The sequence below is a fragment of the Caretta caretta genome, chromosome 11 (genome assembly GCF_965140235.1).
Source record: "Caretta caretta isolate rCarCar2 chromosome 11, rCarCar1.hap1, whole genome shotgun sequence".
Lineage (NCBI taxonomy): Eukaryota > Metazoa > Chordata > Testudines > Cheloniidae > Caretta > Caretta caretta.
Window position 1 is genome coordinate 77,669,633 of NC_134216.1, and position 139,740 is coordinate 77,809,372.

General features: G+C 53.8%; 2 protein-coding genes, 2 long non-coding RNA genes and 2 other non-coding genes across 6 annotated transcripts; 4 read left to right on the forward strand and 2 right to left on the reverse strand.

The window, feature by feature from the left end:
* Positions 1-13,869: 13,869 nt before the first annotated feature.
* On the reverse strand, positions 13,870-20,805 carry LOC142068428 (maestro heat-like repeat family member 5). Its single transcript, XM_075117605.1, has 9 exons — positions 20,788-20,805; positions 20,111-20,254; positions 19,552-19,728; positions 18,668-18,823; positions 18,303-18,425; positions 17,812-17,914; positions 17,263-17,337; positions 16,278-16,431; positions 13,870-14,996 (listed from the first exon to the last, which is right to left on the reverse strand). Exons 1-8 carry the CDS (start codon positions 20,803-20,805, stop codon positions 16,319-16,321), a joined length of 909 nt encoding a protein of 302 aa, XP_074973706.1. The 3' UTR covers positions 13,870-14,996; positions 16,278-16,318.
* A 21,446-nt stretch (positions 20,806-42,251) lies between these two features.
* LOC142068370 (uncharacterized) lies at positions 42,252-47,942 on the forward strand. Its single transcript, XR_012664476.1, has 3 exons — positions 42,252-42,306; positions 44,956-44,986; positions 47,671-47,942. It is a non-coding gene; the product is annotated as an uncharacterized LOC142068370 (long non-coding RNA).
* A 6,574-nt stretch (positions 47,943-54,516) lies between these two features.
* TRNAS-CGA (transfer RNA serine (anticodon CGA)) lies at positions 54,517-54,598 on the forward strand. Its single transcript has one exon. It is a non-coding gene; the product is annotated as a tRNA-Ser (tRNA).
* Positions 54,599-65,541: 10,943 nt separating this feature from the next.
* LOC142068429 (maestro heat-like repeat family member 5) lies at positions 65,542-82,999 on the reverse strand. The gene is made up of 9 exons (XM_075117606.1): positions 82,702-82,999; positions 80,675-80,790; positions 70,807-70,983; positions 69,923-70,078; positions 69,565-69,687; positions 69,074-69,176; positions 68,504-68,578; positions 67,519-67,672; positions 65,542-66,237 (listed from the first exon to the last, which is right to left on the reverse strand). The coding sequence occupies exons 1-8, from the start codon at positions 82,997-82,999 to the stop codon at positions 67,560-67,562; spliced, it is 1,161 nt and encodes a 386-aa protein (XP_074973707.1). The 3' UTR covers positions 65,542-66,237; positions 67,519-67,559.
* An 11,396-nt stretch (positions 83,000-94,395) lies between these two features.
* Positions 94,396-95,664, forward strand: LOC142068484 (uncharacterized). Its single transcript, XR_012664307.1, has 2 exons — positions 94,396-94,574; positions 95,393-95,664. It is a non-coding gene; the product is annotated as an uncharacterized LOC142068484 (long non-coding RNA).
* A 6,722-nt stretch (positions 95,665-102,386) lies between these two features.
* On the forward strand, positions 102,387-102,468 carry TRNAS-CGA (transfer RNA serine (anticodon CGA)). The gene has a single exon. It is a non-coding gene; the product is annotated as a tRNA-Ser (tRNA).
* Positions 102,469-139,740: the final 37,272 nt, after the last annotated feature.

The window sequence follows — 139,740 nt, forward strand, 5'->3', positions numbered from 1 at the left end:
CCCTAGGTAATTTGTTCCAGTGCTTAACTATGCTGGCAGGAAGTTTTTCCTAACGTCCGACCTAAACCTCCCTCGCTGCAATTTCAGCCCATTGCTTCTTGTCCTGTCCTCAGAGATTCACAAGAACAATTTTTCTCCCTCCTCCTTCTAACAACCTTTTATGTACTTGAAAACTGTTCTCATGTCCCCTCTCAGTCTTCTCTTCTCCAGACTAAACAAACCCAGTTCTTTCAACCTTTTCTCGTAGATCATGTTTTCTAGACCAGCGGTTCTCAACAGGGGGTTCGTGGCCCACTAGGGGTCCATGAACCCTTTCAAGGGGGCCGCAGGGCCCTGTGGCTAAAATCCAAAGCCCGAACCCCAGCACCTCCCGCAGGGCTGACGCTGGGAGCAGCAGGGCTGAATTCTGGAGCCCCGAGCCCCGGTGCTCCCCAAGGGACAGAAGCCCTGAGCCCATGGGCAGAGTTGGGGGAACACAGGGGTGTTACACCCCTCCCAAACTACAGTGCAAGAGCAGGGCAGTCCTGGGGTAGCTCCACACCCCCCCTCCACCACCTCCTCTCTCCACCCCCTGGCTAGGTCGGAGGTGGGAAGCCAGAGTCCGGCAGCGTGGGACAGCTGCTGCTCTGACTGGTGCCATGGAGCAGGCAGCCGCAGCGTTGCCTCGTCTCCTGCTGCTGCAGGGGGTTGAAGCTGCTCCCCTTTGCTCATGCAGCTGGTGAGAGCTGCCTGGGCGGGGGGATCCGGCTGCTTTGTGGCTGGCAGAGCCCTCAGGGTACAGGGAGCGCAGGGGAGCCCTGAGAGCACATAGCCCCTAGCTACCTCCTCCCTGCACCCTGAGCTACCCTCTGCCCACACACAGCCCCTAGCTACCTCCTCCCTGCACCCTGAGCTACCCCCCTGCACACAGCCCCTAGCTATCCCTCTCCCTGCACCTCAAACTTTTTGAGCTCAGCCCCCCCACCTTTGAGTTATAATTTTTGGTTGTAGGCCCCCCCCAAGTCCAGACAGGCGGGTGGCCTACAAGTAGGCCCCCCCCAAGTCCAGACAGGCAGGTGAGTCAGGGGTGGATGTAGCATACCCTCCCCAGACCCCGACGTCGGAGCTGGCTTGAGCCTCACTGGCCCCTGCCAACCCAAAACAGAAGTCAAACTATACCTATGCAAACTTGTTTTCCCCCCTTTCCCCAGCCCAGAGCCTCCCCCTCCCACACTGGGCCCTGGAGATTTTAATGGCATGTTGTGGGTGGCCTCAGAAAGAAAAAGGTTGAGAACCCCTGTTCTAGACCTTTAATCATTTTTGTTACTCTCCTCTGGACCTTCTCCAATTTGTCCACATCCTTCCCGAAATGTGGCGCCCCGACTTAGACACAATACTTTAGCTGAGGCCACATCAGCATGGAGTAGAGCAGAAGAATTACGTCTTGTATCTTGCTTACAACACTCCTGCTAATCCTGCCCAGGATGAGGTTTGCTTTTTTTGCAAGGGTTACACTGTTGACTCATATTTAGCTTGTGGTCCACTATGACCCCCAGATCCCCTTCCGCAGTACTCCTTCCTAGGCTGTCACGTCCTGCTCTGTATGTGTGCAGCTGACTGTTCTGTCCTAAGGGGAGTACTTTGCATTTGTCCTTATTGAATTTCAGCCTGTTAACTTCAGACCATTTCTCCAGTTTGTGCAGATCATTTTGAATGTTAATCCTATCCTCCAGAGCACTTGCAACCCCTCCCATCTTGGTATCATCCGCAAACTTTATCAGTAAAAAGAAAAGGAGGACTTGTGGCACCTTAGAGACGAACCAATTTATTTGAGCATAAGCTTTCGTGAGCTACAGCTCACTTCATCGGATGCATACTGTGGAAAGTACACAAGATCTTTTCATACACACAAAGCATGAAAAAATGGGTGTTTTCCACTACAAAAGGTTTTCTCTCCCCCCACCCCACTCTCCTGCTGGTAATAGCTTATCTAAAGTGATCACTCTCCTTACAATGTGTATGATAATCAAGGTGGGCCATTTCCAGCACAAATCCAGGGTTTAACAAGAAAGTCTGAGGCGGGGGGGTAGGAAAAAACAAGGGGAAATAGGTTACCTTGCAGAATGACTCAGCCACTCCCAGTCTCTATTCAAGCCTAAGTTAATTGTATACAATTTGCAAATGAATTCCAGTTCAACAGTCTCTCGCTGGAGTCTGGATTTGAAGATTTTTTGTTTTAATATCGCAACTTTCATGTCTGTAATCGCGTGACCAGAGAGATTGAAGTGTTCTCCGACTGGTTTATGAATGTTATAATTCTTGACATCTGATTTGTGTCCATTTATTCTTTTACGTAGAGACTGTCCAGTTTGACCAATGTACATGGCAGAGGGGCATTGCTGGCACATGATGGCATATATCACATTGGTGGATGTGCAGGTGAACGAGCCTCTGATAGTGTGGCTGATGTGATTAGGCGTGTGATGGTGTCCCCTGAATAGATATGTGGGCACAGTTGGCAACGGGCTTTGTTGCAAGGATAGGTTCCTGGGTTAGTGGTTCTGTTGTGTGGTGTGTGGTTGCTGGTGAGTATTTGCTTCAGGTTGGGGGGCTGTCTGTAGGCAAGGACTGGCCTGTCTCCCAAGATTTGTGAGAGTGTTGGGTCATCCTTCAGGATAGGTTGTAGATCCTTAATAATGCATTGGAGGGGTTTTAGTTGGGGGCTGAAGGTGACGGCTAGTGGCGTTCTGTTATTTTCTTTGTTAGGCCTGTCCTGTAGTAGGTGACTTCTGGGTACTCTTCTGGCTCTGTCAATCTGTTTCTTCACTTCCGCAGGTGGGTATTGTAGTTGTAAGAATGCTTGATAGAGATCTTGTAGGTGTTTGTCTCTGTCTGAGGGGTTGGAGCAAATGCGGTTGTATCGCAGAGCTTGGCTGTAGACAATGGATCGTGTGGTGTGGTCAGGGTGAAAGCTGGAGGCATGTAGGTAGGAACAGCGGTCAGTAGGTTTCCGGTATAGGGTGGTGTTTATGTGACCATCGTTTATTAGCACAGTAGTGTCCAGGAAGTGGATCTTAATCGCGTCTCTGCTAAGGCTGCGTCTACACTCCCCCTTGTGTCGGTAGAACGTATGTGGCTCGGGGAGTGAATAAGCCACCCCCCGAGTGACACAAGTTACACGGACCTAAGCGCCGGTGTGGACAGTGCTATGGTGCTGGGAGAGCTTCTCCTGCCAACATGGCTACGGCTGCTCGTTGAGGGTGGAGAGCTCCCTCCCGTCGGCTTCCAGCCGCTCCAGTAGAGACTGCCGCTGGGGGCCACGTCACTCACAGCTGTGAGGGCCGAGCGGTTAAGGGGTTGGACTCGAAATCCAATCGGATTTCCCTGCACAGGTTCAAATCCTGCTCACAGCGAGGCCTGTGTTTTAGCCACACTTGCTCACCAGGGCAATACATCTCCACCGGCCCTGAGACGCTCTCCATACACTCCCCACCCCAAGTAAACCCTGTTCTGCTCCTTTCATGGGGATGCCTGGGATGGTGCTTCACGCTGTGTCCCTGCGGTCTCAGGCCTCTCCCCCTCACCCAGCGCCCCCCGGCTCAGCCCCACCCCTGGGTGCTGCTCCTCTCCAGAGCGTGGAAGGAGCTGAGCACAGGCAACCCGTAGAAGAGGCCACAGGAGCCTGAGCCTCCCCCAAAAGGCCATCCATGCGGGGCAGAAACGCTGGGGATGTGGGGCGGGTCTCCCCTCCGGAGGCCCGTGGGCCCATGGTCATCTTTCGAGCGCTGGAAGTGAAGCTGCAGAGAAGTGGGGGCCCCGCCTGCACCCCGCTCCCCTCTGCCTCTTAGCCCGATGCCCTGCTCTTGCTCTGCCTCTTCCCATCCCCCCTCCGCCTCTTCCCCCAAAACCTGCACCCCAACCCCCCTCGGCCTTTTCCCCCGAGGCCCCATCTTCTCGTGCCTCTTCCTGTCCTGCTCCACCTCCTTCCCCAAGGACCCCACTGCCCCCCGCTCACCGAAGACAGAGAAAAGGGACGGGTGCCTGGCCCCATGGCCCCCGGTAGCCCCCCTTCGGGGAAAGGGGTGGAGAGGAGCAAGCAGGGGGTGAGTGGAGTCCTGGGGGAAGAGGCGGAGAGGAGCGAGGGGCAGGTAGGGGGACCTCGGGGGCCAGAGGAGTGAACAGTGGGTGGGCGGGGCCTCGGGGGAAGAGGATGACCGGGGGCGGGGCCTCTGTGGCAGGGCCATGCTCTAGGCGCCGGTGGCCCCCCAACTTCTCGGGGTCATCTGAAACCCAGGATGAAGGTGACACAGGGCCTGGTTCCTCTTTGGGCTAAGATTCCATAGCACCTCTCCCTTCCTGGCAGTGTGAAGGGGCTGCACAGGGGCATAAAGCCCTCCAGACACGGCCGGAGACAGGGAAAGGGCCGTCAATGCGGAAGAGAATCAGGCCCAGAGTTAGACAAGGGGTGCAGAGAATATTCTGGATTCTGGTCATTGCACTTCGCCCTTGCTCGAAATGCTTCCTGGATTTTCTCCATTTCACTCCCTGACTCTCGATCTCTGCCCCTTCCCCCGTTTCTTCCTCAGAATTAGCACATTCAGCCAGTTAATCGCAGCAATCCCGCCATAAGACGGCAGCCTGAAATCTCAGCTCTCCCCCGCCCCTCGCACGAGACCTGCTGCCAGCTGAACTGGAGAAAGAATGGGGAACGTCTCTGGCAGAGGGTGTGAAACAGACACCAGGAAAAGATGAGTTTTCACAGGGATTTCCTCAAAGTAGGAGAAACTTGGGGTGCCAGTTAGTGCCCAGAAAACCCTTTAGGGATCAAACAAACCAAAGGCCCAGCCCACCCCGATCTGGGCTCCACGTGGGAATGAGCAGGGGGCTGCTGAGACACACACAGACTGCTGGGCAGGCACGGACTGTGGCTGGGGAGGGGGCTGCCAGACCTCCCTCGGGTGACCAGACAGCAAGTGTGAAAAATCGGGACGGGGGTGGGAGGTAATCGGAGCCTATATAAGAAAAAGACCCAAAAATCGGGACTGTCCCTCTAAAATCGGGACACCTGGCCACCCTAGACCTCCCCCACAGACTGCCACTGAGTGAGCGGGGGGCAGTTGCACAGACCTGCAGTGACCACACGGATTGTGAGGTTTGCTCCCCTCCTGTCTCCAGTGGGGCTGAGGTTTCTCCCTGAGCCTGCTGAGCCCTGTGGCCCTTCCCAGCCACGCCCGTGGGAGCAGAAAACACCGAGAGACCAGGCCGGGGAGGTCATATGGTTTATTGGACCCGCTTCTGTTGGGGAGAGAGACCAGGGCCTGAGGACGAGCCCTGTGGAGCTCGAAGGCTTGTCTCTCCCCAGCAGAAGTTGGAGAATGAAAGAGATCCCCTCCCCGCCTTGTCTCTCTAATCTCCTGGCACCGACCTTGCAAACAGAGAACTCTGAGGCTGTTCAGTGCTTCCGACCGAGCCCCAGGAGCCCGTATGTAACACGGACGTTGCACTCATTCAAACAGTGCCTAGCGCAGCTGGGGGACGGGCTTCAGGCTGCTGCCAGCCACAGCCCCTTCTGTGCCCCAAACCGGGGGCGACTGCGCCTACCGGCCAGACCCCTCTGTTCCAGAACGGAGGTGCCCTTTGGTCTCTCAGCCTGGCGCTCTCACACAACCACAGCAGCTCCAGTCACCAGGTCCCCTCTTGGCGCAGTGGGAGGGGGCAGCAGGACAGAGCAGGCAGGCCACCGAGGGGGAACTGTACTCCGGGAAGCCGTGACTCTGTCAAGGATTTAGGTGTCATACCGGGCAAGCCGCTCAACATCCGCTCCGGGTGCGATGCTGTGGGGAACAGGGCCAAAGCCATCAGTGATGACGGGGGGATTTTCTTGCTTTTTCAATGGTTTGCATGCCTCAGTTTCCCTGGGTGCTGTTTGTTTAACGAGGTGGCACTGGTGGGAGAGGTAGTTTGTTGTTACAGAGGACCAGCGGTGATCTCTCCTGTCAGTTGGGCCCTCAGGCAAAGGCCTGGAGAATGGATACCCCAGCGACTGGTGAGCGGGAGGCCCAGCTTGGAAGTCACAGCCAGGTCGGGCCAGTAGTAGGACAATGGGCTGAGGAGAGAAGACCCGGTGACTGCTTCCAGCCAGGGGGAAAGAAAAGAGGGAGGAGAGGAGAGGCTGAGATAGAGGAGACCCAGGCAGCCGGTTCACCTGGGACAGAAGACAAAGGACACAGGCTTGTGGGAAGGTGATATCGGACGCTTAGCTGGAAGGAGGGGGCTTCTGGACTGGGGAGAGAAAACAGCCAGAGCCCACGCGGGTGCAGGAGAGACCTAGATGGACTGTGCAGAGGGAGATTAGGCCTAAGGACCTGAGAGTTTCCTGTGCTGTGTTCAGACGCTCAATAAACCCCTCTCTTTTACGCTGTCTGAGAGTCATGGCAGTCTCGAGATCGGGGTTGCTTTCTTCCCTCTGGGAGTAGAGGCCCCAGAGGTCCAGAGTGAGGGGACTCCCTGAGGGGGCCCACGGCAGACAGGCATGCTCAAGGCTCAGAGAAGAGGGGTTGCAGGAGGCGGAAGGGCCTACGGCTTAACCCTCGAGAGAGTGGATCTCCGAGAAGGGCTGTCACACTGAAGGGGGTTCCTCCCAAGGACTGTACGAGGCTGAGAGAGAGCACAAGTCCTGTGAGTCCGTGACGCCATCCATGGATAGATAAAGAGAGGATGGAAAGGGAGGTGATTCAGCAGTGGGGAGACTGACACTGGAATAATGCATCCCGTTCTGGTGTCCACATTTCAAAAATAACGTTAAAAAAAACTGGAGAGGGTGCAGAAAAGAGCCATATTTGAGGGATGGAGAAGACTTATAAGGAGGGATTGAAAAACTCAGTCTGTTTAGTGTTTAAAAAGATGGAGAGGTGAGCTGATGGCAGCCTGCAAGTGCCTTCGCTGAGAGAAAACACCAAGTATTTAAAGGGCTCTTTAGTCTTGCAAAGAAAGGCAGAACAAAAACCAATGGCTGGAAGCAGAAATCAGAAAAATTCTCCTTAGAACAAGGCAGAGATCTGTAAGAGGGAGGGCGACTCATCACTGGAACAAAGTGGCAAGAGAAGTGATGGATTCTCCATCTCTTGATGTCTTCCAGTGAAGACTAGATGCCTTTCGGGAAGGTGCTTTAGTGCAAAAGCAGCTCTTGTGACACACGGGAGGGCTGGGAGATGCAGGGCATCATATTAGATGCTCCAATGGTCCCTTCTGGCCTTAAGTCGACTAATTTATGAAAAACTGGTGGTTTATTGTATAGCCGGCTCCATCCCCCGACTCACCAGTCATTGAGTGCGGAGATCCGGGGGCAACAACTCCAAGCTCCAAGAGGCTGGGAAGGGGCAGAACATGAGCTGGGAGGGGAGGGGTGGGGGGGCAGTGACATCACTAAGGCCTTTTGCAGGACCTCAGCCCATTGGGCAAAGGTGGTGGGGAGGGGGTGACCTCACAGAGAGACCCCGACATCAGCGGGGCAGGGCCGAGGTGCAGGGCCAGGGCAGTCGCTGAGACCCCCCCGGCTTTGCTGCCGCACGTCTCCTTCTCCCGGTCTCCCCTCGAGGACGGGGAGAGAATTAGGATTTACGTCGTAGCATGAGGAGGAGCCTCTGTGGAGTTTTCTCCTTTCCTACCCCTGGTTGTGCCAGAAAACGAACGTCCCTTGGACAAGGTCGGAGGCTGCGAGAGGTTTGGAACCTGTTGGGTCTGATGCACCTGCTGCAGGCAGAATTCTCGGCACAGAAAACACTGGCTTAAGGGGGCAGAATGTGATTTCCTACCGAGCGCTTTGACGCTTGGAATCACTGGGGACCTTGGGGTTTATCCTTTTTTGTTTCCCTTTTCCTCTTTCCTCCCTCCTTTCTCCTCTTCTCTTGCTTCTTTTTTCCCTGTTTCCCTCTCTCTCCCAAGGAGGAGGGTGGGCAAGGGGGGGTTGCTCTCATCGCGGGAGGTCCTCACAAAGAGGTGGGTCTGGATCTGAGAGCGATCCGCTCTGATGGTGACCTGGCCGTCCTGTGGGACCTCTGGTGAGACCTCTCAGCCGCCCGCCCCTCAGAGTCTCAGGGCTGGTTTGCCGAGCGGGGGGCTATCGACAGCGAGGAGACTCAGGTCCTTTTGGTCTCGTTTCAAATCAGGCAAATAAGTCACAATCAATGCAACGTATGGGATTAATCTTGCTGCTTCAGGGGCGGAAGGAGGCAGGGTCTTGGGGGAAGGGGTGGAGCGGGGGAGTCTAGGGCGGAGGGGGGGTTGCCCCGGGCCCGCACCCCCCTCGGGACGGCCTTGGCAGCAGTATTGGTCCCACCCCGCGGCAGGGCCGGGCTGGAACCAGGTACGGCCGGGGCAGGGCAGGGCAGGGCAGGGGGTGGGGGAAAGCTGGGCGGGCGGGAGCCGGGGGAGGTACCTCTCTCCAAGCCAGACCTCGTAACCTGAGATCCAGAGAGGCAGGGGGGGCTCAGGACACACCCCTCCCATCGGCCTTTCCCGTTGGTTAGCGTCGGTGTGGAGATGCCTCGCACGCTGGGTTTTGTGGGTCCTACTTTCAGGCACCTCCTTCTTCCTGTAAGCGGGGGAATAGTCCCGCTCTTGTAGGGAACTGTCCTGGCTTCTGCACGACCCCGGTGAAGTGGGCTAGCGAAAGGATCTGAGTCCTCGCTCCCACTCCCTTTACCCAGTGGCCTCCCTGCCCTGGAGGACTCCCCTTCCACTCTCCTGTCTGGCAGAGTCCTCGTAACCCCGACAAGGCTGGGCCCAGGATTCTTGGGGGGCTCGACCCCCAACCCTGCGGTGGTCAGCTAGGACAGGGGCTAGGGTGTCCCCACTCCGGGGTACTCTCTCTGCACTGGGCACTTCTCTGACCCACTGACCATGACATACAATTTAAAGCAAATGCAAGTTATTTAATCAACAATTAATTTAAAAAAGAATAAGGGAAAATGGGAAAGGTGAAAGGAAACACATCACCCCGCTCTGTGGCAGGGAACATCACAAACAGCGTCTCTGGAACGTCAGGGCAGTTCACAGTCTGCTCCTTGTGAGTCCCAGGCCCCTTCTCTGGCCCTGGCCGTGCTGCGGGGATGCTGCGGGTCGGACACTCGCTCTGGTGGTGGCCACACGCTCTCAGGCGCGAAGTGGCAGGACCCTTCTTCCCAGTGTGGCCCCCGCCGTGTCGGGGTTACGATCCAAGCCTGGCCTGCAGAGCCCCTTGGCTGAGGCGTCTCCCTGTGCGGGGCCCGCTGCCCAGGGTCCCCCTCGCTCTCCCCAGCTGCTCACCGCACCCAGCTCCGGACTGCTCCAGCCCCAGCCCCACCACTCGGTCTCTGCACGGCTGCTGCTCTGCCCCCAGCTCCCTGGGCTGCTTCTCTGGCCCCTCTGGCTCTGGTTGCTCCCACGACAGGTCTGCTCTCTCTGGGCTGCTTTACTGGTCCCTCTGGATCGGCACAGCTCCGCTCCCCAGCTCAGCTCGGGCCCCTGCTTTCTCCTTAGCTCGGCCCCACTCTGTCTGTCTGAGCCAGGCAAATCCAGCTCTCACAGAGGACGGGACCCCCCTGGCCTCCTGACTCCCTCATTAGCCTTCTCGCCCTGTCATTCAGGCTGACCTGGAGCGTTGGCCTCTCCCCATTGTTCCTGGGGACTATCAGTCTCAGGGTCCTGGTTTCCCATCGACCCTTCCCCTTTTAGTACTGGGAGCGAGCCAACCAAAACACCCCCACTGACTGTTAGTAAGGGGGCAACAGTCCCCTTATATTTAGGCTGTAGCTGGGGGGGGGTTGAGGATTGGCGGCATCTCAGTGTCAGATTTAGGGAGCTAAAGTGAAAGTAGCAGCCAAGCCCAGCTCAGTATTTTTGTGGAGCTAGCCCTTGGTGCCTAACCTGTTTGGAACAGCCCACTAGGCCCCCATCTGTGTTGTCAGGTGCCCGATCCCAGACCTACATTATTTTAAACAGATGCTTTTGAAAAACGTACCAAAAGTCTAACGGGCTCTAAAAATCAGCTGAATACATTCCGGGCCTACAAGCACTAAAATACTTTCATCAAAACAGTGTCTTGTGCTTTGAACGGTATCACGACATGGCAGGGGCTGACAGTCAGTGCTAAATGTGTGAAGACCCATTTTTCATGATTCTTGATAAAGCCAGTCAGCAAATGTCGTCTAGGAGTAAGTGCTGTAATTATGGGGAAGAAAAATCTGCATTTTTCACACGTAACAGAAGTGGAATAACTGCATTCAAAAATAAAATGATGAAAAACTTGAAAGGCCACAAGCCCTCTCAGTCCTACTACTTGTTCAGCCAATCGCTCAGACAAACAGGGGCTTGTTGACATTTGCAGGAGCTAATGTTGCCCACTTCTCGTTGACAGTGTCACCTAAAAGGGAGACCAGGCATTCACAGGGCACTGTTGTAGCTGGCATCGCAGGATATTGACAGGCCAGATGTGCTGAAGAATCATACGTCCCTTCGCGTTTCAGCCACCGTTCCAGAGGTCATGCGTCCATGCTGATGACAGATTGAGATGTCACCAGCGGAAGGTTCATTTTCTTGTTCGATGGTTTGGATCTTGTCGTTTCCACATTGGCGTGTTGCTCTTTTCAGACTTCAGAAAGCATGCGCCACACCTCATCCCGCTCAAATTTTGGAGTCCAATTTCAGACTCTTAACTCTTGGGTCAAGTCCTGTGGCTATCTTTAGAAATCTCACATTGGTCCTTCTTTGCCTTTTGTCAGATCTGCAGTGAAAGTGTTCTTAAAACGAACACCACGTGTTGGGTCATCATCTGAGATGGCTAGGAGATGAAATCTGTGGCAGAGTGCAGGTAAAACAGAGCAGGAGACAGACAATTCTCCCCCAAGGAGCTGAGTCACCGATTTAATTCACACATTACTTTTTTTTAACGAGTATCATCAGCATGGAAGCATGTCCTCTGGACTGGTGGCAAAAGCATGCAGGGGCATACGAATGTTTAGCATGCCTGGCACATAACTACCATGCAATGCTGGCTACAAAAGTGCCATGCGAACGCCTCTTCTCAACGTCCGGTGGCCTTGTAGGCGCGAAACGTTTACACTGTTTTCCTTTTGGGTGCAGTTCTGGAACAAAACAAAAAATCTACATTTGTAAGTTGCATTTCACGGCCAAGAGCTTGCACTGCTGCACTTTTATGAGGGGAACTGAAAAATGCTCTTTCTTTTATTACTTTGACAGTGTAAATATTTGTAAACCATCATCCTAGAACGTGAGCCCTGTATTCTGTGTTGTCATGGACATCAGTATATTTGAAAAAAGGAGAAAAACACCCCAAAATCTTTAATACATTTCAGTTGGTATTCAATGTTTAACAGGGTGATCAATCATATCTAAAAAAATCACAATTAAAAAATTAATCATGATTAATTGCAGTTTTAATTTTTTTAATTGCGATTAATTTTTTTGAGTTAATTGCAAGAGTTAATTGCGGTTCTCCCTGCCCCAGCCCAGAGCCTGCACCCCCACCCTCTTCCCACACACCCTCTCCTGCACCCAAACTCCCTCCTACACCCCCACCCCTTCCCCCAGCCCAGAGCCTACAACCAAACTCCGTTCCAGAGCCTGCAGCCCCTCCCTCCGCAGCCCCTCCCATCCCCAAACTCCCTCCCAGAGCCTGCACCCCTCCACCCATCCTGCACCCCCACCCTGTGCCCCAGCCCGGAGCCTGCACCCAGCACCCAAACTCCATCCCAGAGCCTGCAGCCCAGACTCCATCCTAGAGTGGTGAATAGGACAGATTACTAACTCATCACGGTGGGTTTCAGCCCCCTAGGATCACCTGTCAGGATTTTTCCTTCCTTTAAAGAGGGCAGAACCCAAACCCCATTCAGAAGATGCGGGGAATCTTACAGTAAAGTCTTCCCACATAGTCCCCTCTGTAATCCCATCTGTCAGAGCTTGCCTTACCACACGAAAATAAGGCCACAGAGTGGTAACCACACAAACAAGACTTTATTTACGATGGGGGAAAGGACTAGGATAGGCTAGAGAAGGGGTGGAGTAACAAAACTTTAACTCTGGAAATGCTCCACTCTCACAAACAATTACACCCGCGAGGAAATGTTGATGTGCTTTCTACCTTCTCTTGCAGGGAGAGCGATGGACAGCTTCTGCTCTCTTGACATTGGACGTCAGGGACAGACTTCGATGATGGACACAGGACCGGGTGAGTAGACCTAACTAAAAACCCTCCCTATCCCTCTTTGCGTCGTCTCTGCCTGGATGTTAGACCCTATCTACGCGGATTCAATCCGTGCGTGGGAGTGTGCTTCCCAACCCAAATGAATATAGCCAATGGCAAAAGGTCACCAGATTCTTTTGCCAAGTCCAAGATGGCCACCTTATAGATAACACAAAACGTACATGCCTTTCTTCCCTTCTTTTACGAAAATTTGGCAGGGGCAAACACCATTTTACACACCCAGAGAATGCATTTGACCAATCAGGGGACGTTGCGGGGCAGGGTGACCCATCCAGAAGGGGGTTGTATGTCCCCTCTGAGAACTCCTCCCTCTGTCCTCTACAACTGAAGTGGACGTCAGCTCTGTAGGACCACCCCGAGAGGGGATTTGACCAAATAGGGGAAGTGCCATAGTGGAGTGAGCTGCCCGCAACAGGATCCTGTGGTCCCTAAAAAGTCCTCACACCGCCCTTTACCAATTGGCGAGGGTTTCTCTCCCACCTTAGGCCATCTCAGAAGGTAAACGTGTACCAATCCAGAACAGGTTTAGCCCGAAGGCCTAGGCCATGATTTCTGCAAAAGACATCCTTGGAACGAGACGGGCTCTTCCACGCAGTGTTGTGTTGCGACTTCCAGGAGGATGCTGCCAGCCACGCAAACATGGAGCTCCAGAGATCGGCGGCTTCTGGCCTAGACCTTCGGGCATTGCCTATTCTGATCGGTACGTTACCCTTCTGGGATGGCCTATGGGGTGTGTGAAACCCTGACCTATTAGTAGAGGACAGTGGGGGGATTTCATGGAGCAGTGATGGGCCCCTCTTGCGGGCAGGTCACCCCACCATGGCACTTACCCAATTTGGCAAAATCCCCTCTCTGGCTGGTCCTCAGGGGCTGAGGCTCACCCCAACTGGGAGGAGTTCTCGGAGGGGTCACGTGACCCACTTCCGGATGGGTCACTCTCCCCCAGAACTTTCCCCCATTGGTCAAATCCATTCCTGAGGCAGATGGATGGAGATAAAACACCCCCAGATTGGTAGAGGAGTGGCAGGAGCTCTTAGAGAGGTCACATGCTACTCCTTGCTTCTACTCATATTTGCATCCTGACCCCGAAAGTCTTATATCATGGTGTGGGTCTTATGGTGACAGATGGGCGATGCCTTAGGGGTAAAGGGGCGAGGTCCCATGGGTGAAACTAAATAACTGTCCTTAGCCTCAGGGTGCTTTGGCCTTATGGCCAGAGCCAAAATGGCAGCCCTCCCACTCAGGGCTGTGTGGCCCAACGCCCAGAGTCCGTGCGGCCGCCCGCTCCGTCGGGGCTGTGTGGCCCAACGACCAGAGTCCGTGCGGCCGCCCTCTCCGTCGGGGCTGTGTGGTCCAATGGCCAGAGTCCGTGCGGCCGCCCTCTCCGTCGGGGCTGTGTGGCCCAACGACCAGAGTCCGTGCGGCCGCCCGCTCCGTCGGGGCTGTGTGGCCCAACGACCAGAGTCCGTGCGGCCGCCCGCTCCGTCGGGGCTGTGTGGCCCAACGACCAGAGTCCGTGCGGCCGCCCTCTCCGTCGGGGCTGTGTGGTCCAATGGCCAGAGTCTGTGCGGCCGCCCTCTCCGTCGGGACTGTGTGGCCCAACGACCAGAGTCCGTGCGGCCATCCTCTCCGACCGGGGCTGTGTGGCCCAACGACCAGAGTCCGTGCGGCCGCCCTCTCATCTGGGGCTGTGTGGTCCAATGGCCAGAGTCCGTGCGGCTGTCCTCTCCATCCAGGGCTGTGTGGCCCAACGACCAGAGTCCGTGCGGCCGCCCTCTCCGTCGGGGCTGTGTGGCCCAACGACCAGAGTCCGTGCGGCCGCCCGCTCCGTCGGGGCTGTGTGGCCCAACGACCAGAGTCCGTGCGGCCATCCTCTCCGACCGGGGCTGTGTGGCCCAACGACCAGAGTCCGTGCGGCCGCCCTCTCATCTGGGGCTGTGTGGTCCAATGGCCAGAGTCCGTGCGGCTGTCCTCTCCATCCAGGGCTGTGTGGCCCAACAACCAGAGTCCGTGCGGCCATCCTCTCCGACCGGGGCTGTGTGGCCCAACGACCAGAGTCCGTGCGGCTGTCCTCTCCGTCGGGGCTGTGTGGCCCAACGACCAGAGTCAACGGCTGTGCTGTCTAGTGGCACAATGGGGACGTGGGCAGCCACCCGAGGATGAATGGCAGCCAGGGCAGGGGGACCCAGACTCTCCTTACTCCCCCTTGCCCTAGCCCAGGGCCTTGTCCGTGGCCAATGTGTTTGCCGTTGAGTCAGTGGGGATCCAACCAGAACATGCTGACGTCACTCAGCATGACAATGGCTTGTTCACCCAGGTTACTTCAGAGGAGAAGTCTCTCGGCCACGGGCTGGGGGTCTCTGGGCTCCCGGCGTGGGAAACTCCCAGACACTCCGATCTCCCTTGGACGTCTGCAGGCACCCGGGGGTGCGGCTGGGTCTCGGCGCCTCGGGGCTCTGCAGTCAGGGGCTTCAGCTGCTTCTGGACTGGTGCATCCTCCATTTTCGGCGCTCTGCCTAGCGTGAGCTGAGCTGCTCCCTTTCACACTGGTGCTCCAGTTGTCGCGTGTCCGGCAGGGCTGGGGAGGGGCTTGGCTTCCTCCGCCTAGACTGTGGGGTTACGTGGGGCTGGTACACCCCGGCACACGCTGCTCGGCCTCTTCTGTCTCCTCCTTCCCGTGCAACAGCTGCTTTGCCATCTCACAAGAGATGGGATCAGTGGTGGGCTCAGTTGGCTCCTGTTGGCCTCTAGATGTCTGGAAGAGGGAGAAAGGGCAGGAGCACAAATTAGAAAAACAAAACCTTCAAGCAGGGTGGTTTTCTACAGCACAAAACCACCCCACTTTGCTAATGTTCATTTGCAACTTCCCGGAGAGCTGGCATTTCTTAAAGAGAGCACCCAACCCCCGGCAACCTCCGCTACCCTGGGGGCTGGCAATGGTTAAAGGGAGTCTGGGAGAATTTCTCCTCTCTCCGCCTGGCTCTGATGAGTGAGGGAACCACATGCGAGAAGCTGTGTGAATGTCGGGCTCTGTGCGGTGGGGTGAGATGTCCTACATGGTGCCCAAAGGTGGGGTTGTGCTGACTCTGCAGTGACTTCATTCCAGGGAGAGAGATGTCAGAGATCAGCTCCAGGGTGCTGCCCTGTAACAGTGGGTGGGAATGGGGCAGAAGTGGGGCAATGGTGCACTCAGGAAAGGAGCCGTGCTAAGGGGGGCCCGAGCTGCAGCCTCTAAAACCCCTGTGTGCTGCGTTCCAGCCGGGCCGGCTCTGCCTGGCTGGGGTGGGGGCGAGGCAGCTCCACGCGCTGCTCTTCCTGCCCCCCCGCAGCCACGTCGCCGCGACCAGCACTGCACCGGGAACCTCTGTCCCGGGGGCTGCTCTTCCCTGTCGGCTCTGCCCTCCCCCCGCGCGTCCCCCCGCAGCTCCCATGGGCCGGGAATCGTTAATCCGGCCCTGGCCCTACTCCCCAGCCTGTTCCAATCCTGCTCTTGACTCCTGACTCCGGCTCCAACCCTTGGCTCCCCTCGGCTCGACCTCCACCACTCTGAGCACGCGGCCCCAGCGCCCCTGCTCCAACCACTGGGCCCAACCAGCCGTGCTTTGGCTTCTGACCCCAGCGATATGGAGGAGTCGTTCACCGCACTGCTTTCCATGTGTATGGCCCTGCCCTGGTCAGCGCTGGTTTTCATCTGCCATGGTGCTGCCCAGTCACATGGCTTGATTACATCCCTTTGAACTTCTTCAAAGTCTTCTCTAGGCTGATTAATCTGCACAATCTTGTGTCATCTGCCAATATCCACCTCGTTGTTCAGCCCCGGTTCCAAACATAAGAACATGAGAAAGGCCAGACTGGGTCAGAGAAAAGGTCCATCTAGCCCAGTATCCTGTCTTCCGACAGTGGCCACTGCCAGGTGCCCCAGAGGGAGTGAACAGACAGGAATCATCCAGTGCTCTATGCCCTGTCACCCATTCCTAGCTGCTGGCAAACAGAGGCTAGGGACACCAAAAAGTTGATCAGCGTCTGCTGTACGTACCATAGCAGGACAAAGAGCTCTTCTGTGTCGGTCCCGGTTCCCTAGTCAAATGCATAACCCGACACGAGATTTACAAGCTTCTGCAACCATTTATAATGTCTGTTGAGAATGTACCACGTGGTCCTGTCAGATTTCAAAGGCACTTCCTGAAAAGCTGAAACCAAGAGGAAACGGGTTGAAAAGCCTCTGGTGCTGATGTGCCTGGTGCCTAGGAAATCTCCACTCCCGATGGCCATCGCCCCCTGCTATTAGCTCCCCAAGAGTCTAAGGGCACAAGAACAACAACTCCGCTCCTCCCAAAATAGCCCTGCACAGAGAGGAGACCCCATTCTTGTCACTTCCCCCTCCGCCGGCCTACACCCGTACACACACCCCTACACACAGACGGTTGGGGGCACTTGTTCTTTTGATGGAACAGGAAAGTGACAGCCGCAGCGACATTAAACCATCCAACATTTAGGCCGAGATCCACAAAGGGATTTAGGCTCCTAATGTCTACTGAAATCTTTTGTGGCCCTGTGCCTTCATTCCTCAAGAGGTCACAGGGAGAAGTGTTTCCCATGTGCCCTCATGGGATTTCCTATGAGCTGATAACCAATCTCGGAGGGAATCTCCCTGGCCTGCAATCACTCCAGTACAGGGAGGGCAGGTGATGAGGATAATTGTCAGCATCATCATCATCCTTCATAACAACGGCTCTTTTCAATTCTGTCAGGCCTTCCATTACAGACTTTCAGACCTTTATGAAGACACTTTCCCCACACAGCTTTAAGGTTACGTCTATAGTAGGAGATAGAGATGCAATTCCCCTGCTCCCATACACATTTTGTGGTACCTCGATGACGCTCGCATGACCATCCTTCTTCCTTAAACGCTGTCCTTAGACAGAGAGGGACCTGTGTCCACATTCAAACCTGTGTTCGGGCCCTGTGCTGCACCCCTGTACTTCCCACAGAGGCACAAACACACAGAGGTATTTCCTTACCTTCATACAGGCGGGAGATGCCATCTTCATTCACTGTTTCAGACAACAAATCACAGTAATGGTGGATAGTATTTCCTAGACATACAATGAATACAATGGATCTCATTACTTTTCAAATCCTTCGCTGAAAACTGCTGAAGATGCAGCCATTTCCCCAAGACAGCCCTTCGGAAAATTAAATACATTCCTTACATCTGTTCACAAAGCAGATTAGATAAAGCATCAGATGCCCAGCAGTTACTGAGAAGCTGATTTCTAAAGGAGACTGAATTCACATCAAACCAGCATGATGTGAATTCAATCTCCCCTAGGCGCAGCCAAAGAGCTGTTGTGGACAGGGGAAGTTGGTGCAGTCAATACAGCTAAGTTGCTCCCTTCATCTTGGAATACATGTTAATTCTCTCTCTCTCTCTCTCTCTCTTTCTCTCTCTTACACACACACACCCCCCGTTTTAGGATTCTGGTGCTGTCGGAGGGAACAGAGCAGCTGTCTAGAAAAGGGCCTTGAAGGAAACATTTAAAAATCTGAAGTGAATTTGCTCTGCTTACCAATGAACAAGGCTGCAGAGTGTCGTATTGTTGTCTGTGAGCTTTCCAGGTAGTCTAGGGCCTGGAACAGGAATTTGGGGATGTGGCTCTTGTTGTTCTGCATCTGGAAAGAAAGAAGGAAGAAATGCACAATATACAAATGACATGTTCTCCCCACAGCGAATAGTCCAGGAAAGCCAAAGCATATAGCCAGGCCATGGCAACCGCCAATACGAACCCATACACCAGAGCAGCACCTCTCTGAAGTCACTGTTGTGTTCTCCAGAACCTCCGCTTTCATTTGAAAAGACAAAAGTTTGGAGGTCTGACAGTTGTGGAGGAAAATGTCAACAATGGGAACGGATTGTAACTCCTGCAGAAATGAACCAGCAGAGAGCCTGGAATAGCGTCTTGCAACCCGACCGAAGCGGATGGGTCCTCAGGCTGTGGGGTTAGAAAGGTCTCTCTCAAGTCCCCATTCACCCCTCTCAAGGCACAAGGAATTCACCTACCAGGCACTTCCCGACACTCTTCAAGAGCTGTGAGGAGCCATCCCAGGCCATGCTGCGGAACAGCCTCTTCAAATGAGCCCAGCCGAGAAACACTGCGCAGCGGAAGAGCGTCAGTTTACATCGCTGCAAGAGAAGGGGAGACCAAGAGGGTTCTCACTGAGAGAGGGATAGTCTGGGGGACACTGGACCTTCTCCACCCCTTGTGCTGTGTGCTGTGAGGATGGATGAGGCACGAGGCTCCAGCAGGGAGTGAAGCAGGGAGGAGAAGATTCTGCTTGGGCAAGGGGCTCTGGCGAAGACTGGAGTGGGGGCCCCAGGGGATTCTGGCTCTTTGCTCTGAAGGAAATAATGTCCGTGGCACTTACCAGTGTCACACTCTCCTCCTGGTCTGCAAGATGCAGCAGCAGCGGGAGCAAGCAGTGGATGATTTCCTGCTGCACGAGGGCTTTGTCCGGGTCCTGCACCCTGCTCACCACGTTGCCAAGCAGTGAAATGGCAGCTGAGCGCACACTGCCCCTCTCCTGGCAATGACACACAGGGTGTGGGGACACCCGGTTAAAGCTAGGCAGTATCAGAGCAGAACGCGACAGAGTCATAATCCGCCCCCTGCTCCGGTTCCCCCGTGTGAACTGACTTGGCTGGCGGGAGCAGGGCGGACACCAGGCCAGCGCCATAGACGTCTTGTGCAGGGCCTGAGACCCTGTGCAGGACAGCGCAGCCCCAGGGTGTCCCAGAGGCAGTTTCTGTCTGGAGAGCCCAGAATCCCAGAACCCGAGAAGATTTGGGGAGAGGGAGAGAAGTCTGCTGGAGACTGGTCTGGGGAAGGGGAGAAGCCGCTGCTGGAGCCTTGCAGGGATTCGCTGCTACAAAACACAGCATTTCTTTTGCTCTTCGGTGCCCCCGAGAGCCGGGCCATTCCCGACCCACCTCTTTCCTGCTGAGAATCTCCACCTCTTTGGGGGCCTGTGTTCTCCAGACAGCTGGGCATCTGCCCAGGGCCAGGCCCCCTCTCCCCCAGACCAGGCTGCAGCAGGGGCTGGGAGCATGGCGCTGAGACTGAGCTTTGGCGAGAAGAGCTCTGACAGGGAGGTGGCTCAGCAGGAGATTCCCCACCCATGGCAGGGGCGCTCCTTGGAGGCTCCATGGCAGGCTTGAGGGGCGGGAGCCAAGGAGATGGGGAGAGAGAGACAAGGGCATCAGAGACAGGTGGAGGGGGGGAACGGGCTTCTCCTGGGGTTCCAAGCCTTACGTCATCAATGAAGGGGCGAAGGCTGACTGCAATGTCCTGGGAGATGGAGCCAAGCCCCTCCCTCTTGAGGAGGTAGATGATGTCTCCAGCTTTCTGCATGGCCTCCTTGACACACCCTCCATCCCGGTCACAAAACCTGGCCACGGTTCCTGGCAGCTGGGCCTGTAACCATCTCACCTGCAGGAATGAAGAAGGCAACTCATTACTTTCCGGGCTGACAGCCTGGAGCACATGCTGGACCACTCCCGCCTAGGAGAAACCACGGATGGCAGAGCCCCCCAACGGGGCAGAAAGTCGTTCTCCTGTCACTCTGTGCCAGCTGCTCACTGTAACCTTTGTCGTTGCTCACCCCACCTCCCCCATTGCATCCCATCTGCAATCAGGGCTCCGCTCATGGGAGCAGGGAGCACGTCATGCCTTGATTTGCTCAGGAAAGCACCTCCACCATTTGATGGCTGTGTGTTAAACAACAAGGTTTATGTGGGGATCTGGCTCTCGTTTCCGAGCTATTTGAGAGACATCGGCTTCCTTGGTCCCCTGGGCAATCCACGCCTCTTACCTTTTCTGGCTGGAACACAATACTGCCAAGGCCTCGCAGACTGAGCTTACATATGACGGGATTTGTGTCCTTGGTCCATTCCATGAGATGCGCCCGGAGCTCTGATTTTGTCAGTACTGTGTCAATGGAAGGACTCTGGAGAAACTGCAAAGAGCCAAATCAACATCAGGTTGAGGAACAGAGGTCTTCCTGGGGGGTCTCTTCCCTGGACAGTCGTCTTTACCAAAGGGCCGCTTACTCCCACCCAAAGTCTCTGGTGCGTAGGGAGCCAGTTGCTGCTGTTTCAGTTGGTTCATTCCCAAAAGTTGGACTCATGCACAGCTCACAAATCAACCCCCAGGGAAAGGGGCGTCTCCAGGCCTCATTGAGCGACATGCAGAGACCCCTGGGACAGAAGAAAAGCACAACCTCAGGAAAAGGTGAGGAGAGAAGCATGGTCTTGGGGCACTGGAGAAACCTCTCCTCTTGTCCCATAATCCCATCGAGGCACATCCAGCCAGGAGCAATCTCACCCTGTCTCTCCCTCCCTCTCTTTGCCATGCCCCACAACCATCCTTGTGCAGAGAGGAGCTAGCTGGTGGTAAGGCTGCTGAGCTGCTGACAATGTGCCCCAGAGCTTACTGGCCTGAGCTGCTCTCCAGAAAGCCCCCTTGTGCCTATCAACTAATGTATCTCACCTCAATACAGAAAGCCATGGCAATTGTTCTCTGCTCCTCCTCCCTCTCACTCTGGACGATGGTGATTGCCTCTCTGAAAACTGCAGGGAGCTGAGGGTTCTCACACTCGATCATGGCTCTGGAACATGGAACAGAAAGTCCCTTGTGATTTTCAAGGGGGAGAGAGAGTTCCTCTCCAGTTGCTGGGCTGAGCTGGCAGCCTGGAACAGAGGAATATTTCACACGGAAATCCCATTCCCAAGAGAGACCCAGTGAGGAGGAAACTTTGGGCGCCTACCTTGCAATCAGGCCAACACCCTGTGAGTAGTAATATCGGGAGGCTATTGTGTCCCAACCCTGCTGAAACTGGATGATGGCAAATTCCTTCCAGTAGCCGGGCATGGAGAAAAGAGTCTTCACAGCCTCCACTGACGTGCTAAAGAGAAAAAAATAGCAGTCTCAGGCAACGAGATCAGCCCCAGGCATGGAAAATCTGCACAAGCCCTGGGAAATACAGCATGGTCAGCAGTAGCTAGCCTCCCCGAGGATAGATCCAGTGTGATATCATGGTGCTTCCCTGCCTAATGGGCCCTGTCTACACTGCAGTTTCGTTGAGTTTCTAACCAATTAGTGACACTGTAGCTTCTTAAGATGATTGGTGTCATCACTCCCTATAGCTGAATACTTGATTCTTTACTGTGACAGGTAACAGGACTCAAGCGGGCATGTGGGGTCGGGTCCTTAGTTGGTGTAAGCGAGCAAAGCGATGTCAGTTTACACCACCTGAGGTGTCTTCCGGCGCTCTGGTTTTCCCGTGTAGATGGAAGCCCCTCACTGTGCCCACAGAACCAGATGAACGGGTCCCTCTTCCTCCTGCCTGCCTGTGAGGCTGAGATCCTGCAGGGCCTGGCCCCATGTGCTGCCGGTGTGGTTCTGTCCGCGTTCGGGGACGGAGGCCCACAGATTTGCTCAGCAGGCACTGATGAAAGCACTGACCCTTTGGCGGGTGGCACAGGTGGATGGATGCACAAACATGACTGCTGCCTGAGTGTGTGGGGAAAGCAGCTGGCCTGTGGACGGCGTCAGATGAGCGAGTGTGATTCACAAGAACACACGGCTCTCAACCCTTTTCCCTCAAGAGAGACCTGCACCCAACTGAGCCTGGGCTAACGACAGCACCCGAACCACCGATGGCCATGAACGGACCCCAGGTGTTTAGCAGAACAAATCTGTTCTTCCTTTTCCTTTCAGTCATTACCTTAGGGGGCTGAGGCAGCTGGATCCCTCCTCGGGGCTGGATGTCTCGCTGGCCATGTAGGTCCCTGGCAAGTGCAGATCCATCACATACTGCACTTGCCTAACGCAGAGGATGAGCAGCTGGGGATACATTTCCAGGATGGCTTCTCGGTATCCCCATAGGAAAAGGACCTCATAAATGGTCTTCATTGCCTGAAGGGGAGAAAGAATTTCACTCAACTATCCCAATCTGCCCCCTGCCCCCATTGCCATTTGCGACTGTCCTTTTGTCATGTCTCATTTCCTCTCCAGCGTGTTACAAAAGAGGATTGGCTCCTGAGAGGGGAGGAGACATTTGGAAGCTCCTGAACCTTCCCCCATTGCTGGAACGGAAGCAGGATGGAACCCTATGGAAAGATCAGAAGAGTCTGGGTGACGTTATTCCCCGTTATTTCTCTTAATGGTGCAGACCCTGCGCTTTGGCTTTCCAGCTGTGACTGGACGGGCTGAACCATCCTGAGGAGATGCGTTCTCATAGGCCCAGTGTTTCTGGCCCAGTCAAACGTACTGGACATCTCAAGATCCCATGCTGGGAAGATTTCTAGTCACAGTTTACAAAGCCAGAAACCTGGATACTTCCAAGAGACACCCGAACTGCACCTGCTCACTAAAGGGCCATCTAAAGCAGAAGACGACGGAGCCAGGGTGCCAGCAGAGAAACCACTTAAGATCTGTAACTTTTACCTGGGGGAAACTTTATTTACACCTCTTTGGTTTGATTGGAGGTGGCCAGGACACACGAAGGTCTGGTCTACACGACAGAGTTAGGTCAACACAAGGCCACTCACCCAGCATCACCCTAACTATGGAATTTCCTTCCCATTGGCAGAACTGCCCCTGGGGGCCAAGTTCATAACTCCACGTCCACAAGGGGCAGAGAGTCCAAGTCAATGCAGTTCGGTCGATGCAGTGTCGGCATGGACACCGCGTCGTTTACGTCAACTGACCCTCAGGAGCCTTCCCGCAATGCCCCACCCTGACCGAGGAATCGCGACAAGCGCTTCTGGTGAGGACGTGCGCTGCTGGCACCAGGGCTGGCTCCAGCATTTTGGCGGCCCCAAGCGGAGAAGGGAAAGAAAAGAAAAACCCGATTGAGCTGCCCCCGAAGTGGCGCTGAAGAGGAAGAGAGGGAATGAAGGACCCGCTGCCGAATTACCGCCGAAGACCCGGACGTGCCGCCCCAACTTTCTATTGGCTGCCCCAGGCCCCTGCTTCCTTTGCTGGCCCCCGGAGCCGGCCCTGGCTGACACAAGCAGCAAAGTGCAGCCCCACCCAAGGGATGGGCTTACTGTGGCGGCTGTGAGCCGAGGGAGGTTAGGTCAGCTGAGCTGTGTAGTGGAGCTGTGGCCTGAAGCTCAGAAGGGGTGAAGCTCACACACAGACACACACACACACACAAAGATGCACCATCCTCCCTGCCGTGGTGGGTTCACAAAGTGACATCTCAAATCTCACTTACAGCCAGGGACACATAGCCGCTCTTCTCCTCCCGGCGTCTCTGCTGGAGCTTGTCCAGCAGCTGCCGCAGCACCTCCCTGGTGAGCTGGGGTTCTTCACCCAAGGCCTTCCACAGCTCAAGGGCACATCTGCAGAGTCAGAAATAGAAGTCAGACCTTCCCTGCCTGGCCACCTCTCGCCCTCCCCAGGGAGAGGCTTGCAATGTGGGCAGAAAAGGCGTCTCTCAGTGGAGACACCGATCGGTGTGGGGAGGCTGAGGCTGGGCAAGTCCCTTCAGAGAACGTTGTATTTATTCCTTTCCCCTAATGGGTTATTGTTCCTGAAGCCAGCACCACTGCTTCCAAACAGTGCCCATGAACTGACCACAGAGTGACCAACACACTGCAGACTGCAAAATTCTGCTCTGTTCCGCTAGGGTCAGTGCGGAGGAACTTGCCTGACCTCATTGGAGTTACTCTGGCTATTTGGGGGTGTAACGGAGACCCAGCGTTTGGCCAAGTGTCTCAAAGCACCTCAATCCTACTGCAGTGTGGTGGATGGGGTCAGACACTGAATCAGAACATGCCCTGATAGGAGAGGATTCAGGAGCTTGGAAGGGGAGATTGTACTGCCCAGCGTGACAGAGATGGAAGGAAACTAGCATTGAAATCCCTCTCCTCTCTTCTCTCCATTCTTGCTGATCTAAGTCCTGCTGGTGCCCGCAGGCATCTGCAGAGGAAGACTGCAGACGGATCCAAAAGACTTCCAGTCATTTGACTTCCAAGTTTGGTGAGGAAGCTCGGACATGGTGGTCAAGCCCTGGGGACACTGAGAGCTAGGTTGGACAAATCAAGAGCAAATGGCCTGGAAGCAAGGTCTTCAGGAAGCTTGACTGAAATTCTGTGCCGTGGCTGCCGAGTTTCTACAGCTTGTGAGCACAGCCCCTGGAAAGCACTGTGGCTGTTCCAAGGAATTCAAACCTGAAAGGTTTACAAATCAAACACTCAAAGAAATATGAAAACCAACACTGTATTCCTCTGGTAACTGAATTGGGCAAGAAATTCAATTTCTTTCATGCTGCTCTTCAATTTGCTCTCCCATGTGACACAGATTTGTCTCTGGGCAGTGCAGAACTGCATTGCAGAAGATGCCGAGGAAAGCCGGAGTTTTGACCTCTGGCTAGGGTCCAAGTTGGGTTTCACGGCCCCTAGGGACATGGGGATTGTGTTCTAAACACCTCAGATGGATGACTCTGCAAAGTGACCAGCAATAACCAGCAGGATTCAGAGTTTACAACATATTGAGATGAAAAGAGGCACTCACCCCTCTCAGAGCTATTATTGCCGGCTGTCTGCAGACTCAGGCAGGATGCACTGCATTTATGCTCTGGTCATGTGTGGATGATTTTTTGTCTTTTTTGCAACAATAAGGGCTGGAAATTTCTGTCTTCAGAGATTTACCTCTGCTGCACAGCTCCAGAAGAATGAGTGTATTTTTTCACCAATTCCTCAGCCACGGAATAACTAGGGATCTGACGACAGGTAACAATCCTGCCCTGGTCTGCAGGGGATAGACAGATGGGCCTCATGGGCCTTTGCCATCTCTGCCTTCTCTCATGCACTAAGGAGCAGCCAGACCTCATGAGCCAGGGATGTTGAGTGAGCCCCAAAGTCATTTATTGGCCCTGTACTGGATCTGAGAGGATGTGGGTGGCCCATAGAAATCAGGACAATGCTGGAATTCTCCAGAAAACTGGCACGTCTCCATCCCGGGGAGTGCAGGAGGAGGGGTTGGCTCCTCAGCGGCTGGGCCTGGCCATCTCCTCTTAGTAAGCATGGACAGCTCTCTGCACAGCAGGAAACTCCCTCCAACTGTGTGAGCCCCACGGACCCTTCCCGGCCTGTGGCCTGTCAGTGGGAGCAGGAAGAGAAATAACAGACTGAGGTGATAACAGAGCAGCTCCCTACCTGTGCGATGACAGCGTGTGAGCCACACAAGTTAGAACCACGTCCTGGGGGTGGGAGCGAGCCAGCAAGGCCGTGGCCCTCAGCGCTGCTTTTCTGGCTCTGGGATCACAGACGTTGTCGAGCCAGATTAAGATCCCTCCCACGACGTCTCCAACCTGGAAGAATGCCAGGAAGTTGAGGGATGGATGAATCAAAGAGTGGCCTCCTCCCAGGGAAGCCCTCCTGGCAGCCATGCAAGCCGCCTCTGACCTCAGTTTCCCATCTTGGCTCCTCCCTAATCTGAAGAAAGAGGCTTTGACAAGTCCAGGAACCCCAGTCTTCCGCAGGTCTGGTTTAGCACCTTAAAGCTCAGAAAAACACACAAAAGCCTTCCCCAAAACCTTACAGTGGGCACAGCCGAAACTCCCCTGATGTCCCAGGGCCTTCCCTGCCATGGCAAACTGCTCTCAGCCCTGCTCTCAAAGGCTTCCCTGCAGGAGCCTTTCCTCAGTCTCTGCAGCTTCCTGTTGCTCTGTCTAGCACAATCAGTTCCTCCAGACCAGGGGTCTCAACCTAGTTTCCATTGTGGGCCACATCCAATCCTACCTGTTTGGCCCTGAGGATGTCCCATGGGGCGCAGCTCTGTGCTGATTGGGCCGCAGGTTGAGAACCACTGCTCCAGACCCCAGAGCCCATCCTAGAGATGGCAGGCCGGGCTCGTTGGATGGGGCGAGCCAGCTCCAGACCCAGCCCTAAGGAGAACCTCTGTGCTGCGGGATTGTAAAACCTGCCGTAACAAATCTTAAAGCCGGCTCTCTACCCTCGGGCTCAGGCTCTGGCACCTAGAACAGCAGTGTAGACGTGGTGACTTGGGCTGGAGCCCAGGCTCTGAAGCTCCCCTCCTCCCTGGGCTTCAGAGATCAAGGTCCAGCCCAAGCCCAGAAGAGTCTGCATTCCTGTTTTGGTCCCACAGTGCCAGCCCTGGGAGCCCAAGTCCATAGGGCCAGGAGGCTTTCAGGCTCCTGCTGCAGAGTTTGCAGGACAGGGCAGACAGACCCTAAAGGGACAAGCCCCCCCCCCGAGGGCTCTTCCATGAGGAATTGGTCATGGCTCTTGCCTCTCTCGAACAAGGAGCAGGAGCGACAACCCTGGGTGGAGGATTCGGGTGACCTGTTTTGCTAGCGGGGTGGGAAACAGGATCAGAGCTTGGGAGAGACAGAGAGAGACGTGCAAAGCCAAATTTTCCTGATACTTCAGCTGGAAAACAAGGCCCTGCAGCATGTCTGAGGAAACCATGTCTGCTCCTGGAGCCTAATGTGGAGGCTCGTCAGCAGACTAGGTGAGTGCTGCCTTGCCAGGGCTGGGGCTGTCACACACCTTCAGTGTGGCTGGGCGTCCTCAGGGAAGTGTCAGAGCTCCTTCGGGCAGAGAACACTTCAAAACCTGACGCCGCGGATCCCCGCGGCCAAGCCCTGAATGGCAAGGGGCTGAGCCAACCTTCAAAGCACCATGCTAGTGTGTCCCAGGAACGGTTTCCTAGGAGAGGCGATTCTCCCGTCCCCCTCTCTGCCCAGCATCCCCCTGCCCCGCTGCGGGCGTCTCTTACTCTCTCCATCTTGTCTCCATGGAGAGATACGATGGCCCTCAGCTCTTCCTCTGCGGCTCTAAATCTCTGCAGGGTGGGTGTTGTCAGACCCTGCACGGCTGTCATCAGCAGGGCGTGGAGCGGGTCTGATGAAGGGTGCTCCCCGAGGGTCTGCAATGAACAGGGACAAAGCCTGTGGGGACTGAGTTTTTCCCTCGGGCAGCTGCCCTGGAACAGTCTGTCCCCGGGGGAGGCTGCCAGCGCCGAGGGAGTCTGGAGACTCCGGCTGAGCCCGTTTCTTAAAAAGACTCCCCAGGTGCCAAGGTTTCCTCAGCCTTTCGTCCACGCTCTGTCCCCCTCTCCTGAGAAGAGACGGGAGGTTCTCGGGCAGTGCGGGGACCCCAAGGGCCACCCCATTTCCTCCCTCTCTAGCCCCTCCTCCCAGGACGCCCAGCTTTTGCTGAGAAAGCCTCAATGTCCTGCAAAGCCCATTCGAGTTGCTCCTTGAGTGTCGCCGAGGGGTCACTGGAGAACCTGCCCCATGTCCCATCCCACCCCGAGCGCCTGAGGAGATTGGCTCAGCAACTCTGGCAGCCCACAGTGTCTGCGAGGAAAGGAGTGAGAATAGGGCCCAAAGGGAAACGCCCTCTTCCTTCCCCACCCCGCAGCGTGAGGCGCTGCCAGAAAACAGGCAGGAATCGCCAGAGGAGAGAAAGTAGCTGAGACTGAAGGAGCGAGTCTGCCTGGCTGAGGAGAACCCCAAACCGTGGGCCTCCAGGGCCAGGCTCCTGTGGGTCAGAACTCACTGGGCACAATGTTACTCCTGGGGGCCCGGTTCCACGGCCACCTCAACCCAGGGCCTGGGGTGCTGGAGGCCTTTGCCCGGGTGTCCCAGGGCAGCCCCTGGGGATTGCTGCGGCTGGCCTGCGTGGCGCTGGATTAGCACCGTCTGTCCTGGATGCCCGCAGCTGAGGACACAGCAGAGCGCACCGGCGTGGCCGACTCGCCTCCACACTCCAGCCCCCCGGCACCTCAGGAGCTCCCAGAATTGCAGACTTTTGTATGCGCTGCAGGGTGCTCTGTCCCTGACAGCAAGAGTCACAAGGGCGTCGAGGTGCCTTTGTACCTCGGACAGAGCCAGATGTCGGCAGGCGGGATCGAACCTGGGATCTCAATGCAGGAGCCCCTGCCACAGGAGCTAAAACCCATGCGGCTGTTAGCTCAGGCTGGAGAGCAGACTCATCGGTTCTGTCTCGAAGTGGTCCTGGTGCCACGAGATGGGCCAGAACCCCACAGCCAGGAGATATGCGGGTCACCCCGACAAGGGCAGGGATGGACCTGGTCTGACTTTCAGCCGTGCCTGTGGGCCATGGAAAGTGCCTCAGAATCAGGCACCTGAGCCAGGCACGTCTGCCAATCCCACGAAGTCCCCCTGGGCTTCTTGAGGTGCCTAAACCCCCTTGTCAAACTGGGCCTCCTTCGACAACCCAGAGAAACTCGTAAAGACTGGCTGGAGTTGATCCCACTTCAAGAGTGTTCCTTTTCAGCCCCCTGAGCAAGGGGCAGGTCGTTCTCCTGTCAGAGATCCCAGCTCCGGGAGATATGAACACACACAGCAAGGGGTGCTTTCCATGAGCACAGCCACACAGCGTCATTACCATCGTCCTAGGGGAGATGCTCGTTAATGAGGAGACGGGAGCACGCTCTTCTTCCTGCTCTTCTGGGCTCCCTTTTTCCCACTTCTCCTTCGTCTCCGACAGCTCCTTTTTCATCCCTGCAGCAGAAAGAAACATTCTTAACATTTTGCTTTTCCATGTCTTCTCCCTGGTTTCCAGAGGGTGGAAGCTGGGCACAGAGCCCTGAAGCGAATTGCCCCGGCTCAGACTGAAGGTTGTTGGCAGAGCTGAGCAGAGAACTCCGATCTCATGCCTCTTAGCCGGGGGCTTTTACCAAACAGACTTCTTCTTACCTCGGGGCCAGTTTCTTTTCTTTTCTACTCTTCCTCTCCCCTTGCCCACCTTTCCCGTCAGTGACGGGCAACAGGCCTCATTTTGCATTTCACCCCCCAAGAAGGAATGACTCAGCTCTGGTACGGTTCCCAGCTGTGACCTGCTGAGACCACGGGAGCATTTTCCTGATGAAAGGGACCCGATCCAGTGTTAGGATATATTTCAGAGGAACAGCCGTGTTAGTCTGTATTCGCAAAAAGAAAAGGAGTACTTGTGGCACCTTAGAGACTAACCAATTTATTTGAGCATGAGCTTTCGTGAGCTACAGGTCACTTCATCAGATGTTATACCGTGGAAACTGTAGCAGACTTTATATACACACAGAGAATATGAAACAATACCTCCTCCCACCCCACTGTCCTGCTGGTAATAGCTTATCTAAAGTGATCAAAGACTAACCAATTTATTTGTTGATCTGTTAACCTGTTGATCACTTTAGATAAGCTATTACCAGCAGGACAGTGGGGTGGGAGGAGGTATTGTTTCATATTCTCTGTGTGTATATAAAGTCTGCTGCAGTTTCCACGGTATAACATCTGATGAAGTGACCTGTAGCTCACGAAAGCTCATGCTCAAATAAATTGGTTAGTCTCTAAGGTGCCACAAGTACTCCTTTTCTGTTAGGATATAGATATTCAGGCCTGTCTGTAAAGGCCTAGACTCTAAGAATTTAGATGTATTCTTATCGCTTGGCTAGTTCTAGAGGTATAAAAGAAAGAAATCACTGTCTGCCGGTGTAAGGGCCTTCTCTTACTGTGACAGTTTGTGGCCCTGAGCTTAGGTTCAGGCCTTTGGCTAAGCAGCAGAGGCAGCCATAAGCTGGGAAGCGACCGGTCACATCCTCACATTCCAAACTAGTCACATTGAAGGTGCTATTGGGCTGTTAGGCACTATCAGGACAGGATTGTATTCCTATCACCTCCAGAGAAAGGGAAGTGCCGAGAAAATGTAAAGGGAAACTTAGTTTGATAGCATCCTGTCTGGCAAGAACTCACTTATCAATAGCTGGGATGTGAAATCCTCACTTCTGTATTGTTTTGTCATATAGTTCCCACTTTGCTATTGTTTGTATAATCTCTCTGGTTCTGTGATTGTTCCTGTCTGCTGTATAATTAATTTTGCTGGGTGTAAACTAATTAAGGTGGTGGGATATAATTGGTTACATAATCATGTTACAATATGTTAGGATTGGTTAGTTAAATTTCAGGAAAATGATTGGTTAAGGTATAGCTAAGCAGAACTCAAGTTTTACTATATAATCTGTAGTCAATGAGGAAGTGAGTGGGTGTGGGTGGGGGTGGGCATGTGGGTGTGTGAGATGGGAACAGGGAATGGGGGTAAGAAAATTGGAATCATGTTTTGCTAAAGGGGGAAATGGGAACAGGGAATGGGAGTAAGGAAGTTGGAATCATGTTTGGCTAAGGGTAGGAATGGGAACAGGGACACAGGTGTAAGGCTCTGTGGTGTCAGAGTTGGGAAGGAGGATACTAAGGAAGGAAACTGGAATCATGCTTGCTGGAAGTTCACCCCAATAAACATCGAATTGTTTGCACCTTTGGACTTTGGGTATTGTTGCTCTCTGTTCATGTGAGAAGGACCAGGGAAGTAAGTGGGTGAAGGAATAAGCCCCCTAACATCCAGGAGAAAAGAAATGATTTCCTACAACATCCAGCCTCTCTGTTCCCCTTACAGCCTGGAGCAATGTTAGTACTCCCCATCCCACAGAGCCAGACCCCCAGAGGGGCGTGACCTGACATTGTCAGCTCTCCCCACCTCAGCGATGGACCTTTGCCACCCTCTCCAAGAGGATCAGGCACTGAATGGATTCCAGAGTCTGAGGTACCCATCACTGTCCCATGAGACGGCCCTGATGTGGAAGTATAAGGGGACTGTTGGCCCCTTACTCAAACTCAGTGGGGTTTTTGGTTGGCTAGGTCCCAGTCCCAAAAGGAAGGGGAAGGGTGGATGGGAAACCAGGACTCTGATACTGACAGTCCTCAGGGGCCATGGGGAGAGGCCAACGCTCCAGGTCAGCCTGATTGACAGGGCGGGCAGGCTAATGACGGAGTCAGGGGGTCAGAAAAGTCCCCGTCCTCCGCGTGAGCTGGAATTGCCTGGCTCAGGCAGCGTGGGGCCGAGCTAAGGAGAGAGCGGGGGCCCGAGCTGAGCTGGGGAGCAGAGGCGGGCCAGCCAGCGGGGCAGAGAGACAGCCCAGGGAGAGCAGACCCTGGGCTGGGAGCAGGGCTGCAGCCACAGAGCCAGCGGGGCCGGAGAAGCAGCCCCGGGGGCTGGAGGCAGAGCAGCAGCATCCGTGCTGAGGCAGGGTGGAGCCGGAGCTCGAACAGTGGGGCTGGGGCTGGAGCTGGAGCAGTCTGGAGCTGGGTGCAGAGAGCAACGGGGGCCAGCCAAGGGGGGACCCTGGCAAAGGGCCCAGCGCAGAGAGACACCCCCAGCCGAGGGTCCTTGCAGGCCAGACTGGGAGGGGGATCTGAACCCGGCGGGAAGGAGGGTCCCACTCCCCAAAGGCTGGAGGGGTGTGGTCACCACCAGAGCAAGTGTCCGACCCGCAGCATCCCTGCAGCACAGCCAGGGCCGGAGAAGGGGTCTGGGACCTACAAGGAACCAACTGTGAACGGCCCTGACGTTCCAGAGACATGGTTTGTGACGTTCCCTGCCACAGAGCGGGGTGATGTGTTTTCCTTTCATCTTTCCCATTTTTCCTTATTCTTTTTTACATTAATTGCTGATTAAATAAACTGTATTTGCTTTAAATCGTATGTAAATATCAGTGGGTCTGGGAAGCGCTCAGTGCAGAGAGAGCACCCCGGAGTGGGGACACCCTAGCCCCTGTCCTGGGTGGCCACAGCAAGGTTGGGGGTCGAGCCCCCCCAGGAATCCTGGGCCCAGCCTTGTCGGGGTTACGAGGACTCTGCCAGACAGGAGAGTGGAAGGGGAGTCCTCCAGGGCAGGGAGGCCTCTGGGGAAAGGAAGTGGGAGCGAGGACTCAGATCCTTCCTCTAGCCCATTTCACCGGAGTAGTGCAGAAGCCAGGAAAGTTCCCCACAATAGCGGGACCGTTCCCCCGCTTCCATAAGGCTTGTAGAGTGACTGGTGTGAGTATTCCTCACATGCTCCTTGCTAACCATGTGGTTTGTATCCTCACCTGTAAGATCCAGTTCAACTTGGTCTTGCTTCTCCTGCAGCTTCTCCTCCTCTGACGCCACCTGGTTCTTGGCTGCTTTCTTCTTCTTCTTCTTCTTCTCCTTCTTCAGGGAAACGCACGTCCACCTTCTTGGAGAGGAAACTGTTCTCTCCTCATCGCTATCTGCCATCGAGTTGTCAGACTGGCTACAGACACAGAGTCTTTTCATGCCTGATAGGATCTTCCACGAGCATTTGCTTCTCGTGGGCTTCTCTGGCAAGGCCTGTTCTTGCTGGCTGATGGCAGAGCATGCCTCCATGGCTGCAGGTTGGACGACCACTGTGTGCACATGGCTCTCTCTGTGCTCCCGAGAGGTGAGTGTTTGAAAAAAGGAACGAAGCCTGGAATAGAAAGACGGAGGAAATGGGTTTTTCTGTCCTACTCTAAAGGAAGGGAATTAGTCTGCCCAGGATTCCCAGATCCAAGAGAATGGTCTTTTGAAGCCATCTGCTTCTCTAATAGTTAGGACTGGTTCATACAACAAAAGAATATAAACAACAAAAGACTGGCCACACTGGGTCAAACAAAAGGTTCATCTAGCCCTGTATCCTGTCTTCCGACAGTGGCCAGTGCCAGGTGCCCCAGAGGGATTGAACAGAGAATCATCAAGTGATCCATTCCTGTTGCTCACTCCTGGCTTCTGGCAAACAGAGGCCAGGGACACCATCCCTTCCCATCTTGGCTAACAGTGATTAATGGACCTATCCTCCATGAATTTATCTAGTTCATTTTTGAATCCTTTGTTTCTTTGAAATTTGCTGCTTATTAACAAAGGCTTCAATGGGGGCACTTCGATTTGAACCAAGGACCACTTAATGTGCAGTCAAACACTCTATCACTGAGCTCTACCCCCATGACTAGACCCAGCCCCAGGTGAAGACATTTGGGACCATGGTGAAAGAGGAATTCTTCTGGGAAAGTTCCAGGGCCCGTGTTATGCAGGAGGTCAGACTAGATGATCAGGGCTGGCCTTAGAGCCTTTGAAACTGTGAATTTATGAACCTCAAGTTGCCTTTAACGGCTAGGATGAAAATTGCTGCTCCTGTCCAAGAGGAGATGCTTTGAGGTTTCCTTGGGGAGAGGCACCAGGATCCCCGTTCCACCTTTGTCACAGCCTTTCTTGGACACAGCACATCACAGCTTCTCCCCTTTTGCTCTATAACAAGAAACCTCCACGCACCAGATCTGTAATCCCGTCCTAGCCCAGTCACTGGCTCCAGTTCCTAGTCTGACTCTCACCCCATGGAGCTCACGCCTCCTTTGCCAATGGACAGGCATGGAAACAGCCAAGGTCAATTTCTGTTTTCTTTGCTCATTGCCGGGGCCTAGTTGCAAAAATGCTTCATTATTAACCCCACTCCTTTGCGCACAGAATGTTGGGACTCTGGGAACAGACAGGGCCAAGCCAAAAACCAAGACACCTCTGTTCCCAGAGAAGCCAGGAAAAGGAACAAAGATTCTCATCTAGAAGGCTTGAGGGTCTGGAAGGATGGATTAGCAGCTGCAAATATGTTGACTTATTCTCAACTATTCCAAAATCTGGACTGTATTAGCAGGGGGAAAATAACCAGTAAACTTTAACTGAAGAATTTCCCATACGATTTATAACGTCCAATGAGAACAATAGGCCACCCAAACAATGACAAAGAAATCACAGCGAGACCCATGACAAATTGAGGCTGCGGTTTATTTAAACCCCTTTTCTGGAAAGGAATTGCAGGGGGGATTTAACACGTCTATTTTATGTAGCCCAATGGGGGAATACAATACACATACATTAGACAATCATGACATGAGACAGACGGTTTCTATTCACTACTGGAAGGCAAGGAGTGCATTAGGGGAACTCCAAGGGAAATACTATTGATGGAGCTATCAGTCTAAATTCTACACCAGTTTTTTATCTTCCCTTTAGGTTATAGCCATGGAAATTCACCCATGCTAGTCTGCTGAAAGATAAAAGCATCGAAATCTGCCTCCAAAGACCGGGACAGGCTGAAGCAGACGGAGAAGGGAGAGATGCCCACATTCAAATCAAAATGGAACGCTGAGACCTGACTGTTGCAACGCTGGCCCCCACCCGTCCCTGCACCGGGGGGGCCAAGCTGAACCTGAGAAGAGCCAGAATTGACCAATGACATTGCCAAAGAGCCCCAGTAACACGCCACCAGCCCCCATCCACCACCCCCTCCAGCACCTCCCGCCCAGTGGCAGCCTCGCCCGTCAGCGCCTCCCCCTCCCTCCCCACTCCTCCCGCCTGCCGCAATCGGCTGTTCTGCAGTGCGCAGGAGGCTCTGGTGGGGAAGGGGCAGGAGCGAGGGCATGGCAGGCTTGGGGGAAGGGGCAGGGGACTAGGGGGAAGGGGTGGAGAGGTGGCAGGACCTGGGGCAGAGCAGGGGGTTGAGCAGTGAGCACCCCACAGTGTATTGGAAAGTTGGCATCTGTAGCTCCAGCCTCGGAGTCCGGGCCTGTGCAAGGAGCCGCGTATTAACCTCTGACGAGCCGCATGCGGCCCCGGAGCCCCAGGTCGGCCACCCCTGCCCGTGGGGAAGGAGGCACCAACCTGTCATGTGCAATCGAAGGAGCAGGAAAAGAATGTGGGAATTACCTTCTGTAAAAACTCATCTTTTGTCGAAAACCTGTGGAAAAAGCTGATGCAAGAAGTTGTTGACAGAGGGATAGTCCGCGTCTCTCAGCAGCTCCTTGGGTCACCAGCCGTTGTCAACCAAGGCAGTTGGCAGACTGAAGGCAGGGCAAGAATGCTGAGGCCGAACAGTCTTTGCTGTTGGCATCCGTGACCTCACAATCAACTTAAGCATCAACACACACAGACCCCCCCACCCAGAGAGACACGCACACACAGGAGCTGGTAACATTTACAACATGGAGAGATGCACCCAAAATCTCAAGGACTTTTGATTTGGGGGAGGGCATCATCGGCGCTGACTGCATGGGTGCCCCGGGGCTGGAGCAGCCATGGCGAAAAATTAGTGGGTGCTTAGCAGCCACCGGCAGCCAAGCTCTGCCCTCCCCACAGAGCATCTCCTGATGACCAACTCCTCCCCCACCCTTCCAGGGCCTTCTGCCCACCACAAAACAGCTGTTTGGCTGCATTCAGGACGCTCCCATTTGCTGGGGGAGGAGGAAAACCATAACTCACCCAGAGATGTGATTTTATTAAATGGTTCAGAGGCTCAGAAACACATAGAAAATGTTCTAAGGCTCTGATCTAGTGAAAGTGCCAATCACCCAGAGAGCAGTGGGAGCGGGTCCAAGATGTAGCAAAGAGGGTTTCCTGCAGGGAGAAGGGAAGCAGGGAGATTGCAGCTCTTTGGGACAGAGACTGTCTGTTTGTTCTGTATGTATGCAGCACCTGGCACAATGGGGCCTGATACCTGAGTAGGGCCTGGACACAGTGCTAATAAAGCCAGGGCATTTGTTGAATGACTGAAGTGCCCTGAGTCCCCTGAGTGGAAAGGTGGCAGGTGAAGCGGGGCAAACCCTAGACAGATGGGATCTGCCCTGCCTGGGGCAGCATGTGCGGGAAGGGGGAGGGGAAAGGCCATTGGGAGTGTTTCCACAGAAGCCAAGAAATCAGGGCACCAGCCCTAGCATGGCTGAGTGAGGCTGTTTCCTGGGATAGATCTCCACAGACAGCATTCGTGGGCAGGCTGGGAGGGATGGCCTGGATTCACTTTGGAGTGGATCCAGTGTAAATGAGACTAGACTTGTCCCAGAAGGGCCCAGATACAACAGTGACAGACACTGTAGGTGGAGCCTGTGAATAAATAAATGAGGTGCATTATAAAACAGTTGTAAAATAATCCCCCTGCTCTGTGACCCCAAGTCTGACCTTGTACCTGTCAATGGGGCATCATCACTGAATGGGGGAGCTGTTAATGAGGCCCCACAGGGATTGGCTGTAGCCCCCTCACGTCTCAACTTTTTAATTAACGATCTGGAAGTAAGTATAAAATCACTGTGGCTAACACAGCTTGGAGGAGTGGTAAATAATGCTAATGATGGGGCCGTTGTATGGAGCAGCCTGGATAGTTTGGTAAACTGGGATTAGTAAAACAAATGCAGCCAAAAGCAAGGCCCTAAAGCTGGGAATGGAGACGGGTGGCCGCACCTAGAGCCTCGGGAACGGTAGCCTGGAAAGCAGTGACTAGGAGAAGGATTTATGTGTCACAGAGGACAAAGAGCTGAACACCGACTCCCATTGCTAATGTGATCCTGGGACGTAGAAACAGGGGAGCAGCCTTGGCTTCTTTGTGTATGTAATTAAATCAACTCTTCATTTCTTTAAGTAGCTCGTTGCTTGTTTGGGGGCTTTTCTGGGGGCACAGCTTCTGCTTTGGTTTTGGTTTTGTTTAAATTTCCCGCCGGTGAGGGTGATTGGCTCCTGGTTGTGCAATCGACTCAAAAAAAAAGATTTCAAGGGCTGCTGGCTACTTCCTCTGCTCAGGAAAGTGTGGCTGGACCATGGCTGCCGGGGACCTGGCCGAGAGCTTCCAGGACAAAGTGACTTGCTCCATCTGCCTGGAGTATTTCACAGACCCGGTGACCATTGAGTGTGGGCAGAACTTCTGCCGGGCCTGCCTCAGCCAGTGCTGGGGGGAGCCAGAGCCAAACTTCTCCTGCCTCCAGTGCAGAGAAACCGCCCTGCAGAGAGACCTGCATCCCCACGGGCAGCTGGGGAACCTGGCGGAGCGAGTGAAACGCCTGAGGCTGCAGGCGGGGCCAGAGCCCGAGGGGCAGAGAGTGGGTGACAGGCACCAGGAGGCTCTGAAACTCTCCTGCGAGGAGGATCAAACCCCCCTTTGCTTGGTGTGTGACCGATCCTGGGCGCACCGCACTCAGACGGTGGTTCCCATGGAGGAGGCTGCCCAGGAGCACAGGGTAGGGAACAGTTATCTGCATGGTTGGAGTTACAGGGGCAGCTTCTCTGCAGCTACAGAGCCCCCCCGTGTGTCTGACCAGCCCTGGGTTAGAGCCAGGGAGCTGCCTAATAACGGGATTGTTGTGCAGTGGGAATTTTTCATAATAGTTTGGATGAATATTGTGTGTGCCTCAGTGTCCCCTATGTGGTGCATGTTTAACACCCACAGACCCCCGTTGTCGTCAGCTGGGATCAAAGAGGGGGATCTGTGGAGCTTAATGGACGAGCCTCTACTGCGTGAGCTAAAAGACCTGTTCTCCTCTCCAAGACTGTAGGAGGTTCACACATCTTTAGTTGGTCTAGGTGCTGCTGAAGGGGGACAGAGCGGCACACCAAGCAGGCATGGGTTACACATGGTTAAGGCTATGAGTTTTTCACAGAGGTTGCAGAAGTCACGGAATCCGTGACTTCCAGAGACCTCTGTGACTTCAGCTCGTCGCTCCAAGCGAGCCCCCACAGCTGCCCAGCCACTGTGAGCGGTGTGGGGACCCCGCAGCTGAACTCCCCGTGGACAGGTCACGGGCTTCTGTGAATTTTTCTTTATTGCCCGTGACCTGCCCTGACTTTTACTAAAAATATCCCTGACAAAATCTTAGCCTTACCCATGGTTAAGTAGGTGAGAGGAGGGCGGAAAGGTGTTACTTGTAGAGACCCAGAGATACAGGCATGAGGGACAGCTGGCTGCCTGGGGCCCCAGGCCCATGGAGTGTCCCAGAAGACAATGGCCATTCCAATTGCCTGGACATTTGGCACCAAACAATAAATGACCATGGACGGCCCACCCTCCATGGGAAGCCAGCCAAGTGTGCCCAGCTGGAGGACAAAGGACTAGGCTGGGGTTCTAAGTGTGGGCAGCTGGAGGCAGGAGAGGAGCTTGTGGGCTCGGACGACAGAGGGGACAGAGGGCTCTGGGACTGACCCAGATGGACCTTTCCGTTCTCTGTGTTCACTAAGCACTGTCTGCGTTGTGTTCCAGACATGTCAAAAAACAGGGAGAGTCAATTATTTTTTATAAAGGTCCAAATTTCTTGGTCAAGGCATAGTCAAGGTCCAGACTTCAGAGAAAATAATACAAAATAATAACAATCTTGATCATAATAAAATAATAAAAAGATTTCAGGATCTGCTGGAAAGCAGCTGGTGGTCCAGACTTGGCCCACAGTCTGCCTGTTGACTGCCCCTGTAATATCCCCCCCTGCTTTTACAGTGCAGGTTGAGAGTCACTCCAGGGTAAGGAAGTGGGGTACATGGCTCCCTGGGAGCCTGCAAGTCTCCCTTGGGTGTCCAACTCAGGCGGACTTGCTGATGTGAAGCAGGGGTGTTGAAGGCTCTGAGATTCAGAGTCAGGAGGCGGTGAAGCCAAGTGACTTTCCTCATTGGAAAAAGTGTGACCTTAAGGGGGTTGCCACACTAAAGAGCTCCTCCCAGGGACTGTTCAAGAGCACCAGACCTATGGCAGGGAAACAGCCTGGAGATGATGGTGCTGGGCCGGAGCGGGCCAGGCCCAGCAGCTCTGCCGGGGAGCTACCTTGGAGCTGAGGTCACTTTTTCAGAGGGTTGGAGAAGGGGGACCTGCTCCCACAGCCTCACTCTGCTCAGTGATGATGTTATCGCTGGGCCCAAACCAGTGACCCCAAACCAGCCCCCAGAGCCATTGTCTGTTTGCAGGAGCAAATCCCGACCCGCCTGCAGCATCTGTGGGAGGAGACAGAAGAGCTCCTGGGCCTGAAATCCGACTGGGACAAGGAGAGGGAGAGGCTCCTGGTAGGTGCCCTGCCCTGCCCGGCCGCTTTGCACAGGGGTGTCAGCAACAGCAGCAGGGGGTCTCTGCGCTGCTTGGGGTCTGGGTCATTCAGAAGGTTAAAGGGTTTCCAGGGTCGCTACAGGGAGACAGGTCAGGGCCATTTTATCCAGTGCAGGGCAGACTCTGCTCTCAGGTACCTGGTGTACATCAGGAGTGAGCCCACCGAAGTCAGTGGGGTGAGGTCAGACTCCTCTGGGACCCTGGTGTTAGTTCCCACTGGGGTCAATGGGTTTACACCAGGGTAGCTGGGAGCAGCCTCTGGCTCTGTCTCTCTAGCGCTGGGAGGGGGGGCAGAGGGAGAGGCCAGTAAAACACTGAACAGGCGCAGATGTGGCAGGGGTCGGGGCAGAGCAGGGGGAGACTTTTGCTGATCCCAGGGTTCGAGTGTCAGACGTCCCAGTGATGCCATTGGGCAGTTTGGGAAGCACCATTTGCCACGACCTGGTCTGCACTTCACTCTGGTGCTGGGACAGTGGTGGGGACGGGCTGGGGGCTGGTGATTTTGGGTCACATTTTTATACTAGCAAAAGCTCTCGTGTAGCCACAGTTACTCTGGCAAAGAGATTGAATGAAACGCTCTGGGGAGCCCGGACAAGGCTTTGTACCATTTCCCAAGAGACCCGCTCTCCCCGTGTCCCTGCCCTGCCCCTGCGTCTCTCTGTGCACCCCAGAGGCAGACGGAAGTGGAGCGGCCGCTGGTGGTGTCCAAGTGCGAGGGGCTGCACCAGTTTCTGGCTGAACAGGAGCGCCTCCTCCTGGCCCGGCTGGGAGAGCTGGGCGAGGAGATTGGGAGGAGGAGGGAGGAAAATGCCACCCACCTGGGTGAGGAGATTTCCCGGCTCAGCGCCCTGATCACGGAGCTGGAGGGGAAGCGTCAGCAGCCGGTGCTGGAATTGCTGCAGGTGAGACAGTGTCGGATGCACCCAGAGCCCAGTGCAGGGAGGGGACGGCCCCTGAGTCACTCGGGCTGACAGGGTAACTCAGTGCAGGGAGCACGGCCCGGGGCGTCTTCAGGGCCAGGGGCCCAGGGCTGCAGAGAGACAGGAGTTTGGGCTGTCGGGGAGGTGCGGGGAGGCTGGTGAAAGGCTGTTCCAGCCCTGGGCTCAGCACAGAGGACCCGGCCGTCCCGTCCCTGCGGAACATCTGGTGTGAACGGGGCTCTGCTCCCTCTAGCACAGCCCTTCAGAGTCTCCACCCCACTGGGGGAGCAGCCTGTGGGGCCGGGCTGGGGGAGCAGAGTGACCCGTCTGGGGCAGGGGGCCGGCTGGGCCATGGCCACTGACTCTCTGCTCTGTCTCTCCTTCCCCTCTGGGGTGTCAGAAGTGCTGTGAGCAGATACACCCGGGCTCCGTCTGCCCCCACGCCTCGTTGTGCTGGGAAGAGACTCAGAGCCCAGGCAGCAGACCCAGCATCCCGACCGTGGGACGGTCTCACCCTCTGGATCCAGCCCCCCTCCATCCCCATAGCCCTGGGGCTGCTGCCGCTGTGTCTGTGTGACCCACCCTGGGAAGGGGAGTGCCCCACAGCTCTGGGCTGGACAACCCTCCCTGGGACCAGGCTGGCTTGGGGGATCATTAATGGGGCTGGGGGCCTGTCACCCCGAGGGCCCAGCTGGGACCTGGCCCCAGCTCTGTCATGGCCCAAAGCCTGTCCCGTGTGAGGGGGCCCAAGGGCCTGTGGGGAAAGAGCTGAGTGTCCCAGCCCAGGCCCTCGTGGGGCAGTGTCCCGGTCCCAGAACCCCCACCCCACGGGGAGTGACCAGGCCCCTTGGAGGCTGAGAGGAGAAGCTGAGGAGAAGCTGGGCCTGGAGAATGGGCCCCTCGCTAATCCCTGGGAGAAGCCCCTCCAGGCCCTTGTGGGGAATGTGGGGCTGGGCCAGGTGTGAGGGGAGCTGGCCCTGCCTGGGCTGGGTTTTCTCTCTGGATGGAGAGAGGCCCCCAGTCTCCAGGCCGGCTCCCCGGCAGATCGTGCAGGGGGTAAATTCCCTGGGCAGCAGAGGTCACGGCCCCGTTAGCCCTGCCTGTGGCCCAGCTCCCACCCACTCCCCATCTGGCTCTGGGGGGCAGGAACTTAGAGCAAAGGAGGGGGAGGAATAAACACGCTCGTGTCTCTGCAGGGATGAGAAGGCCATGTCTCCGCATCCGGTGCCCAAGTCCCCTGAGCTGGAAAAGAGAATCCGGGATTTCCCTCGAGAGAACAATCTCCAGGGGGCTGTGACGGGATTCCTGGGTAAGGGGCGCTGCTGGGGGTTTCTCTCATTGTATTTGAGCAGGCCAGGGGGAGGGATTTGGCCCAGCAGGTTGGGTTATTATCAGTTCCTGTGTGCCCGTATTACTCGTGGATCAGAGCTTCATTCAGAGCACTGTGACTGCCCAGCCCAGAGGGGCCCAGATCCTGGGAGAGCCCTTGGGGTCCCAGCTTCCCTGGCTGCTCAGAGCAGAGCCCAAAGGGGAAGATTTCAGGAGAGCAGATAATTCATAATCATGAATCTGTGCGCCCAGTGCTGTCTCCTGCTCTCTCCCTGGCTATCTGAGCGCAGGGGCTGATGCTCTTGGTTAACAGGAGACGTTATCACGGATTCTCAGCCTCCCTGACTGACACCAGCTGAGCCTCAGGGCCCTAGTTTTTAAGCACCTTGGGCCACACTTTCAATGGTATTTAGGTGTCTGGTGGGAACCTCCAAAGCACCTAACTCCTATGGACTTGCCTAACCTGCTTCAGCCCTTTTGAAAATCCCATTCTCCAGGCTGTTTCCCTGCCATAGGTCTGGTGCTCTTGAACAGTCCCTGGGAGGAGCTCTTTAGTGTGGAAACCCCTTAAGGTCACACTTTTTCCAGTGAGGAAAGTCACCTGGCTTCACCGCCTCCTGACTCTGAGTCTCAGAGCCTTCAGCACCCCTGCTTCACGTCAGCAAGTCCACCTGAGTTGGACACCCAAGGGCGACTTGTAGGCCCCCAGGGAGCCATGTACCCCCACTTCCTTACCCCGGAGTGACTCTCAACCAGCACTGTAAAAGCAGGGGGGTTATTACAGGGGCAGCCAACAGGCAGACCGCGGGCCAAAGCTGGGCCACCAGCTGCTTTCCAGCAGATCCTGAAATCTTTTGATTGTTTTATTACGATCAGGATTGTTACTAGTTTTTATTGTTTTCTCTGAAGTCTGGACCTTGACGATGCCTCGACCAAGGCATCTGGACCGGAATAAGAAGTAACGGGCTCCCCGCCCCCCAGCGGCCGTCCCGGGTCCGGGGGGTCAGGCAGGGAGCGCGGGAGCGGGGGGAGGAGCCCGGCCGGGCCCGGCAGCGCCGCCCCTCCGCCAGGTAGTCACGCGCCGGCCGCGAGAGGGGGCCGGGGTCGAGGCCGCCCTGAGCCGGCGGCGGGAGCGGGGCCAGCCACGGGGGGGGGGGGGCCGCAGCATAAAACCAGCGGCTTTGAATTCCCAACCCCCCCCCCACACACCCAGAGAGCCACAGAGAGGACCCCCCACACCCCTGACACACAGACCCAGAGACCGAGACCCCCCACACACAGAGACCCTGAGAGAGAGACCCCCCCACACACACCCCCCACACAGACCCAGAGACCCCCCCACACAGAGACCTTGAGAGAGAGACCCCCCCACACACCCCCCACACAGACCCAGAGACCCCCACACACACAGAGACCCAGAGACAGAGACACCCCCCCACACACACAGAGACCCTGAGAGAGAGACACCCCCCACACACACACCCCACACAGACCCAGAGACCCCCCCCACACAGAGACCCTGAGACAGAGACCCCCCCACACACACACCCCACACAGACCCAGAGACCCCCCCACACACAGAGACCCAGAGACAGAGACACCCCCCCACACACACACAGACCCAGAGACCCCCCCACACACACAGACCCAGAGACCCCCCACACACACACAGACCCAGAGACCCCCCCCACACAGAGACCCTGAGACAGAGACCCCCACACACACACACCCCACACAGACCCAGAGACCCCCCCCCACACACACAGAGACCCGCACACACGTCCTGTGAACCGGGAGTTCTCGGCTATTTTTTAAACCGCAGACAATTAGCAGCAAGATTTGAGGAGTCCCTGAACTAGTTAATGTCCAAGAATAACAATTACTGCAACCCAATCAAGTAATTTTCATAGTGTGTGTACATATAGACACACATACACACATATATTGGGGCTGTCAAGCGATTAAAAAAAATCACGATTAACTGTGCGGTTGTACAACAATAGAATACCATTTACTTTAAATATTTGGCATGCTTACATTTTCAAATATATTAATTTTAATTACAACACAATACGAAGTGTACAGTCCTCAATTTATATTTATTTTTGATTTCAAATATTTGTTCTGTAAAAAACAAAAAAATTGTAAAGATTCTTAAACCTTGGGCCGAGCGCTTTGCTGTTTTTAGAAATCTCACATTGGTACCTTCTTTGCGTTTTGTCAAATCTGCTGTGAAAGCGTTCTTAAAACGAATATGTGCTGGGTCATCTTCCAAGACTGCAGTAACATGAAACATGCAGAATGCAGGTAAAATAGAGCAGGAGACCTACAATTCTCCCCCCAAGGAGTACAGTCACAAATTTAATTGATGTATTATTTTTTTAACGAGCATCATCAGCATGGAAATATGTCCTCTGGAATGGTGGCCGAAGCATGAAGGGGCATACGAATGTTTAGCATATCTGGCATATCTTGCAACGCCGGCTACAAAAGTGCCATGGGAACGCCTGTTCTCACTTTCAGGTGACATTGTAAATAAGAAGCAGGCAACAGTATCTCCTGTCAGTTGTAAACAAACTTTTGTCTTAGCGATTGGCAGAATAAGAAGTAGGACTGAGTGGACTTGTAGGCGCTAAAGTTTTAAACTGTTTTGTTTTTGAGTGCAGTGATGCAATCAGAAAAAACCCAACTGCATTTGTTACACTTTCACAATAAAGAGTTTGCACTTCAGTACTTGTATGAGGTGAATTGAAAAATACTATTTTTTTTTGTTTTATCATTTTTACAGAGCATATATTTGTAATAAAAAAATAATAATATAAAGTGAGCACTCTGCACTTTGTGTTCTGTGTTGTAATTGAAATCAGTATTGAAAATGTATCAAAAAATATATAATAAATTGCAATTGGTATTCTATTGTTATAAGTGTGATTAATCGCGATTGATTTTTTTGAGTTAATCGTGTGAGATAACTGTGATTGACAGCCTTAACGTACATATATAAAATAATACCAAATCCTCAGAACACCAATATAATGGGGAAACTAATTCTTACCTTAAAATGACAAGTGATTTTATGTACTCATGTGGCACTTGTTGGCATTGCCCTAGCAACAAAGCTATTGAAACAGAAAAGCAGGCAGGGTGCAGCAGTGAGGCTGATGCCTAGCAGGGCTACCAGGGGAAAAAAAAATCTTTTCATTTTGCCTGTGCTCCTAAGAGGTTGAAAGTTACCTGAACCCCAAAGCATAAAAGTGGGAGTGGGGGCAGGTGCTTTGAAACTTCCATTCCCAGGATCGCCATGGCACATGGGTCATGAGAGACAGAGTCTACAGGCGCCAGGGCAGGGCTTGCAACTAAACTCCCATGTTTCCCTCAGGATTTTCAAACTACACTGGACCCTCACTAGAATGTGGGATTTGGGATCCATGCCAAATCCCGCATTCTAGCGGGTACTGCGTTAGAGTGGGGACCGCGTTACAATGAAAGTTAATGACCATTACTAAATTTGGGATCCGCAACCACGTTCTATCAGAATTTGTGTTATATAGACACGTGTTCTAGCGAGGGTCCGGTGTATAACTTTCAGGTTCTCGTCTCTGTCAACTCAGGCTATGTCTACCCTATAGCATTTACAGCGGCACAGCTGCAGTGGGCTAGCCCCTTGTTCTGTGTTTGGGAGTGGCAGGGATTCCTTCATGGTCTTTTTCCTCTTTCAGGTGCTTTCAAGGGTCATCATGGTGCACCTTGGTAAGTGCAGACAGGGCTTGTTAAGGGGTGCGTGCACACCATGTTGTACTGACAGACCCCAGTTTCTGCATCCCTCTAAATCAATCACAGTTAGTGGAGAATGTGCAGCCTTCACCGCTGAACTCTCTTAAGGGTTGGTAGAGCAAATCTGTCATCTTTATTGTAAATAAATTGCTGTAAGACCTCAATCTCCTGGCAAGGTACAGACTTCGATTGCATCATGAAGAATAATCTATTGTTGCTGCGTAAGGGAAGGTTACAGCAGTTTTCTTGATTTTTAAATGAAACCAAGCTTTTCTCTAAGGCCTTTGGAATTTTTTGGCTCGACGTCTATACGCATCTGTTTATAATCAAATCTATTGTGACACCTGTTGATCTTCCCTTCAGCTCATCTCCTTATGAAAAATGATCATGGAGGACACGTAGCTATCCGATTGGCTCTTGGTGGTTGTGCCAACAGACCCTTCTTCTGTATAGTGGCCGCATATAACAAGCGAGCACGGGGCAGCAAGTATTTGGAGCAAGTGGGCTGCTATGACCCACTCCCAAATAGCCACAATGAAAAGCTTGTTGGCTTGAACATCGAGAGAATCAAACACTGGATTGTTGTGGAGCACATGTCACAAAACCGGTTGAAAAACTTCTAGGTAACTCAGTGTGTTTTCCAATCTCAGCTATTTGCTTCAGAGTAACAGCCGTGTTAGTCTGTATTCGCAAAAAGAAAAGGAGTACTTGTGGCACCTTAGAGACTAACCAATTTATTTGAGCATGAGCTTTCGTGAGCTACAGCTCACTTCATCGGATGCATACCGTGGAAACTGCAGCAGACTTTATATACACACAGAGAATATGAAACAATACCTCCTCCCACCCCACTGTCCTGCTGGTAATAGCTTATCTAAAGTGATCATCAGGTTGGGCCATTTCCAGCACAAATCCAGGTTTTCTCACCCTCCACCCCCCCACACAAATTCACTCTCCTGCTGGTGATAGCCCATCCAAAGTGACAACTCTTTACACAATGTGCATGATAATCAAGTTGGGCCATTTCCTGCACAAATCCAGGTTCTCTCACCCCCTCACCCTCCTCCCAAAAACCACACACACAAACTCACTATCCTGCTGGTAATAGCTCATCCAAAGTGACCACTCTCCCTACAATGTGCATGATAATCAAGGTGGGCCATTTCCAGCACAAATCCAGGTTTTCTCACACCCTCCCCACCCCCATACACACACAAACTCACTCTCCTGCTGGTAATAGCTCATCCAAACTGACCACTCTCCAAGTTTAAATCCAAGTTAAACCAGAACATCTCGGGGGGGGGGGGGGGGGAGGAAAAAACAAGGGGAAATAGGCTACCTTGCATAATGACTTAGCCACTCCCAGTCTCTATTTAAGCCTAAATTAATAGTATCCAATTTGCAAATGAATTCCAATTCAGCAGTTTCTCGCTGGAGTCTGGATTTGAAGTTTGTTTGTTTTAAGATAGCGACCTTCATGTCTGTGATTGCGTGACCAGAGAGATTGAAGTGTTCTCCGACTGGTTTATGAATGTTATAATTCTTGACATCTGATTTGTGTCCATTTATTCTTTTACGTAGAGACTGTCCAGTTTGTCCAATGTAAATGGCAGAGGGGCATTGCTGGCACATGATGGCATATATCACATTGGTGGATGTGCAGGTGAACGAGCCTCTGATAGTGTGGCTGATGTTATTAGGCCCTGTGATGGTGTCCCCTGAATAGATATGTGGGCACAATTGGGAACGGGCTTTGTTGCAAGGATAAGTTCCTGGGTTAGTGGTTCTGTTGTGTGGTATGTGGTTGTTGGTGAGTATTTGCTTCAGGTTGCGGGGCTGTCTGTAGGCAAGGACTGGCCTGTCTCCCAAGATTTTTGCTTATTTCTCTTAAAAGACAATAGGTTTTCCTTGGTGATCCTCTGCATACTTGGAGTACCAAAGACTCTTTCTTCATTTCTTTGCATGAATCCTTGAGAATATGTATATATGCAATCACCCTTCTTTTGGCCACTGGAAATGGGATGTTTCAGAGTAGCAGCCTTGTTAGTCTGTATCCGGAAAAAGAACGGGAGGACTTGCGGCACCTTAGAGACTAACAAATTCAATTAAGCATAAGCTTTTGTGGGCTACAGCTCACTTCATCAGATGAATAGAATGGAACATACAGTAAGAAGATATATACACATACAGAGAATCATGAAAAGGTGGGAGTTGCCATACAAACTGTAAGAGGCTAATTTAGATGAGCTATAATTTGTTAGTCTCTAAGGTGTCACAAGTACTCCTGTTCTTTTTGAGGAAATGGGAACGGGTCTCATTTATGGAGACGCTGAGCTGGCCGAGACAGCAGTAAAAGGCACTTTAAGCCACTAGAGGGTTAGTGAGACAGACAATTACTCTCACTTCTTAAAAGTCTCATTAACTATTGGAACAGTTGACCGAGGGTTGTCGTGAATTCTCCATCACTGACAATTTAACTTGAGATTGCATGTTTTTCTGAAATATATATGCTAAGAATTATTTTGGGGAAGTTCTATAACATGTGTTATATAGGATGTCAGACGAGATAATCACAGCACTCCCTTTTAGCCTTTGAATCTGTGAGTTTAGAACAGTCATATTGCAACTCCAGCTATAAATATCAATAATCTTTCTTTCAGGTCTTTCTGGATTTTTCCCATTGCATCCTATGACAATCACAAATGCAGAAAGATTAAGGAAGAGAAGAGCCTTGAAAGCCATAACAGCTTCTGAGGAAGAAACTCCAGGTGACTGATAACATCTAACTGAACTGAATTACTCAAAAGATTACTGTACAGACAACGATCAGAACAGTGTGCCAACTAAAAAGGACAATATATTTACTACAGGCAAAGAAATGATAGTGGATGTGAATTATTTCATAAGAACATTAAAGTATTTTGAAGCTTTAGGAGTCCTCAGACAAGGATTCTGATGGTCCTCATTTGTTAATTACTTCTTATTTTGCACAAATTACTAATCTTTCATGTTTGTCAAACTGCAATTACTTAGGCCCAGATCCACCAAGGTAAAATTTAGGCTCCTAAATTCCACTGAAATCCAATGGAAGTCAAGAACCAAAATACCTTTGTGGATCTGGGCCTTCCAGATTACAGCATTCATACAAACTGAATACAAACTCCCGTTTTCTAAATAGCTCTATTGTGGAGGTAGAGAGAGCGTTACTGACTGTCGTAAGAGTCTAATGTATAGGAAGTTGTGCTGGATCAACGAACAGGTGAGGATGCACCTGGAGGCTTCCTTCTAAACGTCACCTTACCATTACTTAAGACAAGCCACAGTTGGTTTTTAATTTTACAGTGAACTATTTCAAGATTTTTGTTAGACCTGGCCACTGTTGCTTCTTTATTTTCACCCAATGAAGCCGCAAATAGTGTAAGCGGCAGAAAATCCTTTTTTCCGTGCAGGGGTGCAGCACAGAATGTGACACGAATTACTTAACCACACTACTGTTCTTCCAGAAGGTATCCCACAGAACATGACCACTCTACACATAGCAAATACTTGGATGGTTTTATACCTTTCTCCCTGAACAGTATTTGATCAAACATTATACATGCGTCCAGCTAAAACAATAATTTAAAAAACCAGGAATTACTACATGATGTTCATAGATTATCAGCCACCCATAGCAGCCATTCATATTCCAGCGTGTTAAGCACAATAAGAATTGAGCTATGTTCAGAGGCAGACGGCTATCCCTGTTACTGGGAGGAACTCGCACATCATTCATTCTATCGTCTTCCATCCACATTCTAACTCGCTTAAATGTCTTAGGTAAGGCTTGTACCATCCCCGAAGATCACCAACCGCAGACTCTGGTAGACCAAACAAAGCCACTGAGTTTGAGTCATAGAACCATCACCCCAAAAGCCTTAATGCCAATCAGTGCAAATCTCAGAATTGATGATGGGGAGCACATGAGATCTTTCTCAGCCCACACAGTGCAGCGCATCACCCCTTTTAAAGCACTCGACGTAACAAAGCTGAGACACGCTCACTGGACGATCACAGTATCCTGCTTATTTAAGAAGAGCACAATACAATAGACCACTCTAGTGCTGACAGAAAAGTCGCCTTCCTCAGCTGTTGCTCCAAGATGGCAATCTGCTGCTGTTCCTGCATGTGAGGAAGTTGGTGGGGCTCAAAAGGAGGGCAGCTCACAGCAAGAGAAATGGCTGAGAAGAGCTAGGCAAGTTAGAGGCACTTGAGATTCATTGCCGGCCTGTGTGTTGCTCCCTTGGCAGCACACCCATAAGGGTGCGGGGAGAACCATGGAAACTCAGCCAGCTCTCACTTGCCAGGCAGCTGGGAATTGGTTACATTTTTAATGGAGAAGTAAAATCTGAGCAAATGTATACATGGAACCAAAGAAAAATAAGATCTTTTGGGTGATACCAGACGTGGCTGGTTTGGATTTTGCCTATTAGTACATTTAAACCAGGGGTTCTCCAAACACATTTTTTGGTGGCCTCATACTGTGACCCACCAATTCTTGCTGGTGGCCGCACTGACACTTTTCCCTAAAATACGTAACTGTAGGAAAAACAAATAAATATGCACAGACACGTGTCCAAATCCTTGTAATTTATTTATGTAGGGTTTTTACAGACTCACAAATAATATGAAAAATTATATTTGTGTGTTGAATATTGCTTTTCGCAGCACACTCAGTAGCTAGCTGGGAGTTTGTGAAAAGTGATATTAACAAACATACAAGTATCACTTTTCACAGACTCCCAGGTAGCTAGTCAGTGTGCTGTGAAAAGTGATACTTGCATGTTTCTTTGTTTCGCTTTTCTCAGCAAGCCCCGGGTTTGGAGAGGGAGGCAGCAGGGGTCTGGGGCAAGGGGGGGGATAGAGGTGGAACCAGGGAAGGCAGTGGGGGCTGGGGGCGATAAATGGGGGTTCGGGGAGGCGTCGGGGAGAATGGTGAGCCCTGCTGCCATATGGCTGGATAAAATCATATTGTTGGTGTAATGCAGGAAGTCAGATTAAAAAACTCACATTAGTCCTGTCCATGGAATCACAGCACTGGAAGGACCGTCCTAGTCCCATCCCCTGCACTCAAGGCAGGACTAAGTACAGTAGAACCTCAAAAATACGAACACCAGAGTTACAGACGGACCCGTCAGCCAGACACCACGTGGCCCCAGAAGTACGCAGTCAGGCAGCAGCGGAGACGAAAAACAAAAAACCCAACAAATACTGAGCTGTGCCGGCATGGCATCGTCCAGTTAGGCTCATCGGGGCTGCCTGTCCCCACCCCCACCCACTACTTGCCACGCGGAAGGCCAGCCACGTACAGGTGAAGACGCTGAGGTTCACAGGCACAGCTGTGAGCTCCCGAGAAGGAGTGCTGGGGTCGGCACGAGCCACAGGGGCTGTTTCCCGCCTCTGGCTGGGAGGGGGACAAGCCTGCAACCTTAGTCTCAGTCCAGGAAAGAAGCTCCCTGAGCTGCTGCTGGAACCTGGCCGAGAGCGTCAGCTGCTGGAGCCCGAACTCCTGCCCGCCTGCCGCGCTCTGGAGGAGCGGCTGCGTTTGAAAGGGCCCCGGCCTGCACTGCGCACCCACTGGTGCCAAAGCGCCCCCGGGTGCCTCACGCATCACCCTTGCAGTCAGGGGGCGAGAATCAGAAACTTGCCGGGCAGCCGCTGCAGAGTGTGAGCCCCCGTTCCGAGCACTCCGCCCTGAGGAGCAGCCCATAACGGCTTGGGCAAAGTTACGAACAACCTCCATTCCCGAGGTCTCCGTAATTCTCCTGTATTATCTAGACCAGGGGCTGTCAACAGGCGAACCACGGGCCAAATCCGGGTTGCCAGACGCTTTTGAACGGACCCCACAAACTTTTTATTTACATATTATCGTTATTATTATTTTTTAAAATGATTTTCTCTGCAGTCTGGCCCCTGACTGTACATTGATGAAGAATTTGGACCTTGACAAAAAATAATTGACTACCCCTCATCTAGACCATCCCTGAGCAGTGACTGTCGATCCTGCTAAGAACCTACAATGACAGAGATTCCACAACCTCCCTAGGTAATTTGTTCCAGTGCTTAACTATGCTGGCAGGAAGTTTTTCCTAACGTCCGACCTAAACCTCCCTCGCTGCAATTTCAGCCCATTGCTTCTTGTCCTGTCCTCAGAGATTCACAAGAACAATTTTTCTCCCTCCTCCTTCTAACAACCTTTTATGTACTTGAAAACTGTTCTCATGTCCCCTCTCATCCTTCTCTTCTCCAGACTAAACAAACCCAGTTCTTTCAACCTTTTCTCGTAGATCATGTTTTCTAGACCAGCGGTTCTCAACAGGGGGTTCGTGGCCCACTGGGGGTCCATGAACCCTTTCAGGGGGGCCGCAGGGCCCCGTGGCTAAAATCCAAAGCCCGAACCCCAGCACCTCCCGCAGGGCTGAAGCCGGGAGCAGCAGGGCTGAATTCTGGAGCCCCGAGCCCCGGTGCTCCCCAAGGGACAGAAGCCCTGAGCCCATGAGCAGAGTTGGGGGAACACAGGGGTGTTACACCCCCCCCAACTACAGTGCAAGAGCAGGGCAGTCCTGGGGTAGCTCCACACCCCCCCTCCACCACCTCCTCTCTCCACCCCCTGGCTAGGTCAGAGGTGGGAAGCCAGAGTCCGGCAGCGTGGGACAGCTGCTGCTCTGACTGGTGCCATGGAGCAGGCAGCCGCAGCGTTGCCTCGTCTCCTGCTGCTGCAGGGGGTTGAAGCTGCTCCCCTTTGCTCATGCAGCTGGTAAGAGCTGCCTGGGCGGGGGGACCCGGCTGCTTTGTGGCTGGCAGAGCCCTCAGGGTACAGGGAGCGCAGGGGAGCCCTGAGAGCACACAGCCCCTAGCTTCCTCCTCCCTGCACTCTGAGCTACCCTCTGCCCACACACAGCCCCTAGCTACCCCCCTCACTGAACCCTGAGCTACCCCCCTGCACACAGCCCCTAGCTATCCTTTTCCCTTCACCTCAAACTTTTTGAGCTGAGCCCCCCCACCTTTGAGTTATAATTTTTGGTTGTAGGCCCCCCCCCAAGTCCAGACAGGCGGGTGGCCTGCTGAGATGAGTCAGGGGTGGATGTAGCATACCCTCCCCAGACCCCGACATCGGAGCTGGCTTGAGCCTCACTGGCCCCTGCCCACCCAAAACAGAAGTCAAACTATACCTATGCAAACTTGTTTTCCCCCCTTTTCCCGGCCCAGAGCCTCCCCCTCCCACACTAGGCCCTGGAGATTTTAATGGCATGTTGTGGGTGGCCTCAGAAAGAAAAAGGTTGAGAACCCCTGTTCTAGACCTTTAATCATTTTTGTTACTCTCCTCTGGACCTTCTCCAATTTGTCCACATCCTTCCCGAAATGTGGCGCCCCGACTTAGACACAATACTTTAGCTGAGGCCACATCAGCATGGAGTAGAGCAGAAGAATTACGTCTTGTATCTTGCTTACAACACTCCTGCTAATCCTGCCCAGAATGAGGTTTGCTTTTTTTGCAAGTGTTACACTGTTGACTCATGTTTAGCTTGTGGTCCACTATGACCCCCAGATCCCCTTCTGCAGTACTCCTTCCTAGGCTGTCACGTCCTGCTCTGTATGTGTGCAGCTGACTGTTCTGTCCTAAGGGGAGTACTTTGCATTTGTCCTTATTGAATTTCAGCCTGTTAACTTCAGACCATTTCTCCAGTTTGTGCAGATCATTTTGAATTTTAATCCTATCCTCCAGAGCACTTGCAACCCCTCCCATCTTGGTATCATCCGCAAACTTTATCAGTAAAAAGAAAAGGAGGACTTGTGGCACCTTAGAGACTAACCAATTTATTTGAGCATAAGCTTTCGTGAGCTACAGCTCATTTCATCGGATGCATACTGTGGAAAATACACAAGATCTTTTCATACACACAAAGCATGAAAAAATGGGTGTTTTCCACTACAAAAGGTTTTCTCTCCCCCCACCCCACTCTCCTGCTGGTAATAGCTTATCTAAAGTGATCACTCTCCTTACAATGTGTATGATAATCAAGGTGGGCCATTTCCAGCACAAATCCAGGGTTTAACAAGAAAGTCTGCGCCGGGGGGCGGCGGGGGGGGGAGGGTAGGAAAAAACAAGGGGAAATAGAAAAGGAGTACTTGTGGCACCTTAGAGACTAACCAATTTATTTGTGCCACAAGTACTCCTTTTCTTTTTGCGAATACAGACTAACACGGCTGTTACTCTGAAACCTGTCATTATGCAAGGGGAAATAGGTTACCTTGCAGAATGACTCAGCCACTCCCAGTCTCTATTCAAGCCTAAGTTAATTGTATCCAATTTGCAAATGAATTCCAGTTCAACAGTCTCTCGCTGGAGTCTGGATTTGAAGTTTTTTTGTTTTAATATCGCAACTTTCATGTCTGTAATCGCGTGACCAGAGAGATTGAAGTGTTCTCTGACTGGTTTATGAATGTTATAATTCTTGACATCTGATTTGTGTCCATTTATTCTTTTACGTAGAGGCTGTCCAGTTTGACCAATGTACATGGCAGAGGGGCATTGCTGGCACATGATGGCATATATCACTTTGGTGGATGTGCAGGTGAACGAGCCTCTGATAGTGTGGCTGATGTGATTAGGCCCTGTGATGGTGTCCCCTGAATAGATATGTGGGCACAGTTGGCAACGGGCTTTGTTGCAAGGATAGGTTTCTGGGTTAGTGGTTCTGTTGTGTGGTGTGTGGTTGTTGGTGAGTATTTGCTTCAGGTTGGGGGGCTGTCTGTAGGCAAGGACTGGCCTGTCTCCCAAGATTTGTGAGAGTGTTGGGTCATCCTTTAGGATAGGTTGTAGATCCTGAATAATGTTGGAGGGGTTTTAGTTGGGGGCTGAAGGTGACGGCTAGTGGCGTTCTGTTATTTTCTTTGTTAGGCCTGTCCTGGAGTAGGTGACTTTTTGGTACTCTTCTGGCTCTGTCAATCTGTTTCTTCACTTCCGCAGGTGGGTATTGTAGTTGTAAGAATGCTTGATAGAGATCTTGTAGGTGTTTGTCTCTGTCTGAGGGGTTGGAGCAAATGCGGTTGTATCGCAGAGCTTGGCTGTAGACGATGGATCGTGTGGTGTGGTCAGGGTGAAAGCTGGAGGCATGTAGGTAGGAATAGCGGTCAGTAGGTTTCCTGTATAGGGTGGTGTTTATGTGACCATCGTTTATTAGCACAGTAGTGTCCAGGAAGTGGATCTCAATCGCGTCTCTGCTAAGGCTGCGTCTACACTCCCCCTTGTGTCGGTAGAACGTATGTGGCTCGGGGTGTGAATAAGCCACCCCCCGAGTGACACAAGTTACATGGACCTAAGCGCCGGTGTGGACAGTGCTATGGTGCTGGGAGAGCTTCTCCTGCCAACATGGCTACGGCTGCTCGTTGAGGGTGGAGAGCTCCCTCCCTTCGGCTTCCAGCCGCTCCAGTAGAGACTGCCGCTGGGGGCCACGTCACTCACAGCTGTGAGGGCCGAGCGGTTAAGGGGTTGGACTCGAAATCCAATCGGGTTTCCCTGCGCAGGTTCAAATCCTGCTCACAGCGAGGCCTGTGTTTTAGCCACACTTGCTCACCAGGGCAATACATCTCCACCGACCCTGAGACGCTCTCCATACACTCCCCACCCCAGGTAAACCCTGTTCTGCTCCTTTCATGGGGATGCCTGGGATGGTGCCTCACGCTGTGTCCCTGCGGTCTCAGCTTCCGAGGCCTCTGCCCCTCACCCAGCGCCCCCCGGCTCAGCCCCACCCCTGGGTGCTGCTCCTCTCCAGCGTGTGGAAGGAGCTGAGCATGGGCAGCCCGTATAAAAGGCCACGGGAGGCTGAGCCTCCCCCAAAAGGCCGTCCATGCGGGGGAGAAACGCTGGGGATGTGGGGCGGGTCTCCCCGCCGGAGGCCCGTGGGCCCGTGGTCAACTTTCGAGCGCTGGAAGCGAAGCTCCAGAGAAGTGGGGGCCCCACCTGCACCCCGCTCCCCTCTGCCTCTTAGCCCGATGCCCTGCTCTTGCTCTGCCTCTTCCCATCCCCCCTCCGCCTCTTCCCCCAAAACCTGCACCCCACCCCCCCTTGGCCTTTTCCCCCGCGGCCCCGTCTTCTCGTGCCTCTTCCTGTCCTGCTCCACCTCCTTCCCCAAGAACCCCCCTGCCCCCCGCTCACCGAAGACAGAGAAAAGGGACGGGTGCCTGGCCCCATGGCCCCCGGTAGCCCCACTTCGGGGAAAGGGGCGGAGAGGAGCAAGCAGGGGGTGAGGGGAGTCCTGGGGGAAGAGGCGGAGAGGAGCGAGGGGCAGGTAGGGGGACCTCGGGGGCCAGAGGAGTGAACAGTGGGTGGGTGGGGCCTCGGGGGAAGAGGATGACCGGGGGCGGGGCCTCTGTGGCAGGGCCATGCTCTAGGCGCCGGTGGCCCCCCAACTTCTCAGGGTCATCTGAAACCCAGGATGAAGGTGACACAGGGCCTGGTTCCTCTTTGGGCTAAGATTCCATAACACCTCTCCCTTCCTGGCAGTGTGAAGGGGCTGCACAGGGGCATAAAGCCCTCCAGACACGGCCGGAGACAGGGAAAGGGCTGTCAATGCGGAAGAGAATCAGGCCCAGAGTTAGACAAGGGGTGCAGAGAATATTCTGGATTCAGGTCATTGCACTTCGCCCTTGCTCGAAATGCTTCCTGTATTTTCTCCATTTCACTCCCTGACTCTCGATCTCTGCCCCTTTCCCCGTTTCGTCCTCAGAATTAGCACATTCAGCCAGTTAATCGCAGCAATCCCGCCATAAGACGGCAGCCTGAAATCTCAGCTCTCCCCCGCACCTCGCACGAGACCTGCTGCCAGCTGAACTGGAGAAAGAGTGGGGAACGTCTCTGGCAGAGGGTGTGAAACAGACACCCGGAAAAGGTGAGTTTTCACAGGGATTTCCTCAAAGTAGGAGAAACTTGGGGTGCCAGTTAGTGCCCAGAAAACCCTTCAGGGATCAAATAAACCAAAGGCCCAGCCCACCCCGATCTGGGCTCCACGTGGGAATGAGCAGGGGGCTGCTGAGACACACACAGACTGCTGGGCAGGCACGGACTGTGGCTGGGGAGGGGGCTGCCAAACCTCCCTCGGGTGACCAGACAGCAAGTGTGAAAAATCGGGACGGGGGTGGGAGGTAATCGGAGTCTATATAAGAAAAAGACCCAAAAATCGGGACTGTCCCTCTAAAATCGGGACACCTGGCCACCCTAGACCTCCCCCACAGACTGCCACTGAGTGAGCGGGGGGCAGTTGCACAGACCTGCAGTGACCACCCGGATTGTGAGGTTTGCTCCCTTCCTGTCTTCAGTGGGGCTGAGGTTTCTCCCTGAGCCTGCTGAGCCCTGTGGCCCTTCCCAGCCACGCCCGTGGGAGCAGTAAACACCGAGAGACCAGGCCGGGGAGGTCATATGGTTTATTGGACCCGGTTCTGTTGGGGAGAGAGACCAGGGCCTGAGGACGAGCCCTGCGGAGCTCGAAGGCTTGTCTCTCCCCAGCAGAAGTTGGAGAATGAAAGAGATCCCCTCCCCGCCTTGTCTCTCTAATCTCCTGGCACCGACCTTGCAAACAGAGAACTCTGAGGCAGTTCAGTGCTTCCGACCGAGCCCCAGGAGCCCGTATGTAACACGGACGTTGCACTCATTCAAACAGTGCCTAGCGCAGCTGGGGGACGGGCTTCAAGCTGCTGCCAGCCACAGCCCCTTCTGTGCCCCAAACCGGGGGCGACTGCGCCTACCGGCCAGACCCCTCTGTTCCAGAACGGAGGTGCCCTTTGGTCTCTCAGCCCGGCGCTCACACAACCACAGCAGCTCCAGTCACCAGGTCCCCTCTTGGCGCAGTGGGAGGGGGCAGCAGGACAGAGCAGGCAGGCCACCGAGGGGGAACTGTACTCCGGGAAGCCGTGACTCTGTCAAGGATTTAGGTGTCATACCGGGCAAGCCGCTCAACATCCGCTCCTGGTGCGATGCTGTGGGGAACAGGGCCAAAGCCATCAGTGATGACGGGGGGATTTTCTTGGTTTTTCAATGGTTTGCATGCCTCAGTTTCCCTGGGTGCTGTTTGTTTAACGAGGTGGCACTGGTGGGAGAGGTAGTTTGTTGTTACAGAGGACCAGCGGTGATCTCTCCTGTCAGTTGGGCCCTCAGGCAAAGGCCTGGAGAATGGATACCCCAGCGACTGGTGAGCGGGAGGCCCAGCTTGGAAGTCACAGCCAGGTTGGGCCAGTAGTAGGACAATGGGCTGAGGAGAGAAGACCCGGTGACTGCTTCCAGCCAGGGGGAAAGAAAAGAGGGAGGAGAGGAGAGGCTGAGATAGAGGAGACCCACCTGGGACAGAAGACAAAGGACACAGGCTTGTGGGAAGGTGATATCGGACGCTTAGCTGGAAGGAGAGGGCTTCTGGACTGGGGAGAGAAAACAGCCAGAGCCCAGACGGGTGCAGGAGAGACCTAGATGGACTGTGCAGAGGGAGATTAGCCTTGAGGCCCTGAGAGTTTCCTGTGCTGTGTTCAGACGCTCAATAAACCCCTCTCTTTTACGCTGGCTGAGAGTCACGGCAGTCTCGAGATCGGGGTTGCTTTCTTCTCTCTGGAAGTAGAGGCCCCAGGGGTCCAGAGTGAGGGGACTCCTTGAGGGGGCCCACGGCAGACAGGCATTCTCAAGGCTCAGAGTAGAGGGGTTGCAGGAGGCGGAAGGGCCTACGGCTTAACCCTCGAGAGAGTGGATCTCCGAAAAGGGCTGTCACACTGAAGGGGGTTCCTCCCAAGGACTGTACGAGGCTGAGAGAGAGCACAAGTCCTGTGAGTCCGTGACGCCATCTATGGATAGATAAAGAGAGGATGGAAAGGGAGGTGATTCAGCAGTGGGGAGACTGACACTGGAATACTGCATCCCGTTCTGGTGTCCACATTTCAAAAATAACGTTAAAAAAAACTGGAGAGGGTGCAGAAAAGAGCCATATTTGAGGGATGGAGAAGACTTATAAGGAGGGATTGAAAAACTCAGTCTGTTTAGTGTTTAAAAAGATGGAGAGGTGAGCTGATGGCAGCCTGCAGTGCCTTCGCTGAGAGAAAACACCAAGTATTTAAAGGGCTCTTTAGTCTTGCAAAGAAAGGCAGAACAAGAACCAATGGCTGGAAGCAGAAATCAGAAAAATTCTCCTTAGAACAAGGCAGAGATTTGTAAGAGGGAGGGCGACTCATCACTGGAACAAAGTGGCAAGAGAAGTGATGGATTCTCCATCTCTTGATGTCTTCCAGTGAAGACTAGATGCCTTTCGGGAAGGTGCTTTAGTGCAAAAGCAGCTCTTGTGACACACGGGAGGGCTGGGAGATGCAGGGCATCATATTAGATGCTCCAATGGTCCCTTCTGGCCTTAAGTCGACTAATTTATGAAAAACTGGTGCTTTAGTGTATAGCCGGCTCCATCCCCCGACTCACCAGTCATTGAGTGCGGAGATCCGGGGGCAACAACTCCAAGCTCCAAGAGGCTGGGCAGGGGCAGGACATCAGCTGGGAGGGGAGGGGTGGGGGGGCAGTGAGATCACAAAGGCCTTTTGCAGGACCTCAGCCCATTGGGCAAAGGTGGTGGGGAGGGGGTGACCTCACAGAGAGACCCCGACATCAGCGGGGCAGGGCCGAGGTGCAGGGCCAGGGCAGTCGCTGAGACCCCCCCGGCTTTGCTGCCGCACGTCTCCTTCTCCCGGTCTCCCCTCGAGGACGGGGAGAGAATTAGGATTCACGTCGTAGCATGAGGAGGAGCCTCTGTGGAGTTTTCTCCTTTCCTACCCCTGGTTGTGCCAGAAAACGAACGTCCCTTGGACAAGGTCGGAGGCTGCGAGAGGTTTGGAACCTGTTGGGTCTGATGCACCTGCTGCAGGCAGAATTCTCGGCACAGAAAACACTGGCTTAAGGGGGCAGAATGTGATTTCCTACCGAGCGCTTTGACGCTTGGAATCACTGGGGACCTTGGGGTTTATCCTTTTTGGTTTCCCTTTTCCTCTTTCCTCCCTCCTTTCTCCTCTTCTCTTGCTTCTTTTTTCCCTCTTTCCCTCTCTCTCCCAAGGAGGAGGGTGGGCAAGGGGGGGTTGCTCTCATCGCGGGAGGTGCTCATAAAGAGGTGGGTCTGGATCTGAGAGCGATCCGCTCTGATGGTGACCTGGCCGTCCTGTGGGACCTCTGGTGAGACCTCTCAGCCGCCCGCCCCTCAGAGTCTCAGGGCTGGTTGGCCGAGCGGGGGGCTATCGACAGCGAGGAGACTCAGGTCCTTTTGGTCTTGTTTCAAATCAGGCAAATAAGTCACAATCAATGCAACGTATGGGATTAATCTTGCTGCTTCAGGGGCGGAAGGAGGCAGGGTCTTGGGGGAAGGGGTGGAGCGGGGCGGGGTCTGGGGCGGAGGGGGGGTTGCCCCGGGCCCGCACCCCCCTCGGGACGGCCTTGGCAGCAGTATTGGTCCCACCCCGCGGCAGGGCCGGGCTGGAACCAGGTACGGCCGGGGCAGGGCAGGGCAGGGGGTGGGGGAAAGCTGGGCTGGCGGGAGCCGGGGGAGGTACCTCTCTCCAAGCCAGACCTCGTAACCTGAGATCCAGAGAGGCAGGGGGGGCTCAGGACACACCCCTCCCATCGGCCTTTCCCTCTGGTTAGCGTCGGTGTGGAGATGCCTCGCACGCTGGGTTTTGTGGTTCCTACTTTCAGGCTCCTCCTTCTTCCTGTAAGCGGGGGAATAGTCCCGCTCTTGTAGGGAACTGTCCTGGCTTCTGCACGACCCCGGTGAAGTGGGCTAGCGAAAGGATCTGAGTCCTCGCTCCCACTCCCTTTCCCCAGTGGCCTCCCTGCCCTGGAGGACTCCCCTTCCACTCTCCTGTCTGGCAGAGTCCTCGTAACCCCGACAAGGCTGGGCCCAGGATTCTTGGGGGGCTCGACCCCCAACCCTGCGGTGGTCAGCTAGGACAGGGGCTCGGGTGTCCCCACTCCGGGGTACTCTCTCTGCACTGGGCACTTCTCTGACCCACTGACCATTACATACAATTTAAAGCAAATGCAAGTTATTTAATCAACAATTAATTTAAAAAGAATAAGGGAAAATGGGAAAGGTGAAAGGAAACACATCACCCCACTCTGTGGCAGGGAACATCACAAACAGCGTCTCTGGAACGTCAGGGCAGTTCACAGTCTGCTCCTTGTGAGTCCCAGGCCCCTTCTCCGGCCCTGGCCGTGCTGCGGGGATACTGCGGGTCGGACACTCGCTCTGGTGGTGGCCACACGCTCTCAGGCTCGAAGTGGCAGGACCCTTCTTCCCAGTGTGGCCCCCGCCCTGTCGGGGTTATGATCCAAGCCTGGCCTGCAGAGCCCCTTGGCTGAGGCGTCTCCCTGTGCGGGGCCCGCTGCCCAGGGTCCCCCTTGCTCTCCCCAGCTGCTCACCGCACCCAGCTCCGGACTGCTCCAGCCCCAGCCCCACCACTCGGTCTCTGCACGGCTGCTGCTCTGCCCCCAGCTCCCTGGGCTGCTTCTCTGGCCCCTCTGGCTCTGGTTGCTCCCACGACTGGTCTGCTCTCTCTGGGCTGCTTTACTGGTCCCTCTGGATCGGCACAGCTCCGCTCCCCAGCTCAGCTCGGGCCCCTGCTTTCTCCTTAGCTCAGCCCCACTCTGCCTGTCTGACCCAGGCAAATCCAGCTCTCACAGAGGACGGGACCCCCCTGGCCTCCTGACTCCCTCATTAGCCTTCTCGCCCTGTCATTCAGGCTGACCTGGAGCGTTGGCCTCTCCCCATTGTTCCTGGGGACTATCAGTCTCAGGGTCCTGGTTTCCCATCGACCCTTCCCCTTTTAGTACTGGGAGCGAGCCAACCAAAACACCCCCACTGACTGTTAGTAAGGGGGCAACAGTCCCCTTACATTTAGGCTGTAGCTGGGGGGGGGGGTTGAGGATTGGCGGCATCTCAGTGTCAGATTTAGGGAGCTAAAGTGAAAGTAGCAGCCAAGCCCAGCTCAGTATTTTTGTGGAGCTAGCCCTTGGTGCCTAACCTGTTTGGAACAGCCCACTAGGCCCCCATCTGTGTTGTCAGGTGCCCGATCCCAGACCTACATTATTTTAAACAGATGCTTTTGAAAAACGTACCAAAAGTCTAACGGGCTCTAAAAATCAGCTGAATACATTCCGGGCCTACAAGCACTAAAATACTTTCATCAAAACAGTGTATTGTGCTTTGAACGGTATCACGACATGGCAGGGGCTGAGAGTCAGTGCTAAATGTGTGAAGACCCATTTTTAGTGATTCTTGATAAAGCCAGTCAGCAAATGTCGTCTAGGAGTAAGTGCTGTAATTATGGGGAAGAAAAATCTGCATTTTTCACACGTAACAGAAGTGGAATAACTGCATTCAAAAATAAAATGATGAAAAACTTGAAAGGCCACAAGCCCTCTCAGTCCTACTACTTGTTCAGCCAATCGCTCAAACAGGGGTTTGTTGACATTTGCAGGAGCTAATGTTGCCCACTTCTCGTTGACAGTGTCACCTAAAAGGGAGACCAGGCATTCACAGGGCACTGTTGTAGCTGGCATCGCAGGATATTGACAGGCCAGATGTGCTGAAGAATCATACGTCCCTTCGCGTTTCAGCCACCGTTCCAGAGGTCATGCGTCCATGCTGATGACAGATTGAGATGTCACCAGCGGAAGGTTCATTTTCTTGTTCGATGGTTTGGATCTTGTCGTTTCCACATTGGCGTGTTGCTCTTTTCAGACTTCAGAAAGCATGCGCCACACCTCATCCCGCTCAAATTTTGGAGTCCAATTTCAGACTCTTAACTCTTGGGTCAAGTCCTGTGGCTATCTTTAGAAATCTCACATTGGTCCTTCTTTGCCTTTTGTCAGATCTGCAGTGAAAGTGTTCTTAAAACGAACACCACGTGTTGGGTCATCATCCGAGATGGCTAGGAGATGAAATCTGTGGCAGAGTGCAGGTAAAACAGAGCAGGAGACAGACAATTCTCCCCCAAGGAGCTGAGTCACCGATTTAATTCACACATTACTTTTTTTTAACGAGTATCATCAGCATGGAAGCATGTCCTCTGGACTGGTGGCAAAAGCATGCAGGGGCATACGAATGTTTAGCATGCCTGGCACATAACTACCATGCAATGCTGGCTACAAAAGTGCCATGCGAACGCCTCTTCTCAACGTCCGGTGGCCTTGTAGGCGCGAAACGTTTACACTGTTTTCCTTTTGGGTGCAGTTCTGGAACAAAACAAAAAATCTACATTTGTAAGTTGCACTTTCACGCCCAAGAGCTTGCACTGCTGCACGTTTATGAGGGGAACTGAAAAATGCTCTTTCTTTTATTACTTTGACAGTGTAAATATTTGTAAACCATCATCCTAGAACGTGAGCCCTGTATTCTGTGTTGTCATGGACATCAGTATATTTGAAAAAAGGAGAAAAACACCCCAAAATCTTCAATACATTTCAGTTGGTATTCAATGTTTAACAGGGTGATCAATCATATCTAAAAAAATCACAATTAAAAATTAATCATGATTAATTGCAGTTTTAATTTTTTTAATTGCGATTAATTTTTTTGAGTTAATTGCATGAGTTAATTGCGGTTCTCCCTGCCCCAGCCCAGAGCCTGCACCCCCACCCTCTTCCCACACACCCTCTCCTGCACCCAAACTCCCTCCTACACCCCCACCCCTTCCCCCAGCCCAGAGCCTACAACCAAACTCCGTTCCAGAGCCTGCAGCCCCTCCCTCCGCAGCCCCTCCCATCCCCAAACTCCCTCCCAGAGCCTGCACTCCTCCACCCATCCTGCACCCCCACCCTGTGCCCCAGCCCGGAGCCTGCACCCAGCACCCAAACTCCATCCCAGAGCCTGCATCCCAGACTCCATCCTAGAGTGGTGAATAGGACAGATTACTAACTCATCACGGTGGGTTTCAGCCCCCTAGGATCACCTGTCAGGATTTTTCCTTCCTTTAAAGAGGGCAGAACCCAAACCCCATTCAGAAGATGCGGGGAATCTTACAGTAAAGTCTTCCCACATAGTCCCCTCTGTAATCCCATCTGTCAGAGCTTGCCTTAGCACACGAAAATAAGGCCACAGAGTGGTAACCACACAAACAAGACTTTATTTACGATGGGGGAAAGGACTAGGATAGGCTAGAGAAGGGGTGGAGTAACAAAACTTTAACTCTGGAAATGCTCCACTCTCACAAACAATTACACCCGCGAGGAAATGTTGATGTGCTTTCTACCTTCTCTTGCAGGGAGAGCGATGGACAGCTTCTGCTCTCTTGACATTGGACGTCAGGGACAGACTTCGATGATGGACACAGGACCGGGTGAGTAGACCTAACTAAAAACCCTCCCTATCCCTCTTTGCGTCGTCTCTGCCTGGATGTTAGACCCTATCTACGCGGATTCAATCCGTGCGTGGGAGTGTGCTTCCCAACCCAAGTGAATATAGCCAATGGCAAAAGGTCACCAGATTCTTTTGCCAAGTCCAAGATGGCCACCTTATAGATAACACAAAACGTACATGCCTTTCTTCCCTTCTTTTACGAAAATTTGGCAGGGGCAAACACCATTTTACACACCCAGAGAATGCATTTGACCAATCAGGGGACGTTGCGGGGCAGGGTGACCCATCCAGAAGGGGCTTGTATCTCCCCTCTGAGAACTCCTCCCTCTGTCCTCTACAACTGAAGTGGACGTCAGCTCTGTGGGACCACCCCGAGAGGGGATTTGACCAAATAGGGGAAGTGCCATAGTGGAGTGAGCTGCCCGCAACAGGATCCTGTGGTCCCTAAAAAGTCCTCACACCGCCCTTTACCAATTGGCGAGGGTTTCTCTCCCACCTTAGGCCATCTCAGAAGGTAAACGTGTACCAATCCAGAACAGGTTTAGCCCGAAGGCCTAGGCCATGATTTCTGCAAAAGACATCCTTGGAACGAGACAGGCTCTTCCACGCAGTGTTGTGTTGCGACTTCCAGGAGGATGCTGCCAGCCACGCAAACATGGAGCTCCAGAGATCGGCGGCTTCTGGCCTAGACCTTCGGGCACTGCCTATTCTGATCGGTACGTTACCCTTCTGGGATGGCCTATGGGGTGTGTGAAACCCTGACCTATTAGTAGAGGACAGTGGGGGGATTTCATGGAGCAGTGATGGGCCCCTCTTGCGGGCAGGTCACCCCACCACGGCACTTACCCAATTTGGTGAAATCCCCTCTCTGGCTGGTCCTCAGGGGCTGAGGCTCACCCCAACTGGGAGGAGTTCTCGGAGGGGTCACGTGACCTACTTCCGGATGGGTCACTCTGCCCCAGAACTTTCCCCCATTGGTCAAATCCATTCCTGAGGCAGATGGATGGAGATAAACCACCCCCAGATTGGTAGAGGAGTGGCAGGAGCTCTTAGAGAGGTCACATGCTACTCCTTGCTTCTACTCATATTTGCATGCTGACCCCGAAAGTCTTATATCATGGTGTGGGTCTTATGGTGACAGATGGGCGATGCCTTAGGGGTAAAGGGGCGAGGTCCCATGGGTGAAACTAAATAACTGTACTTAGCCTCAGGGTGGTTTGGCCTTATGGCCAGAGCCAAAATGGCAGCCCTCCCACTCAGGGCTGTGTGGCCCAACGCCCAGAGTCCGTGCGGCCGCCCGCTCCGTCGGGGCTGTGTGGCCCAATGACCAGAGTCCGTGCGGCCGCCCTCTCCGTCGGGGCTGTGTGGTCCAATGGCCAGAGTCCGTGCGGCCGCCCTCTCCGTCGGGGCTGTGTGGCCCAACGACCAGAGTCCGTGCGGCCGCCCGCTCCGTCGGGGCTGTGTGGCCCAACGACCAGAGTCCGTGCGGCCGTCCTCTCCGTCGCGGCTGTGTGGCCCAACGACCAGAGTCCGTGCGGCCATCCTCTCCGACCGGGGCTGTGTGGCCCAACGACCAGAGTCCGTGCGGCCGCCCTCTCATCTGGGGCTGTGTGGTCCAATGGCCAGAGTCCGTGCGGCTGTCCTCTCCATCCAGGGCTGTGTGGCCCAACGACCAGAGTCCATGCGGCCGCCCCCTCCGTCGGGGCTGTGTGGCCCAACTACCAGAGTCTGTGCGGCCGCCCGCTCCGTCGGGGCTGTGTGGCCCAACGACCAGAGTCCGTGCGGCCGCCCTCTCCGTCGGGGCTGTGTGGTCCAATGGCCAGAGTCCGTGCGGCCGCCCTCTCCGTCGGGGCTGTGTGGCCCAACGACCAGAGTCCGTGCGGCCGCCCGCTCCGTCGGGGCTGTGTGGCCCAACGACCAGAGTCCGTGCGGCCATCCTCTCCGACCGGGGCTGTGTGGCCCAACGACCAGAGTCCGTGCGGCCGCCCTCTCATCTGGGGCTGTGTGGTCCAATGGCCAGAGTCCGTGCGGCTGTCCTCTCCATCCAGGGCTGTGTGGCCCAACAACCAGAGTCCGTGCGGCCATCCTCTCCAAACGGGGCTGTGTGGCCCAACGACCAGAGTCCGTGCGGCTGTCCTCTCCGTCGGGGCTGTGTGGCCCAACGACCAGAGTCAACGGCTGTGCAGTCTAGTGGCACAATGGGGACCTGGGCAGCCACCCAGGGATGAATGGCAGCCAGGGCAGGGGGACCCAGACTCTCCTTACTCCCCCTTGCCCTAGCCCAGGGCCTTGTCCGTGGCCAATGTGTTTGCCGTTGAGTCAGTGGGGATCCAACCAGAACATGCTGACGTCACTCAGCATGACAATGGCTTGTTCACCCAGGTTACTTCAGAGGAGAAGTCTCTAGGCCACGGGCTGGGGGTCTCTGGGCTCCCGGCGTGGGAAACTCCCAGACACTCCGATCTCCCTTGGACGTCTGCAGGCACCCGGGGGTGCGGCTGGGTCTCGGCGCCTCGGGGCTCTGCAGTCAGGGGCTTCAGCTGCTTCTGGACTGGTGCATCCTCCATTTTCGGCGCTCTGCCTAGCGTGAGCTGAGCTGCTCCCTTTCACACTGGTGCTCCAGTTGTAGAGTGTCCGGCAGGGCTGGGGAGGGGCTTGGCTTCCTCCGCCTAGACTGTGGGGTTACGTGGGGCTGGTACACCCCGGCACACGCTGCTCGGCCTCTTCTGTCTCCTCCTTCCCGTGCAACAGCTGCTTTGCCATCTCACAAGAGATGGGATCAGTGGTGGGCTCAGTTGGCTCCTGTTGGCCTCTAGATGTCTGGAAGATGGAGAAAGGGCAGGAGCACAAATTAGAAAAACAAAACCTTCAAGCAGGGTGGTTTTCCACAGCACAAAACCACCCCACTTTGCTAATGTTCATTTGCAACTTCCCGGAGAGCTGGCATTTCTTAAAGAGAGCACCCAACCCCCGGCAACCTCCGCTACCCTGGGGGCTGGCAATGGTGAAAGGGAGTCTGGGAGAATTTCTCCTCTCTCCGCCTGGCTCTGATGAGTGAGGGAACCACATGCGAGAAGCTGTGTGAATGTCGGGCTCTGTGCGGTGGGGTGAGATGTCCTACATGGTGCCCAAAGGTGGGGTTGTGCTGACTCTGCAGTGACTTCATTCCGGGGAGAGAGATGTCAGAGATCAGCTCCAGGGTGCTGCCCTGTAACAGTGGGTGGGAATGGGGCAGAAGTGGGGCAATGGTGCACTCAGGAAAGGAGCAGGGCTAAGCGGGGCCCGAGCTGCAGCCTCTAAAACCCCTGTGTGCTGCGTTCCAGCCGGGCCGGCTCTGCCTGGCTGGGGTGGGGGCGAGGCAGCTCCGCGCGCTGCTCTTCCTGCCCCCCCGCAGCCACGTCGCCGCGACCAGCACTGCACCGGGAACCTCTGTCCCGGGGGCTGCTCTTGCCTGTCGGCTCTGCCCTCCCCCCGCACGTCCCCCCGCAGCTCCCATGGGCCGGGAATCGTTAATCCGGCCCTGGCCCTACTCCCCAGCCTGTTCCAATCCTGCTCTTGACTCCTGACTCCAGCTCCAACCCTTGGCTCCCCTCGGCTCGACCTCCACCACTCTGAGCACGCGGCCCCAGCGCCCCTGCTCCAACCACTGGGCCCAACCAGCCGTGCTTTGGCTTCTGACCCCAGCGATATGGAGGAGTCGTTCACCGCACTGCTTTCCATGCGTATGGCCCTGCCCTGGTCAGCGCTGGTTTTCATCTGCCATGGTGCTGCCCAGTCACATGGCTTGATTACATCCCTTTGAACTTCTTCAAAGTCTTCTCTAGGCTGATTAATCTGCACAATCTTGTGTCATCTGCCAATATCCACCTCGTTGTTCAGCCCCGGTTCCAAACATAAGAACATGAGAAAGGCCAGACTGGGTCAGAGCAAAGGTCCATCTAGCCCAGTATCCTGTCTTCCGACAGTGGCCACTGCCAGGTGCCCCAGAGGGAGTGAACAGACAGGAATCATCCAGTGCTCTATGCCCTCTCACCCATTCCTAGCTGCTGGCAAACAGAGGCTAGGGACAGCAAAAAGTTGATCAGCGTCTGCTGTACGTACCATAGCAGGACAAAGAGCTCTTCTGTGTCGGTCCCGGTTCCCTAGTCAAATGCACAACCCGACACGAGATTTACAAGCTTCTGCAACCATTTATAATGTCTGTTGAGGATGTACCACGTGGTCCTGTCAGATTTCAAAGGCACTTCCTGAAAAGCTGAAACCAAGAGGAAACGGGTTGAAAAGCCTCTGGTGCTGATGTGCCTGGTGCCTAGGAAATCTCCACTCCCGATGGCCATCGCCCCCTGCTATTAGCTCCCCAAGAGTCTAAAGGCACAAGAACAACAACTCCGCTCCTCCCAAAATAGCCCTGCACAGAGAGGAGACCCCATTCTTGTCACTTCCCCCTCCGCCGGCCTACACCCGTACACACACCCCTACACACAGACGGTTGGGGGCACTTGTTCTTTCGATGGAACAGGAAAGTGACAGCCGCAGCGACATTAAACCATCCAACATTTAGGCCGAGATCCACAAAGGGATTTAGGCTCCTAATGTCTACTGAAATCTTTTGTGGCCCTGTGCCTTCATTCCTCAAGAGGTCACAGGGAGAAGTGTTTCCCATGTGCCCTCATGGGATTTCCTATGAGCTGATAACCAATCTCGGAGGGAATCTCCCTGGCCTGCAATCACTCCAGTACAGGGAGGGCAGGTGATGAGGATAATTGTCATCATCATCATCATCCTTCATAACAACGGCTCTTTTCAATTCTGTCAGGCCTTCCATTACAGACTTTCAGACCTTTATGAAGACACTTTCCCCACACAGCTTTAAGGTTACGTCTATAGTAGGAGATAGAGATGCAATTCCCCTGCTCCCATACACATTTTGTGGTACCTCGATGACGCTCGCATGACCATCCTTCTTCCTTAAACGCTGTCCTTAGACAGAGAGGGACCTGTGTCCACATTCAAACCTGTGTTCGGGCCCTGTGCTGCACCCCTGTACTTCCCACAGAGGCACAAACACACAGAGGTATTTCCTTACCTTCATACAGGCGGGAGATGCCATCTTCATTCACTGTTTCAGACAACAAATCACAGTAATGGTGGATAGTATTTCCTAGACATACAATGAATACAATGGATCTCATTACTTTTCAAATCCTTCGCTGAAAACTGCTGAAGATGCAGCCATTTCCCCAAGACAGCCCTTCGGAAAATTAAATACATTCCTTACATCTGTTCACAAAGCAGATTAGATAAAGCATCAGATGCCCAGCAGTTACTGAGAAGCTGATTTCTAAAGGAGACTGAATTCACATCAAACCAGCATGATGTGAATTCAATCTCCCCTAGGCGCAGCCAAAGAGCTGTTGTGGGCAGGGGAAGTTGGTGCAGTCAATACAGCTAAGTTGCTCCCTTCATCTTGGAATACATGTTAATTCTCTCTCTCTCTCTCTCTCTCTCTCTCTCTCTCTCTTACACACACACACACACACACACACACACACCCCGTTTTAGGATTCTGGTGCTGTCGGAGGGAACAGAGCAGCTGTCTAGAAAAGGGCCTTGAAGGAAACATTTAAAAAAGCTGAAGTGAATTTGCTCTGCTTACCAATGAACAAGGCTGCAGAGTGTCGTATTGTTGTCTGTGAGCTTTCCAGGTAGTCTAGGGCCTGGAACAGGAATTTGGGGATGTGGCTCTTGTTGTTCTGCATCTGGAAAGAAAGAAGGAAGAAATGCACAATATACAAATGATATGTTCTCCCCACAGCGAATAGTCCAGGAAAGCCAAAGCATATAGCCAGGCCATGGCAACCGCCAATACGAACCCATACACCAGAGCAGCACCTCTCTGAAGTCACTGTTGTGTTCTCCAGAACCTCCGCTTTCATTTGAAAAGACAAAAGTTTGGAGGTCTGACAGTTGTGGAGGAAAATGTCAACAATGTGAACGGATTGTAACTCCTGCAGAAATGAACCAGCAGAGAGCCTGGAATAGCGTCTTGCAACCCGACCGAAGCGGATGGGTCCTCAGGCTGTGGGGTTAGAAAGGTCTCTCTCAAGTCCCCATTCACCCCTCTCAAGGCACAAGGAATTCACCTACCAGGCACTTCCCGACACTCTTCAAGAGCTGTGAGGAGCCATCCCAGGCCATGCTGCGGAACAGCCTCTTCAAATGAGCCCAGCCGAGAAACACTGCGCAGCGGAAGAGCGTCAGTTTACATCGCTGCAAGAGAAGGGGAGACCAAGAGGGTTCTCACTGAGAGAGGGATAGTCTGGGGGACACTGGACCTTCTCCACCCCTTGTGCTGTGAGGATGGATGAGGCACGAGGCTCCAGCATGGAGTGAAGCAGGGAGGAGAAGATTCTGCTTGGGCAAGGGGCTCTGGCGATGACTGGAGTGGGGGCCCCAGGGGATTCTGGCTCTTTGCTCTGAAGGAAATTATGTCCGTGGCACTTACCAGTGTCACACTCTCCTCCTGGTCTGCAAGATGCAGCAGCAGCGGGAGCAAGCAGTGGATGATTTCCTGCTGCACGAGGGCTTTGTCCGGGTCCTGCACCCTGCTCACCACGTTGCCAAGCAGTGAAATGGCAGCTGAGCGCACACTGCCCCTCTCCTGGCAATGACACACAGGGGGTGGGGACACCCGGTTAAAGCTAGGCAGTATCAGAGCAGAACGCGACAGAGTCATAATCCGCCCGCTGCTCCGGTTCCCCCGTGTGAACTGACTTGGGTGGGGGGAGCAGGGCGGACACCAGGCCAGCGCCATAGACATCTTGTGCAGGGCCTGAGACCCTGTGCAGGACAGCGCAGCCCCAGGGTGTCCCAGAGGCAGTTTCTGTCTGGAGAGCCCAGAATCCCAGAACCTGAGAAGATTTGGGGAGAGGGAGAGAAGTCTGCTGGAGACTGGTCTGGGGAAGGGGAGAAGCCGCTGCTGGAGCCTTGCAGGGATTCGCTGCTACAAAACACAGCATTTCTTTTGCTCTTCGGTGCCCCCGAGAGCCGGGCCATTCCCGACCCACCTCTTTCCTGCTGAGAATCTCCACCTCTTTGGGGGCCTGTGTTCTCCAGACAGCTGGGCATCTGCCCAGGGCCAGGCCCCCTCTCCCCCAGGCCAGGCTGCAGCAGGGGCTGGGAGCATGGCGCTGAGACTGAGCTTTGGCGAGAAGAGCTCTGACAGGGAGGTGGCTCAGCAGGAGATTCCCCACCCATGGCAGGGGCGCTCCTTGGAGGCTCCATGGCAGGCTTGAGGGGCGGGAGCCAAGGAGATGGGGAGAGAGAGACAAGGGCATCAGAGACAGGTGGAGGGGGGGAACGGGCTTCTCCTGGGGTTCCAAGCCTTACGTCATCAATGAAGGGGCGAAGGCTGACTGCAATGTCCTGGGAGATGGAGCCAAGCCCCTCCCTCTTGAGGAGGTAGATGATGTCTCCAGCTTTCTGCATGGCCTCCTTGACACACGCTCCATCCCGGTCACAAAACCTGGCCACGGTTCCTGGCAGCTGGGCCTGTAACCATCTCACCTGCAGGAATGAAGAAGGCAACTCATTACTTTCCGGGCTGACAGCCTGGAGCACATGCTGGACCACTCCCGCCTAGGAGAAACCACGGATGGCAGAGCCCCCCAACGGGGCAGAAAGTCGTTCTCCTGTCACTCTGTGCCAGCTGCTCACTGTAACCTTTGTCGTTGCTCACCCCACCTCCCCCATTGCATCCCATCTGCAATCAGGGCTCCGCTCATGGGAGCAGGGAGCACGTCATGCCTTGATTTGCTCAGGAAAGCACCTCCACCATTTGATGGCTGTGTGTTAAACAACAAGGTTTATGTGGGGATCTGGCTCTCGTTTCCGAGCTATTTGAGAGACATCGGCTTCCTTGGTCCCCTGGGCAATCCACGCCTCTTACCTTTTCTGGCTGGAACACAATACTGCCAAGGCCTCGCAGACTGAGCTTACATATGACGGGATTTGTGTCCTTGGTCCATTCCATGAGCTGCGCCCGGAGCTCTGATTTTGTCAGTACTGTGTCAATGGAAGGACTCTGGAGAAACTGCAAAGAGCCAAATCAACATCAGGTTGAGGAACAGAGGTCTTCCTGGGGGGTCTCTTCCCTGGACAGTCGTCTTTACCAAAGGGCCGCTTACTCCCACCCAAAGTCTCTGGTGCGTAGGGAGCCAGTTGCTGCTGTTTCAGTTGGTTCATTCCCAAAAGTTGGACTCATGCACAGCTCACAAATCAACCCCCAGGGAAAGGGGTGTCACGGAGTCCCTGGGCGATGCTCTGGAACTGCTCCCCATGAAGCCAGTCAGGACTCTGGGGCAGTCGCCTTTCTGTGAGCAGCCTGTCTTCAGGACACGCAGCTCACACAGCTTCCACCTTCCTGGGTCTGACCTCGGAGCATTCAGCATCCTCTGCCCCTCCGTGCGCTTCCCACAGCGAGTCCGCTCAGGCGGGGCTCCTGGGGAAGCCAGAGGGTCCTGCACCCCAACTTCGCAGTCAGACGTGACTCTCAGCCAGCCAGTAAAACAGAAGGTTTATTAGACGACAGGAACATGGTCTAAAACAGAGCTTGCAGGTGCAGAGAACGGGACCCCTCAGCTGGGTCCACTTTGGGGGGCAGTGAGCCAGACAACCACGTCTGCACTTCACTCCATGTCCCAGCCAGCCCCAAACTGAAAACTCCCTCCAGCCCCTCCTCCTCTGGCTTTGTTCCTTTCCCGGGCCAGGTGGTCACCTGATTCCTTTGTTCTCCAACCCTTCAGCTCTCACCTTGCAGGGGGGAAGGGCCCAGGCCATCAGTTGCCAGGAAACAGGGTGTCGGCCATTCTCTGTGTCCAGACTCCTGCACACACCTGCCCTCTAGGGCTCTGCAATGATCATACACCCTTACTCCACCCCCTAGATACTTAAGAACTGCCTAGGGGAAACTGAGGCACCCCCACACTATTCAGAGGAAACATTAAGAACAGTCCCACTTTGTCACAAGGGGCGTCTCCAGGCCTCATTGAGCGCCATGTAGAGACCCCTGGGACAGAAGAAAAGCACAACCTCAGGAAAAGGTGAGGAGAGAAGCATGGTCTTGGGGCACTGGAGAAACCTCTCCTCTTGTCCCATAATCCCATCGAGGCACATCCAGCCAGGAGCAATCTCACCCTGTCTCTCCCTCCCTCTCTTTGCCATGCCCCACAACCATCCTTGTGCAGAGAGGAGATAGCTGGCGGTAAGGCTGCTGAGCTGCTGACAATGTGCCCCAGAGCTTACTGGCCTGAGCTGCTCTCCAGAAAGCCCCCTTGTGCCTATCAACTAATGTATCTCACCTCAATACAGAAAGCCATGGCAATTGTTCTCTGCTCCTCCTCCCTCTCACTCTGGACGATGGTGATTGCCTCTCTGAAAACTGCAGGGAGCTGAGGGTTCTCACACTCGATCATGGCTCTGGAACATGGAACAGAAAGTCCCTTGTGATTTTCAAGGGGGAGAGAAAGTTCCTCTCCAGTTGCTGGGCTGAGCTGGCAGCCTGGAACAGAGGAATATTTCACACGGAAATCCCATTCCCAAGAGAGACCCAGTGAGGAGGAAACTTTGGGCTCCTACCTTGCAATCAGGCCAACACCCTGTGAGTAGTAATATCGAGAGGCTATCGTGTCCCAACCCTGCTGAAACTGGATGATGGCAAATTCCTTCCAGTAGCCGGGCATGGAGAAAAGAGTCTTCACAGCCTCCACTGACGTGCTAAAGAGAAAAAAATACCAGTCTCAGGCAACGAGATCAGCCCCAGGCATGGCAAATCTGCACAAGCCCTGGGAAATACAGCATGGTCAGCAGTAGCTAGCCTCCCCGAGGATAGATCCAGTGTGATATCATGGTGCTTCCCTGCCCAATGGGCCCTGTCTACACTGCAGTTTCGTTGAGTTTCTAACCAATTAGTGACACTGTAGCTTCTTAAGATGATTGGTGTCATCACTCCCTATCGCTGAATACTTGACTCTTTCCTGTGACAGGTAACAGGACTCAAGCGGGCATGTGGGGTCGGGTCCTTAGTTGGTGTAAGCGAGCAAAGCGATGTCAGTTTACACCACCTGAGGTGTCTTCCGGCGCTCTGGTTTTCCCGTGTAGATGGAAGCCCCTCACTGTGCCCACAGAACCAGATGAACGGGTCCCTCTTCCTCCTGCCTGCCTGTGAGGCTGAGATCCTGCAGGGCCTGGCCCCATGTGCTGCCGGTGTGGTTCTGTCCGCGTTCGGGGACGGAGGCCCACAGATTTGCTCAGCAGGCACTGATGAAAGCACTGACCCTTTGGCGGGTGGCACAGGTGGATGGATGCACAAACATGACTGCTGCCTGAGTGTGTGGGGAAAGCAGCTGGCCTGTGGACGGCGTCAGATGAGCGAGTGTGACTCACAAGAACACACGGCTCTCAACCCTTTTCCCTCAAGAGAGACCTGCACCCAACTGAGCCTGGGCCAACGACAGCACCCGAACCACCGATGGCCATGAACGGACCCCAGGTGTTTAGCAGAACAAATCTGTTCTTCCTTTTCCTTTCAGTCATTACCTTAGGGGGCTGAGGCAGCTGGATCCCTCCTCGGGGCTGGATGTCTCGCTGGCCATGTAGGTCCCTGGCAAGTGCAGATCCATCACATACTGCACTTGCCTGACGCAGAGGATGAGCAGCTGGGGATACATTTCCAGGATGGCTTCTCGGTATCCCCATAGGAAAAGGACCTCATAAATGGTCTTCATTGCCTGAAGGGGGGAAAGAATTTCACTCAACTATCCCAATCTGCCCCCTGCCCCCATTGCCATTTGCGACTGTCCTTTTGTCATGTCTCATTTCCTCTCCAGCGTGTTACAAAAGAGGATTGGCTCCTGAGAGGGGAGGAGACATTTGGAAGCTCCTGAACCTTCCCCCATTGCTGGAACGGAAGCAGGATGGAACCCTATGGAAAGATCAGAAGAGTCTGGGTGACGTTATTCCCCGTTATTTCTCTTAATGGTGCAGACCCTGCGCTTTGGCTTTCCAGCTGTGACTGGACGGGCTGAACCATCCTGAGGAGATGCGTTCTCATAGGCCCAGTGTTTCTGGCCCAGTCAAACGTACTGGACATCTCAAGATCCCATGCTGGGAAGATTTCTAGTCACAGTTTACAAAGCCAGAAACCTGGATACTTCCAAGAGACACCCGAACTGCACCTGCTCACTAAAGGGCCATCTAAAGCAGAAGACGACGGAGCCAGGGTGCCAGCAGAGAAACCACTTAAGATCTGTAACTTTTACCTGGGGGAAACTTTATTTACACCTCTTTGGTTTGATTGGAGGTGGCCAGGACACACGAAGGTCTGGTCTACACGACAGAGTTAGGTCAACACAAGGCCACTCACCCAGCATCACCCTAACTATGGAATTTCCTTCCCATTGGCAGAACTGCCCCTGGGGGCCAAGTTCATAACTCCACGTCCACAAGGGGCAGAGAGTCCAAGTCAATGCAGTTCGGTCGATGCAGTGTCGGCATGGACACCGCGTCGTTTACGTCAACTGACCCTCAGGAGCCTTCCCGCAATGCCCCACCCTGACGGAGGAATCGCGACAAGCGCTTCTGGTGAGGACGTGCGCTGCTGGCACCAGAGCTGGCTCCAGCGTTTTGGCGGCCCCAAGCGGAGAAGGGAAAGAAAAGAAAAACCCGATTGAGCTGCCCCCGAAGTGGCGCTGAAGAGGAAGAGAGGGAATGAAGGACCCGCTGCCGAATTACCGCCGAAGACCCGGACGTGCCGCCCCAACTTTCTATTGGCTGCCCCAGGCCCCTGCTTCCTTTGCTGGCCCCCGGAGCCGGCCCTGGCTGACACAAGCAGCAAAGTGCAGCCCCACCCAAGGGATGGGCTTGCTGTGGCGGCTGTGAGCCGAGGGAGGTTAGGTCAGCTGAGCTGTGTAGTGGAGCTGTGGCCTGAAGCTCAGAAGGGGTGAAGCTCACACACAGACACACACACACACACAAAGATGCACCATCCTCCCTGCCGTGGTGGGTTCACAAAGTGACATCTCAAATCTCACTTACAGCCAGGGACACATAGCCGCTCTTTTCCTCCCGGCGTCTCTGCTGGAGCTTGTCCAGCAGCTGCCGCAGCACCTCCCTGGTGAGCTGGGGTTCTTCACCCAAGGCCTTCCACAGCTCAAGGGCACATCTGCAGAGTCAGAAATAGAAGTCAGACCTTCCCTGCCTGGCCACCTCTCGCCCTCCCCAGGGAGAGGCTTGCAATGTGGGCAGAAAAGGCGTCTCTCAGTGGAGACACCGATCGGTGTGGGGAGGCTGAGGCTGGGCAAGTCCCTTCAGAGAACGTTGTATTTATTCCTTTCCCCTAATGGGTTATTGTTCCTGAAGCCAGCACCACTGCTTCCAAACAGTGCCCATGAACTGACCACAGAGTGACCAACACACTGCAGACTGCAAAATTCTGCTCTGTTCCGCTAGGGTCAGTGCGGAGGAACTTGCCTGACCTCATTGGAGTTACTCTGGCTATTTGGGGGTGTAACGGAGACCCAGCGTTTGGCCAAGTGTCTCAAAGCACCTCAATCCTACTGCAGTGTGGTGGATGGGGTCAGACACTGAATCAGAACATGCCCTGATAGGAGAGGATTCAGGAGCTTGGAAGGGGAGATTGTACTGCCCAGCGTGACAGAGATGGAAGGAAACTAGTATTGAAATCCCTCTCCTCTCTTCTCTCCATTCTTGCTGATCTAAGTCCTGCTGGTGCCCGCAGGCATCTGCAGAGGAAGACTGCAGACGGATCCAAAAGACTTCCAGTCATTTGACTTCCAAGTTTGGTGAGGAAGCTCGGACATGGTGGTCAAGCCCTGGGGACACTGAGAGCTAGGTTGGACAAATCAAGAGCAAATGGCCTGGAAGCAAGGTCTTCAGGAAGCTTGACTGAAATTCTGTGCCGTGGCTGCCGAGTTTCTACAGCTTGTGAGCACAGCCCCTGGAAAGCACTGTGGCTGTTCCAAGGAATTCAGACCTGAAAGGTTTACAAATCAAACACTCAAAGAAATATGAAAACCAACACTGTATTCCTCTGGTAACTGAATTGGGCAAGAAATTCAATTTCTTTCATGCTGCTCTTCAATTTGCTCTCCCATGTGACACAGATTTGTCTCTGGGCAGTGCAGAACTGCATTGCAGAAGATGCCGAGGAAAGCCGGAGTTGTGACCTCTGGCTAGGGTCCAAGTTGGGTTTCACGGCCCCTAGGGACATGGGGATTGTGTTCTAAACACCTCAGATGGATGACTCTGCAAAGTGACCAGCAATAACCAGCAGGATTCAGAGTTTACAACATATTGAGATGAAAAGAGGCACTCACCCCTCTCAGAGCTATTATTGCCAGCTGTCTGCAGACTCAGGCAGGATGCACTGCATTTATGCTCTGGTCATGTGTGGATGATTTTTTGTCTTTTTTGCAACAATAAGGGCTGGAAATTTCTGTCTTCAGAGATTTACCTCTGCTGCACAGCTCCAGAAGAATGAGTGTATTTTTTGAGCTATTCCTCAGCCACGGAATAACTAGGGATCTGACGACAGGTAACAATCCTGCCCTGGTCTGCAGGGGATAGACAGATGGGCCTCATGGGCCTTTGCCATCTCTGCCTTCTCTCATGCACTAAGGAGCAGCCAGACCTCATGAGCCAGGGATGTTGAGTGAGCCCCAAAGTCATTTATTGGCCCTGTACTGGATCTGAGAGGAAGTGGGTGGCCCATAGAAATCAGGACAATGCTGGAATTCTCCAGAAAACTGGCACGTCTCCATCCCGGGGAGTGCAGGAGGAGGGGTTGGCTCCTCAGCGGCTGGGCCTGGCCATCTCCTCTTAGTAAGCATGGACAGCTCTCTGCACAGCAGGAAACTCCCTCCAACTGTGTGAGCCCCACGGACCCTTCCCGGCCTGTGGCCTGTCAGTGGGAGCAGGAAGAGAAATAACAGACTGAGGTGATAACAGAGCAGCTCCCTACCTGTGCGATGACAGCGTGTGAGCCACACAGGTCAGAACCACGTCCTGGGGGTGGGAGCGAGCCAGCAAGGCCGTGGCCCTCAGCGCTGCTTTTCTGGCTCTGGGATCACAGACGTTGTCGAGCCAGATTAAGATCCCTCCCACGACGTCTCCAACCTGGAAGAATGCCAGGAAGTTGAGGGATGGATGAATCAAAGAGTGGCCTCCTCCCAGGGAAGCCCTCCTGGCAGCCCTGCAAGCTGCCTCTGACCTCAGTTTCCCATCTTGGCTCCTCCATAATCTGAAGAAAGAGGCTTTGACAAGTCCAGGAACCCCAGTCTTCCTGAGGTCTGGTTTAGCACCTTAAAGCTCAGAAACACACACAAAAGCCTTCCCCAAAACCTTACAGTGGGCACAGCCCAAACTCCCCTGATGTCCCAGGGCCTTCCCTGCCATGGCAAACTGCTCTCAGCCCTGCTCTCAAAGGCTTCCCTGCAGGAGCCTTTCCTCAGTCTCTGCAGCTTCCTGTTGCTCTTTCTAGCACAATCAGTTCTTCCAGACCAGGGGTCTCAACCTAGTTTCCATTGTGGGCCACATCCAATCCTACCTGTTTGGCCCTGAGGATGTCCCATGGGGCGCAGCTCTGTGCTGATTGGGCCGCAGGTTGAGAACCACTGCTCCAGACCCCAGAGCCCATCCTAGAGATGGCAGGCCGGGCTAGTTGGATGGGGCGAGCCAGCACAGACCCAGCCCTAAGGAGAACCTCTGTGCTGCGGGATTGTAAAACCTGCCGTAACAAATCTTAAAGCCGGCTCTCTACCCTCGGGCTCAGGCTCTGGCACCTAGAACAGCAGTGTAGACGTGGTGACTTGGGCTGGAGCCCAGGCTCTGAAGCTCCCCTCCTCCCTGGGCTTCAGAGATCAGGGTCCAGCCCAAGCCCAGAAGAGTCTGCATTCCTGTTTTGGTCCCACAGTGCCAGCCCTGGGAGCCCAAGTCCATAGGGCCAGGAGGCTTTCAGGCTCCTGCTGCAGAGTTTGCAGGACAGGGCAGACAGACCCTAAAGGGACAAGCCCCCCCCGAGGGCTCTTCCATGAGGAATTGGTCATGGCTCTTGCCTCTCTCGAACAAGGAGCAGGAGCGACAACCCTGGGTGGAGGATTCGGGCGACCTGTTTTGCTAGCGGGGTGGGAAACAGGATCAGAGCTTGGGAGAGACAGAGAGAGACGTGCAAAGCCAAATTCTTCCTGATACTTCAGCTGGAAAACAAGGCCCTGCAGCATGTCTGAGGAAACCATGTCTGCTCCTGGAGCCTAATGTGGAGGCTCGTCAGCAGACTAGGTGAGTGCTGCCTTGCCAGGGCTGGGGCTGTCACACACCTTCAGTGTGGCTGGGCGTCCTCAGGGAAGTGTCAGAGCTCCTTCGGGCAGAGAACACTTCAAAACCTGACGCCGCGGATCCCCGCGGCCAAGCCCTGAATGGCAAGGGGCTGAGCCAACCTTCAAAGCACCATGCCAGTGTGTCCCAGGAACGGTTTCCTAGGAGAGGCGATTCTCCCTCCCCCTCTCTGCCCAGCATCCCCCTGCCCCGCTGCGGGCGTATCTTACTCTCTCCATCTTGTCTCCGTGGAGAGATACGATGGCCCTCAGCTCTTCCTCTGCGGCTCTAAATCTCTGCAGGGTGGGTGTTGTCAGACCCTGCACGGCTGTCATCAGCAGGGCGTGGAGCGGGTCTGAGGAATGGTGCTCCCCGAGAGTCTGCAATGAACAGGGACAAAGCCTGTGGGGACTGAGTTTTTCCCTCGGGCAGCTGCCCTGGAACAGTCTGTCCCCGGGGGAGGCTGCCAGCGCCGAGGGAGCCTGGAGACTCCGGCTGAGCCCGTTTCCTCAAAAGCCTCCCCAGGTGCCAAGGTTTCCTCAGCCTTTCGTCCACGCTCTGTCCCCCTCTCCTGAGAAGAGATGGGAGGCTCTCGGGCAGTGCGGGGACACCAAGGACCACCCCATTTCCTCCCTCTCTAGCCCCTCCTCCCAGGACGCCCAGCTTTTGCTGAGAAAGCCTCAATGTCCTGCAAAGCCCATTCGAGTTGCTCCTTGAGTGTCGCCGAGGGGTCACTGGAGAACCTGCCCCATGTCCCATCCCACCCCGAGCGCCTGAGGAGATTGGCTCAGCAACTCTGGCAGCCCACAGTGTCGGCGAGGAAAGGAGTGAGAATAGGGCCCAAAGGGAAACGCCCTCTTCCTTCCCCACCCCGCAGCGTGAGGCGCTGCCAGAAAACAGGCAGGAATCGCCGGCAGGAGAGAAAGTAGCTGAGACTGAAGGAGCGAGTCTGCCTGGCTGAGGAGAACCCCAAACCGTGGGCCTCCGGGGCCAGAGCCCTGTGGGTCAGAACTCACTGGGCACAATGTTACTCCTGGGGGCCCGGTTCCAGGGCCACCTCAACCCAGGGCCTGGGGTGCTGGAGGCTTTGCCCGGGTGTCCCAGGGCAGCCCCTGGGGATTGCTGCGGCTGGCCTGCGTGGCGCTGGATTAGCACCGTCTGTCCTGGATGCCCGCAGCTGAGGACGCAGCAGAGCACACCGGAGTGGCCGACTCGCCTCCACACTCCAGCCCCCCGGCACCTCAGGAGCTCCCAGAATTGCAGACTTTTGTATGCGCTGCAGGGTGCTCTGTCCCTGACAGCAAGAGTCACAAGGGCATCGAGGTGCCTTTGTACCTCGGACGGAGCCAGATGTCGGCAGGCGGGATCGAACCTGGGATCTCAATGCAGGAGCCCCTGCCACAGGAGCTAAAACCCATGCGGCTGTTAGCTCAGGCTGGAGAGCAGACTCATCGGTTCTGTCTCGAAGTGGTCCTGGTGCCACGAGATGGGCCAGAACCCCACAGCCAGGAGATATGCGGGTCACCCCGACAAGGGCAGGGATGGGCCTGGTCTGACTTTCAGCCATGCCTGTGGGCCATGGGAAGTGCCTCAGAATCAGGCACCTGAGCCAGGCACGTCTGCCAATCCCACGAAGCACCCCTGGGCTTCTTGAGGTGCCTAAACCCCCTTGTCAAACTGGGCCTCCTTCGACAACCCAGAGAAACTCGTAAAGACTGGCTGGAGTTGATCCCACTTCAAGAGTGTTCCTTTTCAGCCCCCTGAGCAAGGGGCAGGTCGTTCTCCTGTCAGAGATCCCAGCTCCGGGAGATATGAACACACACAGCAAGGGGTGCTTTCCATGAGCACAGCCACACAGCGTCATTACCATCGTCCTAGGGGAGATGCTCGTTAATGAGGAGACGGGAGCGCGCTCTTCTTCCTGCTCTTCTGGGCTCCCTTTTTCCCACTTCTCCTTCGTCTCCGACGGCTCCTTCTTCGTCCCTGCAGCAGAAAGAAACATTGTAAACATTTTGCTTTTCCATGTCTTCTCCCTGGTTTCAGAGGGTGGAAGCTGGGCACAGAGCCCTGAAGCGAATTGCCCCGGGTCCGACTGAAGGTTGTTGGCAGAACTGAGCAGAGAACTCCGATCTCATGCCTCTTAGCCAGGGGCTTTTACCACATGAGGCTTCCTCTTACCTAGGGGCCAGTTTCTTTTCTTTTCTACTCTTCCTCTCCCCTTGCCCACATTTCCCGTCAGTGACAGGCAACAGGCCTCATTTTGCATTTAACCCCCCAAGAAGCAATGACTCAGCTCTGGTACGGTTCCCAGCTGTGACCTGCTGAGACCTCGGGAGCATTTTCCTGATGAAAGGGACCCGATCCAGGAGAAAAGAAATGATTTCCTACAACGTCCAGCCTCTCTGTTCCCCTTACAGCCTGGAGCAATGTTAGTACTCCCCATCCCACAGAGCCAGACCCCCAGAGGGGCGTGACCTGACATTGTCAGCTCTCCCCACCTCAGCAATGGACCTTTGCCACCCTCTCCAAGAGGATCAGGCACTGAATGGATTCCAGAGTCTGAGGTACCCATCACTGTCCCCTGAGACGGCCCTGATGTGGAAGTATAAGGGGACTGTTGGCCCCTTACTCAAAGTCAGTGGGGTTTTTGGTTGGCTAGGTCCCAGTCCTCTGATACCAGTCCTCTGATACCAGTCCTCTGATACCAGTACTCTGATACTGACAGTCCTCAGGGGCCATGGGGAGAGGCCAATGCTCCAGGTCAGCCTGATTGACAGGGCGGGCAGGCTAATGACGGAGTCAGGGGGTCAGAAAGGTCCCCGTCCTCCGCGTGAGCTGGAATTGCCTGGCTCAGGCAGCGTGGGGCCGAGCTAAGGAGAGAGCGGGGGCCCGAGCTGAGCTGGGGAGCAGAGGCGGGCCAGCCAGCGGGGCAGAGAGACAGCCCAGGGAGAGCAGACCCTGGGCTGGGAGCAGGGCTGCAGCCACAGAGCCAGTGGGGCCGGAGAAGCAGCCCCGGGGGCTGGAGGCAGAGCAGCAGCATCCGTGCTGAGGCAGGGTGGAGCCGGAGCTCGAACAGTGGGGCTGGGGCTGGAGCTGGAGCAGTCTGGAGCTGGGTGCGGAGAGCAACGGGGGCCAGCCAAGGGGGGACCCTGGCAAAGGGCCCAGCGCAGAGAGACACCCCCAGCCGAGGGTCCTTGCAGGCCAGACTGGGAGGGGGATCTGAACCCAGCGGGAAGGAGGGACCCACTCCCCAAAGGCTGGAGGGGTGTGGTCACCACCAGAGCAAGTGTCCGACCCGCAGCATCCCTGCAGCACAGCCAGGGCCGGAGAAGGGGCCTGGGACCTACAAGGAACCAACTGTGAACGGCCCTGACGTTCCAGAGACATGGTTTGTGACGTTCCCTGCCACAGAGCGGGGTGATGTGTTTTCCTTTCATCTTTCCCATTTTTCCTTATTCTTTTTTACATTAATTGCTGATTAAATAAACTGTATTTGCTTTAAATCGTATGTAAATATCAGTGGGTCTGGGAAGCGCTCAGTGCAGAGAGAGCACCCCGGAGTGGGGACACCCTAGCCCCTGTCCTGGGTGGCCACAGCAAGGTTGGGGGTCGAGCCCCCCCAGGAATCCTGGGCCCAGCCTTGTTGGGGTTACGAGGACTCTGCCAGACAGGAGAGTGGAAGGGGAGTCCTCCAGGGCAGGGAGGCCTCTGGGGAAAGGAAGTGGGAGCGAGGACTCAGATCCTTCCTCTAGCCCATTTCACCGGAGTAGTGCAGAAGCCAGGAAAGTTCCCCACAATAGCGGGACCGTTCCCCCGCTTCCATAAGGCTTGTAGAGTGACTGGTGTGAGTATTCCTCACATGCTCCTTGCTAACCATGTGGTTTGTATCCTCACCTGTAAGATCCAGTTCAACTTGGTCTTGCTTCTCCTGCAGCTTCTCCTCCTCTGACGCCACCTGGTTCTTGGCTGCTTTCTTCTTCTTCTTCTTCTTCTCCTTCTTCAGGGAAAAGCACGTCCACCTTCTTGGAGAGGAAACTGTTCTCTCCTCATCGCTATCTGCCATCGAGTTGTCAGACTGGCTACAGACACAGAGTCTTTTCATGCCTGATAGGATCTTCCACGAGCATTTGCTTCTCGTGGGCTTCTCTGGCAAGGCCTGTTCTTGCTGGCTGATGGCAGAGCATGCCTCCATGGCTGCAGGTTGGACGACCACTGTGTGCACATGGCTCTCTCTGTGCTCCCGAGAGGTGAGTCTTTGAAAAAAGGAACGAAGCCTGGAATAGAAAGACGGAGGAAATGGGTTTTTCTGTCCTACTCTAAAGGAAGGGAATTAGTCTGCCCAGGATTCCCAGATCCAAGAGAGTGGTCTTTTGAAGCCATCTGCTTCTCTAATAGTCAGGACTGGTTCATACAACAAAAGAATATAAACAACAAAAGACTGGCCACACTGGCTCAAACGAAAGGTTCATCTAGCCCTGTATCCTGTCTTCCGACAGTGGCCAGTGCCAGGTGCCCCAGAGGGATTGAACAGAGAATCATCAAGTGATCCATTCCTGTTGCTCACTCCTGGCTTCTGGCAAACAGAGGCCAGGGACACCATCCCTTCCCATCTTGGCTAACAGTGATTAATGGACCTATCCTCCATGAATTTATCTAGTTCATTTTTGAATCCTTTGTTTCTTTGAAATTTGCTGCTTATTAACAAAGGCTTCAATGGGGGCACTTCGATTTGAACCAAGGACCACTTAATGTGCAGTCAAACACTCTATCACTGAGCTCTACCCCCATGACTAGACCCAGCCCCAGGTGAAGACATCTGGGACCATGGTGAAAGAGGAATTCTTCTGGGAAAGTTCCAGGGCCCGTGTTATGCAGGAGGTCAGACTAGATGATCAGGGCTGGCCTTAGAGCCTTTGAAACTGTGAATTTATGAACCTCAAGTTGCCTTTAACGGCTAGGATGAAAATTGCTGCTCCTGTCCAAGAGGAGATGCTTTGAGGTTTGCTTGGGGAGAGGCACCAGGATCCCCGTTCCACCTTTGTCACAGCCTTTCTTGGACACAGCACATCACAGCTTCTCCCCTTTTGCTCTATAACAAGAAACCTCCACGCACCAGATCTGTAATCCCGTCCTAGCCCAGTCACTGGCTCCAGTTCCTAGTCTGACTCTCACCCCATGGAGCTCACGCCTCCTTTGCCAATGGACAGGCATGGAAACAGCCAAGGTCAATTTCTGTTTTCTTTGCTCATTGCCGGGGCCTAGTTGCAAAAATGCTTCATTATTAACCCCACTCCTTTGCGCACAGAATGTTGGGACTCTGGGAACAGACAGGGCCAAGCCAAAAACCAAGACACCTCTGTTCCCAGAGAAGCCAGGAAAAGGAACAAAGATTCTCATCTAGAAGGCTTGAGGGTCTGGAAGGATGGATTAGCAGCTGCAGATATGTTGACTTATTCTCAACTATTTCAAAATCTGGACTGTAGTTGCATGGGGAAAATAACCAGTAAACTTTAACTGAAGAATTTCCCATACGATTTATAACGTCCAATCAGAACAATAGGCCACCCAAACAAGGACAAAGAAATCACAGCGAGACCCATGACAAATTTAGGCTGCAGTTTATTTAAACCCCTTTTCTGGAAAGGAATTGCAGGGGGGATTTAACACGTCTATTTTATGTAGCCCAATGGGGGAATACAATTCACATACATTAGACAATCATGACATGAGACAGACGGTTTCTATTCACTACTGGAAGGCAAGGAGTGCACTAGGGGAACTCCAAGGGAAATACTATCGATGGAGCTATCAGTCTAAATTCTACACCAGTTTTTTATCTTCCCTTTAGGTTATAGCCATGGAAATTCACCCATGCTAGTCTGCTGAAAGATAAAAGCATCGAAATCTGCCTCCAAAGACCGGGACAGGCTGAAGCAGACGGAGAAGGGAGAGATGCCCACATTCAAATCAAAACGGAACGCTGAGACCTGACTGTTGCAACGCTGGCCCCCACCCGTCCCTGCACCGGGGGGGCCAAGCTGAACCTGAGAAGAGGCAGAATTGACCAAAGAACATTGCCAAAGAGCCCCAGTAACAGGCCAGCAGCCCCCCATCCACCACCCCTTCCAGCCCCCAGCACCTCCCACCCAGCGGCAGCCCCCCCCATCAGCGCCTCCCCCTTCCTCCCCACTCCTCCCGCCTGCCGCAATCGGCTGTTCTGCAGTGCGCAGGAGGCTCTGGTGGGGAAGGGGCAGGAGCGAGGGCATGGCAGGCTTGGGGGAAGGGGCAGGGGACTAGGGGGAAGGGGTGGAGAGGTGGCAGGACCTGGGGCAGAGCAGGGGGTTGAGCAGTGAGCACCCCACAGTGTATTGGAAAGTTGGCATCTGTAGCTCCAGCCTCGGAGTCCGGGCCTGTGCAAGGAGCCGCGTATTAACCTCTGACGAGCCGCATGCGGCCCCGGAGCCCCAGGTCGGCCACCCCTGCCCGTGGGGAAGGAGGCACCAACCTGTCATGTGCGATCGAAGGAGCAGGAAAAGAATGTGGGAATTACCTTCTGTAAAAACTCATCTTTTGTCGAAAACCTGTGGAAAAAGCTGATGCAAGAAGTTGTTGACAGAGGGATAGTCCGCGTCTCTCAGCAGCTCCTTGGGTCACCAGCCGTTGTCAACCAAGGCAATTGGCAGACTGAAGGCAGGGCAAGAATGCTGAGGCCGAACAGTCTTTGCTGTTGGCATCCGTGACCTCACAATCAACTTAAGCATCAACACACACAGACCCCCCCACCCAGAGAGACACGCACACACACAGGAGCTGGTAACATTTACAACATGGAGAGATGCACCCAAAATCTCAAGGACTTTTGATTTGGGGGAGGGCATCATCGGCGCTGACTGCATGGGTGCCCCGGGGCTGGAGAGCCATGGGGAAAAATTAGTGGGTGCTTAGCAGCCACCGGCAGCCAAGCTCTGCCCTCCCCACAGAGCATCTCCTGCTGACCAACTCCTTCCCCACCCTTCCAGGGCCTTCTTCCCACCACAAAACAGCTGTTTGGCTGCATTCAGGACGCTCCCATTTGGTGGGGAAGGAGCAAAACCATAACTCACCCAGAGATGTGATTTTATTAAATGGTTCGGAGGCTCAGAAACACATAGAAAATGTTCTAAGTGAAAGTGCCAATCACCCAGAGAGCAGTGGGAGCGGGTCCAAGATGTAGCAAAGAGGGTTTCCTGCAGGGAGAAGGGAAGCAGGGAGATTGCAGCTCTTTGGGACAGAGACTGTCTGTTTGTTCTGTATGTATGCAGCACCTGGCACAATGGGGCCTGATACCTGAGTAGGGCCTGGACACAGTGCTAATAAAGCAAGGGCATTTGTTGAATTACTGAAGTGCCCTGAGTCCCATGAGTGGAAAGGTGGCAGGTGAAGCGGGGCAAACCCTAGACAGATGGGATCTGCCCAGCCTGGGGCAGCATGTGCGGGAAGGGGAAGGGGAAAGGCCATTGGGAGTGTTTCCACAGAAGCCAAGAAATCAGGGCACCAGCCCTAGCATGGCTGAGTGAGGCTGTTTCCTGGGATAGATCTCCACAGACAGCATTCGTGGGCAGGCTGGGAGGGATGGCCTGGATTCACTTTGGAGTGGATCCAGTGTAAATGAGACTAGACTTGTCCCAGAAGGGCCCAGATACAACAGTGACAGACACTGTAGGTGGAGCCTGTGAATAAATAAACGAGGTGCATTATAAAACAGTCGTAAAATAATCCCCCTGCTCTGTGACCCCAAGTCTGACCTTGTACCTGTCAATGGGGCATCATCACTGAATGGGGGAGCTGTTAATGAGGCCCCACAGGGATTGGCTGTAGCCCCCTCACGTCTCAACTTTTTAATTAACGATCTGGAAGTAAGTATAAAATCACTGTGGCTAACACAGCTTGGAGGAGTGGTAAATAATGCTAATGATGGGGCCGTTGTATGGAGCAGCCTGGATAGTTTGGTAAACTGGGATTAGTAAAACAAATGCAGCCAAAAGCAAGGCCCTAAAGCTGGGAATGGAGACGGGTGGCCGCACCTAGAGCCTCGGGAACGGTAGCCTGGAAAGCAGTGACTAGGAGAAGGATTTATGTGTCACAGAGGACAAAGAGCTGAACACCGACTCCCATTGCTAATGTGATCCTGGGACGTAGAAACAGGGGAGCAGCCTTGGCTTCTTTGTGTATGTAATTAAATCACCTCTTCATTTCTTTAAGTAGCTCGTTGCTTGTTTGGGGGCTTTTCTGGGGGCACGGCTTCTGCTTTGGTTTTGGTTTTGTTTAAATTTCCCGCCGGTGAGGGTGATTGGCTCCTGGTTGTGCAATCGACTCAAAAAAAAGATTTCAAGGGCTGCTGGCTACTTCCTCTGCTCAGGAAAGTGCGGCTGGACCATGGCTGCTGGGGACCTGGCCAAGTGCTTCCAGGACAAAGTGACTTGCTCCATCTGCCTGGAGTATTTCACAGACCCGGTGACCATTGAGTGTGGGCAGAACTTCTGCCGGGCCTGCCTCAGCCAGTGCTGCGGGGAGCCAGAGCCAAACTTCTCCTGCCTCCAGTGCAGAGAAACCGCCCTGCAGAGAGACCTGCATCCCCACGGGCAGCTGGGGAACCTGGCGGAGCGAGTGAAACGCCTGAGGCTGCAGGCGGGGCCAGAGCCCGAGGGGCAGAGAGTGGGTGACAGGCACCAGGAGGCTCTGAAACTCTCCTGCGAGGAGGATCAACCCCCGCTTTGCTTGGTGTGTGACCGATCCTGGGCGCACCGCACTCGCACGGTGGTTCCCATGGAGGCTGCCCAGGAGCACAGGGTAGGGAACAGTTATCTGCATGGTTGGAGTTACAGGGGCAGCTTCTCTGCAGCTACAGAGCCCCCCCGTGTGTCTGACCAGCCCTGGGTTAGAGCCAGGGAGCTGCCTAATAACGGGATTGTTGTGCAGTGGGAATTTTTCATAATAGTTTGGATGAATATTGTGTGTGCCTCAGTGTCCCCTATGTGGTGCATGTTTAACACCCACAGACCCCCGTTGTCGTTCTCTGTGTTCACTAAGCACTGTCTGCGTTGTGTTCCAGACATGTCAAAAAACAGGGAGAATCAATTATTTTTTATAAAGGTCCAAATTTCTTGGTCAAGGCATAGTCAAGGTCCAGACTTCAGAGAAAATAATAAAAAATAATAACAATCTTGATCATAATAAAATAATAAAAAGATTTCAGGATCTGCTGGAAAGCAGCTGGTGGTCCAGACTTGGCCCATGGTCTGCCTGTTGACTGCCCCTGTAATAACCCCCCTGCTTTTACAGTGCAGGTTGAGAGTCACTCCAGGGTAAGGAAGTGGGGTACATGGCTCCCTGGGAGCCTGCAAGTCTCCCTTGGGTGTCCAACTCAGGTGGACTTGCTGATGTGAAGCAGGGGTGTTGAAGGCTCTGAGATTCAGAGTCAGGAGGCGGTGAAGCCAAGTGACTTTCCTCATTGGAAAAAGTGTGACCTTAAGGGGGTTGCCACACTAAAGAGCTCCTCCCAGGGACTGTTCAAGAGCACCAGACCTATGGCAGGGAAACAGCCTGGAGATGATGGTGCTGGGCTGGAGCGGGCCAGGCCCAGCAGCTCTGCCGGGGAGCTACCTTGGAGCTGAGGTCACTTTTTCAGAGGGTTGGAGAAGGGGGACCTGCTCCCACAGCCTCACTCTGCTCAGTGACGATGTTATCGCTGGGCCCAAACCAGTGACCCCAAACCAGCCCCCAGAGCCATTATCTGTTTGCAGGAGCAAATCCCGACCCGCCTGCAGCATCTGTGGGAGGAGACAGAAGAGCTCCTGGGCCTGAAATCCGACTGGGACAAGGAGAGGGAGAGGCTCCTGGTAGGTGCCCTGCCCTGCCCGGCCGCTTTGCACAGGGGTGTCAGCAACAGCAGCAGGGGGTCTCTGCGCTGCTTGGGGTCTGGGTCATTCAGAAGGTTAAAGGGTTTCCAGGGTCGCTACAGGGAGAAAGGTCAGGGCCATTTTAACCAGTGCAGGGCAGACTCTGCTCTCAGGTACCTGGTGTACATCAGGAGTGAGCCCACCGAAGTCAGTGGGGTCAGGTCAGACTCCTCTGGGACCCTGGTGTTAGTTCCCACTGGGGTCAATGGGTTTACACCAGGGTAGCTGGGAGCAGCCTCTGGCTCTGTGTCTCTAGCACTGGGAGGGGGGGCGGAGGGAGAGGCCAGTAAAACACTGAACAGGCACAGATGTGGCAGGGGTCAGGGCAGAGCAGGGGGAGACTTTTGCTGATCCCAGGGTTCGAGTGTCAGACGTCCCAGTGATGCCATTGGGCAGTTTGGGAAGCACCATTTGCCACGGCCTGGTCTGCACTTCACTCTGGTGCTGGGACAGTGGTGGGGATGGGCTGGGGGCTGGTGATTTTGGGTCACGTTTTTATACGAGCAAAAGCTCTCGTGTAGCCACAGTTACTCTGGCAAAGAGATTGAATGAAACGCTCTGGGGAGCCCGGACAAGGCTTTGTACCATTTCCCAAGACACCCGCTCTCCCCGTGTCCCTGCCCTGCCCCTGCGTCTCTCTGTGCACCCCAGAGGCAGACGGAAGTGGAGCGGCCGCTGGTGGTGTCCAAGTGCGAGGGGCTGCACCAGTTTCTGGCTGAACAGGAGCGCCTCCTCCTGGCCCGGCTGGGAGAGCTGGGCGAGGAGATTGGGAGGAGGAGGGAGGAAAATGCCACCCACCTGGGTGAGGAGATTTCCCGGCTCAGCGCCCTGATCACGGAGCTGGAGGGGAAGCGTCAGCAGCCGGTGCTGGAATTGCTGCAGGTGAGACAGTGTCGGATGCACCCAGAGCCCAGTGCAGGGAGGGGACGGCCCCTGAGTCACTCGGGCTGACAGGGTAACTCAGTGCAGGGAGCACGGCCCGGGGCGTCTGCAGGGCCAGGGGCCCAGGGCTGCAGAGAGACAGGAGTTTGGGCTGTCGGGGAGGTGCGGGGAGGCTGGTGAAAGGCTGTTCCAGCCCTGGGCTCAGCACAGAGGACCCGGCCGTCCCGTCCCTGCGGAACATCTGGTGTGAACGGGGCTCTGCTCCCTCTAGCACAGCCCTTCAGAGTCTCCACCCCACTGGGGGAGCAGCCTGTGGGGCCGGGCTGGGGGAGCAGAGTGACCCGTCTGGGGCAGGGGGCCGGCTGGGCCATGGCCACTGACTCTCTGCTCTGTCTCTCCTTCCCCTCTGGGGTGTCAGAAGTGCTGTGAGCAGATACATCCGGGCTCTGTCTGCCCCCACGCCTCGTTGTGCTAGGAAAAGACTCAGGGTATGTCTACACTACGGAATTTGGTTGAATTTATAGAAGTCGGTTTTTTAGAAATCGGTTTTATATATTCGAGTGTGCGCGTCCCCACAGAAAATGCTCTAAGTGCATTCACTCGGCGGAGCGCTTCCACAGGACCGAGGCAAGGATCGACTTCCGGAGCGTTGCACTGTGGGTAGCTACCCCACAGTTCCCGCAGTCTCCGCTGCCCATTGGAATTCTGGGTTGAGATCCCAATGCCTGATGGGGCTAAAACATTGTCGCGGGTGGTTCTGGGCACATATCGTCAGGCCTCCGTTCCCTCCCTCCCTCCCTCCCTCCGTGAAAGCAAGGGCAGACAATGGTTTCGCGCCTTTTTTCCTGAGTTACCTGTGCAGACGCCATACCACGGCAAGCCTGGAGCCGCTCAGCTCACCGTCACTGTATGTCTCCTGGGTGCTGGCAGACGTGGTACGGCATTGCTACACAGCAGCAGTAACCCATTGCCTTGTGGCAGCAGACGGTGCAATAGGACTGGTAGCCGTCATCGTCATGTCCGAGGTGCTCCTGGTCACCTGTGTGAGGTCGATCAGGAGCACCTGGGCAGACATGGGCGCAGGGACTAAATTTGGAGTGACTTGATCCGGTCATTCTCTTTAGTCCTGCAGTCAGTCCTATTGAACCATCTTATGGTGAGCAGGCAAGCGATACGGATTGCTAGCAGTCCTATTGCATCATCTTCTGTCGGGCAGGCAAGCGATGAGGATGGGTAGCAGTCCTATTGTACCATCTTCTGCCGAGCAGCCATGAGAAGTGGATGGCATGCAGTCCTTCTGCACCATCTGCTGTCAGCCAAAGATGTAAAAGATAGATGGAGTGGATCAAAACAAGAAATAGACCAGATTTGTTTTGTACTCATTTGCTTCCCCCCCTGTCTAGGGGACTCATTCCTCTAGGTCACACTGCAGTCACTCACAGAGAAGGTGCAGCGAGGTAAATCTAGCCATGTATCAATCAGAGGCCAGACTAACCTCCTTGTTCCAATAAGAACAATAACTTAGGTGCACCATTTCTTATTGGAACCCTCCGTGAAGTCCTGCCTGAAATACTCCTTCATGTAAAGCCACCCCCTTTGTTGATTTTAGCTCCCTGTAAGCCAACCCTGTAAGCCGTGTCCTCAGTCGCCCCTCCCTCCGTCAGAGCAACGGCAAACAATCGTGCATCCGAGTTGAGAGTGCTGTCCAGAGCAGTCACAATGGAGCACTCTGGGATAGCTCCCGGAGGCCAATACCCTCGAATTGTGTCCACAGTACCCCAAATTCAACCCGGCAAGGCCGATTTAAGCGCTGATCCACTTGTCAGGGGTGGAGTAAGGAAATCGATTTTAAGAGCCCTTTAAGTCGAAATAAAGGGCTTCATCGTGTGGACAGGTGCAGGTTTACATCGATTTAAAGCTGCTAAATTCGACCTAAAGTCCTAGTGTAGACCAGGGCTCAGAGCCCAGGCAGCAGACCCAGCATCCCGACCGTGGGACGGTCTCACCCTCTGGATCCAGCCCCACTCCATCCCCATAGCCCTGGGGCTGCTGCCGCTGTGTCTGTGTGACCCACCCTGGGAAGGGGAGTGCCCCACAGCTCTGGGCTGGAGAACCCTCCCTGGGACCAGGCTGGCTTGGGGGATCATTAATGGGGCTGAGAGCCTGTCACCCCGAGGGCCCAGCTGGGACCTGGCCCCAGCTCTGACATGGCGCAAAGCCTGTCCCGTGTGAGGGCCTGTGGGGAAAGAGCTGAGTGTCCCAGCCCAGGCCCTCGTGGGGCAGTGTCCCGGTCCCAGAACCCCCACCCCACGGGGAGTGACCAGGCCCCTTGGAGGCTGAGAGGAGAAGCTGAGGAGAAGCTGGGCCTGGAGAATGGGCCCCTCGCTAATCCCCGGGAGAAGCCCCCCCAGGGCCTTGTGGGGAACGTGGGGCTGGGCCAGGTGTGAGGGGAGCTGGCCCTGCCTGGGCTGGGTTTTCTCTCTGGATGGAGAGAGGCCCCCAGTCTCCAGGCCGGCCCCCCGGCAGATCGTGCGGGCAGTAAATTCCCTGGGCAGCAGAGGTGACGGCCCCGTTAGCCCTGCCTGTGGCCCAGCTCCCACCCACTCCCCATCTGGCTCTGGGGGGCAGGAACTTAGAGCAAAGGAGGGGGAGGAATAAACACGCTCGTGTCTCTGCAGGGATGAGGAGGCCATGTCTCCGCATCCGGTGCCCGAATCCCCTGAGCTGGAAAAGAGAATCCGGGATTTCCCTCGAGAGAACAATCTCCAGGGGGCTGTGACGGGATTCCTGGGTAAGGGGCGCTGCTGGGGGTTTCTCTCATTGTATTTGAGCAGGCCAGGGGGAGGGATTTGGCCCAGCAGGTTGGGTTATTTTCAGTTCCTGTGTGCCCGTATTACTCGTGGATCAGAGCTTCATTGAGAGCACTGTGACTGCCCAGCCCAGAGGGGCCCAGATCCTGGGAGAGCCCTTGGAGTCCCAGCTTTCCTGGCTGCTCAGAGCAGAGCCCAAAGGGGAAGATTTCAGGAGAGCAGATAATTCATAATCATGAATCTGTGCGCCCAGTGCTGTCTCCTGCTCTCTCCCTGGCTATCTGAGCGCAGGGGCTGATGCTCTTGGTTAACAGGAGACGTTATCACGGATTCTCAGCCTCCCTGACTGACACCAGCTGAGCATCAGGGCCCTAGTGTTTAAGCACCTTGGGCCACACTTTCAATGGTATTTAGGTGTCTGGTGGGAACCTCCAAAGCACCTAACTCCTATGGACTTGCCTAACCTGCTTCAGCCCTTTTGAAAATCCCATTCTCCAGGCTGTTTCCCTGCCATAGGTCTGGTGCTCTTGAACAGTCCCTGGGAGGAGCTCTTTAGTGTGGAAACCCCTTAAGGTCACACTTTTTCCAGGGAGGAAAGTCACCTGGCTTCACCGCCTCCTGACTCTGAGTCTCAGAGCCTTCAGCACCCCTGCTTCACGTCAGCAAGTCCACCTGAGTTGGACACCCAAGGGCGACTTGTAGGCCCCCAGGGAGCCATGTACTCCACTTCCTTACCCTGGAGTGACTCTCAACCAGCATTGTAAAAGCAGGGGAGGGTTATTACAGGGGCAGCCAACAGGCAGACCGCGGGCCAAAGCTGGACCACCAGCTGCTTTCCAGCAGATCCTGAAATCTTTTTATTGTTTTATTACGAGCAGGATTGTTATCAGTGAGGCTGATGCCTAGCAGGGCTACCAGGGGGAAAAAAAAATCTTTTCATTTTGCCTGTGCTCCTAAGAGGTTGAAAGTTACCTAAACCCCAAAGCATAAAAGTGGGAGTGGGGGCAGGTGCTTTGAAACTTCCATTCCCAGGATCGCCATGGCACATGGGTCATGAGAGACAGAATCTACAGGGGCCAGGGCAGGGCTTGCAACTAAACTCCCATGTTTCCCTCAGGATTTTCAAACTACACTGGACCCTCACTAGAATGTGGGATTTGGGATCCATGCCAAATCCCGCATTCTAGCGGGTACTGCGTTACAGTGGGGACCGCGTTACAATGAAAGTTAATGACCATTACTAAATTTGGGATCCGCAACCACGTTCTATCAGAATTTGTGTTATATAGACGCGTGTTCTAGCGAGGGTCCGGTGTATAACTTTCAGGTTCTCGTCTCTGTCAACTCAGGCTATGTCTACCCTATAGCATTTACAGCGGCACAGCTGCAGTGGGCTAGCCCCTTGTTCTGTGTTTGGGAGTGGCAGGGGATTCCTTCATGGTCTTTTTCCTCTTTCAGGTGCTTTCAAGGGTCATCATGGTGCACCTTGGTAAGTGCAGACAGGGCTTGTTAAGGGGTGCGTGCACACCATGTTGTACTGACAGACCCCAGTTTCTGCATCCCTCTAAATCAATCACAGTTAGAGGAGAATGTGCAGCCTTCACCGCTGAACTCTCTTAAGGGTTGGTAGAGCAAATCTGTCATCTTTATTGTAAATAAATTGCTGTAAGACCTCAATCTCCTGGCAAGGTACAGACTTCGATTCCATCATGAAGAATAATCTATTGTTGCTGCGTAAGGGAAGGTTACAGCAGTTTTCTTGATTTTTAAATGAAACCAAGCTTTTCTCTAAGGCCTTTGGAATTTTTTGGCTCGACGTCTATACGCATCTGTTTATAATCAAATCTATTGTGACACCTGTTGATCTTCCCTTCAGCTCATCTCCTTATGAAAAATGTTCATGGAGGACACGTAGCTATCCGATTGGCTCTTGGTGATTGTGCCAACAGACCCTTCTTCCGTATAGTGGCCGCATATAACAAGCGAGCACGGGGCAGCAAGTATTTGGAGCAAGTGGGCTGCTATGACCCACTCCCAAATAGCCACAATGAAAAGCTTGTTGGCTTGAACATCAAGAGAATCAAACACTGGATTGGTTGTGGAGCACATGTCACAAAACCGGTTGAAAAACTTCTAGGTAACTCAGTGTGTTTTCCAATCTGAACTATTTGCTTATTTCTCTTAAAAGACAATAGGTTTTCCTTGGTGATCCTCCGCATACTTGGAGTACCAAAGACTCTTTCTTCATTTCTTTGCATGAATCCTTGAGAACATGTATATATGCAATCACCCTTCTTTTGGCCACAGGAAATGGGATGTTTCAGAGTAGCAGCCTTCTTAGTCTGTATCCGGAAAAAGAACGGGAGGACTTGTGGCACCTTAGAGACTAACAAATTCATTTGAGCATAAGCTTTCGTGGGCTACAGCTCACTTCATCAGATGAATAGAATGGAACATATAGTAAGAAGATCTATCTACACATACAGAGAATCATGAAAAGGTGGGAGTTGTCATACAAACTGTAAGAGGCTAATTAAGATGAGCTATAATTTGTTAGTCTCTAAGGTGTCACAAGTACTCCTGTTCTTTTTGAGGAAATGGGAACGGGTCTCATTTATGGAGACACTGAGCTGGCCGAGACAGAGTAAAAGGCACTTCAAGCCACTAGAGGGTTGGTGAGAGAGACAATTACTCTCACTTCTTAAAAGTCTCATTAACTATTGGAACAGTTGACCCAGGGTTGTCGTGAATTCTCCATCACTGACAATTTAACTTGAGATTGGATGTTTTTCTGAAATATATATGCTCAGAATTATTTTGGGGAAGTTCTATAGCATGTGTCATATAGGATGTCAGACGAGATAATCACAGCGCTCCCTTCTAGCCTTTGAATCTGTGAGTCTAGAACAGTCATATTGCAACTCCAGCTATAAACATAAATCATCTTTCTTTCAGGTCTTTCTGGATTTTTCCCATTGCATCCTATGACAATCACAAATGCAGAAAGATTAAGGAAGAGAAGAGCCTTGAAAGCCATAACAGCTTCTGAGGAAGAAACTCCAGGTGACTGATAACATCTAACTGAACTGAATTACTCAAAAGATTACTGTACAGACAACGATCAGAACAGTGTGCCAACTAAAAAGGACAATATATTTACTACAGGCAAAGAAATGATAGTGGATGTGAATTATTTCATAAGAACATTAAAGTATTTTGAAGCTTTAGGAGTCCTCAGACAAGGATTCTGATGGTCCTCATTTGTTAATTACTTCTTATTTTGCACAAATTATTAATCTTTCATGTTTGTCAAACTGCAGTTACTTAGGCCCAGATCCACCAAGGTAAAATTTAGGCTCCTAAATTCCACTGAAATCCAATGGAAGTCAAGAACCAAAATACCTTTGTGGATCTGGGCCTTCCAGATTACAGCATTCGTACAAACTGAATACAAACTCCCGTTTTCTAAATAGCTCTATTGTGGAGGTAGAGAGAGCGTTACTGACTGTCGTAAGAGTCTAATGTATAGGAAGTTGTGCTGGATCAACGAACAGGTGAGGATGCACCTGGAGGCTTCCTTCTAAACGTCACCTTACCATTACTTAAGACAAGCCACAGTTGGTTTTTAATTTTACAGTGAACTATTTCAAGATTTTTGTTAGAGTAGGGACACTCAGACCTGGCCACTGTTGCTTCTTTATTTTCACCCAATGAAGCCGCAAATAGTGTAAGCAGCAGAAAATCCTTTTTTCGGTGCAGGGGTGCAGCACAGAATGTGACACGAATTACTTAACCACACTAAGAACCTTCTGTTCTTCCAGAAGGTATCCCACAGAACATGACCACTCTACACATAGCAAATACTTGGATGGTTTTATACCTTTCTCCCTGAACAGTATTTGATCAAACATTATACATGCGTCCAGCTAAAACAATAATTTAAAAATCCAGGAATTACTACATGATGTTCATAGATTATCAGCCACCCATAGCAGCCATTCACATTCCAGCGTGTTAAGCACAATAAGAATTGAGCTATGTTCAGAGGCAGACGGCTATCCCTGTTACTGGGAGGAACTCGCACATCATTCATTCTATCGTCTTCCATCCACATTCTAACTCGCTTAAATGTCTTAGGTAAAGCTTGTACCATCCCCGAAGATCACCAACCTCAGACTCTGGTAGACCAAACAAAGCCACTGAGTTTGAGTCATAGAGCCATCACCCCAAAAGCCTTAATGCCAATCAGTGCATATCTCAGAATTGATGATGGGGAGCACATGAGATCTTTCTCAGCCCACACAGTGCAGCGCATCACCCCTTTTAAAGCACTCGACGTAACAAAGCTGAGACACGCTCACTGAACGATCACAGTATCCTGCTTATTTAAGAAGAGCACAATACAATAGACCACTCTAGTGCTGACAGAAAAGTCGCCTTCCTCAGCTGTTGCTCCAAGATGGCAATCTGCTGCTGTTCCTGCATGTGAGGAAGTTGGTGGGGCTCAAAAGGAGGGCAGCTCACAGCAAGAGAAATGGCTGAGAAGAGCTAGGCAAGTTAGAGGCACTTGAGATTCATTGCCGGCCTGTGTGTTGCTCCCTTGGCAGCACACCCATAAGGGTGCGGGGAGAACCATGGAAACTCAGCCAGCTCTCACTTGCCAGGCAGCTGGGAATTGGTTACATTTTTAATGGAGAAGTAAAATCTGAGCAAATGTATACATGGAACCAAAGAAAAATAAGATCTTTTGGGTGATACCTGAAGTCCTGCCTGAAAAGGTTCAGGCAGACATGGCTGGTTTGGATTTTGCCTATTAGTACATTTAAACCAGGGGTTCTCCGAACACATTTTTTGGTGGCCTCGGACTGTGACCCACCAATTCTTGCCGGTGGCCGCATTGACACTTTTCCCTAAAATACGTAACTGTAGGAAAAACAAATAAATATGCACCTACACGTGTCCAAATCCTCGTAATTTATTTATGTAGGGTTTTTTCAGACTCACAAATAATATGAAAAATTATATTTGTATGTTGAATATTGCTTTTCGCAGCACACTCAGTAGCTAGCTGGGAGTTTGTGAAAAGTGATATTAACAAACATACAAGTATCACTTTTCACAGACTCCCAGGTAGCTAGTCAGTGTGCTGTGAAAAGTGATACTTGCATGTTTCTTTGTTTCGCTTTTCTCAGCAAGCCCCAGGTTTGGAGAGGGAGGCAGCAGGGGTCTGGGGCAATGGGGGGGATAGAGGTGGAACCAGGGAAGGCAGTGGGGTCGGGGGCGATAAATGGGGGTTCGGGGAGGCGTCGGGGAGAATGGTGAGCCCTGCTGCCATATGGCTGGATAAAATCATATTGTTGGTGTAATGCAGGAAGTCAGATTAAAAAACTCACATTAGTCCTGTCCATGGAATCACAGCACTGGAAGGACCGTCCTAGTCCCGTCCCCTGCACTCAAGGCAGGACTAAGTACAGTAGAACCTCAAAAATACGAACACCAGAGTTACAGACGGACCCGTCAGCCAGACACCACGTGGCCCCAGAAGTACGCAGTCAGGCAGCAGCGGAGACGAAAAACAAAAAACCCAACAAATACTGAGCTGTGCCGGCATGGCATCGTCCAGTTCGGCACATCGGGGCTGCCTGTCCCCACCCCCACCCACTACTTGCCACGCGGAAGGCCAGCCACGTACAGGTGAAGACGCTGAGGTTCACAGGCACAGCTGTGAGCTCCCGAGAAGGAGTGCTGGGGTCGGCACGAGCCACAGGGGCTGTTTCCCGCCTCTGGCTGGGAGGGGGACAAGCCTGCAACCTTAGTCTCAGTCCAGGAAAGAAGCTCCCTGAGCTGCTGCTGGAACCTGGCCGAGAGCGTCAGCTGCTGGAGCCCGAACTCCTGCCCGCCTGCCGCGCTCTGGAGGAGCGGCTGCGTTTGAAAGGGCCCCGGCCTGCACTGCGCACCCACTGGTGCCAAAGCGCCCCCGGGTGCCTCACGCATCACCCTTGCAGTCAGGGGGCGAGAATCAGAAACTTGCCGGGCAGCCGCTGCAGAGTGTGAGCCCCCGTTCCGAGCACTCCGCCCTGAGGAGCAGCCCATAACGGCTTGGGCAAAGTTACGAACAACCTCCATTCCCGAGGTCTCCGTAATTCTCCTGTATTATCTAGACCAGGGGCTGTCAACAGGCGAACCACGGGCCAAATCCGGGTTGCCAGACGCTTTTGAACGGACCCCACAAACTTTTTATTTACATATTATCGTTATTATTATTTTTTTAAATGATTTTCTCTGCAGTCTGGCCCCTGACTGTACATTGATGAAGAATTTGGACCTTGACAAAAAATAATTGACTACCCCTCATCTAGACCATCCCTGAGCAGTGACTGTCGATCCTGCTAAGAACCTACAATGACAGAGATTCCACAACCTCCCTAGGTAATTTGTTCCAGTGCTTAACTATGCTGGCAGGAAGTTTTTCCTAACGTCCGACCTAAACCTCCCTCGCTGCAATTTCAGCCCATTGCTTCTTGTCCTGTCCTCAGAGATTCACAAGAACAATTTTTCTCCCTCCTCCTTCTAACAACCTTTTATGTACTTGAAAACTGTTCTCATGTCCCCTCTCAGTCTTCTCTTCTCCAGACTAAACAAACCCAGTTCTTTCAACCTTTTCTCGTAGATCATGTTTTCTAGACCAGCGGTTCTCAACAGGGGGTTCGTGGCCCACTGGGGGTCCATGAACCCTTTCAGGGGGGCCGCAGGGCCCCGTGGCTAAAATCCAAAGCCCGAACCCCAGCACCTCCCGCAGGGCTGAAGCCGGGAGCAGCAGGGCTGAATTCTGGAGCCCCGAGCCCCGGTGCTCCCCAAGGGACAGAAGCCCTGAGCCCATGAGCAGAGTTGGGGGAACACAGGGGTGTTACACCCCCCCCAACTACAGTGCAAGAGCAGGGCAGTCCTGGGGTAGCTCCACACCCCCCCTCCACCACCTCCTCTCTCCACCCCCTGGCTAGGTCGGAGGTGGGAAGCCAGAGTCCGGCAGCGTGGGACAGCTGCTGCTCTGACTGGTGCCATGGAGCAGGCAGCCGCAGCGTTGCCTGGTCTCCTGCTGCTGCAGGGGGTTGAAGCTGCTCCCCTTTGCTCATGCAGCTGGTAAGAGCTGCCTGGGCGGGGGGACCCGGCTGCTTTGTGGCTGGCAGAGCCCTCAGGGTACAGGGAGCGCAGGGGAGCCCTGAGAGCACACAGCCCCTAGCTTCCTCCTCCCTGCACCCTGAGCTACCCTCTGCCCACACACAGCCCCTAGCTACCTCCCTCCCTGCACCCTGAGCTACCCCCCTGCACACAGCCCCTAGCTACCTCCTCCCTGCACCCTGAGCTACCCTCTGCCCACACACAGCCCCTAGCTACCCCCCTCACTGAACCCTGAGCTACCCCCCTGCACACAGCCCCTAGCTATCCTTTTCCCTTCACCTCAAACTTTTTGAGCTGAGCCCCCCCACCTTTGAGTTATAATTTTTGGTTGTAGGCCCCCCACCAAGTCCAGACAGGCGGGTGGCCTGCTGAGGTGAGTCAGGGGTGGATGTAGCATACCCTCCCCAGACCCCGATGTCGGAGCTGGCTTGAGCCTCACTGGCCCCTGCCCACCCAAAACAGAAGTCAAACTATACCTATGCAAACTTGTTTTCCCCCCTTTCCCCGGCCCAGAGCCTCCCCCTCCCACACTAGGCCCTGGAGATTTTAATGGCATGTTGTGGGTGGCCTCAGAAAGAAAAAGGTTGAGAACCCCTGTTCTAGACCTTTAACCATTTTTGTTACTCTCCTCTGGACCTTCTCCAATTTGTCCACATCCTTCCCGAAATGTGGCGCCCCGACTTAGACACAATACTTTAGCTGAGGCCACATCAGCATGGAGTACAGCAGAAGAATTACGTCTTGTATCTTGCTTACAACACTCCTGTTAATCCTGCCCAGAATGAGGTTTGCTTTTTTTGCAAGTGTTACACTGTTGACTCATATTTAGCTTGTGGTCCACTATGACCCCCAGATCCCCTTCCGCAGTACTCCTTCCTAGGCTGTCACGTCCTGCTCTGTATGTGTGCAGCTGACTGTTCTGTCCTAAGGGGAGTACTTTGCATTTGTCCTTATTGAATTTCAGCCTGTTAACTTCAGACCATTTCTCCAGTTTGTGCAGATCATTTTGAATGTTAATCCTATCCTCCAGAGCACTTGCAACCCCTCCCATCTTGGTATCATCCGCAAACTTTATCAGTAAAAAGAAAAGGAGGACTTGTGGCACCTTAGAGACTAACCAATTTATTTGAGCATAAGCTTTCGTGAGCTACAGCTCATTTCATCGGATGCATACTGTGGAAAATACACAAGATCTTTTCATACACACAAAGCATGAAAAAATGGGTGTTTTCCACTACAAAAGGTTTTCTCTCCCCCCACCCCACTCTCCTGCTGGTAATAGCTTATCTAAAGTGATCACTCTCCTTACAATGTGTATGATAATCAAGGTGGGCCATTTCCAGCACAAATCCAGGGTTTAACAAGAAAGTCTGCGCCGGGGGGGCGGGGGGGGGGAGGGTAGGAAAAAACAAGGGGAAATAGAAAAGGAGTACTTGTGGCACCTTAGAGACTAACCAATTTATTTGTGCCACAAGTACTCCTTTTCTTTTTGCGAATACAGACTAACACGGCTGTTACTCTGAAACCTGTCATTATGCAAGGGGAAATAGGTTACCTTGCAGAATGACTTAGCCACTCCCAGTCTCTATTCAAGCCTAAGTTAATTGTATCCAATTTGCAAATGAATTCCAGTTCAACAGTCTCTCGCTGGAGTCTGGATTTGAAGTTTTTTTGTTTTAATATCGCAACTTTCATGTCTGTAATCGCGTGACCAGAGAGATTGAAGTGTTCTCTGACTGGTTTATGAATGTTATAATTCTTGACATCTGATTTGTGTCCATTTATTCTTTTACGTAGAGGCTGTCCAGTTTGGCCAATGTACATGGCAGAGGGGCATTGCTGGCACATGATGGCATATATCACATTGGTGGATGTGCAGGTGAACGAGCCTCTGATAGTGTGGCTGATGTGATTAGGCCCTGTGATGGTGTCCCCTGAATAGATATGTGGGCACAGTTGGCAACGGGCTTTGTTGCAAGGATAGGTTTCTGGGTTAGTGGTTCTGTTGTGTGGTGTGTGGTTGTTGGTGAGTATTTGCTTCAGGTTGGGGGGCTGTCTGTAGGCAAGGACTGGCCTGTCTCCCAAGATTTGTGAGAGTGTTGGGTCATCCTTTAGGATAGGTTGTAGATCCTGAATAATGTTGGAGGGGTTTTAGTTGGGGGCTGAAGGTGACGGCTAGTGGCGTTCTGTTATTTTCTTTGTTAGGCCTGTCCTGGAGTAGGTGACTTTTTGGTACTCTTCTGGCTCTGTCAATCTGTTTCTTCACTTCCGCAGCTGGGTATTGTAGTTGTAAGAATGCTTGATAGAGATCTTGTCGGTGTCTGTCTCTGTCTGAGGGGTTGGAGCAAATGCGGTTGTATCGCAGAGCTTGGCTGTAGACGATGGATCGTGTGGTGTGGTCAGGGTGAAAGCTGGAGGCATGTAGGTAGGAACAGCGGTCAGTAGGTTTCCGGTATAGGGTGGTGTTTATGTGACCATCGTTTATTAGCACAGTAGTGTCCAGGAAGTGGATCTTAATCGCGTCTCTGCTAAGGCTGCGTCTACACTCCCCCTTGGGTCGGTAGAACGTATGTGGCTCGGGGTGTGAATAAGCCACCCCCCGAGTGACACAAGTTACACGGACTTAAGCGCCGGTGTGGACAGTGCTATGGTGCTGGGAGAGCTTCTCCTGCCAACATGGCTACGGCTGCTCGTTGAGGGTGGAGAGCTCCCTCCCGTCGGCTTCCAGCCGCTCCAGTAGAGACTGCCACTGGGGGCCACGTCACTCACAGCTGTGAGGGCCGAGCGGTTAAGGGGTTGGACTCGAAATCCAATCGGGTTTCCCTGCGCAGGTTCAAATCCTGCTCACAGCGAGGCCTGTGTTTTAGCCACACTTGCTCACCAGGGCAATACATCTCCACCGGCCCTGAGACGCTCTCCATACACTCCCCACCCCAGGTAAACCCTGTTCTGCTCCTTTCATGGGGATGCCTGGGATGGTGCCTCCCCCAAAAGGCCGTCCATGCGGGGGGGAAACGCTGGGGATGTGGGGCGGGTCTCCCCGCCGGAGGCCCGTGGGCCCGTGGTCATCTTTCGAGCGCTGGAAGTGAAGCTCCAGAGAAGTGGGGGCCCCGCCTGCACCCCGCTCCCCTCTGCCTCTTAGCCCGATGCCCTGCTCTTGCTCTGCCTCTTCCCATCCCCCCTCCGCCTCTTCCCCCAAAACCTGCACCCCAACCCCCCTCGGCCTTTTCCCCCGCGGCCCCATCTTCTCGTGCCTCTTCCTGTCCTGCTCCACCTCCTTCCCCAAGGACCCCACTGCCCCCCGCTCACCGAAGACAGAGAAAAGGGATGGGTGCCTGGCCCCATGGCCCCCGGTAGCCCCCCTTCGGGGAAAGGGGCGGAGAGGAGCAAGCAGGGGGTGAGTGGAGTCCTGGGGGAAGAGGCGGAGAGGAGCGAGGGGCAGGTAGGGGGACCTCGGGGGCCAGAGGAGTGAACAGTGGGTGGGCGGGGCCTCGGGGGAAGAGGATGACTGGGGGCGGGGCCTCTGTGGCAGGGCCATGCTCTAGGCGCCGGTGGCCCCCCAACTTCTCGGGGTCATCTGAAACCCAGGATGAAGGTGACACAGGGCCTGGTTCCTCTTTGGGCTAAGATTCCATAACACCTCTCCCTTCCTGGCAGTGTGAAGGGGCTGGACAGGGGCATAAAGCCCTCCAGACACGGCCGGAGACAGGGAAAGGGCTGTCAATGCGGAAGAGAATCAGGCCCAGAGTTAGACAAGGGGTGCAGAGAATATTCTGGATTCTGGTCATTGCACTTCGCCCTTGCTCGAAATGCTTCCTGTATTTTCTCCATTTCACTCCCTGACTCTCGATATCTGCCCCTTTCCCCGTTTCGTCCTCAGAATTAGCACATTCAGCCAGTTAATCGCAGCAATCCCGCCATAAGACGGCAGCCTGAAATCTCAGCTCTCCCCCGCCCCTCGCACGAGACCTGCTGCCAGCTGAACTGGAGAAAGAATGGGGAACGTCTCTGGCAGAGGGTGTGAAACAGACACCAGGAAAAGATGAGTTTTCACAGGGATTTCCTCAAAGTAGGAGAAACTTGGGGTGCCAGTTCGTGCCCAGAAAACCCTTCAGGGATCAAACAAACCAAAGGCCCAGCCCACCCCGATCTGGGCTCCACGTGGGAATGAGCAGGGGGCTGCTGAGACACACACAGACTGCTGGGCACGCACGGACTGTGGCTGGGGAGGGGGCTGCCAGACCTCCCTCGGGTGACCAGACAGCAAGTGTGAAAAATCTGGACGGGGGTGGGAGGTAATCGGAGCCTATATAAGAAAAAGACCCAAAAATCGGGACTGTCCCTCTAAAATCGGGACACCTGGCCACCCTAGACCTCCCCCACAGACTGCCACTGAGTGAGTGGGGGGCAGTTGCACAGACCTGCAGTGACCACACGGATTGTGAGGTTTGCTCCCTTCCTGTCTCCAGTGGGGCTGAGGTTTCTCCCTGAGCCTGCTGAGCCCTGTGGCCCTTCCCAGCCACGCCCGTGGGAGCAGAAAACACCGAGAGACCAGGCCGGGGAGGTCATATGGTTTATTGGACCCGCTTCTCTTGGGGAGAGAGACCAGGGCCTGAGGACGAGCCCTGCGGAGCTTGAAGGCTTGTCTCTCCCCAGCAGAAGTTGGAGAATGAAAGAGATCCCCTCGCCGCCTTGTCTCTCTAATCTCCTGGCACCGACCTTGCAAACAGAGAACTCTGAGGCAGTTCAGTGCTTCCGACCGAGCCCCAGGAGCCCGTATGTAACACGGACGTTGCACTCATTCAAACAGTGCCTAGCGCAGCTGGGGGACGGGCTTCAAGCTGCTGCCAGCCACAGCCCCTTCTGTGCCCCAAACCGGGGGCGACTGCGCCTACCGGCCAGACCCCTCTGTTCCAGAACGGAGGTGCCCTTTGGTCTCTCAGCCCGGCGCTCACACAACCACAGCAGCTCCAGTCACCAGGTCCCCTCTTGGCGCAGTGGGAGGGGGCAGCAGGACAGAGCAGGCAGGCCACCGAGGGGGAACTGTACTCCGGGAAGCCGTGACTCTGTCAAGGATTTAGGTGTCATACCGGGCAAGCCGCTCAACATCCGCTCCTGGTGCGATGCTGTGGGGAACAGGGCCAAAGCCATCAGTGATGACGGGGGGATTTTCTTGGTTTTTCAATGGTTTGCATGCCTCAGTTTCCCTGGGTGCTGTTTGTTTAACGAGGTGGCACTGGTGGGAGAGGTAGTTTGTTGTTACAGAGGACCAGCGGTGATCTCTCCTGTCAGTTGGGCCCTCAGGCAAAGGCCTGGAGAATGGATACCCCAGCGACTGGTGAGCGGGAGGCCCAGCTTTGAAGTCACAGCCAGGTTGGGCCAGTAGTAGGACAATGGGCTGAGGAGAGAAGACCCGGTGACTGCTTCCAGCCAGGGGGAAAGAAAAGAGGGAGGAGAGGAGAGGCTGAGATAGAGGAGACCCACCTGGGACAGAAGACAAAGGACACAGGCTTGTGGGAAGGTGATATCGGACGCTTAGCTGGAAGGAGAGGGCTTCTGGACTGGGGAGAGAAAACAGCCAGAGCCCACACGGGTACAGGAGAGACCTAGATGGACTGTGCAGAGGGAGATTAGCCTTGAGGCCCTGAGAGTTTCCTGTGCTGTGATCAGACGCTCAATAAACCCCTCTCTTTTACGCTGTCTGAGAGTCACGGCAGTCTCGAGATCGGGGTTGCTTTCTTCTCTCTGGAAGTAGAGGCCCCAGGGGTCCAGAGTGAGGGGACTCCTTGAGGGGGCCCACGGCAGACAGGCATGCTCAAGGCTCAGAGTAGAGGGGTTGCAGGAGGCGGAAGGGCCTACGGCTTAACCCTCGAGAGAGTGGATCTCCGAAAAGGGCTGTCACACTGAAGGGGGTTCCTCCCAAGGACTGTACGAGGCTGAGAGAGAGCACAAGTCCTGTGAGTCCGTGAGGCCATCCATGGATAGATAAAAAGAGGATGGAAAGGGAGGTGATTCAGCAGTGGGGAGACTGACACTGGAATACTGCATCCCGTTCTGGTGTCCACATTTCAAAAATAACGTTAAAAAAAAACTGGAGAGGGTGCAGAAAAGAGCCATATTTGAGGGATGGAGAAGACTTATAAGGAGGGATTGAAAAACTCAGTCTGTTTAGTGTTTAAAAAGATGGAGAGGTGAGCTGATGGCAGCCTGCAGTGCCTTCGCTGAGAGAAAACACCAAGTATTTAAAGGGCTCTTTAGTCTTGCAAAGAAAGGCAGAACAAGAACCAATGGCTGGAAGCAGAAATCAGAAAAATTCTCCTTAGAACAAGGCAGAGATTTGTAAGAGGGAGGGTGACTCATCACTGGAACAAAGTGGCAAGAGAAGTGATGGATTCTCCATCTCTTGATGTCTTCCAGTGAAGACTAGATGCCTTTCGGGAAGGTGCTTTAGTGCAAAAGCAGCTCTTGTGACACACGGGAGGGCTGGGAGATGCAGGGCATCATATTAGATGCTCCAATGGTCCCTTCTGGCCTTAAGTCGACTAATTTATGAAAAACTGGTGCTTTAGTGTATAGCCGGCTCCATCCCCCGACTCACCAGTCATTGAGTGCGGAGATCCGGGGGCAACAACTCCAAGCTCCAAGAGGCTGGGCAGGGGCAGGACATCAGCTGGGAGGGGAGGGGTGGCGGGGCAGTGAGATCACAAAGGCCTTTTGCAGGACCTCAGCCCATTGGGCAAAGGTGGTGGGGAGGGGGTGACCTCACAGAGAGACCCCGACATCAGCGGGGCAGGGCCGAGGTGCAGGGCCAGGGCAGTCGCTGAGACCCCCCCGGCTTTGCTGCCGCACGTCTCCTTCTCCCGGTCTCCCCTCGAGGACGGGGAGAGAATTAGGATTCACGTCGTAGCATGAGGAGGAGCCTCTGTGGAGCTTTCTCCTTTCCTACCCCTGGTTGTGCCAGAAAACGAACGTCCCTTGGACAAGGTCGGAGGCTGCGAGAGGTTTGGAACCTGTTGGGTCTGATGCACCTGCTGCAGGCAGAATTCTCGGCACAGAAACCACTGGCTTAAGGGGGCAGAATGTGATTTCCTACCGAGCGCTTTGACGCTTGGAATCACTGGGGACCTTGGGGTTTATCCTTTTTGGTTTCCCTTTTCCTCTTTCCTCCCTCCTTTCTCCTCTTCTCTTGCTTCTTTTTTCCCTCTTTCCCTCTCTCTCCCAAGGAGGAGGGTGGGCAAGGGGGGGTTGCTCTCATCGCGGGAGGTCCTCACAAAGAGGTGGGTCTGGATCTGAGAGCGATCCGCTCTGATGGTGACCTGGCCGTCCTGTGGGACCTCTGGTGAGACCTCTCAGCCGCCCGCCCCTCAGAGTCTCAGGGCTGCATCCCATTCTGGTGTCCACATTTCAAAAATAAAGTTAAAAAAACTGGAGAGGGTGCAGAAAAGAGCCATATTTGAGGGATGGAGAAGACTTACAAGGAGGAATTGAAAAACTCAGTCTGTTTAGTTTTTAAAAAGATGGAGAGGTGAGCTGATGGCAGCCTGCAGTGCCTTCGCTGAGAGAAAACACCAAGTATTTAAAGGGCTCTTTAGTCTTGCAAAGAAAGGCAGAACAAGAACCAATGGCTGGAAGCAGAAATCAGAAAAATTCTCCTTAGAACAAGGCAGAGATTTGTAAGAGGGAGGGCGGCTCATCACTGGAACAAACTGGCAAGAGAAGTGATGGATTCTCCATCTCTTGATGTCTTCCAGTGAAGACTAGATGCCTTTCGGGAAGGTGCTTTAGTGCAAAAGCAGCTCTTGTGACACACGGGAGGGCTGGGAGATGCAGGGCATCATATTAGATGCTCCAATGGTCCCTTCTGGCCTTAAGTCGACTAATTTATGAAAAACTGGTGCTTTAGTGTATAGCCGGCTCCATCCCCCGACTCACCAGTCATTGAGTGCGGAGATCTGGGGGCAACAACTCCAAGCTCCAAGAGGCTGGGCAGGGGAGGACATCAGCTGGGAGGGGAGGGGTGGGGAGGCAGTAACATCACAAAGGCCTTTTGCAGGACCTCAGCCCATTGGGCATAGGTGGTGGGAAGGGGGTGACCTCACAGAGAGACCCCGACATCAGCGGGGCAGGGCCGAGGTGCAGGGCCAGGGCAGTCGCTGAGACCCCCCCGGCTTTGCTGCCGCACGTCTCCTTCTCCCGGTCTCCCCTCGAGGACGGGGAGAGAATTAGGATTCACGTCGTAGCATGAGGAGGAGCCTCTGTGGAGCTTTCTCCTTTCCTACCCCTGGTTGTGCCAGAAAACGAACGTCCCTTGGACAAGGTCGGAGGCTGCGAGAGGTTTGGAACCTGTTGGGTCTGATGCACCTGCTGCAGGCAGAATTCTCGGCACAGAAAACACTGGCTTAAGGGGGCAGAATGTGATTTCCTACCGAGCGCTTTGACGCTTGGAATCACTGGGGACCTTGGGGTTTATCCTTTTGGGTTTCCCTTTTCCTCTTTCCTCCCTCCTTTCTCCTCTTCTCTTGCTTCTTTTTTCCCTCTTTCCCTCTCTCTCCCAAGGAGGGGTGTGTGTGGAGGGTGGGCAAGGGGGGGTTGCTCTCATCGCGGGAGGTCCTCACAAAGAGGTGGGTCTGGATCTGAGAGCGATCCACTCTGATGGTGACCTGGCCGTCCTGTGGGACCTCTGGTGAGACCTCTCAGCCGCCCGCCCCTCAGAGTCTCAGGGCTGCATCCCATTCTGGTGTCCACATTTCAAAAATAAAGTTAAAAAAACTGGAGAGGGTGCAGAAAAGAGCCATATTTGAGGGATGGAGAAGACTTATAAGGAGGAATTGAAAAACTCAGTCTGTTTAGTTTTTAAAAAGATGGAGAGGTGAGCTGATGGCAGCCTGCAGTGCCTTCGCTGAGAGAAAACACCAAGTATTTAAAGGGCTCTTTAGTCTTGCAAAGAAAGGCAGAACAAGAACCAATGGCTGGAAGCAGAAATCAGAAAAATTCTCCTTAGAACAAGGCAGAGATTTGTAAGAGGGAGGGCGGCTCATCACTGGAACAAACTGGCAAGAGAAGTGATGGATTCTCCATCTCTTGATGTCTTCCAGTGAAGACTAGATGCCTTTCGGGAAGGTGCTTTCGTGCAAAAGCAGCTCTTGTGACACACGGGAGGGCTGGGAGATGCAGGGCATCATATTAGATGCTCCAATGGTCCCTTCTGGCCTTAAGTCGACTAATTTATGAAAAACTGGTGCTTTAGTGTATAGCCGGCTCCATCCCCCGACTCACCAGTCATTGAGTGCGGAGATCCGGGGGCAACAACTCCAAGCTCCAAGAGGCTGGGCAGGGGCAGGACATCAGCTGGGAGGGGTGGGGTGGGGAGGCAGTGAGATCACAAAGGCCTTTTGCAGCACCTCAGCCCATTGGGCAAAGGTGGTGGGGAGGGGGTGACCTCACAGAGAGACCCCGACATCAGCGGGGCAGGGCCGAGGTGCAGGGCCAGGGCAGTCGCTGAGACCCCCCCGGCTTTGCTGCCGCACGTCTCCTTCTCCCGGTCTCCCCTCGAGGACGGGGAGAGAATTAGGATTCACGTCGTAGCATGAGGAGGAGCCTCTGTGGAGCTTTCTCCTTTCCTACCCCTGGTTGTGCCAGAAAACGAACGTCCCTTGGACAAGGTCGGAGGCTGCGAGAGGTTTGGAACCTGTTGGGTCTGATGCACCTGCTGCAGGCAGAATTCTCGGCACAGAAAACACTGGCTTAAGGGGGCAGAATGTGATTTCCTACCGAGCGCTTTGACGCTTGGAATCACTGGGGACCTTGGGGTTTATCCTTTTGGGTTTCCCTTTTCCTCTTTCCTCCCTCCTTTCTCCTCTTCTCTTGCTTCTTTTTTCCCTCTTTCCCTCTCTCTCCCAAGGAGGAGGGTGGGCAAGGGGGGGTTGCTCTCATCGCGGGAGGTCCTCACAAAGAGGTGGGTCTGGATCTGAGAGCGATCCGCTCTGATGGTGACCTGGCTGTCCTGTGGGACCTCTGGTGAGACCTCTCAGCCGCCCGCCCCTCAGAGTCTCAGGGCTGCATCCCGTTCTGGTGTCCACATTTCAAAAATAAAGTTAAAAAAACTGGAGAGGGTGCAGAAAAGAGCCATATTTGAGGGATGGAGAAGACTTACAAGGAGGAATTGAAAAACTCAGTCTGTTTAGTTTTTAAAAAGATGGAGAGGTGAGCTGATGGCAGCCTGCAGTGCCTTCGCTGAGAGAAAACACCAAGTATTTAAAGGGCTCTTTCGTCTTGCAAAGAAAGGCAGAAGAAGAACCAATGGCTGGAAGCAGAAATCAGAAAAATTCTCCTTAGAACAAGGCAGAGATTGGTAAGAGGGAGGGCGGCTCATCACTGGAACAAACTGGCAAGAGAAGTGATGGATTCTCCATCTCTTGATGTCTTCCAGTGAAGACTAGATGCCTTTCGGGAAGGTGCTTTAGTGCAAAAGCAGCTCTTGTGACACACGGGAGGGCTGGGAGATGCAGGGCATCATATTAGATGCTCCAATGGTCCCTTCTGGCCTTAAGTCGACTAATTTATGAAAAACTGGTGCTTTAGTGTGTAGCCGGCTCCATCCCCCGACTCACCAGTCATTGAGTGCGGAGATCCGGGGGCAACAACTCCAAGCTCCAAGAGGCTGGGCAGGGGCAGGACATCAGCTGGGAGGGGAGGGGTGGGGAGGCAGTAACATCACAAAGGCCTTTTGCAGGACCTCAGCCCATTGGGCAAAGGTGGTGGGGAGGGGGTGACCTCACAGAGAGACCCCGACATCAGCGGGGCAGGGCCGAGGTGCAGGGCCAGGGCAGTCGCTGAGACCCCCCCGGCTTTGCTGCCGCACGTCTCCTTCTCCCGGTCTCCCCTCGAGGACGGGGAGAGAATTAGGATTCACGTCGTAGCATGAGGAGGAGCCTCTGTGGAGCTTTCTCCTTTCCTACCCCTGGTTGTGCCAGAAAACGAACGTCCCTTGGACAAGGTCGGAGGCTGCGAGAGGTTTGGAACCTGTTGGGTCTGATGCACCTGCTGCAGGCAGAATTCTCGGCACAGAAAACACTGGCTTAAGGGGGCAGAATGTGATTTCCTACCGAGCGCTTTGACGCTTGGAATCACTGGGGACCTTGGGGTTTATCCTTTTGGGTTTCCCTTTTCCTCTTTCCTCCCTCCTTTCTCCTCTTCTCTTGCTTCTTTTTTCCCTCTTTCCCTCTCTCTCCCAAGGAGGAGGGTGGGCAAGGGGGGGTTGCTCTCATCGCGGGAGGTCCTCACAAAGAGGTGGGTCTGGATCTGAGAGCGATCCGCTCTGATGGTGACCTGGCCGTCCTGTGGGACCTCTGGTGAGACCTCTCAGCCGCCCGCCCCTCAGAGTCTCAGGGCTGCATCCCATTCTGGTGTCCACATTTCAAAAATAAAGTTAAAAAAACTGGAGAGGGTGCAGAAAAGAGCCATATTTGAGGGATGGAGAAGACTTACAAGGAGGAATTGAAAAACTCAGTCTGTTTAGTTTTTAAAAAGATGGAGAGGTGAGCTGATGGCAGCCTGCAGTGCCTTCGCTGAGAGAAAACACCAAGTATTTAAAGGGCTCTTTAGTCTTGCAAAGAAAGGCAGAACAAGAACCAATGGCTGGAAGCAGAAATCAGAAAAATTCTCCTTAGAACAAGGCAGAGATTTGTAAGAGGGAGGGCGGATCATCACTGGAACAAACTGGCAAGAGAAGTGATGGATTCTCCATCTCTTGATGTCTTCCAGTGAAGACTAGATGCCTTTCGGGAAGGTGCTTTCGTGCAAAAGCAGCTCTTGTGACACACGGGAGGGCTGGGAGATGCAGGGCATCATATTAGATGCTCCAATGGTCCCTTCTGGCCTTAAGTCGACTAATTTATGAAAAACTGGTGCTTTAGTGTATAGCCGGCTCCATCCCCCGACTCACCAGTCATTGAGTGCGGAGATCCGGGGGCAACAACTCCAAGCTCCAAGAGGCTGGGCAGGGGAGGACATCAGCTGGGAGGGGAGGGGTGGGGAGGCAGTAACATCACAAAGGCCTTTTGCAGGACCTCAGCCCATTGGGCAAAGGTGGTGGGGAGGGGGTGACCTCACAGAGAGACCCCGACATCAGCGGGGCAGGGCCGAGGTGCAGGGCCAGGGCAGTCGCTGAGACCCCCCCGGCTTTGCTGCCGCACGTCTCCTTCTCCCGGTCTCCCCTCGAGGACGGGGAGAGAATTAGGATTCACGTCGTAGCATGAGGAGGAGCCTCTGTGGAGCTTTCTCCTTTCCTACCCCTGGTTGTGCCAGAAAACGAACGTCCCTTGGACAAGGTCGGAGGCTGCGAGAGGTTTGGAACCTGTTGGGTCTGATGCACCTGCTGCAGGCAGAATTCTCGGCACAGAAAACACTGGCTTAAGGGGGCAGAATGTGATTTCCTACCGAGCGCTTTGACGCTTGGAATCACTGGGGACCTTGGGGTTTATCCTTTTTGGTTTCCCTTTTCCTCTTTCCTCCCTCCTTTCTCCTCTTCTCTTGCTTCTTTTTTCCCTCTTTCCCTCTCTCTCCCAAGGAGGGGTGTGTGTGGAGGGTGGGCAAGGGGGGGTTGCTCTCATCGCGGGAGGTCGTCACAAAGAGGTGGGTCTGGATCTGAGAGCGATCCGCTCTGATGGTGACCTGGCCGTCCTGTGGGACCTCTGGTGAGACCTCTCAGCCGCCCGCCCCTCAGAGTCTCAGGGCTGCATCCCGTTCTGGTGTCCACATTTCAAAAATAAAGTTAAAAAAACTGGAGAGGGTGCAGAAAAGAGCCATATTTGAGGGATGGAGAAGACTTACAAGGAGGAATTGAAAAACTCAGTCTGTTTAGTTTTTAAAAAGATGGAGAGGTGAGCTGATGGCAGCCTGCAGTGCCTTCGCTGAGAGAAAACACCAAGTATTTAAAGGGCTCTTTCGTCTTGCAAAGAAAGGCAGAAGAAGAACCAATGGCTGGAAGCAGAAATCAGAAAAATTCTCCTTAGAACAAGGCAGAGATTGGTAAGAGGGAGGGCGGCTCATCACTGGAACAAACTGGCAAGAGAAGTGATGGATTCTCCATCTCTTGATGTCTTCCAGTGAAGACTAGATGCCTTTCGGGAAGGTGCTTTCGTGCAAAAGCAGCTCTTGTGACACACGGGAGGGCTGGGAGATGCAGGGCATCATATTAGATGCTCCAATGGTCCCTTCTGGCCTTAAGTCGACTAATTTATGAAAAACTGGTGCTTTAGTGTATAGCCGGCTCCATCCCCCGACTCACCAGTCATTGAGTGCGGAGATCTGGGGGCAACAACTCCAAGCTCCAAGAGGCTGGGCAGGGGCAGGACATCAGTTGGGAGGGGAGGGGTGGGGGGGCAGTGAGATCACAAAGGCCTTTTGCAGGACCTCAGCCCATTGGGCAAAGGTGGTGGGGAGGGGGTGACCTCACAGAGAGACCCCGACATCAGCGGGGCAGGGCCGAGGTGCAGGGCCAGGGCAGTCGCTGAGACCCCCCCGGCTTTGCTGCCGCACGTCTCCTTCTCCCGGTCTCCCCTCGAGGACGGGGAGAGAATTAGGATTCACGTCGTAGCATGAGGAGGAGCCTCTGTGGAGCTTTCTCCTTTCCTACCCCTGGTTGTGCCAGAAAACGAACGTCCCTTGGACAAGGTCGGAGGCTGCGAGAGGTTTGGAACCTGTTGGGTCTGATGCACCTGCTGCAGGCAGAATTCTCGGCACAGAAAACACTGGCTTAAGGGGGCAGAATGTGATTTCCTACCGAGCGCTTTGACGCTTGGAATCACTGGGGACCTTGGGGTTTATCCTTTTTGGTTTCCCTTTTCCTCTTTCCTCCCTCCTTTCTCCTCTTCTCTTGCTTCTTTTTTCCCTCTTTCCCTCTCTCTCCCAAGGAGGAGGGTGGGCAAGGGGGGGTTGCTCTCATCGCGGGAGGTCCTCACAAAGAGGTGGGTCTGGATCTGAGAGCGATCCGCTCTGATGGTGACCTGGCTGTCCTGTGGGACCTCTGGTGAGACCTCTCAGCCGCCCGCCCCTCAGAGTCTCAGGGCTGCATCCCGTTCTGGTGTCCACATTTCAAAAATAAAGTTAAAAAAACTGGAGAGGGTGCAGAAAAGAGCCATATTTGAGGGATGGAGAAGACTTACAAGGAGGAATTGAAAAACTCAGTCTGTTTAGTTTTTAAAAAGATGGAGAGGTGAGCTGATGGCAGCCTGCAGTGCCTTCGCTGAGAGAAAACACCAAGTATTTAAAGGGCTCTTTCGTCTTGCAAAGAAAGGCAGAAGAAGAACCAATGGCTGGAAGCAGAAATCAGAAAAATTCTCCTTAGAACAAGGCAGAGATTGGTAAGAGGGAGGGCGGCTCATCACTGGAACAAACTGGCAAGAGAAGTGATGGATTCTCCATCTCTTGATGTCTTCCAGTGAAGACTAGATGCCTTTCGGGAAGGTGCTTTAGTGCAAAAGCAGCTCTTGTGACACACGGGAGGGCTGGGAGATGCAGGGCATCATATTAGATGCTCCAATGGTCCCTTCTGGCCTTAAGTCGACTAATTTATGAAAAACTGGTGCTTTAGTGTATAGCCGGCTCCATCCCCCGACTCACCAGTCATTGAGTGCGGAGATCCGGGGGCAACAACTCCAAGCTCCAAGAGGCTGGGCAGGGGCAGGACATCAGCTGGGAGGGGTGGGGTGGGGAGGCAGTGAGATCACAAAGGCCTTTTGCAGCACCTCAGCCCATTGGGCAAAGGTGGTGGGGAGGGGGTGACCTCACAGAGAGACCCCGACATCAGCGGGGCAGGGCCGAGGTGCAGGGCCAGGGCAGTCGCTGAGACCCCCCCGGCTTTGCTGCCGCACGTCTCCTTCTCCCGGTCTCCCCTCGAGGACGGGGAGAGAATTAGGATTCACGTCGTAGCATGAGGAGGAGCCTCTGTGGAGCTTTCTCCTTTCCTACCCCTGGTTGTGCCAGAAAACGAACGTCCCTTGGACAAGGTCGGAGGCTGCGAGAGGTTTGGAACCTGTTGGGTCTGATGCACCTGCTGCAGGCAGAATTCTCGGCACAGAAAACACTGGCTTAAGGGGGCAGAATGTGATTTCCTACCGAGCGCTTTGACGCTTGGAATCACTGGGGACCTTGGGGTTTATCCTTTTTGGTTTCCCTTTTCCTCTTTCCTCCCTCCTTTCTCCTCTTCTCTTGCTTCTTTTTTCCCTCTTTCCCTCTCTCTCCCAAGGAGGGGTGTGTGTGGAGGGTGGGCAAGGGGGGGTTGCTCTCATCGCGGGAGGTCGTCACAAAGAGGTGGGTCTGGATCTGAGAGCGATCCGCTCTGATGGTGACCTGGCCGTCCTGTGGGACCTCTGGTGAGACCTCTCAGCCGCCCGCCCCTCAGAGTCTCAGGGCTGCATCCCGTTCTGGTGTCCACATTTCAAAAATAAAGTTAAAAAAACTGGAGAGGGTGCAGAAAGGAGCCATATTTGAGGGATGGAGAAGACTTACAAGGAGGAATTGAAAAACTCAGTCTGTTTAGTTTTTAAAAAGATGGAGAGGTGAGCTGATGGCAGCCTGCAGTGCCTTCGCTGAGAGAAAACACCAAGTATTTAAAGGGCTCTTTCGTCTTGCAAAGAAAGGCAGAAGAAGAACCAATGGCTGGAAGCAGAAATCAGAAAAATTCTCCTTAGAACAAGGCAGAGATTGGTAAGAGGGAGGGCGGCTCATCACTGGAACAAACTGGCAAGAGAAGTGATGGATTCTCCATCTCTTGATGTCTTCCAGTGAAGACTAGATGCCTTTCGGGAAGGTGCTTTCGTGCAAAAGCAGCTCTTGTGACACACGGGAGGGCTGGGAGATGCAGGGCATCATATTAGATGCTCCAATGGTCCCTTCTGGCCTTAAGTCGACTAATTTATGAAAAACTGGTGCTTTAGTGTATAGCCGGCTCCATCCCCCGACTCACCAGTCATTGAGTGCGGAGATCCGGGGGCAACAACTCCAAGCTCCAAGAGGCTGGGCAGGGGCAGGACATCAGCTGGGAGGGGTGGGGTGGGGAGGCAGTGAGATCACAAAGGCCTTTTGCAGGACCTCAGCCCATTGGGCAAAGGTGGTGGGGAGGGGGTGACCTCACAGAGAGACCCCGACATCAGCGGGGCAGGGCCGAGGTGCAGGGCCAGGGCAGTCGCTGAGACCCCCCCGGCTTTGCTGCCGCACGTCTCCTTCTCCCGGTCTCCCCTCGAGGACGGGGAGAGAATTAGGATTCACGTCGTAGCATGAGGAGGAGCCTCTGTGGAGCTTTCTCCTTTCCTACCCCTGGTTGTGCCAGAAAACGAACGTCCCTTGGACAAGGTCGGAGGCTGCGAGAGGTTTGGAACCTGTTGGGTCTGATGCACCTGCTGCAGGCAGAATTCTCGGCACAGAAAACACTGGCTTAAGGGGGCAGAATGTGATTTCCTACCGAGCGCTTTGACGCTTGGAATCACTGGGGACCTTGGGGTTTATCCTTTTGGGTTTCCCTTTTCCTCTTTCCTCCCTCCTTTCTCCTCTTCTCTTGCTTCTTTTTTCCCTCTTTCCCTCTCTCTCCCAAGGAGGAGGGTGGGCAAGGGGGGGTTGCTCTCATCGCGGGAGGTCGTCACAAAGAGGTGGGTCTGGATCTGAGAGCGATCCGCTCTGATGGTGACCTGGCCATCCTGTGGGACCTCTGGTGAGACCTCTCAGCCGCCCGCCCCTCAGAGTCTCAGGGCTGCATCCCGTTCTGGTGTCCACATTTCAAAAATAAAGTTAAAAAAACTGGAGAGGGTGCAGAATAAGCCATATTTGAGGGATGGAGAAGACTTACAAGGAGGAATTGAAAAACTCAGTCTGTTTAGTTTTTAAAAAGATGGAGAGGTGAGCTGATGGCAGCCTGCAGTGCCTTCGCTGAGAGAAAACACCAAGTATTTAAAGGGCTCTTTAGTCTTGCAAAGAAAGGCAGAACAAGAACCAATGGCTGGAAGCAGAAATCAGAAAAATTCTCCTTAGAACAAGGCAGAGATTTGTAAGAGGGAGGGTGACTCATCACTGGAACAAAGTGGCAAGAGAAGTGATGGATTCTCCATCTCTTGATGTCTTCCAGTGAAGACTAGATGCCTTTCGGGAAGGTGCTTTAGTGCAAAAGCAGCTCTTGTGACACACGGGAGGGCTGGGAGATGCAGGGCATCATATTAGATGCTCCAATGGTCCCTTCTGGCCTTAAGTCGACTTATTCATGAAAAACTGGTGCTTTAGTGTATAGCCGGCTCCATCCCCCGACTCACCAGTCATTGAGTGCGGAGATCCGGGGGCAACAACTCCAAGCTCCAAGAGGCTGGGCAGGGGCAGGACATCAGCTGGGAGGGGTGGGGTGGGGAGGCAGTGAGATCACAAAGGCCTTTTGCAGGACCTCAGCCCATTGGGCAAAGGTGGTGGGGAGGGGGTGACCTCACAGAGAGACCCCGACATCAGCGGGGCAGGGCCGAGGTGCAGGGCCAGGGCAGTCGCTGAGACCCCCCCGGCTTTGCTGCCGCACATCTCCTTCTCCCGGTCTCCCCTCGAGGACGGGGAGAGAATTAGGATTCACGTCGTAGCATGAGGAGGAGCCTCTGTGGAGCTTTCTCCTTTCCTACCCCTGGTTGTGCCAGAAAACGAACGTCCCTTGGACAAGGTCGGAGGCTGCGAGAGGTTTGGAACCTGTTGGGTCTGATGCACCTGCTGCAGGCAGAATTCTCGGCACAGAAAACACTGGCTTAAGGGGGCAGAATGTGATTTCCTACCGAGCGCTTTGACGCTTGGAATCACTGGGGACCTTGGGGTTTATCCTTTTTGGTTTCCCTTTTCCTCTTTCCTCCCTCCTTTCTCCTCTTCTCTTGCTTCTTTTTTCCCTCTTTCCCTCTCTCTCCCAAGGAGGGGTGTGTGTGGAGGGTGGGCAAGGGGGGGTTGCTCTCATCGCGGGAGGTCCTCACAAAGAGGTGGGTCTGGATCTGAGAGCGATCCGCTCTGATGGTGACCTGGCCGTCCTGTGGGACCTCTGGTGAGACCTCTCAGCCGCCCGCCCCTCAGAGTCTCAGGGCTGCATCCCGTTCTGGTGTCCACATTTCAAAAATAAAGTTAAAAAAACTGGAGAGGGTGCAGAAAAGAGCCATATTTGAGGGATGGAGAAGACTTACAAGGAGGAATTGAAAAACTCAGTCTGTTTAGTTTTTAGAAAGATGGAGAGGTGAGCTGATGGCAGCCTGCAGTGCCTTCGCTGAGAGAAAACACCAAGTATTTAAAGGGCTCTTTAGTCTTGCAAAGAAAGGCAGAACAAGAACCAATGGCTGGAAGCAGAAATCAGAAAAATTCTCCTTAGAACAAGGCAGAGATTGGTAAGAGGGAGGGCGGCTCATCACTGGAACAAACTGGCAAGAGAAGTGATGGATTCTCCATCTCTTGATGTCTTCCAGTGAAGACTAGATGCCTTTCGGGAAGGTGCTTTCGTGCAAAAGCAGCTCTTGTGACACACGGGAGGAATGGGAGATGCAGGGCATCATATTAGATGCTCCAATGGTCCCTTCTGGCCTTAAGTCGACTAATTTATGAAAAAATGGTGCTTTAGTGTATAGCCGGCTCCATCCCCCGACTCACCAGTCATTGAGTGCGGAGATCTGGGGGCAACAACTCCAAGCTCCAAGAGGCTGGGCAGGGGCAGGACATCAGCTGGGAGGGGTGGGGTGGGGAGGCAGTGAGATCACAAAGGCCTTTTGCAGGACCTCAGCCCATTGGGCAAAGGTGGTGGGGAGGGGGTGACCTCACAGAGAGACCCCGACATCAGCGGGGCAGGGCCGAGGTGCAGGGCCAGGGCAGTCGCTGAGACCCCCCCGGCTTTGCTGCCGCACGTCTCCTTCTCCCGGTCTCCCCTCGAGGACGGGGAGAGAATTAGGATTCACGTCGTAGCATGAGGAGGAGCCTCTGTGGAGCTTTCTCCTTTCCTACCCCTGGTTGTGCCAGTAAACGAACATCCCTTGGACAAGGTCGGAGGCTGCGAGAGGTTTGGAACCTGTTGGGTCTGATGCACCTGCTGCAGGCAGAATTCTCGGCACAGAAAACACTGGCTTAAGGGGGCAGAATGTGATTTCCTACCGAGCGCTTTGACGCTTGGAATCACTGGGGACCTTGGGGTTTATCCTTTTTGGTTTCCCTTTTCCTCTTTCCTCCCTCCTTTCTCCTCTTCTCTTGCTTTTTTTTCCCTCTTTCCCTCTCTCTCCCAAGGAGGAGGGTGGGCAAGGGGGGGTTGCTCTCATCGCGGGAGGTCCTCACAAAGAGGTGGGTCTGGATCTGAGAGCGATCCGCTCTGATGGTGACCTGGCCATCCTGTGGGACCTCTGGTGAGACCTCTCAGCCGCCCGCCCCTCAGAGTCTCAGGGCTGCATCCCGTTCTGGTGTCCACATTTCAAAAATAAAGTTAAAAAAACTGGAGAGGGTGCAGAAAAGAGCCATATTTGAGGGATGGAGAAGACTTACAAGGAGGAATTGAAAAACTCAGTCTGTTTAGTTTTTAAAAAGATGGAGAGGTGAGCTGATGGCAGCCTGCAGTGCCTTCGCTGAGAGAAAACACCAAGTATTTAAAGGGCTCTTTAGTCTTGCAAAGAAAGGCAGAACAAGAACCAATGGCTGGAAGCAGAAATCAGAAAAATTCTCCTTAGAACAAGGCAGAGATTTGTAAGAGGGAGGGTGACTCATCACTGGAACAAAGTGGCAAGAGAAGTGATGGATTCTCCATCTCTTGATGTCTTCCAGTGAAGACTAGATGCCTTTCGGGAAGGTGCTTTAGTGCAAAAGCAGCTCTTGTGACACACGGGAGGGCTGGGAGATGCAGGGCATCATATTAGATGCTCCAATGGTCCCTTCTGGCCTTAAGTCGACTAATTTATGAAAAACTGGTGCTTTAGTGTATAGCCGGCTCCATCCCCCGACTCACCAGTCATTGAGTGCGGAGATCTGGGGGCAACAACTCCAAGCTCCAAGAGGCTGGGCAGGGGCAGGACATCAGCTGGGAGGGGTGGGGTGGGGAGGCAGTGAGATCACAAAGGCCTTTTGCAGGACCTCAGCCCATTGGGCAAAGGTGGTGGGGAGGGGGTGACCTCACAGAGAGACCCCGACATCAGCGGGGCAGGGCCGAGGTGCAGGGCCAGGGCAGTCGCTGAGACCCCCCCGGCTTTGCTGCCGCACGTCTCCTTCTCCCGGTCTCCCCTCGAGGACGGGGAGAGAATTAGGATTCACGTCGTAGCATGAGGAGGAGCCTCTGTGGAGCTTTCTCCTTTCCTACCCCTGGTTGTGCCAGAAAACGAACGTCCCTTGGACAAGGTCGGAGGCTGCGAGAGGTTTGGAACCTGTTGGGTCTGATGCACCTGCTGCAGGCAGAATTCTCGGCACAGAAAACACTGGCTTAAGGGGGCAGAATGTGATTTCCTACCGAGCGCTTTGACGCTTGGAATCACTGGGGACCTTGGGGTTTATCCTTTTTGGTTTCCCTTTTCCTCTTTCCTCCCTCCTTTCTCCTCTTCTCTTGCTTCTTTTTTCCCTCTTTCCCTCTCTCTCCCAAGGAGGAGGGTGGGCAAGGGGGGGTTGCTCTCATCGCGGGAGGTCCTCACAAAGAGGTGGGTCTGGATCTGAGAGCGATCCGCTCTGATGGTGACCTGGCCGTCCTGTGGGACCTCTGGTGAGACCTCTCAGCCGCCCGCCCCTCAGAGTCTCAGGGCTGCATCCCGTTCTGGTGTCCACATTTCAAAAATAAAGTTAAAAAAACTGGAGAGGGTGCAGAAAAGAGCCATATTTGAGGGATGGAGAAGACTTACAAGGAGGAATTGAAAAACTCAGTCTGTTTAGTTTTTAGAAAGATGGAGAGGTGAGCTGATGGCAGCCTGCAGTGCCTTCGCTGAGAGAAAACACCAAGTATTTAAAGGGCTCTTTAGTCTTGCAAAGAAAGGCAGAACAAGAACCAATGGCTGGAAGCAGAAATCAGAAAAATTCTCCTTAGAACAAGGCAGAGATTGGTAAGAGGGAGGGCGGCTCATCACTGGAACAAACTGGCAAGAGAAGTGATGGATTCTCCATCTCTTGATGTCTTCCAGTGAAGACTAGATGCCTTTCGGGAAGGTGCTTTAGTGCAAAAGCAGCTCTTGTGACACACGGGAGGGCTGGGAGATGCAGGGCATCATATTAGATGCTCCAATGGTCCCTTCTGGCCTTAAGTCGACTAATTTATGAATACTGGTGCTTTAGTGTATAGCCGGCTCCATCCCCCGACTCACCAGTCATTGAGTGCGGAGATCTGGGGGCAACAACTCCAAGCTCCAAGAGGCTGGGCAGGGGCAGGACATCAGCTGGGAGGGGAGGGGTGGCGGGGCAGTGAGATCACAAAGGCCTTTTGCAGGACCTCAGCCCATTGGGCAAAGGTGGTGGGGAGGGGGTGACCTCACAGAGAGACCCCGACATCAGCGGGGCAGGGCCGAGGTGCAGGGCCAGGGCAGTCGCTGAGACCCCCCCGGCTTTGCTGCCGCACGTCTCCTTCTCCCGGTCTCCCCTCGAGGACGGGGAGAGAATTAGGATTCACGTCGTAGCATGAGGAGGAGCCTCTGTGGAGCTTTCTCCTTTCCTACCCCTGGTTGTGCCAGAAAACGAACGTCCCTTGGACAAGGTCGGAGGCTGCGAGAGGTTTGGAACCTGTTGGGTCTGATGCACCTGCTGCAGGCAGAATTCTCAGCACAGAAAACACTGGCTTAAGGGGGCAGAATGTGATTTCCTACCGAGCGCTTTGACGCTTGGAATCACTGGGGACCTTGGGGTTTATCCTTTTTGGTTTCCCTTTTCCTCTTTCCTTCCTCCTTTCTCCTCTTCTCTTGCTTCTTTTTTCCCTCTTTCCCTCTCTCTCCCAAGGAGGAGGGTGGGCAAGGGGGGGTTGCTCTCATCGCGGGAGGTCCTCACAAAGAGGTGGGTCTGGATCTGAGAGCGATCCGCTCTGATGGTGACCTGGCCATCCTGTGGGACCTCTGGTGAGACCTCTCAGCCGCCCGCCCCTCAGAGTCTCAGGGCTGCATCCCGTTCTGGTGTCCACATTTCAAAAATAAAGTTAAAAAAACTGGAGAGGGTGCAGAAAAGAGCCATATTTGAGGGATGGAGAAGACTTACAAGGAGGAATTGAAAAACTCAGTCTGTTTAGTTTTTAAAAAGATGGAGAGGTGAGCTGATGGCAGCCTGCAGTGCCTTCGCTGAGAGAAAACACCAAGTATTTAAAGGGCTCTTTAGTCTTGCAAAGAAAGGCAGAACAAGAACCAATGGCTGGAAGCAGAAATCAGAAAAATTCTCCTTAGAACAAGGCAGAGATTTGTAAGAGGGAGGGTGACTCATCACTGGAACAAAGTGGCAAGAGAAGTGATGGATTCTCCATCTCTTGATGTCTTCCAGTGAAGACTAGATGCCTTTCGGGAAGGTGCTTTAGTGCAAAAGCAGCTCTTGTGACACACGGGAGGGCTGGGAGATGCAGGGCATCATATTAGATGCTCCAATGGTCCCTTCTGGCCTTAAGTCGACTAATTTATGAAAAACTGGTGCTTTAGTGTATAGCCGGCTCCATCCCCCGACTCACCAGTCATTGAGTGCGGAGATCTGGGGGCAACAACTCCAAGCTCCAAGAGGCTGGGCAGGGGCAGGACATCAGCTGGGAGGGGTGGGGTGGGGAGGCAGTGAGATCACAAAGGCCTTTTGCAGGACCTCAGCCCATTGGGCAAAGGTGGTGGGGAGGGGGTGACCTCAGAGAGAGACCCCGACATCAGCGGGGCAGGGCCGAGGTGCAGGGCCAGGGCAGTCGCTGAGACCCCCCCGGCTTTGCTGCCGCACGTCTCCTTCTCCCGGTCTCCCCTCGAGGACGGGGAGAGAATTAGGATTCACGTCGTAGCATGAGGAGGAGCCTCTGTGGAGCTTTCTCCTTTCCTACCCCTGGTTGTGCCAGAAAACGAACGTCCCTTGGACAAGGTCGGAGGCTGCGAGAGGTTTGGAACCTGTTGGGTCTGATGCACCTGCTGCAGGCAGAATTCTCGGCACAGAAAACACTGGCTTAAGGGGGCAGAATGTGATTTCCTACCGAGCGCTTTGACGCTTGGAATCACTGGGGACCTTGGGGTTTATCCTTTTTGGTTTCCCTTTTCCTCTTTCCTCCCTCCTTTCTCCTCTTCTCTTGCTTCTTTTTTCCCTCTTTCCCTCTCTCTCCCAAGGAGGAGGGTGGGCAAGGGGGGGTTGCTCTCATCGCGGGAGGTCCTCACAAAGAGGTGGGTCTGGATCTGAGAGCGATCCGCTCTGATGGTGACCTGGCCGTCCTGTGGGACCTCTGGTGAGACCTCTCAGCCGCCCGCCCCTCAGAGTCTCAGGGCTGCATCCCGTTCTGGTGTCCACATTTCAAAAATAAAGTTAAAAAAACTGGAGAGGGTGCAGAAAAGAGCCATATTTGAGGGATGGAGAAGACTTACAAGGAGGAATTGAAAAACTCAGTCTGTTTAGTTTTTAGAAAGATGGAGAGGTGAGCTGATGGCAGCCTGCAGTGCCTTCGCTGAGAGAAAACACCAAGTATTTAAAGGGCTCTTTAGTCTTGCAAAGAAAGGCAGAACAAGAACCAATGGCTGGAAGCAGAAATCAGAAAAAATCTCCTTAGAACAAGGCAGAGATTGGTAAGAGGGAGGGCGGCTCATCACTGGAACAAACTGGCAAGAGAAGTGATGGATTCTCCATCTCTTGATGTCTTCCAGTGAAGACTAGATGCCTTTCGGGAAGGTGCTTTCGTGCAAAAGCAGCTCTTGTGACACACGGGAGGGCTGGGAGATGCAGGGCATCATATTAGATGCTCCAATGGTCCCTTCTGGCCTTAAGTCGACTAATTTATGAAAAACTGGTGCTTTAGTGTATAGCCGGCTCCATCCCCCGACTCACCAGTCATTGAGTGCGGAGATCCGGGGGCAACAACTCCAAGCTCCAAGAGGCTGGGCAGGGGCAGGACATCAGCTGGGAGGGGAGGGGTGGCGGGGCAGTGAGATCACAAAGGCCTTTTGCAGGACCTCAGCCCATTGGGCAAAGGTGGTGGGGAGGGGGTGACCTCACAGAGAGACCCCGACATCAGCGGGGCAGGGCCGAGGTGCAGGGCCAGGGCAGTCGCTGAGACCCCCCCGGCTTTGCTGCCGCACGTCTCCTTCTCCCGGTCTCCCCTCGAGGACGGGGAGAGAATTAGGATTCACGTCGTAGCATGAGGAGGAGCCTCTGTGGAGCTTTCTCCTTTCCTACCCCTGGTTGTGCCAGATAACGAACGTCCCTTGGACAAGGTCGGAGGCTGCGAGAGGTTTGGAACCTGTTGGGTCTGATGCACCTGCTGCAGGCAGAATTCTCGGCACAGAAAACACTGGCTTAAGGGGGCAGAATGTGATTTCCTACCGAGCGCTTTGACGCTTGGAATCACTGGGGACCTTGGGGTTTATCCTTTTTTGTTTCCCTTTTCCTCTTTCCTCCCTCCTTTCTCCTCTTCTCTTGCTTCTTTTTTCCCTCTTTCCCTCTCTCTCCCAAGGAGGAGGGTGGGCAAGGGGGGGTTGCTCTCATCGCGGGAGGTCCTCACAAAGAGGTGGGTCTGGATCTGAGAGCGATCCGCTCTGATGGTGACCTGGCCATCCTGTGGGACCTCTGGTGAGACCTCTCAGCCGCCCGCCCCTCAGAGTCTCAGGGCTGCATCCCGTTCTGGTGTCCACATTTCAAAAATAAAGTTAAAAAAACTGGAGAGGGTGCAGAAAAGAGCCATATTTGAGGGATGGAGAAGACTTACAAGGAGGAATTGAAAAACTCAGTCTGTTTAGTTTTTAAAAAGATGGAGAGGTGAGCTGATGGCAGCCTGCAGTGCCTTCGCTGAGAGAAAACACCAAGTATTTAAAGGGCTCTTTAGTCTTGCAAAGAAAGGCAGAACAAGAACCAATGGCTGGAAGCAGAAATCAGAAAAATTCTCCTTAGAACAAGGCAGAGATTTGTAAGAGGGAGGGTGACTCATCACTGGAACAAAGTGGCAAGAGAAGTGATGGATTCTCCATCTCTTGATGTCTTCCAGTGAAGACTAGATGCCTTTCGGGAAGGTGCTTTAGTGCAAAAGCAGCTCTTGTGACACACGGGAGGGCTGGGAGATGCAGGGCATCATATTAGATGCTCCAATGGTCCCTTCTGGCCTTAAGTCGACTAATTTATGAAAAACTGGTGCTTTAGTGTATAGCCGGCTCCATCCCCCGACTCACCAGTCATTGAGTGCGGAGATCCGGGGGCAACAACTCCAAGCTCCAAGAGGCTGGGCAGGGGCAGGACATCAGCTGGGAGGGGAGGGGTGGCGGGGCAGTGAGATCACAAAGGCCTTTTGCAGGACCTCAGCCCATTGGGCAAAGGTGGTGGGGAGGGGGTGACCTCACAGAGAGACCCCGACATCAGCGGGGCAGGGCCGAGGTGCAGGGCCAGGGCAGTCGCTGAGACCCCCCCGGCTTTGCTGCCGCACATCTCCTTCTCCCGGTCTCCCCTCGAGGACGGGGAGAGAATTAGGATTCACGTCGTAGCATGAGGAGGAGCCTCTGTGGAGCTTTCTCCTTTCCTACCCCTGGTTGTGCCAGAAAACGAACGTCCCTTGGACAAGGTCGGAGGCTGCGAGAGGTTTGGAACCTGTTGGGTCTGATGCACCTGCTGCAGGCAGAATTCTCGGCACAGAAAACACTGGCTTAAGGGGGCAGAATGTGATTTCCTACCGAGCGCTTTGACGCTTGGAATCACTGGGGACCTTGGGGTTTATCCTTTTTGGTTTCCCTTTTCCTCTTTCCTCCCTCCTTTCTCCTCTTCTCTTGCTTCTTTTTTCCCTCTTTCCCTCTCTCTCCCAAGGAGGGGTGTGTGTGGAGGGTGGGCAAGGGGGGGTTGCTCTCATCGCGGGAGGTCCTCACAAAGAGGTGGGTCTGGATCTGAGAGCGATCCGCTCTGATGGTGACCTGGCCGTCCTGTGGGACCTCTGGTGAGACCTCTCAGCCGCCCGCCCCTCAGAGTCTCAGGGCTGCATCCCATTCTGGTGTCCACATTTCAAAAATAAAGTTAAAAAAACTGGAGAGGGTGCAGAAAAGAGCCATGTTTGAGGGATGGAGAAGACTTACAAGGAGGAATTGAAAAACTCAGTCTGTTTAGTTTTTAGAAAGATGGAGAGGTGAGCTGATGGCAGCCTGCAGTGCCTTCGCTGAGAGAAAACACCAAGTATTTAAAGGGCTCTTTAGTCTTGCAAAGAAAGGCAGAACAAGAACCAATGGCTGGAAGCAGAAATCAGAAAAATTCTCCTTAGAACAAGGCAGAGATTGGTAAGAGGGAGGGCGGCTCATCACTGGAACAAACTGGCAAGAGAAGTGATGGATTCTCCATCTCTTGATGTCTTCCAGTGAAGACTAGATGCCTTTCGGGAAGGTGCTTTCGTGCAAAAGCAGCTCTTGTGACACACGGGAGGGCTGGGAGATGCAGGGCATCATATTAGATGCTCCAATGGTCCCTTCTGGCCTTAAGTCGACTAATTTATGAAAAACTGGTGCTTTAGTGTATAGCCGGCTCCATCCCCCGACTCACCAGTCATTGAGTGCGGAGATCTGGGGGCAACAACTCCAAGCTCCAAGAGGCTGGGCAGGGGCAGGACATCAGCTGGGAGGGGTGGGGTGGGGAGGCAGTGAGATCACAAAGGCCTTTTGCAGGACCTCAGCCCATTGGGCAAAGGTGGTGGGGAGGGGGTGACCTCACAGAGAGACCCCGACATCAGCGGGGCAGGGCCGAGGTGCAGGGCCAGGGCAGTCGCTGAGACCCCCCCGGCTTTGCTGCCGCACGTCTCCTTCTCCCGGTCTCCCCTCGAGGACGGGGAGAGAATTAGGATTCACGTCGTAGCATGAGGAGGAGCCTCTGTGGAGCTTTCTCCTTTCCTACCCCTGGTTGTGCCAGAAAACGAACGTCCCTTGGACAAGGTCGGAGGCTGCGAGAGGTTTGGAACCTGTTGGGTCTGATGCACCTGCTGCAGGCAGAATTCTCGGCACAGAAAACACTGGCTTAAGGGGGCAGAATGTGATTTCCTACCGAGCGCTTTGACGCTTTGAATCACTGGGGACCTTGGGGTTTATCCTTTTTGGTTTCCCTTTTCCTCTTTCCTCCCTCCTTTCTCCTCTTCTCTTGCTTTTTTTTCCCCTCTTTCCCTCTCTCTCCCAAGGAGGAGGGTGGGCAAGGGGGGGTTGCTCTCATCGCGGGAGGTCCTCACAAAGAGGTGGGTCTGGATCTGAGAGCGATCCGCTCTGATGTTGACCTGGCCATCCTGTGGGACCTCTGGTGAGACCTCTCAGCCGCCCGCCCCTCAGAGTCTCAGGGCTGCATCCCGTTCTGGTGTCCACATCTCAAAAATAAAGTTAAAAAAACTGGAGAGGGTGCAGAAAAGAGCCATATTTGAGGGATGGAGAAGACTTACAAGGAGGAATTGAAAAACTCAGTCTGTTTAGTTTTTAAAAAGATGGAGAGGTGAGCTGATGGCAGCCTGCAGTGCCTTCGCTGAGAGAAAACACCAAGTATTTAAAGGGCTCTTTAGTCTTGCAAAGAAAGGCAGAACAAGAACCAATGGCTGGAAGCAGAAATCAGAAAAATTCTCCTTAGAACAAGGCAGAGATTTGTAAGAGGGAGGGTGACTCATCACTGGAACAAAGTGGCAAGAGAAGTGATGGATTCTCCATCTCTTGATGTCTTCCAGTGAAGACTAGATGCCTTTCGGGAAGGTGCTTTAGTGCAAAAGCAGCTCTTGTGACACACGGGAGGGCTGGGAGATGCAGGGCATCATATTAGATGCTCCAATGGTCCCTTCTGGCCTTAAGTCGACTAATTTATGAAAAACTGGTGCTTTAGTGTATAGCCGGCTCCATCCCCCGACTCACCAGTCATTGAGTGCGGAGATCTGGGGGCAACAACTCCAAGCTCCAAGAGGCTGGGCAGGGGCAGGACATCAGCTGGGAGGGGTGGGGTGGGGAGGCAGTGAGATCACAAAGGCCTTTTGCAGGACCTCAGCCCATTGGGCAAAGGTGGTGGGGAGGGGGTGACCTCACAGAGAGACCCCGACATCAGCGGGGCAGGGCCGAGGTGCAGGGCCAGGGCAGTCGCTGAGACCCCCCCGGCTTTGCTGCCGCACGTCTCCTTCTCCCGGTCTCCCCTCGAGGACGGGGAGAGAATTAGGATTCACGTCGTAGCATGAGGAGGAGCCTCTGTGGAGCTTTCTCCTTTCCTACCCCTGGTTGTGCCAGAAAACGAACGTCCCTTGGACAAGGTCGGAGGCTGCGAGAGGTTTGGAACCTGTTGGGTCTGATGCACCTGCTGCAGGCAGAATTCTCGGCACAGAAAACACTGGCTTAAGGGGGCAGAATGTGATTTCCTACCGAGCGCTTTGACGCTTGGAATCACTGGGGACCTTGGGGTTTATCCTTTTTGGTTTCCCTTTTCCTCTTTCCTCCCTCCTTTCTCCTCTTCTCTTGCTTCTTTTTTCCCTCTTTCCCTCTCTCTCCCAAGGAGGAGGGTGGGCAAGGGGGGGTTGCTCTCATCGCGGGAGGTCCTCACAAAGAGGTGGGTCTGGATCTGAGAGCGATCCGCTCTGATGGTGACCTGGCCGTCCTGTGGGACCTCTGGTGAGACCTCTCAGCCGCCCGCCCCTCAGAGTCTCAGGGCTGCATCCCGTTCTGGTGTCCACATTTCAAAAATAAAGTTAAAAAAACTGGAGAGGGTGCAGAAAAGAGCCATATTTGAGGGATGGAGAAGACTTACAAGGAGGAATTGAAAAACTCAGTCTGTTTAGTTTTTAGAAAGATGGAGAGGTGAGCTGATGGCAGCCTGCAGTGCCTTCGCTGAGAGAAAACACCAAGTATTTAAAGGGCTCTTTAGTCTTGCAAAGAAAGGCAGAACAAGAACCAATGGCTGGAAGCAGAAATCAGAAAAAATCTCCTTAGAACAAGGCAGAGATTGGTAAGAGGGAGGGCGGCTCATCACTGGAACAAACTGGCAAGAGAAGTGATGGATTCTCCATCTCTTGATGTCTTCCAGTGAAGACTAGATGCCTTTCGGGAAGGTGCTTTCGTGCAAAAGCAGCTCTTGTGACACACGGGAGGGCTGGGAGATGCAGGGCATCATATTAGATGCTCCAATGGTCCCTTCTGGCCTTAAGTCGACTAATTTATGAAAAACTGGTGCTTTAGTGTATAGCCGGCTCCATCCCCCGACTCACCAGTCATTGAGTGCGGAGATCCGGGGGCAACAACTCCAAGCTCCAAGAGGCTGGGCAGGGGCAGGACATCAGCTGGGAGGGGAGGGGTGGCGGGGCAGTGAGATCACAAAGGCCTTTTGCAGGACCTCAGCCCATTGGGCAAAGGTGGTGGGGAGGGGGTGACCTCACAGAGAGACCCCGACATCAGCGGGGCAGGGCCGAGGTGCAGGGCCAGGGCAGTCGCTGAGACCCCCCCGGCTTTGCTGCCGCACGTCTCCTTCTCCCGGTCTCCCCTCGAGGACGGGGAGAGAATTAGGATTCACGTCGTAGCATGAGGAGGAGCCTCTGTGGAGCTTTCTCCTTTCCTACCCCTGGTTGTGCCAGATAACGAACGTCCCTTGGACAAGGTCGGAGGCTGCGAGAGGTTTGGAACCTGTTGGGTCTGATGCACCTGCTGCAGGCAGAATTCTCGGCACAGAAAACACTGGCTTAAGGGGGCAGAATGTGATTTCCTACCGAGCGCTTTGACGCTTGGAATCACTGGGGACCTTGGGGTTTATCCTTTTTTGTTTCCCTTTTCCTCTTTCCTCCCTCCTTTCTCCTCTTCTCTTGCTTCTTTTTTCCCTCTTTCCCTCTCTCTCCCAAGGAGGAGGGTGGGCAAGGGGGGGTTGCTCTCATCGCGGGAGGTCCTCACAAAGAGGTGGGTCTGGATCTGAGAGCGATCCGCTCTGATGGTGACCTGGCCATCCTGTGGGACCTCTGGTGAGACCTCTCAGCCGCCCGCCCCTCAGAGTCTCAGGGCTGCATCCCGTTCTGGTGTCCACATTTCAAAAATAAAGTTAAAAAAACTGGAGAGGGTGCAGAAAAGAGCCATATTTGAGGGATGGAGAAGACTTACAAGGAGGAATTGAAAAACTCAGTCTGTTTAGTTTTTAAAAAGATGGAGAGGTGAGCTGATGGCAGCCTGCAGTGCCTTCGCTGAGAGAAAACACCAAGTATTTAAAGGGCTCTTTAGTCTTGCAAAGAAAGGCAGAACAAGAACCAATGGCTGGAAGCAGAAATCAGAAAAATTCTCCTTAGAACAAGGCAGAGATTTGTAAGAGGGAGGGTGACTCATCACTGGAACAAAGTGGCAAGAGAAGTGATGGATTCTCCATCTCTTGATGTCTTCCAGTGAAGACTAGATGCCTTTCGGGAAGGTGCTTTAGTGCAAAAGCAGCTCTTGTGACACACGGGAGGGCTGGGAGATGCAGGGCATCATATTAGATGCTCCAATGGTCCCTTCTGGCCTTAAGTCGACTAATTTATGAAAAACTGGTGCTTTAGTGTATAGCCGGCTCCATCCCCCGACTCACCAGTCATTGAGTGCGGAGATCCGGGGGCAACAACTCCAAGCTCCAAGAGGCTGGGCAGGGGCAGGACATCAGCTGGGAGGGGAGGGGTGGCGGGGCAGTGAGATCACAAAGGCCTTTTGCAGGACCTCAGCCCATTGGGCAAAGGTGGTGGGGAGGGGGTGACCTCACAGAGAGACCCCGACATCAGCGGGGCAGGGCCGAGGTGCAGGGCCAGGGCAGTCGCTGAGACCCCCCCGGCTTTGCTGCCGCACATCTCCTTCTCCCGGTCTCCCCTCGAGGACGGGGAGAGAATTAGGATTCACGTCGTAGCATGAGGAGGAGCCTCTGTGGAGCTTTCTCCTTTCCTACCCCTGGTTGTGCCAGAAAACGAACGTCCCTTGGACAAGGTCGGAGGCTGCGAGAGGTTTGGAACCTGTTGGGTCTGATGCACCTGCTGCAGGCAGAATTCTCGGCACAGAAAACACTGGCTTAAGGGGGCAGAATGTGATTTCCTACCGAGCGCTTTGACGCTTGGAATCACTGGGGACCTTGGGGTTTATCCTTTTTGGTTTCCCTTTTCCTCTTTCCTCCCTCCTTTCTCCTCTTCTCTTGCTTCTTTTTTCCCTCTTTCCCTCTCTCTCCCAAGGAGGGGTGTGTGTGGAGGGTGGGCAAGGGGGGGTTGCTCTCATCGCGGGAGGTCCTCACAAAGAGGTGGGTCTGGATCTGAGAGCGATCCGCTCTGATGGTGACCTGGCCGTCCTGTGGGACCTCTGGTGAGACCTCTCAGCCGCCCGCCCCTCAGAGTCTCAGGGCTGCATCCCATTCTGGTGTCCACATTTCAAAAATAAAGTTAAAAAAACTGGAGAGGGTGCAGAAAAGAGCCATGTTTGAGGGATGGAGAAGACTTACAAGGAGGAATTGAAAAACTCAGTCTGTTTAGTTTTTAGAAAGATGGAGAGGTGAGCTGATGGCAGCCTGCAGTGCCTTCGCTGAGAGAAAACACCAAGTATTTAAAGGGCTCTTTAGTCTTGCAAAGAAAGGCAGAACAAGAACCAATGGCTGGAAGCAGAAATCAGAAAAATTCTCCTTAGAACAAGGCAGAGATTGGTAAGAGGGAGGGCGGCTCATCACTGGAACAAACTGGCAAGAGAAGTGATGGATTCTCCATCTCTTGATGTCTTCCAGTGAAGACTAGATGCCTTTCGGGAAGGTGCTTTCGTGCAAAAGCAGCTCTTGTGACACACGGGAGGGCTGGGAGATGCAGGGCATCATATTAGATGCTCCAATGGTCCCTTCTGGCCTTAAGTCGACTAATTTATGAAAAACTGGTGCTTTAGTGTATAGCCGGCTCCATCCCCCGACTCACCAGTCATTGAGTGCGGAGATCTGGGGGCAACAACTCCAAGCTCCAAGAGGCTGGGCAGGGGCAGGACATCAGCTGGGAGGGGTGGGGTGGGGAGGCAGTGAGATCACAAAGGCCTTTTGCAGGACCTCAGCCCATTGGGCAAAGGTGGTGGGGAGGGGGTGACCTCACAGAGAGACCCCGACATCAGCGGGGCAGGGCCGAGGTGCAGGGCCAGGGCAGTCGCTGAGACCCCCCCGGCTTTGCTGCCGCACGTCTCCTTCTCCCGGTCTCCCCTCGAGGACGGGGAGAGAATTAGGATTCACGTCGTAGCATGAGGAGGAGCCTCTGTGGAGCTTTCTCCTTTCCTACCCCTGGTTGTGCCAGAAAACGAACGTCCCTTGGACAAGGTCGGAGGCTGCGAGAGGTTTGGAACCTGTTGGGTCTGATGCACCTGCTGCAGGCAGAATTCTCGGCACAGAAAACACTGGCTTAAGGGGGCAGAATGTGATTTCCTACCGAGCGCTTTGACGCTTTGAATCACTGGGGACCTTGGGGTTTATCCTTTTTGGTTTCCCTTTTCCTCTTTCCTCCCTCCTTTCTCCTCTTCTCTTGCTTTTTTTTCCCCTCTTTCCCTCTCTCTCCCAAGGAGGAGGGTGGGCAAGGGGGGGTTGCTCTCATCGCGGGAGGTCCTCACAAAGAGGTGGGTCTGGATCTGAGAGCGATCCGCTCTGATGTTGACCTGGCCATCCTGTGGGACCTCTGGTGAGACCTCTCAGCCGCCCGCCCCTCAGAGTCTCAGGGCTGCATCCCGTTCTGGTGTCCACATCTCAAAAATAAAGTTAAAAAAACTGGAGAGGGTGCAGAAAAGAGCCATATTTGAGGGATGGAGAAGACTTACAAGGAGGAATTGAAAAACTCAGTCTGTTTAGTTTTTAAAAAGATGGAGAGGTGAGCTGATGGCAGCCTGCAGTGCCTTCGCTGAGAGAAAACACCAAGTATTTAAAGGGCTCTTTAGTCTTGCAAAGAAAGGCAGAACAAGAACCAATGGCTGGAAGCAGAAATCAGAAAAATTCTCCTTAGAACAAGGCAGAGATTTGTAAGAGGGAGGGTGACTCATCACTGGAACAAAGTGGCAAGAGAAGTGATGGATTCTCCATCTCTTGATGTCTTCCAGTGAAGACTAGATGCCTTTCGGGAAGGTGCTTTAGTGCAAAAGCAGCTCTTGTGACACACGGGAGGGCTGGGAGATGCAGGGCATCATATTAGATGCTCCAATGGTCCCTTCTGGCCTTAAGTCGACTAATTTATGAAAAACTGGTGATTTAGTGTTTAGCCGGCTCCATCCCCCGACTCACCAGTCATTGAGTGCGGAGATCTGGGGGCAACAACTCCAAGCTCCAAGAGGCTGGGCAGGGGCAGGACATCAGCTGGGAGGGGTGGGGTGGGGAGGCAGTGAGATCACAAAGGCCTTTTGCAGGACCTCAGCCCATTGGGCAAAGGTGGTGGGGAGGGGGTGACCTCACAGAGAGACCCCGACATCAGCGGGGCAGGGCCGAGGTGCAGGGCCAGTGCAGTCGCTGAGACCCCCCCGGCTTTGCTGCCGCACGTCTCCTTCTCCCGGTCTCCCCTCGAGGACGGGGAGAGAATTAGGATTCACGTCGTAGCATGAGGAGGAGCCTCTGTGGAGCTTTCTCCTTTCCTACCCCTGGTTGTGCCAGAAAACGAACGTCCCTTGGACAAGGTCGGAGGCTGCGAGAGGTTTGGAACCTGTTGGGTCTGATGCACCTGCTGCAGGCAGAATTCTCGGCACAGAAAACACTGGCTTAAGGGGGCAGAATGTGATTTCCTACCGAGCGCTTTGACGCTTGGAATCACTGGGGACCTTGGGGTTTATCCTTTTTGGTTTCCCTTTTCCTCTTTCCTCCCTCCTTTCTCCTCTTCTCTTGCTTCTTTTTTCCCTCTTTCCCTCTCTCTCCCAAGGAGGGGTGTGTGTGGAGGGTGGGCAAGGGGGGGTTGCTCTCATCGCGGGAGGTCCTCACAAAGAGGTGGGTCTGGATCTGTGAGCGATCCGCTCTGATGGTGACCTGGCCGTCCTGTGGGACCTCTGGTGAGACCTCTCAGCCGCCCGCCCCTCAGAGTCTCAGGGCTGCATCCCGTTCTGGTGTCCACATTTCAAAAATAAAGTTAAAAAAACTGGAGAGGGTGCAGAAAAGAGCCATATTTGAGGGATGGAGAATTCTTACAAGGAGGAATTGAAAAACTCAGTCTGTTTAGTTTTTAAAAAGATGGAGAGGTGAGCTGATGGCAGCCTGCAGTGCCTTCGCTGAGAGAAAACACCAAGTATTTAAAGGGCTCTTTAGTCTTGCAAAGAAAGGCAGAACAAGAACCAATGGCTGGAAGCAGAAATCAGAAAAATTCTCCTTAGAACAAGGCCGAGATTTGTAAGAGGGAGGGTGACTCATCACTGGAACAAACTGGCAAGAGAAGTGATGGATTCTCCATCTCTTGATGTCTTCCAGTGAAGACTAGATGCCTTTCAGGAAGGTGCTTTAGTGCAAAAGCAGCTCTTGTGACACACGGGAGGGCTGGGAGATGCAGGGCATCATATTAGATGCTCCAATTGTCCCTTCTGGCCTTAAGTCGACTAATTTATGAAAAACTGGTGCTTTAGTGTATAGCCGGCTCCATCCCCCAACTCACCAGTCATTGAGTGCGGAGATCCGGGGGCAACAACTCCAAGCTCCAAGAGGCTGGGCAGGGGCAGGACATCAGCTGGGAGGGGAGGGGTGGCGGGGCAGTGAGATCACAAAGGCCTTTTGCAGGACCTCAGCCCATTGGGCAAAGGTGGTGGGGAGGGGGTGACCTCACAGAGAGACCCCGACATCAGCGGGGCAGGGCCGAGGTGCAGGGCCAGGGCAGTCGCTGAGACCCCCCCGGCTTTGCTGCCGCACGTCTCCTTCTCCCGGTCTCCCCTCGAGGACGGGGAGAGAATTAGGATTCACGTCGTAGCATGAGGAGGAGCCTCTGTGGAGCTTTCTCCTTTCCTACCCCTGGTTGTGCCAGAAAACGAACGTCCCTTGGACAAGGTCGGAGGCTGCGAGAGGTTTGGAACCTGTTGGGTCTGATGCACCTGCTGCAGGCAGAATTCTCGGCACAGAAAACACTGGCTTAAGGGGGCAGAATGTGATTTCCTACCGAGCGCTTTGACGCTTGGAATCACTGGGGACCTTGGGGTTTATCCTTTTGGGTTTCCCTTTTCCTCTTTCCTCCCTCCTTTCTCCTCTTCTCTTGCTTCTTTTTTCCCTCTTTCCCTCTCTCTCCCAAGGAGGAGGGTGGGCAAGGGGGGGTTGCTCTCATCGCGGGAGGTCCTCACAAAGAGGTGGGTCTGGATCTGAGAGCGATCCGCTCTGATGGTGACCTGGCCGTCCTGTGGGACCTCTGGTGAGACCTCTCAGCCGCCCGCCCCTCAGAGTCTCAGGGCTGGTTGGCCGAGCGGGGGGCTATCGACAGCGAGTAGACTCAGGTCCTTTTGGTCTCGTTTCAAATCAGGCAAATAAGTCACAATCAATGCAACGTATGGGATTAATCTTGCTGCTTCAGGGGCGGAAGGAGGCAGGGTCTTGGGGGAAGGGGTGGAGCGGGGGGGGTCTAGGGCGGAGGGGGGTTTGCCCCAGGCCCGCACCCCCCTCGGGACGGCCTTGGCAGCAGTATTGGTCCCACCCCGCGGCAGGGCCGGGCTGGAACCAGGTACGGCCGGGGTAGGGCAGGGCAGGGCAGGGGGTGGGGGAAAGCTGGGCTGGCGGGAGCCCGGGGAGGTACCTCTCTCCAAGCCAGACCTCGTAACCTGAGATCCAGAGAGGCGGGTGGGGGCTCAGGACACACCCCTCCCATCGGCCTTTCCCGTTGGTTAGCGTCGGTGTGGAGATGCCTCGCACACTGGGTTTTGTGGGTCCTACTTTCAGGCACCTCCTTCTTCCTGTAAGCGGGGGAATAGTCCCGCTCTTGTAGGGAACTGTCCTGGCTTCTGCACGACCCCGGTGAAGTGGGCTAGCGAAAGGATCTGAGTCCTCGCTCCCACTCCCTTTACCCAGTGGCCTCCCTGCCCTCGAGGACTCCCCTTCCACTCTCCTGTCTGGCAGAGTCCTCGTAACCCCAACAAGGCTGGGCCCAGGATTCTTGGGGCGCTCGACCCCCAACCCTGCGGTGGTCAGCTAGGACAGGGGCTCGGGTGTCCCCACTCCGGGGTACTCTCTCTGCACTGGGCACTTCTCTGACCCACTGACCATGACATACAATTTAAAGCAAATGCAAGTTATTTAATCAACAATTAATTTAAAAAAGAATAAGGGCAAATGGGAAAGGTGAAAGGAAACACATCACCCCACTCTGTGGCAGGGAACATCACAAACTGCGTCTCTGGAACGTCAGGGCAGTTCACAGTCTGCTCCTTGTGAGTCCCAGGCCCCTTCTCTGGCCCTGGCCGTGCTGCGGGGATGCTGCGGGTCGGACACTCGCTCTGGTGGTGGCCACACGCTCTCAGGCGCGAAGTGGCAGGACCCTTCTTCCCAGTGTGGCCCCCGCCGTGTCGGGATTACGGTCCAAGCCTGGCCTGCAGAGCCCCTTGGCTGAGGCGTCTCCCTGTGCGGGGCCCTTCTTGATAAAGCCAGTCAGCAAATGTCATCTAGGAGTAAGTGCTGTAATTATGGGGAAGAAAAATCTGCATTTTTCACACGTAACAGAAGTGGAATAACTGCATTCAAAAATAAAATGATGAAAAACTTGAAAGGCCACAAGCCCTCTCAGTCCTACTACTTGTTCAGCCAATCGCTCAGACAAACAGGGGCTTGTTGACATTTGCAGGAGCTAATGTTGCCCACTTCTCGTTGACAGTGTCACCTAAAAGGGAGACCAGGCATTCACAGGGCACTGTTGTAGCTGGCATCGCAGGATATTGACAGGCCAGATGTGCTGAAGAATCATACGTCCCTTCGCGTTTCAGCCACCGTTCCAGAGGTCATGCGTCCATGCTGATGACAGATTGAGATGTCACCAGCGGAAGGTTCATTTTCTTGTTCGATGGTTTGGATCTTGTCGTTTCCACATTGGCGTGTTGCTCTTTTCAGACTTCAGAAAGCATGCGCCACACCTCATCCCGCTCAAATTTTGGAGTCCAATTTCAGACTCTTAACTCTTGGGTCAAGTCCTGTGGCTATCTTTAGAAATCTCACATTGGTCCTTCTTTGCCTTTTGTCAGATCTGCAGTGAAAGTGTTCTTAAAACGAACACCACGTGTTGGGTCATCATCCGAGATGGCTAGGAGATGAAATCTGTGGCAGAGTGCAGGTAAAACAGAGCAGGAGACAGACAATTCTCCCCCAAGGAGCTGAGTCACCGATTTAATTCACACATTACTTTTTTTTAACGAGTATCATCAGCATGGAAGCATGTCCTCTGGACTGGTGGCAAAAGCATGCAGGGGCATACGAATGTTTAGCATGCCTGGCACATAACTACCATGCAATGCTGGCTACAAAAGTGCCATGCGAACGCCTCTTCTCAACGTCCGGTGGCCTTGTAGGCGCGAAACGTTTACACTGTTTTCCTTTTGGGTGCAGTTCTGGAACAAAACAAAAAATCTACATTTGTAAGTTGCATTTCACGGCCAAGAGCTTGCACTGCTGCACTTTTATGAGGGGAACTGAAAAATGCTCTTTCTTTTATAACTTTGACAGTGTAAATATTTGTAAACCATCATGCTAGAACATGAGCCCTGTATTCTGTGTTGTCATGGACATCAGTATATTTGAAAAAAGGAGAAAAACACCCCAAAATCTTTAATACATTTCAGTTGGTATTCAATGTTTAACAGGGTGATCAATCATACCTAAAAAAATCACAATTAAAAAATTAATCATGATTAATTGCAGTTTTAATTTTTTTAATTGCGATTAATTTTTTTGAGTTAATTGCATGAGTTAATTGCGGTTCTCCCTGCCCCAGCCCAGAGCCTGCACCCCCACCCTCTTCCCAAACACCCTCTCCTGCACCCAAACTCCATCCTACACCCCCACCCCTTCCCCCAGCCCAGAGCCTGCAACCAAACTCCGTTCCAGAGCCTGCACCCCTCCACCCATCCTGCACCCCCACCCTGTGCCCCAGCCCGGAGCCTGCACCCAGCACCCAAAATCCATCCCAGAGCCTGCATCCCAGACTCCATCCTAGAGTGGTGAACAGGACAGATTACTAACTCATCACGGTGGGTTTCAGCCCCCTAGGATCACCTGTCAGGATTTTTCCTTCCTTTAAAGAGGGCAGAACCCAAACCCCATTCAGAAGATGCGGGGAATCTTACAGTAAAGTCTTCCCACATAGTCCCCTCTGTAATCCCATCTGTCAGAGCTTGCCTTAGCACACGAAAATAAGGCCACAGAGTGGTAACCACACAAACAAGACTTTATTTACGATGGGGGAAAGGACTAGGATAGGCTAGAGAAGGGGTGGAGTAACAAAACGTTAACTCTGGAAATGCTCCACTCTCACAAACAATTACACCCGCGAGGAAATGTTGATGTGCTTTCTACCTTCTCTTGCAGGGAGAGCGATGGACAGCTTCTGCTCTCTTGACATTGGACGTCAGGGACAGACTTCGATGATGGACACAGGACCGGGTGAGTAGACCTAACTAAAAACCCTCCCTATCCCTCTTTGCGTCGTCTCTGCCTGGATGTTAGACCCTATCTACGCGGATTCAATCCGTGCGTGGGAGTGTGCTTCCCAACCCAAATGAATATAGCCAATGGCAAAAGGTCACCAGATTCTTTTGCCAAGTCCAAGATGGCCACCTTATAGATAACACAAAACGTACATGCCTTTCTTCCCTTCTTTTACGAAAATTTGGCAGGGGCAAACACCATTTTACACACCCAGAGAATGCATTTGACCAATCAGGGGACGTTGCGGGGCAGGGTGACCCATCCAGAAGGGGCTTGTATCTCCCCTCTGAGAACTCCTCCCTCTGTCCTCTACAACTGAAGTGGACGTCAGCTCTGTAGGACCACCCCGAGAGGGGATTTGACCAAATAGGGGAAGTGCCATAGTGGAGTGAGCTGCCCGCAACAGGATCCTGTGGTCCCTAAAAAGTCCTCACACTGCCCTTTACCAATTGGCGAGGGTTTCTCTCCCACCTTAGGCCATCTCAGAAGGTAAACGTGTACCAATCCAGAACAGGTTTAGCCCGAAGGCCTAGGCCATGATTTCTGCAAAAGACATCCTTGGAACGAGACGGGCTCTTCCACGCAGTGTTGTGTTGCGACTTCCAGGAGGATGCTGCCAGCCACGCAAACATGGAGCTCCAGAGATCAGCGGCTTCTGGCCTAGACCTTCGGGCACTGCCTATTCTGATCGGTACGTTACCCTTCTGGGATGGCCTATGGGGTGTGTGAAACCCTGACCTATTAGTAGAGGACAGTGGGGGGATTTCATGGAGCAGTGATGGGCTCCTCTTGCGGGCAGGTCACCCCACCACTGCACTTACCCAATTTGGTGAAATCCCCTCTCTGGCTGGTCCTAAGGGGCTGAGGCTCACCCCAACTGGGAGGAGTTCTCGGAGGGGTCACGTGACCCACTTCCGGATGGGTCACTCTGCCCCAGAACTTTCCCCCATTGGTCAAATCCATTCCTGAGGCAGATGGATGGAGATAAAACACCCCCAGATTGGTAGAGGAGTGGCAGGAGCTCTTAGAGAGGTCACATGCTACTCCTTGCTTCTACTCATATTTGCATCCTGACCCCGAAAGTCTTATATCATGGTGTGGGTCTTATGGTGACAGATGGGCGATGCCTTAGGGGTAAAGGGGCGAGGTCCCATGGGTGAAACTAAATAACTGTCCTTAGATTCAGGGTGGTTTGGCCTTATGGCCAGAGCCAAAATGGCAGCCCTCCCACTCAGGGCTGTGTAGCCCAACGCCCAGAGTCCGTGCGGCCGCCCGCTCCGTCGGGGCTGTGTGGCCCAACGACCAGAGTCCGTGCGGCCGCCCGCTCCGTCGGGGCTGTGTGGCCCAACGACCAGAGTCCGTGCGGCCGCCCTCTCCGTCGGGGCTGTGTGGCCCAGCGACCAGAGTCCGTGCGGCCGCCCTCTCCG

Coding starts and splice junctions, on each gene's coding strand:
- LOC142068428 (XM_075117605.1), bottom strand. Junction 18,824..19,551: donor TTCGCCCCTTCATTGATGAC/GTAAGGCTTGGA, acceptor TGTCATTGCCAG/GAGAGGGGCAGTGTGCGCTC. Junction 16,432..17,262: donor CATCTCCCGCCTGTATGAAG/GTAAGGAAATAC, acceptor TCTTGGTTTCAG/CTTTTCAGGAAGTGCCTTTG.
- LOC142068429 (XM_075117606.1), bottom strand. CDS start 82,999: ATGGAGGCATGCTCTGCCATCAGCCAGCAAGAACAGGCCTTGCCAGAG. Junction 69,688..69,922: donor AGGAGGAGAGTGTGACACTG/GTAAGTGCCACG, acceptor CTTCTCTTGCAG/CGATGTAAACTGACGCTCTT. Junction 69,177..69,564: donor AGAGTGTCGGGAAGTGCCTG/GTAGGTGAATTC, acceptor CTTTCTTTCCAG/ATGCAGAACAACAAGAGCCA.